Source organism: Amblyraja radiata, chromosome 24 (assembly GCF_010909765.2).
Source record: "Amblyraja radiata isolate CabotCenter1 chromosome 24, sAmbRad1.1.pri, whole genome shotgun sequence".
Taxonomy (NCBI): Eukaryota; Metazoa; Chordata; class Chondrichthyes; order Rajiformes; family Rajidae; genus Amblyraja; species Amblyraja radiata.
Genome location: NC_045979.1, coordinates 30,306,785 through 30,450,963, shown reverse-complemented (window position 1 = coordinate 30,450,963; position 144,179 = coordinate 30,306,785). Strand labels below are relative to the sequence as shown.

Below are 144,179 nucleotides of genomic sequence, written 5' to 3'. Positions count from 1 at the left end.
GGGACAGGGGCATAAGGAAGCTTGGCTGACGAGGGAAATTGAGACGTTAGTCAAAAACGAGGAGGACAGGTATAGGCAGTTGGGATCAAATGCATCCCTGGAGGAGTTTTGGGAACTAAGGAGCAAACTAAAAAAGGAGGTTAGAAGGGCAAAAAGGGGCCAGGAGATAGCTCTGGCAGGTAGCATTAAAGACAATCCCAAAAGATTTTATCATTTACTGACTCCAAAAAAAAAACATTAAGACCCAAACTCCATAGATTGGGAAAACTGTCTGAAACCAAGCAGCAAATTTTTCCCATCAGACATTCCCTTTGATTTAGCAAGACTGGTATACAGGCGCCTCACATTAATAGCTAATTGTGACCATGAATTGTTGTAAGGTCTATAGTGACCAATGTCAACAAGCTATCTGTTGTAACCCTCTGATTTATAAGTGACTTCAATTCTACATCAACTAACGGGGCCTTTAATTCCCCTCAGAGAGAAAGACGAGCATTATATAGAACTTTAATAACCCCAGAACAGCACGCAAGGCATTACAGCTAATGAAATGCTTTAGAAATTGCTATTTTAATGTGGGAAATGCCGCAATAAATGTCCTGATCATCATTCCCACTAAACCATGTGATAAATGGCCGCAGCATCCATTTCAATGACTTTGACATTAACATAAGTGCTGGTCAGGACAATTCATAAAATAGTGTCCCTGGATCTTTGATCTTCTTTTGAGAGAACAGAGATCATTTTGCCGGAAAGATAGATACAAAAAGCTGGAGTAACTCAGTGGGGCAGGCGGCATCTCTGGAGAGAAGGAATGAGTGATGTTTAGGGTCGAGACCCTTCTTCAGACTAATTGTGCCGAGTTTTCTTGAAAGATCAGAGGCACAAAGTTTCAATTTTCCTCCCTCCCGATTAATGCTGCCTGAGTGCGGCACGGTGGCGCAGCGGTGGATTTGCTGCCTCACAGCGCCACAGATCCGGGTTCAATCCTGACCACGGGTGCTGTCTGTACGGATGTTTGTACGCCCTCCCTGGGACCGCGTGGGTTTTCTTCAGATGCTCCGGATTCCTCCTGCACGGACGTCACGGGTTACGGGGCGAAGGTGGAAGAATAGGGTTGAGGGGGAAGGATAGATCAGCCATGCTTGAATAGCGGGAATAGACTTGATGGGCTGAATGGCCTAATTCTGTTCCTAGAAGTAAAGAACATGAGCTTATGAATATCAGCATCGCCTTTGATGCCTGCGTATAGTGAATGAATAATCAAAAATGTTTGCACTTTCATTGAATGGATTATGAGTTTCCAACATTTTCCCATGGGCTGAGTAGTACCTTTATGACCTTTATTATTGTTTATTATTTGTATCCAACTAATATTGTAGCTAGTGTCTCATTTAATGCTGATTCTTGCTATCCCTGTCATTAAGGAACAATGGAAAATACTCCCATGACATTAATTAAATTTAAAACTGCAACCACTAGATATTATTCTGAACTGGATTCAGTTGTTGGACTGAGATACAGACTCGCCTTTACTGTGTGGGATGAATACCAGTTCAGCAGACCACCAGCCTGTTGTAATTTAAACAATTTTTATTCCATTAAACTCCTCGATCAGCCTTTACCTGCATTTGCGTTTCATAGCACTGTTTAGTTTAGTTTTAACATTAGTTTAGAGATACAGTGCGGAAACAGGCCCTTCAGCCCACACCGACCAGTGATTCCCCACATCAACACTACCCTACAACACTGGGGGCAATTTTACACTCAGCTAATTAACCTGCAAACCTGTATGACTTTGGAGTGTGGGAGGAAACCGAAGATCTCGGAAAAAACCCACGCAGGTCACGGGGAGAACGTACATACTCCGTACAGACAGCATCCCGTGGTCAGGATCGAACCCGGGTTTCTGGCGCTGTAAGGTCGTGCCTCTACCACTACGGCACCGTTCTCCTGGTGGGACTGGTGCTGGCAGGTGGGACTAGTGTAGCTGGAACATGTTGGCCGGTGTGGGCAAGTTGGGCCGAAGGGCCTGTTTCCACACTGTATCACTCTATGACTCTATGACTGAGAAAAAAGGTTTTGACTGTCTACCTTATCTATTCCTCTCATAATTTTGATATACTTCCAACTTCCAACATATACTTCTCTCCTGAACCTTCAGCATAGGGGTGGTCGTTAAGGCAGGGACTAGCCCAACATTTAAGAAACAGACAGGTACATGGATAGTGTTCAAGAAGGAACTGCAGATGCTGGAAGTTCGAAGGTACACAAAATTGCTGGAGAAACTCAGCGGGTGCAGCAGCATCTATGGAGCGAAGGAAATAGGCGACGTTTCAGGCCGAAACCCTTCTTCAGACTCGGGCTTGGAGGGATATTGGCCAAACAGAGGCAGATGGGACTAATGCAGCTGGGACATGTTGGGCTGAAGGGCCTGTTCCATGCTGTATGACTCCATGAGTCTATGATTCAATGGAGAAAACAATCAGAGTTTGTCCAATCTTCCTTTGAAGCTAATACCCTCTAAGCAAAGCAACATTCTGGTAAACCTCTTAGAGTCAGAGCCTTAGAGCATGGAAACAGCCGGCGTGGGTTCCACACCATCTCCAAAGCCTTCACATCCTTCCTGTAATGGGGTGACTAGAACTGCATGCAATACTCGAAATACAGCTTTCTCAAAGTCCTGCAGAGCTGCAACCTGCCTTCCTAATGCTTATCCTCCTCCCTGACCCGTACCCTCCTCCTCGTTCCTCATTCTCTCCTCCCATCCTTCTCTCCACACTCCAATCCTCTTTTTCCTTCCCACCGTTCCAGCTGCAGATTTAACCTTTTCTCCGACCCTCTTGCCCTCCTTTCTTCCTGCCCCTCCATCACCCATTCAAACTCACATTTACTCTGCTTAAGCAAGACATGGGGAGGCGCGGTGGCGCAACGGTAGATTACATGTCTCACAGCGCCAGAGCCCCTGGTTCGATCCCGACTATGGGTGCTGTCTGTACAGAGTTTGTGCGTTCTCCCCATGACCTGCGTGGGTTTTCACCGGGTGCTCCGGTTTCCTCCCACGCTCCAACGACGTGCAGGTTTGCAGCTCAATTGACTTTGGTAAAAATGTCAATTTGTCCCGCGTGTGTAGGATAGTGCAGGATTGCTGGTTGGCATGGACCCGGTGGGCCGAAGGGCCTGTATCTCTAAACTAAACTAAACTAAACTGAAACTAAACTGGAGCATAAACTTTGAAAGTGACAGGGCCTGTTTCCGCACTGTATCTTTAAACGACATAAACAAAATATGATTCAGACGCGTTATATTTTGCATATAAAGCTTGGCTCAATACTAAGCTTGCAGTAGTTACATTCATTTTAGCCTATTTTAGAACAGGATGGGATCGCTGCTAAATATAAAAAATATCTTTCACACCTTTCCCTGGTCTTTCAATGCGGCTACGGTTTCAATATGGATGAATAAGTATTAAAGCACCAGCTCGCCGGTTGCCATGGTCACAATGGGACAGTCCCTTTCATCATCGAGCCTCTCTCTCTACCTGTGTCAGCTGCAGATGTTTTAATAGAAGTGTGATTATGCCTAACAGCTAAGGGGGCAATTCATTCATTGCACAGATTTAATGGAGTCACGGACAGACCCAGATCAATATTACAGACACTCACATCCCAGCCATCCCACACTTCAGGACTGCCCGTGGTCAGGCCGCATTCGGAGTATTGTGAGCAGTTTTGGCCACCATATCTGAGGAAGGATGTGCTGACTCTGGAGAGGGTCCACAGGAGGTTTACAAGAATGATCGCATGGAATAAGTATTTAAGAAGGAACTGTAGATGCTGGAAAATCGAAGGTACACAAAAATGCTGGAGAAACTCAGCGGGTGCAGCAGCATCTATGGAGCGAAGGAAATAGGCAACGTTTCGTGCCGAAACGTTGCCTATTTCCTTCGCTCCATAGATGCTGCTGCACCCGCTGAGTTTCTCCAGCATTTTTGTGTACCAGCATGGAATAAGTAGATCGAACCATGACGAGGGTTTGTCGGCACTGGGCCTGTACTCGCTGGAGTTTAGTAGAATGAGGTGGGAACCTCATGGAAACCTACAGAATAGTGAAAGGCTTGGTTAGAGTGGATGTGGAGAGGATGTTTCCACTAGTGGGAGAGTCAAGGACTGCAGGGCATAGCCTCAGAATTAAAAGGACGTTCTTTTAGGAAGGAGATGAGGAGAAATGTATTTAGTCAGAGGGTGGTGAATCTGTGGAATTCTTTGCCACAGAAGGTTGTGGAGACCAAGTCAGTGGATATATTTAGTCAAGTCAAGAGTGTTTTATTGTCCTATGTCCCGGGTGGGACAATGAAATTCTTACTTGCTGCAGCACAACAGAACATGTGAATATGTAAACATAGTACATAAACGGAAAGGAATATGGACCCCATATCTGAGCAAGGATGTGCTGTCTTTGGAGAGGGTCCAGAGGAGGTTTACGAGAATGATTCCAGGGACGATGGGGTTAACATATGATGAGCGTTTGACGGCACTGGGCCTGTACTCGCTGGAGTTTAGAAACTTACCGAATAGTGATAAGCCTGGATAGAGTGGATGTGGAGAGGATGTTTCCATTAGTGGGAGAGTCTTGGACCAGTGGGCATGGCCTCAGAATGAAAAGACCTACATTTAGAACGGAGATGAGGAGGAATTTCTTTGGTCAGAGGGTGGTGAATCTGTGGAATCCATTGTCACAGACGGCTGTGGTGCCCACGTCGTTGGACTGAATGAAACGCCGTTGTCCTCTCTTCTCTTCTCTTCTCTTCTCTTCTCTTCTCTTCTCTTCTCTTCTCTTCTCTTCTCTTCTCTTCTCTCCTCTCCTCTCCTCTCCTCTCCTCTCCTCTCCTCTCCTCTCCCACTGCCAATGGCACTTGGAATTGAAGTTCTGATTGAGGCAGGTAGCATTCTTAAGGGTCATTGAAACAAATCTCCTCTGCTTCCACTCATCCACCTTTCTTTGCATAGAAAGAAACTGCATAAGCTGGTTTACACCAAGGATAGACACAAAGTGCTGGAGTAAGTCATCAGGTCAGGCAGCATCTCTGGAGAAAAAGAACAGGTGGTGCTATGGGCTGAGACCCTTCTTCAGACAGGGAAGTGCACTCTCAATCTCAAGAAGGGTCTCGACCCGTAACATATTCCTTTTCTCCAGAGGTGCTGCCTGATCTCATTACTTACTCCAGCATTCTATGTCTATCTCCTATCCTTGCATATCCACATGCCTACCTAAAAGCCTATTAAACGCCACCATTGTATTTTACTCCATCACCGCTCCTGGACGCATGTTCCCGGTACCCACTGCCTTCTGCACATCTCCTTTACGCTTCCTTAATCTCACCTTAAAGGTATGCCTTCTAGCCTATGACATTTCCAGCCTGGGAAAAGGCCACTGGTCCAAGACTCTCCCACTAGTGAAAACAATCGATGCCTCTCATAATTTTATATTCATCTATCAACTCTTCCCTCAGCCTCAGACGCTCCGGAGAAAGTCTAAAGTCCCCGCCTCAACTGCCTCCTCTGGCAGCTCGTCCCATGCATCCACCAACCTTTGTGTAAAAAAGGTTGCCCCCCTGTTACATCTTTTCCTGCCTCACCTTAAAATCCCTAATTTTATTTTTGTCAATTGGCTGACTTCATTTATTTGTGAAGGGGAAAGGCTACAACATTGGCTGTGGAGGAACATCGCATCATCGTTAACTAATTTAGGTTTATCCCATCTAACCACAATTCTACGGTAAATCCAGACAACAATAGGTTCTGTGGCGTAATGACGACAAACGATGATTGATTTCCATCATCACAGCTTCAAAGTCAGAGGCATCTGTCAGCAATCCCAGTATAGTCTCTCAATAAAACAATATTCAGTCGTCAATCATCACCCAAAATAAGGAGCGTTTCCAAACAAGTTAAAATATATATATTTTTTATAAATTTAAATTTAGTCTAGTTCAGAGATACAGCGCAGAAACAGATTCTTCGGCCCACCGAGTCCACACCGACCAGCGACCCCCGCACATCAGCACTATTCCACACACACTAGAGATAATTTAAAATTATACTAAGCCAATTAACCTACAAACCTGCACGTCTTTGGAGTGTGGGACGAAACTGGAGATCCCGGAAAAAAACCTATGCCGGTTATGTGAAGAACGTGCAAACTCCGTACAGTCAGCACCCGTAGTCAGGATCTGACGCTGTGAGGCAGCAACTCTACCGCAGCGCCACCGTGCCGTCCCAATTTTGCTCATACTTCACATTTCTCTCTCTAATTATCTAAACCCATTCTATCCCTTACATCTAAAGGACACAAAGTACTGGAGTAACTCAGTGGGTCAGGCAGCATCTCTGGAGAACTGTGGATAGGTGAAGTCTCGGGTCGGAACTGTACTGGGAGGGGGGGGGTGGAGAAAAGTTGGTGTGAGTCCAGGTGAGGTACAGTTGGAGGGGCCGGGAGAGAATGGGACGTGGGGGTTGTGGAGTTGGATTGTAAGCTACAGAAAGCGAAGTATAAGGGTTTGTTCCTCCAGTTTGCATGTGGCAATGAAGGAGAAACCTCTGTGCCTATGTTGAGACACAACAGCAGCTTTGAAAGGAAATGATTATAGTGCTCTGAGATTTCATTTAATACATTCTTAACTTATCAATCCATTAAATTTGAAAGATACGCAAAGTTGCATTAAATAATTCGTTACTACCTTAGTGTTTTAATAATAGTCGAAAATCAATAGAATTAATTTCAGAGAATGAAATGCACAACAAGACCCCTACTTGAAGATCTAAGTCTTCTAGTCCCTAAGATTCAGCGATAGGGGGGTTGCACGCAAGGTCACTGGGTCATAGGGCTTGACGCACAGAGCCGCTCAACCCATCTGGAGGACATCGTAGCTTCCGGTATATGTTGTTAATACACGAAACGTGTACTTTCCTACCTGTTAGAAACCGGCAAAATGTTGAATTTTTGCGATGTAAAAAATTGTGGAAATCGGGGTAAGCGTTAGAGACATGTACCTAACTTCAGAATTCCAAAAGTGAAGCGAAATGAAGGTAAAGAGAAGCGAGAGCTGAAGGGACAACAACAGCTAAAGTGCTTGGCGAACATTGGCCGTGCAGATATCGAAATTGAAAATATTGGGAATTATCGCGTTTGCTCACTGCATTTCATCAACAATAAGGCATTATTTGTGTTTTTTCTTGATTCCTTCGGTATCTAAAAAGTCTCAGAAGTGATAAGTCTGGCTGTGAATTTTGCTTCAGAGGCGTTTTCTTTTTGTATGTAAAAACCCACTTGAGAACCATGGGCGATTTTAAAATTTTACAGACACATTTATCACTTCTGAAACTTTTTAGATGCCAAAGGAATCAAGAAAAAGCACAAATAATGCCTTACTGTTGATGAAATGCAGCGAGCAAACGGCCAATGTTCGGCAAGCACTCTGGCTGTTGTTGTCCCTTCAGCTCTCGTCATATCTACCGTAATTTCTCCTCACTTTTGGAATTCTGAAGTAGGCTAAATGTCTCTCACATTTATCCCAATTTCCATAATTATTTACAACGCAAAGATTGACCATTTCGGTGGGTTTTACCGGGCCCACTACGCTGGAAACAATGGTCAGTGCTGACCTGCAGTTCATCGCATGTACTCCAGTTGGCGTAGCGTAGCAACAGTACGGGTCATGGGTCGTGACCCGACTGCCGTGCAACCTCCCTATTGCAAAAATCCATGTATTTCTGGTCCAAACGAAAGAAATAATGGTTGGCTCAGTGGTGCAGTGGTAGAGTTGCTGCCTTTACAGCGTAAGAGACCCGGGTTCGATCCTGACTACGGGGGCTGTCTGTACGGAGTTTGTACCTTCTCCCCGTGACCTGCGTGGGTTTTCTCCGGGATCTCCGGTTTCCTCCCACATTCCAAAGACCTTCAGCTTTGTAGGTTAATTGGCATCGGTATAGTTATAAATTGTCTAGTGTGTGTATAAGGATAGTGTTAGGGTAAGGGGATCGCTGGTCGGTGCACTCAGTGGGCCGATGGGCCTGTTTCCACGCTGTATCTCTAAACTAATCAGTTTTCAGACTCTCAGTCTGAAGATGGGTCAAGTCCCGAAACATCACCCATTCCTTCTCTCCAGTGATACTGCCTGTCCCGTTGAGTTACTTCAGCACCTTGTGTCTATATTCAGCTCTGAGGTCGTAACCTCAATCTTTGCTCCTCGATCCAAGGCATTTTACTTTCTCTTTCAATTTTGGCCTCACTTGTAAATTGTCCTTGCTTGTACCTGGACAAAAAAGTCTATGGTAATTCACAAATATGCATTTGATATGCGAAACATTGACCGGATTATATTCCAGGCAGGTTAAAACACAGATCATCCAGCTCAGTGTCACTGGCTGCTCAATCAAAGCCTGAACTTCCCCGACATTCATATGTTGGGAGTTTCTGCTTCGGTAGCATTTACAAGCACAAAACCTGCCGTCAGTGTGGACAAGAGACTGCAGATGTTGGAATCTGGTGTAAAAATAATCACATTTTTAGACTAATAAAATAAAAGAGACTAACAATTTTTTTAAATAATAAAAAATGTTGTTATTTTTAATAGGTTAAAAATATATTAAATTTATATTATATAAATTAAATATTCTTTATTCTTTATTTAATGAACAATAATTTATTTAATAAGATAAAGAATATTTAATTGATATAATATAAATGTAATATATTTTTCATTTATTGAAAGTAACACAATTTTTTATTTTTTTAAAATATATAATTTATTTATTACGATAAATAATATTTAATTTATATAATATAAATGCAATATAATGTTTATTTATTACATGTAACACATTTTAAATTATTGAAATATAGCTAAACAATAAATAATGTATTATTAACAATAAACACATTGTATGTTTGTTATTAATAACATTGTCATGATGTTACTTATTTTTAATTATTTCCAAACAAAGTATTTATTTATTTATTATCTATCTCATGTATTATTACTTTTAAAAAATTGTATTATTTATTATTATTTCATTATGATTAAGTATTATTATTTAGAAAATATTACAAGAAATTATTATTTACTTATTATTAATGATTTTTATTATCAGTTATTTTTATTGTTCTTTTAATTAAATATTAAGCAAATTATATATGTATTTTGAAATATTTAGTGAGGGAGCTCTTGGTCACCTCCTCATACCTCTCCCTGCATCTTGACCCTATGAACAAATGCCAAACCACTCTCTCCTGATCCGTTAAGGGGCTGTCTCACTTGGACGACCTAATCCACGAGTTTAGAAGACCCTAGACGAGTTGAAAAAAATGTCACGGTCGTTGTTGACTCGCCGAAGTGAAAGACCTCCTACGACCTCGTACAACTATGTCTACAACCGCCTACGACTATGTCTACGACCTCCCACTACTATGTCTACGACCTCCTACGACCCACCTTGACCTCAGTCTTCCTAAGACCAACTATGACTAGCTACGAGTGGAAAATGATAACATGATAAAATGATGTCATGTTTGCATTTTTTTCTCGGGCTAGTTACCATCCTACGACTACCTACGATTACCATCACGATCTACTATGACCTACCTACGAGTCCAAGATGGCTGTCGGGAAGGAGAGTGTACGGTGGCGCGCTTTAGCTGCCGCTGCTCTCTCTTCACATTGTGTTTTTGATTTTTTTGTCTTTGGATCGAATTCTGTCTTTAATTTGTGTATTGGTGATGTCTTTATTATTTATTTTACTCCGATTATATGTTTTTTACTCTTGTTAAATTCTGTAAGGTGTCCTTGAGACTTTTGAAAGGCGCCCATAAATAAAATGTATTATTATTATTATTATTACGAGTTAAAAGTATTAATTTTTTCCATGCAGACCTTTTTTTTTGCTCGTGGACATTTTTTATCAGGTTGGAAAAAATGCCGCAACCTACTTGAGGCCACGAGTACGTGGGGACCACTCACGAGCATGAGGAAGAGTTACGAAGACCTCCTTCGACCTCGTGGCGACCATGCTGCGAGTATGAGTCAAGGGCAAACTCGGCAGAGGTCGCCAATTAGGTCGTGAAAGTGGTCCCCTCCACTGATTCCATGGAGGCATAAGCCTGCACTACCGGCTTCCATTCCTCATGCATTGTTTCTGCCTGCTCTTACCCCACTGTACGTATCACTTCATACCTTGACTCGATACCGTCTGATAGGTTCATCAGTTGTAGGAGCAGATTTAGGACATTCGGCCCATCAAGGCTAATCCGCCATTCACTCATGGCTGATCTATCTTTCCCTCTTGACCCCATTCTCCTGCCTTCTCCCCAAAACCCCTGACACCCGTACTAATCAAGAATCTATCAATCTCCATAGAATGGGCCTCCACTGTGGCATTGAATTCCACAGATTCACCACCAGCTGACTGAATAAATTCCTCCTGATCTCATATCTTTAGGTATGTCCTTTTATTCTGAGGCTATGGCCTCTGGTCCTGGACTCTCCCACTAGTGGAAACATTCTCTCCACATCCACTCTATCCAAGCCTTTCACTATTCGGGAAGTTTAAACGTCTCCCCTCATCCTTCTAAACTCCAGCGAGTACAGGCCCAGTGCCTGATTTGTTAACCCCATCATCCCTGGATCATTCTCCTAACCTCTGGACCCTCTCCGATGCCTTGTCACTCCCTCCGCACCTACTTTAGAGCCATCACTTATGTCCTTCTCCATGTTGATGACTTTCCATATCCCGGTCCCAAAACATAGCAGGAAAAATGACCAAGAAACTGTCGAAACTGAAAGTGGAAAACACCAAGAAACATAAAAATAGACTGTCTGAACATATAAATATGTTTAATAAAAACTAGCAAAGACAAATGTGTACAAAATTGCTGGGGAAACTCAGCGGGTGCAGCAGCACCCGCTGAGTTTCCCCAGCAATTTTGTGTACCTTCGATATTCCAGCATCTGCAGTTCCCTTTTGAACACAAAGACAAATGTGTGTTGCTTAAAGAGGGAGCAGAATTTATATTGAGGAATAAGTAAATGACAGAGGAATTATACAAATACTTTGTATTTGCTCTCAAGAAGATTCATAGAAGATTCATAAATCCTTTCTGAAACATGTCAAAAAATGTCAAAAAACTGTGGAGGTTTATTTACTGATTGCATCGAAAACAGGGATTTGTAGAATCCTGGTTATAAAAGGGATTAAGGGACAGAGGGAAAAGGCAGGGAGCAGTGTTTGAGACCAGACATCAGATATTGTTATGTGGCAGAGAGCTGCTACCTCACAGCGCCAGAGGCCCAGGTTCGATCCTGACCTCGGGTGCTGTCTGCGCGGAGTTTGTACATTCTCCCTGTGACCGCGTGGGGTTTCTCCGTAGAGTTTTATATTTGTTCCAAAATTCCAAAGACGTGCAGGTTTGTACGTTAAGTGGCTTAATTGCCCCCAGCGTGCAGGATGCGAAAGTGATACAACATAGAACTAGTGTGAATGAGTGATCAATGGTTGACGTGGACTCGATGGGCCGAAGGGCCCATTTCCACTCTGTATCTCTAAACCAAACCAAACTAAACCAAACCAAACTAAACTAAACTAAACTGAACTGAACTAAACTGAACTAAACAAAAAGAAACAAAACTAAACTTAATCATTTCTGTCTAAAGTGCTGAATCATCACATTACAGACAGTGCATCTCTGGAAAAGCCCCAGAGTCAGCCATTTTGAGCAAAGTATTCTATCACTTTAGGTCTGGTGTCAACTGAATCCTTGGACTGTGAGTCATATACTGGAGCCTAGGAGTACTCTTGAATCCATACTTTATTTTCTTGCTTAGTATTTTCTTCTGAAGATGTACCATCTCCTGAAGGTGTGAGGTACAGGTGTCAGAGGTTATGGGGAGAAGGCAGGAGAATGGGGTTAGGAGGGAGAGGTAGATCAGCCATGATTGAATGGGCGGAGTAGACTTGATGGGCCGAATGGCCTAATTCTGCCCTCATCACTTATGACCGAGCTTTCATTGAGGAATGGCTTCCACTGATGTTGGCCGTCCTAAATAACTTGTTCAACTTGCAATTGACCTTCAGTCGGTGTGGGCAAGTTGGGCCAAAGGGCCTGTTTCCATGCTGTCTGACTATGACTCTATGAGAAGCTGAAGGGATGGAGGTGCTCAAGAAAGGACACAAAGGGAGAGCAATAAAGAAAAAAGGCAACAGGCAAATGAAGATAATTTTTTTTAAACGAAACGCAAAGTGCTGGAGGAACTCAGAGGATCAGGCAGCATCCATGGAGGGAATGGATAGGTGATGTTGAGTTCACCTGCTCTCTAAATCTCCTTTTGTAGAAATTCTCCTCCGCTCCCGAAGGTTCCTGGCCCAAAATGTCGCCTTTCCAATCCCTCCACTACTTGAGCCACTGATTTCCTCCACCCACCTGCGTTTTGCTCGAGATTCCGGCATCTGCAGTTCCTTGTGTCTGCATTTTTTTTTTTCAAAGCAGTGAGCAGCGATCGGCGATGAAGAGACCGTGGAAGCGATTTAAATGGTAACATTCAAAAGGGAAATTGATAATTACTGAAAAGGTAACAAAAAAAAAAAGCATGATGAGAGGAATAGAGAAAGGGAATGGGATTAATTGGTTTCGAACATTCACAAGAAGCACAGAAGCATTCTGCGCGGGAAACTTTAGCTGGGTTTTATTCCTTTGGGCTTGCTTGCACTGGGTCCAATTCCAGCATCTCTCCCATTGCCCCAGCTACGATCAGTTGGTAGTCTGTGTGGCTCAGATTCACTAATGACTGAACTACAGGGATCTAACGTTCTCGGGGCATTTGATGGTTTTCCTGGATTTATGTCTCTGTGCTAAGTTTTACATTCGGATGAAGAGAAGATCTTTCGTTGGACCAGAAACGGAGCGTACGGTTTGAAATCTAAAAAGAAAACCGAAACTGCATGAAATACTCAGCAGGGCGGGTAGCCACCAAGCATCGTTTCAGCTTAAGGGAAATCAATGTTTTAAATTTAGTTTAGGAATACAGCGCGGAAGAAGCAGGCCCTGCGGCCCACCGAGTCCGCGCCGACCAGCGATCCCCGCACATTAAAACTATCCTACACATGCTAGTGACAATTTATTTTTCCACCAAGCCAATTAACCATATAACCATATAACAATTACAGCACGGAAACAGGCCATCTCGGCCCTACAAGTCCGTGCCGAACAACTTTTTTCTCTTAGTCCCACCTGCCTGCACTCATACCATAACCCTCCATTCCCTTCTCATCCATATGCCTATCCAATTTATTTTTAAATGATACCAACGAACCTGCCGCCACCACTTCCACTGGAAGCTCATTCCACACCGCTACCACTCTCTGAGTAAAGAAGTTCCCCCTCATGTTACCCCTAAACTTCTGTCCCTTAATTCTGAAGTCATGTCCTCTTGTTTGAATCTTCCCTATTCTCAAAGGGAAAAGCTTGATCACATCAACTCTGTCTATCCCTCTCATCATTTTAAAGACCTCTATCAAGTCCCCCCTTAACCTTCTGCGCTCCAGAGAATAAAGACCTAACTTATTCAACCTATCTCTGTAACTTAGTTGTTGAAACCCAGGCAACATTCTAGTAAATCTCCTCTGTACTCTCTCTATTTTGTTGACATCCTTCCTATAATTGGGCGACCAAAATTGTACACCATACTCCAGATTTGGTCTCACCAATGCCTTGTACAATTTTAACATTACATCCCAGCTTCTATACTCAATGCTCTGATTTATAAAGGCTAGCATACCAAAAGCTTTCTTTACCACCCTATCTATATGAGATTCCACCTTCAAGGAACTATGCACGGTTATTCCCAGAACCCTGTTCAACTGTATTCTTCAATTCCCTACCATTTATCATGTACGTCCTATTTGGATTTGTCCTGCCAAGGTGTAACACCTCACATTTATCAGCATTAAACTCCATCTGCCATCTTTCAGCCCATTTTTCCAAATGGCCTAAATCACTCTGTAGACTTTGGAAATCCTCTTCATTATCCACAACACCCCCTATCTTGGTATCATCTGCATACTTACTAATCCAATTTACCACCCCTTCATCCAGATCATTGATGTACATGACAAATAACAAAGGACCCAACACAGATCCCTGAGGCACCCCACTAGTCACCTGCTCCAACCCGACAAACAGCCATCCACCATTACCCTCTGGCTTCTCCCATTCAGCCACTGCTGAATCCATCTTGCTATTCCTGCATTTATACCCAACAGTTTAACCTTCTTAACCAACCTTCCATGAGGAACCTTGTCAAAGGCCTTACTAAAGTCCATATAGACAACATCCACTGCTTTACCCTCGTCAATTTCCCTAGTAACCTCTTCAAAAAATTCAAGAAGATTAGTCAAACATGACCTTCCAGGCACAAATCCATGTTGACTGTTCCTAATCAGACCCTGTTTATCCAGATGCTTATATATATTATCTCTAAGTATCTTTTCCATTAATTTGCCCACCACTGAAGTCAAACTAACAGGTCTATAATTGCTAGGTTTACTCTTCGAACCCTTTTTAAACAATGGAACAACATGCGCAGTACGCCAATCCTCGGGGACTATTCCCGTTTCTAATGACATTTGAAATATTTCTGTCATAGCCCCGGCTATTTCTACACTAACTTCCCTCAATGTCCTAGGGAATATCCTGTCAGGACCTGGAGACTTGTTCACTTTTATATTTTTCAAAAGTGTCAGTACTTCTTTTACTTTGAAACTCATAGTATCCATAACTACTCTACTCGTTTCCCTTACCTCACATAATTCAATATCCTTCTCCTTGGTGAATACCGAAGAAAAGAAATTGTTCAATATCTCCCCCATCTCTTTTGGCTCTGCAGGTAGCTGCCCACTCTGTTTCTCCAATGGACCAATTTTATCCCTCGTTATCCTTTTGCTATTAATATAGCTGTAGAAACCCTTTGGATTTACTTTCACCTTACTTGCCAAAGCAACCTCATATCTTCTTTTAGCTTTTCTAATTTATTTCTTAAGATTCTTTTTACATTCCTTATACTCCACAAGCACCTCATTTACTTCATGCTGCCTATAATTATTGTAGATCTCCCTCTTTTTCCGAACAAGATGTCCAATTTCCCTTGAAAACCAGGGCTCTTTCCAATTTTTACTGTTTCCTTTCAACCGAACAGGAACATAAAGATTCTGTACTCTTAAAATTTCCCCTTTAAATGTCCACCATTTCTCTTCTACATCTTTCCCATAAAACAAAATGTCCCAGTCCACTCCTTTTAAATCATCTCGCATCTCATCAAAGTTAGCCTTTCTCCAATCAAAAATCTCAACCCTAGGTCCAGTTCTGACCTTCTCCATAATTATATTAAAACTAATGGTATTGTGATCACTGGACCCGAAGTGCTCCCCAACGCATACCTCCGCCACCTGTCCCGTCTCATTTCCTAACAGGAGGTCCAGCACTGCCCCTCCTCTAGTAGGTACCTCTATGTATTGCTGCAAAAAACTATCCTGCACACATTTTACAAACTCCAAACTATCCAGCCCATTTACAGAATGTGTTTCCCAGTCTATGTGTGGAAAGTTGAAATCTCCCACAATCACTACCTTGTGCTTACTACTAATATCTCCTTACATATTTGCTCTTCCAATTCTCGTTCCCCATTTGGCGGTCTATAATACACCCCTATAAGTGTTGCTACACCTTTCCCACTTCTCAGTTCCACCCAAATAGCCTCCCTAGATGAGCCCTCCAATCTATCCTGCCAAAGCACTGCTGTAATATCTTCCCTGACTAGCAATGCAACACCTCCTACAAACAAAAATTAACCTACAAACCTCGTACGTCTTTGGAGTGTGGGAGGAAACCGGAGTTCCCGCTGTATCTCGAAAGCAGGGATTCCCAACCTGTTTCGTCCTATTTACCCCCGGCAACTATTCGAAAGTAAGTTTACCCCCACCCTGTTTTGTTCTGTGATTTAAGTTTACACTTCTACTAGGCAGTCACGGTGGCACAGCGGTAGAGTTGCTGCCTTACAGCAAAATGCAGCGCCAGAGACCCGGTTCGATCCCGACTAGGGGTGTTGTCTCTGTGGAGTTTGTACGTTCTTCCCCGTGATCTGCGTGGGTTTTCTCCGAGATCTTCGGTTTCCTCCCACACTCCAAAGACGTACAGGTTTGTAGGTTAATTGGCTTGGTTAAAACGTAAAATTGTCCAAGTTGGCGATATGCAGAGTACCGGCCTGCCGACTACAACATTCAGAAGGTTCATAATAAAGCAACTGACATAAGGGTAAATTTAAAAATATTGTTTTTAACATTATTATTTTAAGTTCCAGAATCAACAAATTCACCCCCTGAGGGTAAATCTTCCCCAGGTTGGGAACCCTTGTTCTAAAGTCTAAAGCAAAGTAAAATCTATAGTTTAAATAAATGATGAAAGTAAGCTTATTATAATGAAATGTAGACAAAAATGCTGGAGAAACTCAACGGGTGAGGCAGCATCTATGAAGCAAGGAATAGGCGACGTTTCGGGTCGAGACCCTTCTTCAGACTGAAACGTCGCCTATTCCTTCGCTCCATAGATGCTGCCCCACCCGCTGAGTTTCTCCAGCATTTTTGTCTACCTTCGATTTTTCCAGCATCTGCAGTTCTTTCTTCACCAACTTATTAGAATGAAAGTTCCTTTCAATTTGGCCTTAGAAATGAATAAAAGTAAAAATGGGGAAAGAGAAGTTGAGCTTCAGCCTGCAGCCTTCATGGATAATGAAAATGTCAGACGCTTTGATGTTATCTATTTGTTTTTCCAGGCTATGGGAGGAGGTCACTGGAAAGGCTAAAGCGCTTCGACGGCATAAAAGTTGGCAATGATATTGCCTCATCTACTGCTAATGAGACACAAAATGCATTTCACAGCCAGCTACAGTACAAAGGAGAACTTTGCAGCTGATCCCAGGTTTGAAGTTCTGAGCGAAGCTGACAGATTGAGGAAGCTGGAATTTTTTTCCCCCCAACTGATTTGCAGGGAAAAGGTAGACAAAAATTGCTGGAGAAACTCAGCGGGTGAGGCAGCATCTATGGAGCAAAGGAATAGGTGACATTTCAGGTCGAGACCCTTCTTCAGACCGATGCAGGTAGAAGCATCAACCCTGATGTGTCCTCAAAGAGGGTTGACATGAACATTGAGAGGGAAGGACATGGTGCAGTCACGGTGGCGCAGTGGTAGAGTTGCTGCCTTACAGCGAATGCAGCGCCTGGGTTTGATCCCGACTACGGGTGCTGTCTGTACAGAGTTTGTACGTTCTCCCTGTGAGTTTTCTCCGAGATATTCGGTTTCCTCCCACAATCCAAAGACGTACAGGTATATAGGTTAATCAGCTTGGTGTATGTGTGAATTGTCCCTAGAGTGTGTAGGACAGTGTTGATGTGTGGGGGATAACTGGTCGGTGCCGACTCGCTGGGCCAAAGGGCCTGTTTCCGCACTGTATCTCCAAACCTAAACCTAAATTGGATCCTTTGAGAGATAGTCACTGTTGTAAAGTCTGAAACGCAACGACTTTCAGGCGGTTAGATTGCACAAACTGTAATGGACAATTAAGGTTCAAGGCCCTCTCTATCTTTGTCTGAAGAAGGGTTCTGACCCGAAACGTCACCTGTTCCTTTTCTCCAGAGATGCTGCCTGAGCCGCTGGTGATGACGGACACGAGAGGTGGGCCGGGAGGAGAGAGGGACTGGGCATTGCCGTCAGTCCCAGCAAGGTCGGGCGGGCGAGGAGAGAAGAGGGGGGTGGGTCGGCGAGCCGAGCCCGTCGAGGGCGACGGAGTAGGCCCTGCAGCAGCCTGGGGCTCGCCTGGATCGGGAGCCGCTCCAGTACATCCAGCACGTGGACCGGACTGTGGACTGTTTGTAAAACACCATTAAACCATTGAACAAATGGAAATGTGTTAAGTACCAGATCATCCAGTGAATTGAATGTGAATTCTTAACTGATCCGGTCACTGCTCAGTTGGGATAGATAGCTGAAGCTAGATATAAAAGAGGCTGGAGCAACGTAGCAGAACAGGCAACATCTCTGGAGAGAAGGAAAGTGTCAAGACCCTTCTTAAGTCTGAAAGGGGCACATCTGCAGGACTGTCCGAAGAAAGGTCTCGACCCGAAACATCACCCATTCCTTCACTCCAGAGATGCTGCCTGAGTCACTCCAGCTTTTTGTATCTATTTTTGGTTTAAACCAGCACCTGCAGCTCCTTCCCTACACATTGATGGCTGAAGCCTTGAGTTTACTGAAAGGCTGCCTGCCTGCCATTAGTCACGCACACCCTCATTAGTGGTAGTGGCACAAAATAAACCAGAATTTAATGTCTTCAACAGAGAGAAGTGTGCTTTTCAAAGAGAGTTGCGTGGAGGGGTGGAGGGTGGACGTGTGGACACATCATTAAACCCTGATCAATAAAACGCTACATGCAGTTAGCGATACATTCAAAGTGGGTTACAATGTGATCTTTACAAGGATATAGAAGCAGAAAAAATCCAGGCGCAAAAATGACTGGTTGAAAATAATTCTTGAACAAATAAGCATCTGAAGTGAGTCAAAACCAACAGCTAGATATATGGTTTATGAGGAAAAAGCCGGTGAAATCAGAACAGGTGGTGTGCTCTTAGAGCAGTGAAAATGAATGGCCGGCACGGTGGCGCAGCGGTAGAGTTGCTGCCTTACAGCACCAGAGTCCATCCTAACTATGATTGGGGTCTGTATGTTCTCTCCGTGACCTGCGTGAGTTTTCTCCGGGTGCTCCGGTTTACTCCCACACTCCAAAGACTTAAGGGCCTGTCCCACGGGCATGCGACTCCATGCGGCAAGCGCGACCTAAAGGGCCGGTCCCACCAGCATGCGCCTGCATGTGGCAAGCGCAACCTAACGTGGTCGCTTGAGCCGTACGGCCTCGCGGGGCCGGTCCCACTTTGATCGCCGGAGCCTTATGGAGTTGTGCGGAGCTGGCCCCGACATCGCGCGGGGCTCCGAAAAACTGACCGTGTTCAAAAATTCTGCGCGGCAACGGCATGCCGGCCCGCAGCCGCCTTGACGCCGTACGTCACGCACGAACTTCCCGCGGACTTCCCTCGCACTTCATGTCACTCACTCGACCACCACGCAGCCCCCGCTTCTGGTTAGGCCGCGCTTGCCGCATGCAGGCGCATGCTGGTGGGACCGGCCCTTTAGGTCGCGCTTGCCACATGGAGTCGCATGCCCGTGGGACAGGCCCTTTACAGGTTTGTAGGCTAATTGGCTTGGTATAATTGTAAATTGTCCCTAGTGTGTGTAGGGTAGTGTTAGTGTGCAGGGATTGCTGGCCGAGGCAGACTTGGTGGGCTGAAGGGCCCGTTTCCATGCTGTATCTCTAAATACTAATCTAAATAAACGGAACCAGATTTAATGCAGGGGCTCAAACTAAAGGTTACTGACCGAGTTTATTGGGAGAAATTACTGCCATCAGGAAAGTTGGGTCCCGAAATGTCACCTACACTTTTTCTCCAAAGAACTGGAGGGCGGCACGGTGGCGCAGCGGTAGAGTTGCTGCCTTACTGCGCCAAAGACCCGGGTTTGATCCTGGCTACCGGTGCTGCATGTACGGAGTTTGCATGTTCTCCCCTTGGGTTTTCTCCGAGATCTTTGGTTTCCTCCCACACTCCAAAGAGGTGCTGTTGTGTAGGTTAATTGGCTTGGTATAAATGTAAAATTGTCCCTAGCGTGTGGAGGATGGGGTTAATGTGCGGGGATCGCTAGTTGGTGTAGACTGGGTGGGCCGAAGGGTCTTTTTCCTCGTTGCATCTCTAAAAAAACTGCCTAACCTGCTGATTTAATCCTGCCTGTTGTGTCTTTCTTTGGTATAAACCAGCATCTGCAGTTCTTCGTATCTACACCATCCCAATGGCATATGTTTCAGGTATTTGGAAAAAGAAATAGATGGGCGATGGAAATAATGTTTTTTTATACATTGTCGATGTGACCTAGAATGTACAGCATGGTAGAGCAGATTCAATAGTAACTTTCAAAAAGGAATTGGATAAAATCTCACCCAACAAGGTTACTTCGTTCATTGGGACGACAGATGGCACAATGGGCTAAGTGTTCGGCTGGCAACCGGAAGGTAGCTGGTTCGAATCCCGCTTGGAGTGCATTCTGTCGTTGTGTCCTTGGGCAAGACACTTCACCCACCTTTGCCTGTGTGTGTCCTTGGGCAAGGCACTTCACCCATCTTTGCCTGTGTGTGTGAATGTAATTATGTGAAGCACTTTGGGGTCAATGCAAGTTGACTAAAAATGTGCTATATAAATAAAGAAATTTAATTTAATTTTAATTTAATTAGTTCATAAGTCTAGGAGCAGAATTGGGCCATTCGGCCCATCAAGTCTGCAACGCCATTCAATCATCCTATCCTTCCCTCTCAACCTCATTCTCCTGCCTTCTGTATCAATCTCTAACCTCTAACCAAGAATCTATCAGTCTCTACATTAAAAATATCCGTTGACTTGGCCTCCACAGTCTTCCAGGGCAATGAGTTCCACAGATTCACCACCCTCTGATTAATGAAATTCCTCCTCATCCCCTTTCTAAAGGTGCATCCTTTTATTGTGAGGCTCTGGCCACACTGAGTATCTATCGCCCATGCCCACAAGTTCTATGTTATCCCACTTCCTCTCCCACTCTTTACACATCAAGTACAAGTTTTTACCAAGGACAATTTCACCTGTAAAGCCACATGTCCTCGGGATGTGGGAGGAAACCGAAGCAACCTGTAGTCACAGGGAGAACGTGCAAACTTCACACTGACTGTGGCACAGCGGTAGAATGGCTGCCTTAAGGGCCTGTCCCACGAGCATGCGAACTGCACGCGGCAAGCGCGACCAAACCGGAAGCGGGGGCTGCACGGAGGTCGAGTGAGTGACGTGAAGTTCGAGCGAAGTCCGCGGGAAGTTCGCGCGTGACGTACAGCATCAAGACGCTGCGTACTGCGTCGAGACGCTGCGTACTGCGTCGAGACGCTGCGCACACCCGTCGAGGCTAGACTGAGCTGCCAGCCCACCAGCCCTGAGTGACTAGCTGCCAGCCCACCAGCCCTGAGTGACTGAACTGCCAGCCCACCAGGCCTGAGTGACTGAGCTGCCAGGCCAAGAACCCATTCAGCCCACAATGCCCATACTAGCCCTGCTCTGGAAACCAGTCCCTTCGGCCCACAACACCCATACTAGCGCTCCAGAAAGCCCCCCACTGGCCATCAATATTGGAATTGGTGGGAAGGTGGAATATTGCGTTGGGGGACCAGCCCTCCCGTGTGAACATGGGACCCAACGGGTCCCACTCAGTCTAGTGTTTCTATAAGAAACATCCTTCTAAATTCCAGTGAACACATAGAAGGCCACTGAAGCTAAAATGGGTGCTGCAGAAACTGTCCGAAATCTACTTCAAAGCTTTTTGCCAGAAACCCATCTACATTTCCATCTCCCATTTGTGTTACACACATTACACACTGCTAGTCGGTGGCATCTAATGTTTCCTTCATCACCTGCAAAAGCCGTGGATTTGCACCAAGTCTCCTGGCGATTTACCCTTAAAGAAATGGAACTTCAATTTCCTTTAGAATAAGGAGCCCCGAGCCTCCCTGATGTGTCCTCGGGAACAAGCAGACATTTGAATTGAAGGGACTGACATGATTAGACAAGCAATCAATTTCACTCAGACCATTGTAATTGCCGGCAAAGAATGAATGCCAGGCCTGATTAAACTAGTCCTACGCCGGAGGTAAAGCAATCCTGAGGAAATGTGTTGTGTGTAATTGGATTTTGAATTATCAATGCACTGTGAAGTTGTCTGGAGAGCTGACTGAAATATTAAGTCCTCGGAAGTGAGGGGGGGTAATGCTGTCGCTGTGTATCTTTGTCACCTGCTGAACCCGATCACAGTTAACGTTAAATAGTACATTCAAATTCACCCATGATGAAATGCCTTGCGTGTTAGAAGAATTGATGCAGATTCTCGATGGTTTGTAGGGGCCTAAAACCTGTCCTTTTAGTTTTGTTTTGCTTCCTCGTGCATTTGACCTTTTCAAATGCAACACCTTACACTGAATCCAGATTAAACGCCATCCGCCATTTAGTTCAGTTTAGAGATATGACGCGGAAACAGGCCCCTCGGCCCACCGAGTCCGCGCCGACCAGCGATGCCCGCACGCTAACGCTACCCTACACACACACACACACACACACACACACTGGGGACAATTTACAATTTTTACCGAAGCCCACAAACCTGCGCGTCTTTGGAGTGTGGGAGGAAACCGGAGATCCCGGAGAAAATGCACGCAGGTCACGGGGAGAACGTACAAACTCCGTACAGACAGCGCCCGTAGTCAGGATCGAACTCGGGTGTCTGACGCTGTAAGGCAGCAACTCTATCGCTGCGCCATGATGCCGCCTTTATATCGCGAACGCAGTTCCCCTCTACCACAAAATTTGCAGTTGAGTATCCTGCATTTGGGAACATTGGGAACACACCTGAAGTGCAATGAGATACTGTAGCCTCGGCCACTTTGATTACGATCTCTCTCCCCTGTCTGGTAAGTATCTACAAGGGCTATCTCTCTAAGATCACCCCTGATTGCAGCTGAGATTTAGTTTAGTTTAGTTTATCGTCACGTGTACCGAGGTGCAGTGAAAAGCTTTTGTTGCCTGCTAACCAGTCAGCGGAAAAACAATACATGATTACAATCGATCCATTTTAGATGCATGATAAGGGAATAACGTTTAGTGCAAGGTAAAGTCAACAAAGGATCAAGGATAGTCTGAGGGTCACCAATGAGGTAGATAGTAGTTCAGGATTGCTCTCTGGTTGTGGTAGGATGGTTCAGTTGCCTGGGAAGAAACTGCCCCTGAATCTGGATTTTCACACTTCTATACGTTTTGCCTGATCGGAGAGGGGAGAAGAAGTGGCCAGGGTGCGACTCGTCCTTGATTGCCGAGGCAGCGTGATGTATAAACGGAGTCAATGGAAGGAAGGTTGCTTTTGATGTATGAGATTATGAAAGGCATTACACAAAAGCATATTTTCTTATTCACAATGTGTAGGAAGGAACTGCAGATGCTGTTTTAAACCGAAGATAGACACAAAATGTCGGAGTAACTCAACAGGGCAGACAGCATCTCTGGAGAGAAAGAATGGATTACATTTCAGGTCGAGACCTTTCTTCAGACTGATGAAGAAGGGTCTCAACCCGAAACATCACCCATTCTTTCTCTCCAGAGATGCTGCCTGTCGCGCTGAGTTACCCCAGCATTTGGTGTCTCTTTTCTTATACGGACTCATGCTCAATGCAAGCTGGGTGGCCCTCCCGTACAGTTTGCTCACTGAACAAGCCATCTTCGAGGAACAAGCCATTTGGTCGTGTCCACTGCCCCCCCCCCCCCCTTCAATAAAACAAGGTTCAAAGGAGCTCAGCTGCAGTTTGAGATATTTTTATTGACATACGCTGTTTCGAGAGTGCAGTATCTGGCCCGGGGTATTGGATTCTTGTTCAAAATTCACTCAGGCAACCGCAATTAGCAGAGTCGCCATGGCAACTCGGAATTAGCTCGGCCTGGTTTATACCTGCAAAGTTGTTGGCATTCAGAATGGACCTGGCTCCACGGAATAAAAAAGCCCATAAAGGTGAGAGTAGCAACCGTTGCCAAGGTAACCACTGGTTGCTTAAAGGCCACAGATGCCGAGAACGAGGGCCAAAAACATCACAGAGAGAAAAGGAATGCGAGAGAGAGAGAGAGAGAGAGAGAGAGCGGGGCTGTTCTGAAACATTCATCAAGTGGTCTTATTTTTAATCACTTTTTATGCAGAGGAGTGGCTGGCGATAAATTTAGCCCCTGTCGACGGATAGAAATACTTTGACCAATTAACCTGCGATTTCAAAGAAAAATAAGCGATGATTTAATGGAGAAATGTTAATAATCCCCGGTCACAGTTGACTTTTGTTGCTTTTTTTCCCCACAGGGATCAAGGACAACATTCCTGCATTTGCAGATTAGATTCATGACTCAGCTGAGGTACGAATGAGATCTTGCCGAGTTTTATATACAGTGCATGGGATCCTCATAATAATAGGCAATTAATTTCACCCCCCAGTTTCACTTGGCTAGTCTCCTGAGCAGCACTGTGTCTCCTGCACTCAGGCAGGCTAATGTTCGCAAGTGGAGACCTGGATCAAAGAACATGGCACAACACAAAGAACAAGGAACAAAAAGGTCCATCCATCTCTCTCCCAGCCTCTGTCGGGGTGATTCATTGAAGGATTAAAGATCGCAAGGGTGCGGTAGTCCTCGAGTCGTAGAACAAAGAAGCAGGTCCTTTCGGCCCTGAGAGTCTGAAGAAGGGTCTCCACCCGAAACGTCACCCATTCCTTCCCTCCAGAGATGTTGCCTGTCCCACTGAGTTACTCCACCATTTTGTGTCTATCCTGGGTCCTTCAGCCCAACTCAGTCCATGCCAACCAAGATGTGTAGGAAGGAACTGCAGATGCTGGTTTACACCGAAGATAGATGCAAAATGCTGGAGTAACTCAGCGGGACAGGTAGCATCTCTGCAGAAAAGGAATGGGTGATGTTTTGGGTCGAGACCCTTCTTCAAGCCGGTCTGATGAAGCATCTCGACCTGAAACTTCACGTATTCCTTCTCTCCAGAGATGCTGCCCGACCCACTGAGTTACTCCAGCATTTTGTGTCTATTTACTATGCCAACCAAGATGTTCCATCTTAGCTGGTCCCATTTGGCTCTTGTCCCTCTAAACATTCATAAGTTCATAGGTTATAGGAGCAGAATTAGGTTATTCGGCCCATCAAGTCTACTCCGCCATTCAATCATGGCTGATTTATCTTTCCCTCTCAACCCCATTCTCTTGCCTTCTCCCCATAACTGACACCTGTACTAATCAAGATTAGCAATCTCTGCCTTCTAAATATGCATGGGCATCCTCCACAGTCTTATGTGGCAATGAATTCCACAGATTCACCACCCTCTGACTAAAGAAATTCCTTCTCATCTCCTTTCTAAAGGAACGTCCTTTAAGTCTGAGGCTATGTCCTCTGGATCTAGACGCTCCCACTAGTGGAAACATCCTCTCCACATCCACTCTATCCAGGCCTTTCACTTTTCGTTAAATATCAATGAGGCCCCCCCCCCCGTCAACCTACGAAACTCCAGTTACTACAGGCCCAGTGCCGTCAAATGCTCATCGCATGTTAACCCAATCATTCCTGGGATCACTCTCGTAAACCGGAGGAGATACAAGGAACTGTAGATGTTGGTTTTCAAAAAAAGACACAAAGTCTTGGACATATGTCCCTCAGGGAGGTGAGGGGAGTCAGGCAGCATCTCTGGAGGACATGGATAGGTGAGGTTTTGGGTCAGAACCGATCTGCAGATGCTGGAATCTGGAATATAACAGATTCTTCGGCCGAGCTTGTCCCTGCCAACCAAGAAGGAACAGCAGATGCTGGTTTACACTGAGGATATGCACAAAATGCCAGACTAACTCAGTGGGCCAGGCAGCATCTATGGAGGAAATGGTTGGGTGATGTTTTGGGTTAGGATGCCTATAGAGTATTTCCGCATGTCTTTATTGGCCTTAATATCATGTTATGCAGAATAAAGTCACTTCAATCAAGATGTTTGATTTGTAAAGGCGTCGAAGGTTATGGGGAAAAGGCAGGAGAATGGGGTTGAGAAGAAAAAATAGGTCAGCCATGGTAGAATGGCAGAGTGGACTCAATGGGCCAAATGGCCTCATTTTGCTCCTACGCCTTCTGGTCTTATGTTGGACTGGATTGAGCTAACTGACTTTAGACAATAGACAATATGTGCAGGAGTAGGCCATTCGGCCCTTCGAGCCAGCACCACCATTCAATTTGATCATGGCTGATCATCCCCAATAGGTATCCCGTTCCTGCCTTCTCCCCATATCCCCTGACTCCGCTATCTTTAAGAGCCCTATCTAGCTTTAGATGCAGGTATGGACGCTTGAGGGAGACACAAAATGCTGGACTAACTAAACAGGTCAGGCAGCATCTCTGGAGAAAAGGAATAGGTGACGTTTAGGGCCCGAACCCTTCTTCGGGCGGGGAGAACTTCAAAGTTCTCCGGAGATACTGCCTGTCCCGCTGAGTTACTGCAGCATTTTGTGTCAATCTTCGGTGTAAACCAGCATCTGCAGTTCCTTCCCACAGGACTATGGAAACTTGGTTGGCTTTGGACAAGTGAAGACACCAACATCGGAGTCTGAAGAAGGGTCTCGACCCGAAACGTCACCTATTTCCTTCGCTCCATAGATGCTGCCTCACCCGCTGAGTTCCTCCAACATTTTTGTCTACCTTTGATGTTTCCAGCATCTGCAGTTCTTTCTTAAACACCAACATTATCTTACTCCTTGATGCTATCTGGCATTCAAAGTTCAAAAGTGTGGAATTGCGAAGATTATTTGATAGGCACGGACTGTTTTGGTCTTGACCTGGACTCTTTAGTTTTATTCAATTTAATTAATAGATAGTGCGGAAACACGCCCTTGGGCCCACTGGGTCCGCACCGACCAGCGACCCCCGCACACTAACACTATCCTACACACTGAAGCTTGGTACAAGTGATAATTTATATCATTTATACCATTTATATCAACGGGTCGATGGTTGAAAGGGTCAAGAGCTTCAAATTCCTGGGCGTGCACATCTCTGAAGATCTTTCCTGGTCCGAGAACACTAATGCAATCATCAAAAAAGCACATCAGCGCCTCTACTTTCTGAGAAGATTACGGAGAGTCGGATTGTCAAGGAAGACTCTCTCTAACTTCTACAGGTGCACAGTCGAGAGCATACTGACCGGTTGCATCGTGGCTTGGTTCGGCAATTTGAGCGCCCTGGAGAGGAAAAGACTACAAAAAGTAGTAAACACTGCCCAGTCCATCATCGGCTCTGACCTTCCCTTCCATCGAGGGGATTTATCGCAGTCGCTGCCTCAAAAAGGCTGGCAGTATCATCAAAGACCCACACCATCCTGGCCACACACTCATCTCCCTGCTACCTTCAGGTAGAAGGTACAGGAGCCTGAAGACTGCAACAACCAGGTTCAGGAATAGTTACTTCCCCTCAGCCATCAGGCTATTAAACCTGGCTCGGACAAAACTCTGATTATTAGCAACCACTTTCTGTTATTTGCACTATCAGTTTATTTATTCATGTGTGTATATATTTATATCATGGTATATGGACACATTTATCTGTTTTGTAGTAAATGCCTACTATTTTCTGTGTGCTTAAGCAAAGCAAGAATTTCATTGTCCTATCCAGGGACACATGACAATAAACTCACTTGAATAATGATAATAAGGCACATTGGTGCAGCGGTAGAGTTGCTGCCTTACAGCGCATGCAGCGCTGGAGACCCTGGTTCGATCCTGACTACGGGCGCCGTCGGTACAGAGTTTGTACGTTCTCCCTGTGTGCGTGGGTGTTCTCCAGGTGCTCCAGTATCCTCGCACAATCCAAAGACGTATAGGTTTGTAGGTTAATTGGCTTCTGAATTGTCACTAATGTGGAAGATAGTGATAGAATATAGGACGGTTGCTAGTCAGCACGGACTCGGTGGCACAAATAGTCTGTTTCCACACTGGATCTCTAAAGTCTAAGTCTAATTTCTGCTCCTCCTTTGTGAAATAACTGTAAAAATATCCATTGGTTGCATCTTTAAACCCCTGATCACCAGGGTTCTCTAAGCCAGATGCAGCATCAAAGGGAAACTGGAGCTGCAGTGCTCTCTGTTGGTCACAGAAGGTACTGACATATGTGGCTTTAGTTCAGATATATCTCTCGTTACTTAACCAGTCTGAAGAAGGGTCTCGACATGAAACGTCTCCCATTCCTTCTCACCAGAGGTGCTGCCTGTCCCGCTGAGTTACTCCAGCTTTTTGTGTCTATCTTTGGCGTTAGTTTAGTTTAGAGATGGAGCATGGAAACAGGCCCTTCAGCCCACGCCGACCAACAATCGGCCACAGTGGCACAGCGGTAGAGTTGCTGCCTTAAGGGTCTGTCCCACTTGGGCGTCGTTTGCGCGTCACGCAGGTGGTGCGCGAAGATTTTGTGAATCCCAAAATCCTGCGACCTCGCGTCACTGCCTACGCCACCATGCCTCACCATGTGCCATGCGCGCGTAATGCACGCACATGTGCGCGTCACGGGCACTCTGGTGCTGTGCCGCCTTTACCAACTAACGTGGGTTCTTTCTACACTGGTTCTCCGTGTTACAACAATTCACAAACTCCATTCACCGTCAGATTTTGTAATCCTTCAATTTGTTCAACTCATGAGCTGAAGAGCACCCTGCAAAATATGGCAGAAATGTTCAAGTTCAAGTGAGTTTATTGTCATGTGGCCCTGATAAGACAATGAAATTCTTGCTTTGCTTCAGCACAACAGAACATAGTAGGCATTTACTACAAAACAGATCAGTGTGTCCATTTACCATTATATAAATATATACACACATGAATGTTGTACACGAATGTTGAAAACAATAATACAGCCTGCAACGGGGGTAAACTTCATTGATTGATTGTGCGTAGGAAGGAGCTGAAAAGTAGAATGAAATCAGCTTTGTAACCTGGCAAAGGCGCAGGAAGGGACTGCAGATGCTGGTTTACACCAAAGTAAGACATAAAATGCTGGAGTAACTCAGCGAGACAGGCAACATCGCTGGAGAAAAGGAATAGGTGAGGTTTCGGGTCGAGACCCTTATTCAGTGAGAGTCAGGGGAGAGGGAACTGGGAAATAGGATATTTGTTCTGCATTATGAACTTTTTCATATCTCTCGGTTCCCTCCCTCCTGACTCTCAGTCTGAAGGAGGGTCTCGACCCGAAACGTCACCCATTCCTTCTCTCCAGAGATGCTGCCAGTCCCGCTGAGTTACTCCAGCTTTTTGTGTCTATCTTCTGTTTAAACCAGCATTTGCAGTTCCTTCCTACAGCATAACTAGGTGATGGTTCAGTATATTTGTATATTTATTTCCCAGTTTGCCATCATTCCATCTTCATTGTGTTATGTTCCTTATTTTCCACCATTCTGATTCTCATCTGCCTCCTCTTGCAAACCTTTCATTATTGCAGACCAGTCTGAAGAAGGGTCCCGACCTGAAACATCACCCATCCTTTTTCTCCAGAGAAGCTGCCTGAACTGCTGAGTTACTCCAGCACTTCGTGTCTATATTTGGTATAAATCAGCATCTGCAGTCCTTTTCTACATTGTTGCCGTCCTCCTCTCCTTCTCTCCCTTTATCTCTCTCCCCTCTCTCTCTCACACTCCCTCCCTCCCTCTGTCTTTCTTTCTCTGACCTGCTCTATCTTTGCCCCTCTCTCCCTCTCTCTTTCCACCCTCTTCTCTGCCTATTTATTTATCTCGCCGCTCCCAGCTCATTATTCTGCTCCTTTAGCAGTGTGTTATTGAACCACGGCAAACAGCAAAGAGAGCGTTAGACAGGATGTGGGAGGAAGATTAAGAAGAAAAATAAAATCTCTGCGGACCAGAATTACATGTTTTTCTGTCCACTTTTGTGCTGGTGACCCTCGGACTACCTTTGATCGGAGTTTACTGGCTTTTCCTTGCACTAACCGTTATTCCCCTATCGTGTACACTGTAAACGGCTCGATTGTAATCATGTATTGTCTTTCCACTGACAATAGCACGCAACCAAACCTTTTCACTGTACCTCGGTGCACTGATCTACGGATTTGAGTATAGGAGCAGGGAGGTTCTACTGCAGTTGTACAGGGTCTTGGTGAGACCGCACCTGGAGTATTGCGTACAGTTTTGGTCTCCAAATCTGAGGAAAGACATTCTTGCCATAGAGGGAGTACAGAGAAGGTTCACCAGACTGATTCCTGGGATGTCAGGACTTTCATATGAAGAAAGACTGGATAGACTTGGCTTGTACTCGCTAGAATTTAGAAGGTTGAGGGGGGATCTTATAGAAACTTACAAAATTCTTAAGGGGTTGGACAGGCTAGATGCAGGAAGATTGTTCCCGATGTTGGGGAAGTCCAGGACAAGGGGTCACAGCTTAAGGATAAAGGGGAAATCTTTTAGGACCGAGATGAAAAAAACATTTTTCACACAGAGAGTGGTGAATCTCTGGAATTCTCTGCCACAGAAGGTAGTTGAGGCCAGTTCATTGGCTATATTGAAGAGGGAGTTAGATGTGGCCCTTGTGGTTAAAGGGACCGGGGGTATGGAGAGAAGGCAGGTATAGGATACTGAGTTGGATGATCAGCCATGATCATACTGAATGGCGGCGCAGGCTCAAAGGGCCGAATGGCCTACCCCTGCACCTATTTTCTATGTTTCTATGTCTCCAGAATCGAAACCAAACCTGCTGTGACCAAGCGCCCAAATACAGGAGATGCTTTGTGTAGGAAGGAACTGCTGGTGCTGGTTTAAACCGAAGATAGACAGAAAAAGCTGGAGTAACTCAGGCAGCATCTCTGGTGAGAAGGAATGGGTGACATTTCGGGTCGAGGCCCTTCTTCAGACGGGAAATATTTTCTTCCCACAACCCAAACTCCTGTGGGTAGATGGGTTAATTGGCTACTGTAAATTGCCCCTAATGTAGTGTGAGTAGTAGAATTGATTGCAACATAGGTAGAATAAATGGGAGGGAGAATTAGTCCTGTTCAGTTTAGTCAGGTTCGAACCAGGGTCTCCGGCGCTGTAAGGCAGTAGCTCTACAACTGCGCAGTGATATGAATGATAGTTTCGGAAATGCATTGAGGGGCATGGGAGTGGGATAACTCTGGATTAGGAATGGGAGTGGGAGCAGACTACCCTGGTCTGGGATAGTCTTGGACTGGGAATGAGAGTGGCTCAGGCCATGACAGTAGCTAGTTGAAACTAGACCTAGCTGGGAGTGGGAGTATGATATCGTGCCTCACAGTTCTTGACTCTCTGCTGCGTATCTCGCAGCCTTCTGTCTCCTTTTCATCTCTGGTCTTTGTCACACCCCACTGCCAATCACCCCCCCCACACACCCTTCACCTGTATCCACCTATCACTTAAGATGGACACAAAACGCTGGAGTAACTCAGCGGGACTGACAGCATCTCCAGCATTTTGGGTCTATTTTAGCTGTAAACCAGCACCTGCAGTTAATTCCTCCACATTTTGTCATCTATTACTTGCCTGTTTTTTTCCTACTCCCTCCTCTCTTCCAGCTTTCTCTCCCCCCCCCCCCCCAACCGCCCCACCCCCCCACCCCTCCCCCCACCAACCGCCCCACCCCACCTCCTCTACAATCTATGAAGAAAGGTCCCGATAACAAACCTCACCATCCATGTTCTACAGAGATGCTGCCTGACCCGCTGAATTCCTCCAGCACTTTGCGGTTTTTCAGCAAGAATCCAGCATCTGCAGTTCCTTCTTTCAACATCCAGTCATCTTGTTGTCAGAGGCAATAGCACCACCTGCTGTCTCGGTGGGGATTTGACCGGGGACCTCTGTGCTCTGACTGTTTGACCCTTGACCTACACCCTGAGTTTTTCTTCAATCTTTAATAGTCATAACCATAAACATAGAAACATAGAAAATAGTTGCAGGTGGAGGCCATTCGGCCCTTTGAGCCAGCACCGCCATTCATTGTGATCATGGCTGATTGTCCCCAATAAATAACCCGTGCCTGCCTTCTCCCCATATCCCTTGACTCCACTAGCCCCTAGAGCTCTATCTAACTCTCTCTTAAATCCATCCAGTGATTTGGCCTCCACTGCCCACTGTGGCAGGTAATTCCACAAATTTATAACTCTCTGGGTGAACAAGTTTTTTTCTCACCTCAGTCTTAAATGGCCTCCCCTTTATTTTAAGACTGTGGCCCCTGGATCTGGACTCGCCCAACATTGGGAACATTTTTCCTGCATCTAGCTTGTCCAGTCCTTTTATAATTTTATATGTTTCTATAAGATGCCCCCTCATCCTTCTGAACTCCTGTGAATACAAGCCTAGTCTTTTCAATCTTTCCTCATATGCCAGTCCCGCCATCCCAGGGATTAATCTCGTGAACCTACGCTGCACTGCCTCAATCACAAGGATGTCCTTCCTCAAATTAGGAGACCAAAACTGTACACAATACTCCAGATGTGGTCTCACCAGAGCCCTATACAACTGCAGAAGAACCTCTCTACTCCTATACTGAAATCCTCTTGTTATGAAGTTTTATGAAATGTTATAAAACACAATAGTAAGATTAAACGAGAACTTACCAGTTTGAAGTTTGATCTTTATTTTATGAGGAGTAACGTTGAGGGATTACGTGAAGACCCCGTCCAGTACGCATGCGTGCCAATCTTCAAAGCAGCGGTGTGAAATCACAGAAAACAGTTGTTGAAATGAACATAGTAAGATAAGAGAACCATAATACCTGTTGAACTTTATGATAGAGGGCTGGGAGCGGAGGGCACGTATTCCCTCAACGTTACTCCTCATAAAATAAAGATCAAACTTCAAACTGGTAAGTTCTCGTTTAATCTTACTATTTTACTTCGGAGTCACGTGAGTGACTACGTGATGATTTTAAAGCTCTGTGATTTCATGCCGTGGAACCAAGTCCAGGCGTCATACACTGCATCAGTAGGCCAATGATGAGTGAGCATTAAGAATGCATTCAGACATGACATAGATATAGACATGTTGATGCTATTAATGAATAATAGTGGCAATAGTAACCTCCCTCAACCTGGAGGAAGTATGAACCATACCTAACATAGAGTTGGCAAATACCCCTGTTCTGGCAATAGGTTTATTCTGAATATTTGGATAGATCAATAGTTTGACCATCCTGCAACCGCTAGGATGTGGTCCATCCCTGCTGCTGAGGTATAACGGTCCTGGTGGAGTGAGACTCAATGTCAATGTACACTCCTGTATATACTCCTGTATAGACCCATATAACCATCTGGAGAAGGTTCGTAGTGATACCTTCTAACAAGATTTTATGTAACTTATAATATTGCTGTCAGTCTATAAAGCTCTTAGGAACCTTGACATACTGGTGTAAATGCGTGATCACACGCAACCCAAGGTCCATGGGGTATGCAACTCTAGTTTGGTCTTATGTCCCCGTCTAATCTGCTTGATTAATCATAAACAAACATGTTATAATAGCCCACAGATATGATCATCCTATCCAGTGTTGCAATGACTGGACCCATAGCCCTGTACTCAGTGCCATGGCGTAATTACTAGTACGTGAGTATGACCATGGGCAGGGATGTTGCTGATGCCCATCGGTGAAGTGATGTAGTACAATGTTAACAACCCATATCTCTGCGTCCCTAAACCTGGGAGGTTTTAAGCTGACGGTACCTTCATTCTCTGGATAACAGAGGGTGAGAACGGACAGAGTGGTTTATGTACTCATCAGCCAAATGATTAGGAGGTAGTTTAGGCACAGTAATGGAATAGTAACATAATGTTATAATCCCATAAAACTGAATTTTAATGTGTCAGTCATCCGTGCCGTGTTAAACGTAAGGAAGCATAAACAATGCTTCCCATCTCCTATGCAGATAGCTGCTATTTGGTGCTATCCCTGCAATCTGTAGTGAGCATTCTAACGCTCATGGTTTGACAACCCAAGCCACAGAAACGATCTCTCAGAGTCTGTGAGTCTATGATTGATTATATCATGCAGAGGATGGTTTCAACATCACAACTGAACCAGCATCTTTTTATCCGGAATTAACCATGTAAGGTTTTATGTTAATTCTTCGCCTCAGCAGGAGCCATAGGTGTATAACCCAGGCAGGCACTATGAAAACCCGGAAGCGGGAATCTTGCAAAACCCGTCTATTGAGGCCAAATGGAGGAAGACATAAAAGAACATTCCTTCCTAGTGTAGCGAGAATGCACCCTTCGCCACTGTATGCCTCGTTCACTGTTGATTGAAACTGGATGCAAGCAACTCAATAGTTAGTGTTCTATCAATCCACATTGTCATTAAATACTTTGTGATCACATTCATTCTGTGTTGTCATTGATTTTGCATAATAATACACCAGTGCTAAATGTGGTTTGGTAAAACTATCACCGGATACTTTGATTTGATTGTACCTTTGTGATTAACATATACCTCCTCCAAAGTGTATCACCTTGGACTTGTGCATGCCTTATGTGCATATCTACACACTCTTTAATGCCCAGAATGCACCTGGTGTCCATTGGCAGTTGATACCATGACTGAACACTTGATAACTCATGCTAATCCCATCTGCCTCCGTAACTAGAGATGGTATTAGTAAATTACCCATCTTTGGGCAATAGCATCAGTTTGGAAATGACTGAAGATTTACGGATAAGAGGTTTTAGTGGAGCAAAGCTGTCCATCATAGTGACTTTGATGGTTTCAGCTAAAAATAGCAGAGGTCTAATTTTTATCTCAGAGCTGATCCCAGACCAATAAATGGATGATTGTATCCCAACAATCAATAGTTTCAGTTGGTATGAATGAATGAATGAATGAATGAATACTTTTATTGTCATTGCACAATACTGTGCAACGAAACTCCATTACATCTCCTCCGGTTAAAAAAATACAAACACGACAACCATTAACACATATGTACACTTATTAGTAAAAAATAAATAGGTATTTTAAAAGAATTTAAAAGAATTTAAAAGAATTTGGCGGCATTTCTTGGAATTACATTTTGCTTCCCCAGCATTCTCTGTTGGAATTTAGCTCTTTTATCGCACATGGGTAGAAACTATTTTTTAGTCTACCGGTGCGAGCCTTCAGAGTCCTGAATCGCCTCCCAGAGGGTAGCAGAGTAAAAAGGTGGTTGGCAGGGTGGGATGTGTCCTGCTTGATATTTGTGGCCCGGCGCAAGCATCGGGCCCTATATATGTCATCCAAGGAGGGCAGTTGGGCGTTTGTAATGTTCTGTGCAGTTTTTATAATTCCCTGCAACGCCCTCCTCTCAGCCACAGTACAGCTAGCAAACCACACCAGGATTCCATAGGAGAGGATACTCTCCACGGCGCATCGGTAGAAGGACAACAGCAGCGGCTGTGAGACGTTTGCTCTCCGCAGAGACCTCAGGAAATACAGCCACTGATGTGACTTCTTCACGAGAGTGACGGTGTTCATTTGCCATTTGAGGTCCTGGGAGATGTTTATTCCCAGGAACTTAAAGCCAGTGACTCTCTCCACCATGTCTCCTTTGATGTATAAGGGAGCAGGTTCCTCTCTCCTCTTCCTCCTGAAGTCAACGACCAGCTCTTTTGTCTTTGATGGATTGAGTACCAGGTTGTTTTTGGTACACCAGACAGTCAGTTTTTGGACTTCATCCCTGTAGGCAGACTCGTCGTTGTTGTTTATCAGTCCCACCACAGTCGTGTCGTCCGAAAACTTAATGATCCTGTTTGTACTGTGTGTACAGTCATAAGTGTATATTGTGTACAAAATGGGACTCAGCACACAACCTTGTGGCGCACCTGTGCTGAGCGTCAGGACTGGGGAGTAATTGGACCCCATCCTGACAGTCTGTGGGCGATCTGTTAGAAAGTCCTTAATCCATCCGCATGTGCTTGCATTAACACCCAGATCAGACAGTTTGTCCACCATTCTGCTGGGGATGATTGCATTAAATGCAGAACTAAAATCTGCTTAATTTCAACTTAATTTAAATTTAACTGGACGGGTGTGAACCAATTCCTCAAATATAGCTATGTGGCTGATAAGGCTAATTTAGTAAAATACAGTATGTTCAATATCATCCAGATTGGCCATGCTACTTATTTGTTAGCTCGGTGCAGTCGAAGCACTGATGGTAGTGATTTGGTAAATAATCTGGAAACTGGAGTTAGGCCATTGTAACGCTACTGAGTGAATCGTTGCCTCATCCAATTAAATTTCAAATATCTTCAACCCTGTGAGTGTTAATGATCACATGGAAGTTATTCAGAAAAGTCTATATTGCACATGCGGTTTGAGGCTGTTGACAATTATCAGTCCACATCCCATTCTTGTGAGCCTTGTCTTGAAAGGCAACTCCAACCATATCTGTGTGCAGTATAAACTAATCTAGTGTTATCCTAAGCCAGTGTAAATATTCAAACCAGTTTAATATTACCAACTTGTATCCGTGACTGGGGACATCATCGATGAGGTTCCATATCTTTATCCGAATGGGAGGACTTATGCAACCCGACCAGGAGCTGCCTCAAACATGTGTGCATGATTACATCTGCTCCTGGAGGTAGAGGAGCTCGGGTACGAGGTTGGCGCATCTTCCAACGAAGGCCGTTCTGGGCTGTGGCCTAAAAAAGACCTTTGTCCTGGTTGTACGGCCTTCAAGCTTTCACCAGCTTCAGTTCATCTTGGTTTGCTGGTGGGTGCGTAGGGGTGCTGCCGTCGAAGATGTGAGGTCTTGCGTGATGATGTGGCCTTCCTGAACCCGATGCCACTCGTCGAGCTCCTGCTGCTGGTAGTGTTGTTCCTGCACCCCCTGCACATTTGTGGTTTCTTCAGCCAAACCCCTGTCTTCAGAGTCAGCCCAGAAGTGACTCCTAATACACCCCTCTGTCGAGAGAGTTGCATTATGCAGCCCTCAATAAGGTGCTGCTATGGGCGTCCAAGGACCCCCTGGTGACTAGGCTCCATATACCGGAGCATGTCACATTGGAGCTTCTGATCCATCAACCGCTCCATGCGGGATATGCGATCACCGCCGGCGTCCATTCCTGTAACATATTCTCACAAAACAGCACACAACGACCTTCGAGTAAGGAATTTACCTGCATGTCCTTTTAAAACCTTCTGCTGCGGGGCAATACTCCTCCCGAGCCTGGTCTCGTGGTCGTGGTTTGTTACAGATGGGGTTCCTCTGTGGTCCTTGTAGAAACACTCCATTGCGGGTTATTTCTCCCCCCCAGCTTTTTCTCCGCGGTCCCTTATAACAGGGCTTCTCCACGGTGTTCTCCAGCTGGGGCTTTCTTCCCCCCCCCATCCCATCCCATCTGGATATCCCCGCGGTCCCTATCAAAGGGATAGCCGCAATTTACAAAGTCGGCGGGGGGGGGTATACTTACTGTCGTCTGCTCCTCGCATCCCGCAGTCTACAGAGCGGGTTCTCGGTCGCTCCCCGTATTCTACGGTCTCCGGAGCGGCGGTCCCGGTGTCCCCGGCACCAATATGAAGCCGCTGGCACCACTGCGGCTCGAAGGTGAATCCGCCGCCGTCCGCTCCTCGTTTCCCGCGGTCTCCGGGGCGGCTATGCAGGTGAATCCGCCGCCGTCCGCTCCCCGCGGTCTCCGGGGCGGCTATGCAGGTGCCCTCCCCGGCACCAATATGAAGCCGCTGGCTCCACAGCCAGCTGCTCGAAGGCGAATCCCCACGGTCCGCTCCCCGCGTCCCGCGATCTCCCGAGCGGGTTCTCCACCATATGAAGCCGTTGGTTTGCTGCCAGCGGCTCAATGGTGAATTTACCGCCGCTCGCTACCCGCATTCCGCGGTTCCGAGCGTCTAGGTCCGTGGGCGGGATTCCCCGTGACCGGGGTTCCATTAAGTTCGAGACTGGTGTTTCCCCTCCGTCCCGACTTAGCCCCGGACTTTAAGCAGGACCTCTAAGTAGAGGTTCCTGCAAGAAGATTTAACCTGAAAGTATTTTAAAAACTTACCTCAGGTCTGTTTTTGGCAGAAGAATCACTTCACCCTGCCAGTCGTCACGCAATGCGATAGATAATGTAGGTATGTTGCAAAGCCTACCTGAAGCGTCGGTGAAAATCTGCCGCTGCCCGTGTGCGCGATTTTGGCGCCGTTTAGAGGGGGCGGGTTTAAAACGCGATTTTCTCTAGGCTGTTCAAATCGAAGATGTTCAGCCTAGTTAATTATTAACGAAAAATCGCTGGAAGACCCCGTCGCAAAAGCTATTATTAGGTTTAAAGGCCTTGAATAATAGTTATAGTAGTTTAAAAATCAATCTCTAAACCCGCGACCGCCAGCAACCGCAGGGTCTCATAAAGCAGACAGCTGAAGGTAGGCTGTATATTTTTACATTAAAAAGGGCTTCTAAAGATCCCTTTATACAAAGTTTAATATTGCGAGTAGCTCAATTTGGGCCCATTATATCGCGCAGTATTTTTCTGGGCATTTGGGGCACAAATCTACCGCAATGTGAACGTTCTAAACCAGCGCGTTCCACAGGGACCCACTGGAAAGCTGATTTAAATGGGCATTTATTTACAGCAATTGAACACTGAATTCCTTCCATTTGGCCTATAAATTAATGTAAATTAGATTTTAAAATCATGTTTTATTGTGAATTATTTGTGAATATTATTTGGACATTTAGGCTATTTAAAAATGTTAATCATTTATTAAGAAATGGATAGATGTTTAGATCTAGTAATTGAAGTCTGAAATTAGCTACAATTAGGTAACTAACTAATTATATGCTTTAATTTCAGGTCATCCAAGTAAGATTATTTTATATTTGTTTCAGAATGCTTCAATCTATGATAACTGAAAATTTCATTCAGTTCTCTTAATTTTTAAGAAAGTTATGGGCTTTTGACTGTTCACGATCACAACTTTTTTGTTATGTCCATAGAAAATCAATAGGGAACAAGATGCTCATTTCCGAGTATGAAAATGGCCATAACTTTTTAAATACTTGAGATATGAAAGTGAATTAGGTGTCAAATTAAACTTATTTTTATGCTTTATCTGATGGGATAAATTACAGACTTGATTTTTAAAATCTCAAAATTTTGTAACATTGCTAGATAATGTCTTTATTTATATAATGTCTTTATTTATATAGCACATTTTTAGTCAACTTGCATTGACCCCAAAATGCTTCACACAATTACTTCCATACAGACAGGCAAAGGTGGGTGAAGTGTCTTGCCCAAGGACACAACGACAGTATGCACTCCAAGCGGGATTCGAACCAGCTACCTTCCGGTTGCCAGCCGAACACTTAGCCCATTGTGCCATCTGTCGTCTGTCATCTGTCGTCCACCGAGATGATATGAAACGCATGCGAACTGGACGGGGTCTTCACGTAGTCACTCACGTGACTCCGAAGTAAAATAGTACTTTATTAGCCAATTATGCTTTGCAACACACGAGTAATTTGATTTGCATGCAGTCATCATACCAATAAATAGCAACAAGACACCCAAATAAATGTTTAACATGAACATCCACCACAGCGACTCCTCCACATGCCTCACTGTGATGGAAGGCAAAAAAAATTCTATCTTCTTCCCTTCTTTGTTCTCCCGCGGTCGGGGCACTCGAACCTTCCATTGTCAGGGCGATCTTGGCTCCCGCAGCCGGCAGTCGAGCATTCCTCGTCAAGCTCCCATATCGGGGTGATCTGAGCTCCCCGCGCCGGGCGATCAGACTCTCGAGTCAGGGCTGGTCGAACCTCCTGCGGCTTGGAACTTCCCGACACCGGTCTCTACCCGAGACTGCGAGCTCCTCCATGTTGGAATCCGCAGGCCGCGGTTTGAGCGTCGATCCCAAGCAAGGGATCGCAAGCTCCGATAGTAAGTCCACAGCCCCGCGGTGGGGCTCAAACTCAGTCTCGAGCAAGGCCCGCCAGCTCCATGATGTTAGACCGCAGAGCCACCGGAGATACGATCTGGAAAGAAAACTTATCTCCGGCAGGGCAAGGGATTGATAAAAGGTTCCCCCAACTCCCCACATAAAACAAACCAGAGAATATTAACACATACTTTATAAAACATGCTAAAAATAACAAAAAAGCCGAAAAGACAGACAGACTGTTGGCGAGGCTGCCATCGCTGACGGCGCCACCTGGTGGAAGAACACTTGTTTCCATCGTGGGAACAATTCTCCTTTACCTACCGAATGTGGTTGGTGTCTCCCACTGATCTCTTCCCTGTCTTCAGTTAAGGTAGCTTATATCAAAAGGTTAATTTGCAAGTTGAACCAGTTGTAAGGAAGGCAAATGCAAATTTATGATTCATTTTGAGAGGACTAGAGTATAAAAACAGGGATATAATGTCGAGGCTTTCCAAGGCACTGGTTGGACCACATTTGTCTAGGAGTGTTGAAACAGGCCCTTTGACCCAACTTGCCCACATGGACCAACATGTCCCATCTACACTTGTCCCACCTGCCTGCATTTGCCCCATATTCCTCTAAACCTGTCCTATCCGTGTACCTGTCTAAATGTTTCTTGAATGTTGCAACCTGCCACAAATACCTCCTCCGGCAGCTCGTTCCATACACCCACCATACACCATACACCCACCACCCTACGTTTCTCCCCGTGACCGCGCGGGTTTTCTCCAGGTGCTCCGGTGTGAAAAAGTTACCTATTAAATATTTTCCTCCGTTACTTTAAACTTATGTCTTTGGTTCTCGATTCCCAGCAGTTAAAGAAGGAAGTGCATCGACACTCAATGAATAGCAAAAAGGAACGGTGGCGCAGCGGTAGAGTTGCTGCTTCACAGCGCCGGTGACCCGGGTTCAATCCTGACTACGGGTGCTGTCTGTACAGAGTTCGTACGTTTCTCCCCGTGACCACGCGGGTTTTCTCCAGGTGCTCCGGTTTCCTCCCACACTCCAAAGACGTACAGGTTTGTAGGCTAATTGGTTTGGTGTAAATGTAAATTGTCCCTCGTGTGTGGAAATTAGTGTTAATAGAGTCATAGAGTGATACAGTGTGGAAACAGGCCCTTCGGCCCAACTCGCCCACACCAGCCAACAATGTCCCAGCTACCCTAGTCTTGCCTGCGCTTGGACCATAACCCTCCAAACTTATCTTATCCATGTACCTGTCCAATTGTTTCTTAAACAATGGGATAGTCCTAACCTCACCACCCTTTCTGAAAGGCCTCACCCCTCCACTGGCACCCCTTCATCCATTTTACTTGTCACATCCTCAAAAAATTCCAGAAAATTAGTCAAGCATGATTTCCCTTTCATAAATCCATGTTGACTTGAACTAATCCTTTTACTGCTATCAAAATGGTCCATTATTACCTCTTTAATAATTGACTCCAGCATCTTCCCCACCACCGATGTCAGGCTAACTGGTCTGTAATTTCTCTCTCCCACCTTTCTTAAAAATGGGATAACATTAGCTACCCTCCAATCCACAGGAGCAGATCCTGAATGTATAGAACATTGGAAAATGATCACCAATGCGTCTACAATTTCCAGAGCCACTTCCTTAAGTTCCCTGGGATGCAGACCATCAGGCCCTGGGGAGTTATCTGCCTTCAGTCCCATTAGTCTACCCAACACCATTTCCTGCCTAATGTGAATTTCCTTCAGTTCCTCCATCACCCTAGATCCTTTAGGATGGTCTTGGACAAGTGGCTGGTGATATTCCCTCCTGGAAACTAGAAGGACGGCACAGTGGCGCAGCGATGGAGCTGCTGCCTTAAAGCGCTTGCAAAACCAGAGACCTGGGTTCGATCCCGACTACGGCTGCCGTTTGTACGGAGTTTGTACATTTTTCCCGCGACCATGTGGGTTTTTTCTGAGATCTTCGGTTTCTCCCACACTCCAAAGGTTTGTAGGTTAATTGACTTGGTATAACTGCAAATTGTCGCTGGTGTGTCTAGGATAGTGATGATGAAGTGCTTTGAGAGGTTGATCATGGAGCAAATCAACTCCTACCTCGACAAAAACCTGGACCCACTGCAGTTCGCGTACCGCCACAACAGATCAACGGTGGATGCGATCTCGCTGGCCCTCCACTCCGCACTGGACCACTTGGACAACAAAAACTCATATGTCAGGCTGTTATTCATTGATTACAGCTCGGCATTTAACACAATCATCCCCTCCAAACTGGTTACCAAACTCGCAGAACTGGGTCTCTGCGCATCCCTCTGCAACTGGATCCTCGACTTCCTCATCCACAAACCACAGTCTGTTCGCATTGGTGGAAATGTGTCAGCCTCGATAACAATCAGCACGGGAGCACCTCAAGGCTGCGTGCTCAGCCCCCTGCTGTACTCACTCTATACCCATGACTGCGTAGCGAACCACAGTGCGAACTCCATCATCAAGTTCGCTGACGACACCACTATTGTGGGGCGTATCACTGATGGGGATGAGTCAGAATACAGAAGAGAGATCGAGCAACTGTCCATATGGTGCCAGCGCAATAATCTGGCCCTCAACACCAGCAAAACCAAGGAACTGATTGTGGACTTTGGAAGGAGTAGGAGGGGGGCCCACAGCCCCATTTATATCAGCGGGTCGATGGTTGAAAGGGTCAAGAACTTCAAATTCCTGGGCATGCACATCTCTGAAGATCTTTCCTGGTCCGAGAATACTAACGCAATTATCAAAAAAGCTCATCAGCGCCTCTACTTCCTGAGAAGATTACGGAGAGTCGGATTGTCAAGGAAGACTCTCTCTAACTTCTACAGGTGCACAGTCGAGAGCATACTGACCGGTTGCATAGTGGCTTGGTTCGGCAATTTGAGCGCCCTGGAGAGGAAAAGACTACAAAAAGTAGTAAACACTGCCCAGTCCATCATCGGCTCTGACCTTCCTTCCATCGAGGGGATTTATCGCAGTCGCTGTCTCAAAAAGGCTGGCAGTATCATCAAAGACCCACACCATCCTAGCCACACACTCATCTCCCTGCTACCTTCAGGTAGAAGGTACAGGAGCCTGAAGACTGCAACAACCAGGTTCAGGAATAGCTACTTCCCCACAGCCATCAGGCTATTAAACCTGGCTCGGACAAAACTCTGATTATTAATAACCACTTTCTGTTATTTGCACTTTACCAGTTTATTTATTCATGTGTGTATATATTTATATCATGGTATATGGACACATTAACTGTTTTGTAGTAAATGCCTACTATTTTCTGTGTGCTTAAGCAAAGCAAGAATTTCATTGTCCTATACAGGGACACATGACAATAAACTCACTTGAACTTGAACACTTGATAGTGTTATTGTGCGGGGATCGCTGGGTGGTGTGGACTAGGTGGGCCAAAGGGCCTGTTTCCACGCTGTAACTCCAAACCAACCTAAACTAAACAGTAGGAACTCCTAGAAATATATTTGGATAAAGTCCTGAAGTTGACTTTCATAAAGACGATTTAAGCCCCTGTCCCACTTCGGAAACCTGAACGGAAACCTATGGAGACTTTGCGCCCCACCCAAGGTTTCCGTGCAGTTCCTGAAGGTTTTTGTCAGTCTTCCTACCTGCTTCCACTACCTGCAACCTCCGGCAACCACCTGCAACCTCCGGGAACCGCACGGAAACCTTGGGCGGGGCGCAAAGTCTCCAGAGGTTTCCGTTCATGTTTCCTAAGTGGGACAGGGGGGAAAACTGTCCACGATTAGGGTAAGGTGTATTATACTCATGCTACGTACATGCAGCGTTCCCCTTCTCTAAATGTGAGCAGGTTTATCAAGTTGTGAAGAAATATGCTGTTAGGTTGCTGTCTGGATATGTGACACGCCCTCACTGATAGAATCGCTACGTTAGATGCCTATGATGCCACATTTCTTTGAGCGTTTCCGTGGAGTCAAAGTGCGGAAATTATTGCTGAAGTACAGTTCTGGACGCTTCTGATTCCTCCGTCAGTGTTCTTCACCTAGATAAGCACTGCAGAGGAACAGGCCCTTCGGTCCACAATAATTGCGCTGAAACACGATGCCAAGATAACCTCGTTTAAGATACACTAAGATGGGCGTCACGGTGGCGCAGCGGTAGAGTTGCTGCCTTACAGCGCCGGAGACCCGGGCTCGATCCCGACTATGGGTGCTGTCTGTACGGAGTTTGTACGTTCTCCCCGCGACCTGTTTTCTCCGGGAGCTCCGGTTTCCTCGAATGAAAATGCGCAGGTTTGTACGTTAATTGGATTTGTAAAATTGGAAATTGTCCCCAGTGTGTGTAGGATAGTGTTCGTGTGTGGGGATCGCTGGTCGGCGCGGACTCGGTGGGCCTAAGGGCATGTTTCCACGCTGTATCTCTAACCTAAACTAAGCTCACCCTAATCTAAGGCTCTAACCTAAACTACTCTCATCAACTTGCAGATGATCCAAATCTCTCCACACATGTGCCTATACCGAGCATCTTAAACACCTCTATCATATCTGCCTCCACCACCACTATCCCTGGCTACACGTTCCAGGCACCTACCACCCTCCGTGTAATAAAACCTGCCCTGCACATCTCCTTTAAACTTAGCTTCTCCCACCTCAAAGCTATGGCCTCTATTCTTTCCTGTCTGGGAAAATAAGTTCTGACTATCTTCCATATCTATATGTATGCTGCTATCTAGATCTTAAACAACGGGATAGTCCCTGCCTCAACTACCTCCTCTGGCAGCATGTTCCATACACCCACCACCCTTGGTGTGAAAATTGGCTTCTGTAAATTGCTCCTAGTGTTCAGGGAGTTGATGAGAAAGTGGGATAACATAGAACTACTGTGAATAGGTGTTCAGCATGGATTGAATGGCAGAGTAGACTTGATGGGCCGAATGGCCTAATTTTGCTCCTCGAACCTCTGAGCTTATGGACTCGGAAGGCTAAAGGGCCTGTTTCCGTGCTGTATCTCGAAACCCTCTAAATTAAATGAATGTCCATGTTTTAAGCTGTGATTCTTGGACAAAGTGGCTGTGAATTTTACTCATAATTGTCTTTCTAGGCTGGAGAGTCCAGATAATAGTCCTGCTGGGAAACATAGAAACATAGAAAATAGGTGCAGGAGTAGGCCATTCGACCCTTCAAGCCTGCAATGCCATTCAATATGATCATGGCTGATCATCCAACTCAGTATCCTGTACCTGCCTTCTCTCCATACCCCCTGATCCCTTTAGCCACAAGGGCCACATCTAACTCCCTCTTAAATATAGCCAATGAACTGGCCTCAACTACCTTCTGTGGCAGAGAGTTCCAGAGATTCACCGCTCTCTGTGTGAAAAATGTTTTTCTCATCTCGGTCCTAAAAGATTTCCCCCTTATCCTTAAACTGTGACCCCTTGTCCTGGACTTCCCCAACATCGAGAATAATCTTCCTGCATCTAGCCTGTCCAACCCCTTAAGTAGACAAGTGGGTCTAGATGTGCGGACTATCTCAGGTAAGGTTACGCTCACTGTTATAATTCAGTTACTGCCAAGCAGCTTAATGGTGCAGCACGGTGGTGCAGCGGTAGAGTTGCTGCCTTACAGCGCTAGAGACCCGGGTTCGATCCTGACTATAGGTGCTGTCTGTATGGAGTTTGCACGTTCTCCCCGTGACCACAGGGATTTTCTTTCATGCTCCTGTCTCCTCCTGTGTTCCAAAGTCACGCAGGTTTGTGGGTTAATTGGCTTCTGTAAAGTGTAATTGTAATCTTGTAATTCCTAACATGTCGGATAGAGCTAGTGTACTGGTGATCGTTGGTCGGCGTAGACTCGGTGGGCTAAAGGGGCTGTTCCCACACAGTATCTCTAAACTAAATCGTACAGTGTAGAATGAAGTCATTCCGCCCTAAGGAGGAGTCCAGAACCAGGGGCCACAGTTTAAGAATAAGGGGTAGGCCATTTAGAACGGAGATGAGGAAAAACATTTTTCACCCAGAGAGTTGTGATAAGCAGAAGGCAGTGGAGGCCAATTCTCTGGATGCTTTCAAGGGCGAGTTAGACACTAACAAAGATAGCGGAGTCAAGGAATATGGGGAGAAGGCAGGAACGGGGTACTGATTGTGGATGATCAGCCATGATCACATTGAATGGCGGTGCTGGCTCGAAGGGCCGAATGGCCTACTCCTACACCTATTGTCTATTGTCTATTGTCTAAATGCCTCTACTAGGTCTTTGAAACAGCACTCCATCTAAAGCTATTTTTCCAGAATTGTATTGCTGATTTTTATTCTTCTTCAAGTCTTCATCCCTTTCCCTTATGAATATTGCTATTGAAGATGCTTTCATTCCCGTTTTGACAGCGGTCTCCAGGTCAGAATAAACTCCCAGACTAAAAAACAAATTCTCATCACCTCTCTAATCCATTTGCTTTGAAGCTCTGTGCCTGGTTACTGACCCTCCTACCATTCCTCTGTTCCCTGCTCTATCAAAACACTTTGTAATTTTAAATCTTCTATTAAATCCAACGCTCATCTTTCCTGCAGTTGTGGTAATATGGCCTGAAATGAATCTCTTGTATCTCCACACAGCAAGCTCCCCACTTCAGGATCGGGCCAGCATGGTGGGGCAGCAGTAGAGTTGCTGCCTCACAGCGCCAGAGACCCAGGTTCGATCCTGACGACGGGTGCTGTTTGTACATAGTTTTATGTTCTCCCTATGACCGTGTGGATTTTCTCTGGGTGCTCCAGTTTTCTCCCACACTCCAAAGACATACAGGTTTGTAGGTTCACAAAAATGTTGGAGAAACTCAGCGGGTGCAGCAGCATCTATGGAGCGAAGGAAATAGGCAACGTTTCGGCCCGAAACGTTGCCTATTTCCTACGCTCCATAGATGCTGCTGCACCCGCTGAGTTTCTCCAGCATTTTTGTGTACCTTCAATTTTCAGGCATCTGCAGTTCCTTCTTAACCAGGTTTGTAGGTTAATTGGCTTCGGTAAAATTGAAAATTGTCCCCAGTGTGTGTAGGATAATGTTCATGTATGGGGATCACAGGTCGGCGCGGACTCGGTGGGACGAAGGGCCTGTACCTCTAAACTAAACTTAAACCAAATATCACTCAAAAAAATCTTTTAACTTTTAATCTAGGTCATGTCAGACCTTAGCATTCCAGTCTTTGGGACCCTCTAGGTTCTTTGAAAGTGGAGTCAGAAGAAGGGTCTCGACCCGAATCGTCACCCATTCCTTCTCACCAGACATGCTGCATGTCCCACTGAGTTACACCAGCATTTTGCATCCACGGTGTAAACCAGCATCTGCAGTTCCTTCTCACCGCATTCCCTGTTTTAGACTTTTCTTCAGAGATTTATTTTAGTTTAGTTTGGTTTAGAGACACAGCAAGGAAACAGGCCCTTCGGCCCATCAAGTCTACGCCGACCAGTGATCCCCGCACATTAACACGATCCTACACACACAAACATAGAAAATAGGTGCAGGAGTAGGCCATTCGGCCCTTCGAGCCTGCAACGCCATTCAATATGATCATGGCTGATCATCCAACTCAGTATCCTGTACCTGCCTTCTCTCCATACCCCCTGATCCCTTTAGCCACAAGGGCCACATCTAACTCCCTCTTAAATATAGCCAATGAACTGGCCTCAACTACCTTCTGTGGCAGAGAATTCCAGAGATTCACCACTCTCTGTGTGAAAAATGTTTTTCTCATCTCGGTCCTAAAAGATTTCCCCTTTATCCTTAAACTATGACCCCCTTGTTCTGGACTTCCCCAACATCGGGAACAATCCACACACACACACGAGGGCCAATTTTAGAATGATGCCATCAATTAACCTACAAACCTGTAAGTCTTTGGAGTTTGGGAGGAAAATGGAGATCCTGGAGAAAGCCCAGGCAAACTCCGTACAGACAGCACCCGTAGTCAGGATCGAACCGGGTCTCTGTTGCTGTGAGGCAACAACTCTACTGCTGCACCACTGATGCAGTGTGGAAACAGGCCCTTCGGCCCACTGATTCCATGCTGACCAGCGATCACTCCGTACACGAGCATTGAAGAAGAGATGAGACCTGGAGCAGACCATCCATAATCATATTGAAAAGTAGGTCACTTGAAGGGGCCGAGTGGCCTAATCCTGCTCCCATCTCTTCTGTTTCTTACGTTTAATAGCTTGGTATCTATTATTTTGCTCTATTTACTTTCACGTACTTACCCAGTCAAAATCATTCTCCCCTGCCCAGCAAATACATTTATCAGTGGGGAGATTTCCTGTTATCATTTGGGCAGGAAAAGTATTTCCTGGTTTCTCATCTGATTTAAGATGAAGAGATAAAAGCAGGCGGCACGGTGGCCCAGGCAGGCAGCACATTGGTGCAGCAGTAGAGCCTCTGCCTTACAGCGCCAGAGACCCCTGGTTCAATCCTGACCACGGGTGCTTGTCTGTACGGAGTTTGTACGTTCTCCCCGTGACCGCGTGGGTTTTCTCCAGGTGCTCCGGTTTGCTCCCACACTCAAGTCGTACAGGTTTGCAGGTTAATTTGCTTTGGTAATATTGTAAATAGTCCCTAGTGTGTGTAGGATAGGTTCAGTGTACTGCAGTGTGGGCCTATTTCCACACTGTATCTCTCAAGTCTAAAAGTCTAAATACCTGTAGAAACATAGAAACATAGAAAATGGGTGCAGGAGTAGGCCATTCGGCCCTTCGAGCCTGTACCGCCATTCAATATGATCATGGATGATCATCCAACTCAGTATCCTGTACCTGCCTTCTCTCCATAACCCCTGATCCCTTTAGCCACAAGGGCCACATCTAACTCCCTCTTAATTATAGCCAATGAACTGGCCTCAACTACCTTCTGTGGCAGAAAATTCCACAGATGTAGTTTCCCCCTCTCTGACGCTCAGTCTGATGAAGGGTCTCGACCCGAAACTCCACCAATTCCTTTTCTCCAGACATGCTGCCTGACCCGGTGAGGTACTCCAGCATATGTTTGTACCAGCTGAAGTATTCAAGTTTTTTACATGGATGCCTGGAATGCACGGTCAGAGGAGGGTCATAAATGCACAAGTTATAGGAGCAGAATTAGGCCATTCAGCCCATCAAGTCTGCTCTGCCATGCAACCATGGCAGATCTATCTTTCCCTCTCAACCCCATTCTCCTGCCTTCTCCCCATAACCCCTGACACCTTGTACTAATAAACAACATGTGGTGGAGGTGGCTATGGAGAGATCATTGGATAGTTTAGTTTAGTTTCAGGGGCAGAAAATCCGGGGCGGGCGGGGGGGGGGGGGGGGGGGGGGGGTCAGAGGGGACACGTCCCCCCCAAGGTTTTGTCATCCGGATTTTAAAATCTCCGCTTTCCGCGAGACAGGTGGGACAGCTGATCGAGGGCGCCGATTGGACGAGAGACACGTCGGTCATCCGGCAATGGGGGTGGGACATGATGATTCAGCGCGATGATTGGAGGAGGGAGGAGTGGAGGGGGGGGGGGGGGGGTGGTGGGACTGAGGATAGAGTGCAGTGATTGGAGAAGGGAGACGTGGCACAGACCTGCGTCTCATCCACAGCCAGGATCGATCCCGGCTCACCGGCGCTGTCCCGAGTGCCCACCCCCCCACGGGTGGCCAGAGAGGTCGGGAGTCAGACGGGAACTGTACCCCCAGGCCCACAGCCAGCGCAGAGAAGCAGCGCTAAACCCAGCTCAACTCTGCCTGTCCCGCCAGATGAACCTACAGCCCTTCCTGGACATACGGGAAATATGGCCAGCGCGGAGAAGCAGCGCAGGTGTCCCGTCAGTCCAGGCAGGGCTTGTAGGTTAACCCGGCGAGATAGGCAGAGTTGAGTTGCATTTAGCGCTAGATTGAGCCTCCGAAGCCTCGCTCATGTGTGTGTGTGTGAGTGTGCGCAGGCACGCGCGGCCGCCAAATAATTGTGTCCCCCCGTCCCCCGGTCCCCTCCATATTTTTATAGCGAGTTCCGTGCCTGTTTAGTTTAGACGTACAGCATAGAAAAAGGTCCCCTGGCCCACCGAAACTGCACTGACCAGCGATCCCCGCACACTCTATCCCTACCACTAAGGACAACTTTTTAACAGAAACTAATTAACTTACAAACCTGCACGTCTTTGAAATGTGGGAGGAAACCAGACTCAAGTGGCAAACCCACGCTGGCCGCAGGGAGAATGCACAAACCACGTACGGACAACATCTGCAGTCAGGATCGAACCCGGGTCTCCGGTGCTGTGAGGCCGCAACTCTACCGCTGCACCACTGTGCATAGGATAGCCACCTGGACATGCAGGGAATGGAGGGATATGGATCACGTGCAGGCAGAGGAGATTAGTTTAACCTGGCTTCGTGTTTAGAACGGACATTGTGGGCCGAAGGGCCAGTTCCTGTGCTGTACTGTTCTACGGGAGCCATGTTGGTGGTGTTATTGTGTTGAGTGGCCAACTGTGAAGTTAGCATGAGTCTGTTATCGATACATATTCTTGAGGTATGGTCACTGCGAGAAATGAAAGACCTCGAACTGTGGTTCGACTATGCAGTCAAATAGGTTGTCTCCATTTCCCCTGGATAGACTCAAAAAGCTGGAACAACTCAGCGGGTCAGGCAGCATCTCTGGAGCAAAGGGTCGAGACCCTTCTTCAACCTGAAGAAGGGTGTCGACCCGAAACACCACCTATTCCTTTTCTCCAGAGATGCTGCCTGACCCGCTGAGTTTCTCCATCATTTCGTGTCTACCCTGGCTTGAAAACAACACCTGCACTCCCTCCCTGCACGTTATTCCCAGTGCGTTTCAGGAAGCTGGGCATATCATTCCTTTCTGTGTTATTAGTTTTCCAGGCTCTGTTTTTTTTTCTGTAACAGCAATTTTGATCAGTAAACAAGTTGCCTCTGTGTACACGATAGGGAGCAGCCTGAAGCGGGCTGCTGGAGAGACTGCAGACATTTTGTGAGAGCTTTGGCGGTGGAGATGGGGGTTGAGTGAGGGAGTGGGGGTGAGAGGGGGAGAGAGACAGGGAGCGAGATAAAACAACTCGAGAGAGAACAACACGCGTGATTTGTGAGGGGACAGCATGGAATAGCAGGAGGAGGCTGGGTTAAAGAGCTCGGGGAATGTGTGGACACACGCAGAGAGAGGGAGGGAGTGAGAGAAGGGCGGAGCAGGGCTAATATCAGTGCCGATGTTGATGTGATCTATACTCTCATCAGACCATGAAGTATGCGTATGATGCTCTCTGAAGGAAGCTACCAGGCAGCTTCAATCCAGTCACTGAACCAAAACTCGCTGTGATCCAGTCTCTTCTTGTTAAAGTCGTGTGAGTGGCAACCTTGTTTTGCTTTTTTTTTTTAATTTCTTGAGAAAAAAAAATCCTGGTTGGAATAATCCAGGAGTAAATCTGCAACTCTGGTTTTGAACCTGTGAGACACTGCTGTAAGTATGTGCTGATTTATAGCAATTACTGCAATTAACAAAATACCATGCCATGTCAGTGTTTTTTTTTTAAAGCTCCGCAGATGTTGCAAAGCTGTTGCATTTGTCCTACTACGGTGCAGAGGTGAACATTAGGTTTATTTTAAAAAAAAATACTGCGTCTTTGCACAGGCAGGGCAGTCAGTGGGGTTTGTGTGCGCGTTGCGGGCACACACACACACTCTTCTGAACGCTGCCTATGCGTTTTATAGAGACAGCGAGGCGATGGAGGGATGAGAGAGAGAGAGGCTGTTTGTGTGCTTTCACTGCTAAATCAGGGAGCTAGCTGTAAATAATGCGACTGAACCCAGCGGCTGTGGTATCTGGTATCTGCAAGTTCTCGCCAGGGAAAGCACTGCGAGTTGATAAGTCTCTATCCCTCTTAAAGGGCTGAGAAGATTGGGCGTTGGTTGATGATCGCCTCATTGGGGTTGCCTGGTAGAGTTAGTTGCTGCCTCAGAGAGCCTGGGTTCGATCCTGACCTCGGGTGCTGTCTGTGTGGAGTTTTCCCACCTTCTCCCTGTGACTGCTGAGTGGGTTTCCTCCAGGTGCTCTGGTTTCCGCCCACGTCCCGTTGTAGGTTAATTGACCTCTATAAGTTTCCCCATACCCCGGTGTGTGTGTGTGGTTTTGAGAGAGGCAGCATGGAAGCAGGCCCTTCGGCCCGCCCAGTCCACCCTGTACACTAGTTCTATCCGACGCACCAGGGAGAATTTACAGGAGCCATTTACCCGAGCAGCCTGTAGGTCTTTGGAGTGTGTGAGGAAACCGGAGCACCCGGAGAAAACCCACCAGGTCTCGGGGAGAACGAACAAACTCCGTACAGACAGCACCTGTTGTCAGGATTGAACCCGGGTCTCTGGTGCTGTAAGGCAGCAACTCTACCGCTGTGCCACTGTGCTGCCCAGGGCATGAATAACTAAAGTGGTTGGTCAGGACCTCTCTCAGGATAGATGGTAGGTCAGGTCCTCTCTCTAATTGGTGATAGGATGGTCTAGTTGTCTAATCACAGCTGGGAAGAAACTGTCCCTGAATCTGGAGGTGTGTGTTTTCACAATTCTGTACTTCTCGCCTGATGGAAGAGGGAGTGACCGGGGGTGAGACTGGTCCTTGATAATGCTGCTGGCCTTGTCGAGGCAGCGTGGGGTTGAGATTGAATCAATGGAAGGGTGGTTGGTTTGAGCGATGGTCTGGTCTGCGTCCACAACTCTTTCTTGTGGCCTTGGATGGAGCTGTACATGATGATCAGTTCTTGCAACTAATGCCCCTGTCCCACTTAGGAAACCTGAACGGAGACCTCTGGAGACTTTGCGCCCCACCCAATGTTTCCATGCGGTTCCCGGAGGTTTTTTGTCAGTCTCCCTACCTGCTTCCACTACCTGCAACCTCCGGGAACCGCACGGAAACCTTGGGTGGGGCGCAAAGTCTCCAGAGGTTTCCGTTCAGGTTTCCTAAGTGGGACAGGGGCATTAGAAGGTATAATTATTTAGAGAGATTGAACAGGCTGTGGGTGGCAATGGGTTGAACAGATGACTTGATATGAATTGGATTATGAAAGGGTAAGAGGAGATGCAGTGACATGGAGACTGAATTGGGGGAATACAAAAGCAATAGAAAGATATTAATATCATTAAGATATTAATTTCAAAATAATGATATTAATGAATCAAATAAGGAATTTTGCATAAACTATTTTGCTTGGAAACACAATAGAAAGCAGAACTCACAACCTTTGAAGTTGCGACAAACAGCATTGAATTGAATTGAACCGAAAGATACAGCATGGAAACAGGCCCTTCGGCCCACCGAGTCCGCGCCGACCATCGATCGCCCATTCACACTGGTTTCATGTATTTCCACTTAATCATCTACTTCCTATGCACTAGGGGGCCAATTAACCTACAAATCCGCACGTATTTGGGATGTGGGAGGAAACCGGAGCACCCGGAGGAAACCCACGCGAGCACGTGGGAGAACGTGCAAACTCCACACACAAGCAGCACCCAAGAGTCGGGATCGAACCCGGGTCTCTGGCGCCGTGAGGCAGCAACTCTATCAAAATCTGTACCAGAAGGAACTGCAGATGCTGGAGAATCGAAGATAGACAAAATTGCTGGAGAAACTCAGCGGGTGCGGCAGCATCTATGGAGCGAAGGAAATAGGCAACGTTTCGGGAACCCGAAACGTTGCCTATTTCCTTCGCTCCATAGATGCTGCCGCACCCACTGAGTTTCTCCAGCAATTTTGTCTATCTTCGATTCTCCAGCATCTGCAGTTCCTTCTCGTACAGATTTTGGATGATCAGTCGTGATCATATTGAATGGCGGTGCTGGCTCAAAGGGCCGAATGGCCTACTCCTGCACCTATTTTCTATCTTTCTATGTTACCAGCTGTGATATCTGAAGAAGGAAGCAAGGGGGAAAATTGAGGGAGAGAGAGATTATAAACATAGAAACATAGAAACATAGAAATTAGGCGCAGGAGTAGGCCATTCGGCCCTTCGAGCCTGCACCGCCATTCAATATGATCATGGCTGATCATCCAACTCAGTATCCCGTACCTGCCTTCTCTCCATACCCTCTGATCCCCTTAGCCACAAGGGCCACATCTAACTCCCTCTTAAATATAGCCAATGAACTGGCCTCGACTACCCTCTGTGGCAGGGAGTTCCAGAGATTCACCACTCTCTGTGTGAAAAAAGTTCTTCTCATCTCGGTTTTAAAGGATTTCCCCCTTATCCTTAAGCTGTGACCCCTTGTCCTGGACTTCCCCAACATCGGGAGCAATCTTCCTGCATCTAGCCTGTCCAACCCCTTAAGAATTTTGTAAGTTTCTATAAGATCCCCTCTCAATCCCCTAAATTCTAGAGAGTATAAACCAAGTCTATCCAGTCTTTCTTCATAAGACAGTCCTGACATCCCAGGAATCAGTCTGGTGAACCTTCTCTGCACTCCCTCTATGGCAATAATGTGAAGGTTTGGGAAACCGTGTGGTAAAAACAAAACTATTGATGTGAAATAGTCAGGGTGAATTGCATGTTTCTTATGTCTGAAGAAGGGTTTCGGCCCGAAACATTGCCTATTTCCTTCGCTCCATAGATGCTGCCGCACCCACTGAGTTTCTCCAGCAATTTTGTCTATCTTCGATTCTCCAGCATCTGCAGTTCCTTCTGGTACAGATTTTGGATGATCAGTCGTGATCATATTGAATGGCGGTGCTGGCTCAAAGGGCCGAATGGCCTACTCCTGCACCTATTTTCTATGTTTCTATGTTACCAGCTGTGATATCTGAAGAAGGAAGCAAGGGGGAAAATTGAGGGAGAGAGAGATTATAAACATAGAAACATAGAAATTAGGTGCAGGAGTAGGCCATTCGGCCCTTCGAGCCTGCACCGCCATTCAATATGATCATGGCTGATCATCCAACTCAGTATCCCGTACCTGCCTTCTCTCCATACCCTCTGATCCCCTTAGCCACAAGGGCCACATCTAACTCCCTCTTAAATATAGCCAATGAACTGGCCTCGACTACCCTCTGTGGCAGGGAGTTCCAGAGATTCACCACTCTCTGTGTGAAAAAAGTTCTTCTCATCTCGGTTTTAAAGGATTTCCCCCTTATCCTTAAGCTGTGACCCCTTGTCCTGGACTTCCCCAACATCGGGAGCAATCTTCCTGCATCTAGCCTGTCCAACCCCTTAAGAATTTTGTAAGTTTCTATAAGATCCCCTCTCAATCCCCTAAATTCTAGAGAGTATAAACCAAGTCTATCCAGTCTTTCTTCATAAGACAGTCCTGACATCCCAGGAATCAGTCTGGTGAACCTTCTCTGCACTCCCTCTATGGCAATAATGTGAAGGTTTGGGAAACCGTGTGGTAAAAACAAAACTATTGATGTGAAATAGTCAGGGTGAATTGCATGTTTCTTATGTCTGAAGAAGGGTTTCGGCCCGAAACATTGCCTATTTCCTTCGCTCCATAGATGCTGCTGCACCCGCTGAGTTTCTCCAGCATTTTTGTGTACCTTGCATGTTTCTTATGTTCAGTTTAGTTTATAGTCACGTGTATCGAGGTACAGTGAAAAGCTTTTGTTGCGTGCTAACCAGTCAGCGGAAAAAAAACAATACATGATTACAATCGAGCCATTTACAGTGTACAGATACATGATAAGGGAACATATGAACATCTGGCCTAAAGAATATGTGTAGGAAGGAACTGCAGATGCTGGTTTAAACCAATAATAGACACAAAATGCTGGAGTAACCCAGCGGGACAGCAGCATCTCTGGAGAGACGGAATGGGTGACGTTTCGGGTCGAGACCCTTCTTCAGATTAATACCCTTCTCCGCACTCCCGGCTAAGATCGCAGCTTTCTGTACAGTTTCTGAGAAAATCTGGGACTTCATCGGAATGATTGAGCCATCTATTCCCTTCTCTGTCTCTGAACGCAGTCCATAAAAGTCAATAGAATGAATTAATGAATTTTGGGGACAGAACACAGTTTGCTGGCACTGCTGCGTAGCATGTGTTTAGAACCATCCACCAGGGAGGAATTTGCAAGCCACTTATTCCTGCTGGCAATCACTGCTGCCGCTCACTGTCTCGAAGCACTGCATAGGACAAGTGATTCTCGGCTTGTACTCGCTAGAATTTAGAAGGTTGAGGGGGGGATCTTATAGAAACTTACAAAATTCTTACAAAGGGGTTGGACAGGCTAGATGCAGGAAGGATTGTTCCCGATGTTGGGGAAGTCCAGAACAAGGGGTCACAGTTTAAGGATAAGGGGGGAATCGTTTAGGAACGAGATGAGACAAACATTTTTTCACACAGAGAGTGGTGAATCTCTGGAATTCTCTGCCGCAGAAGGTAGTTGAGGCCAGTTCATTGGCAATATTTAAGAGGGAGTTAGATGTGGCCCTTGTGGCTAAAGGGATCAGGGGGTATGGAGAGAAGGCAGGTACAGGATACTGAGTTGGATGATCAGCCATGATCACATTGAATGGCGGTGCAGGGTCGAAGGGCCGAATGGCCTACTCCTGCACCTATTTTCTATGTTTCTATGTTTTGCCTCCGTCGCCCATAATGTGTTATTGTCCTCGGCAAGTTTCTATATAAAAATGCTATGATATTGCAATAAAAGTGAACTGCAGATGCTGGTTCATACCGAATATTGTGGAATTCATTGCCACAGACGGCTGTGGAGGCCAAGTCGATGGCTATATTTAAGGTGGAGATTGACAGATTCTTGATTAGTGCGGGTGTCAGCAGGGGTGGAAATCGCTATCAAAACGTGGGGAGGGACACAAATTGGGGCACGCCTTCTTGGTGGCCGCATGCACGCGCACACACACATGCACACACGAGGCTTCAGTCGTGGGCCCTGTGGACGGTAACATCGGGAGCTGACATGGTTGGTGACTGACTCTGAACTCCAGCAACGGCAGCTTCGTCCGCCCCGAATTGTGGGGCTTCAATCGGCCCGTTCGCGGGGCCTTTCATTGCCCGGCGCGGCTGAAAATCGGCCGCCGGGTGCTTCAACATCGGGAGCCTCGATCGCCTCGATGCAGCACTTTGATTTTAAGCCACGCCGGAAGATGAAAGGCCCCGCGAACGGGCCGATTCAGCCCTTAGAAAGCGTCTGATACGTGCTTGAATTTTTCGAAAGCTACAATGTGATAAATAACACAAACAAATAAAACTGAAGCAAATAAAGGCAAACAGAAGAACCAACCTTGGAGGGGGGAGAGAGCGAGAGAGATGGGAAAAACATACTAAACAACGTGAGTGGCCATGAATGAGGGACTTACCTGCAAGCCAGCCGAATCTCAAAATCCGGATTACAGAACTTGGGGGGGATTGTCCCCCACCTCTCAAAACATTGAGGGAGAGGGGGGGGGGAGACATATTCCCTTTGTCCCCCCCCCCCCCCTGATTTCCAACCATGGGTGTCAGGGCTGATGGGGAGAAGGCAGGAGAATGGGGGTTGAGAGGGAAAGGTAGATCAGCCAATGACGGAGTTGACTTGACGGGCCAAATGGTCTCATTCTGCACCCAGAAGATGTGAACATGATAGACACAAAGTGCTGGAGTAAATCAGCGGGTCAGGCAGCATCTCTGGGGGGAAATGGATAGGTGACGTTTTGGGTTGGGACATTTTTTTAGACCCCCTACAATCAGCCTGAAGAAGGGTCCCGACCAGAAATGTTACCTGTCTATTTTCTCCAGAGATGCTTTCTCCCTCTTTCCCCCTTTAAGATGATTTCCAACACCCATCTGAGAACGTAGAACATACACGGGTTTGTAGATTAATTGGCTTGGTAAAATTGTAAATTGTCCCGTGTGTGTGTGTAGGATAGTGTTAGTGTATCACTGGCCGGCATGGACTCGGTTTCTCCGCACTGTATCTCTAATAAATAAAAACGGAACATAGAACAGTACAGCACAGGAACAGGCCCTTCGTCCCACAAAGTCTGTGCCTCTGTTCCCTGCATATCCACAAACCTCTTAAATGCCTCTATTTCATCTGCCTCCACCACCACCGCTTGCAACGTGTCCCAGGCACTCACCACACTCCGCCCACACATCTCCTTTAAACCTTGCCCCCCTCACCTTAAAAATGTCCCCTCTCGTATTTGGAATTTCCATCCTGGGAAGTAGGCTCAGAATATCTTCCCTACCTATAACCTGTTATAATATTATATACTTCTATAATACAATATCATGGAATTTTATAAAGAGATAATTTGGCCCGTCAATCTTGGTAAGATTTTAGAGTCAATTATAAAGGATGAGGTTACGCTGTAGTTAGAAGTTCACGATAAAATAGGCCAAAGTCAGCATGGCCTTGTGAAGGGAAGATCTTGCCTGCTGGAGTTCTTTGAGGAAGTTAATAGCAGGACAGACAGAGGGGAGGCTGTAGATATTGTTTACCTAGATTTTCTCCCTCCCTGTATATGCTCCCCTTAGCCCAAGTCATTGAAAGGCACGGCATTTCCTTCCATTGCTATGCAGGTGATACCCAACTCTATCTCCCCCTGAAGCCCAAAAACCAATCTAATCTGTTTAACCTTACCCACTGCCTCGAGGATATAAAGTGTTGGATGGCCCCGAACTTCCTCCAACTAAACGAGAGTAAGTCTGAGGTCATCCTTCTCGGCCCCTTGGACTCAATCAAGATGATAGCAGGCAGCCTTGGAAGCCTTACCCCACTACTCAAACCTCGCGTCAAAAACCTAGGTGTGATATTTGACTCCGCACTGAAATTTGACAAACAAGTCAATGCCGTGGTAAAAGCTAGCTTCTTTCAGCTTCGGACGATAGCTAAAATAAAAAAATTCCTCCAGTTTGATGACCTGGAAAAGATCATCCACACATTCATCTCCTCCCGCCTAGATTACTGCAACTCCCATTACACTGGCATCAGCCAATCTTCCCTGCCCCGCCTGCAACTGGTCCAAAACGCCGCAGCGAGACTCCTGACGGGCACCCGAAAAAGGGACCACATCACCCCGATCCTGGCCTCCCTCCACTGGCTCCCTGTGCGGTTCCGTATAAACTTCAAGATTCTCCTCCATGTCTACAAAGCCCTCAATGGGCTTGCCCCCACCTACATAAAAAGTCTTCTCACCCACCACTCCACCTCCAGGCCCCTCAGATCGGCCGACTTGGGGTTGCTGAATATCCCACGGTCTAGGCATAAGCTCAGGGGCGACCGTGCCTTTGCGGTTGCAGCTCCTAGACTGTGGAACACCAGCATCCCCCTTCCCATCAGAACTGCCCCCTCCATCGACTCTTTTAAGTCAAGACTAAAGACTTATCAATACTCCCAAGCCTTTCCTCACGTCCTCTGAGTGAGGGCTACATGTATATATGTATGTAGTTTGTTTTGTTGTGCTATTCTTATAACAAATGTAAAGCACTTTGGCCAACGAGAGTTGTTTTTTAAATGTGCTATATAAATAAATGTGACTTGACTTGACGACTTTCAGAAGGCCTTCGATAAGGTACCACCGACAGGCTGCTTGGTAAGATGAGAGCCCATGGTATTAAAGGGAAGATACTAGCATGAACAGTGGGCTGGCTGGATGGCAGAAGGCAAAGAGTTGCGCAAAAAAAGCGCTTTTTCGGGTTGGCTGTCAGTGACTAGTGGAGTTGCGCAAGGGTCGGTGCTGGGGGCACTGGTTGTTGGAGAAGGGGATCGAAGGCTTTGTGGCCAAGTTTACAGATGATGCTCAGATAGGTGGAGGGGCAGGCAGTGAGTGTAGAGGAGGCAAGGACTCTGCAGAAGGTCTTGGACCCCAGGTGAGGAGAGCAGGAGGAGAAGTGGCAGATGAAATTCAGTACAGCAAAGTGCGGAGTCATGCATTTTGGTAATAAGAATAAAGGCGTAGGTTATTTTCTGAATGGAGAGAGACAATCCAGAAATCAGAGGTGTAAAGAGACTTGGGAGTGCTGTTGCAGGACTCAATAGACAATAGGTGCAGGAGTAGGCCATTCCCCCCATCGAGCCAGCACCGTATTCAATGTGATCATGGCTGATCATCCCCACTCAGTACCCCGTTCCTGCCTTCTCCCCCATATCCCCTGACTCCGCTATTTTTAAGAGCCTCATCTAGACTCCCAATAAGTTAATTTGCAAGTCGAATCGGTAATAAGGAAAGCAAATTCAATGCTAACACTTATATGGAGGACTGGAATAGATGTATTGTTGTGGTTCTATAAAGTGCTGGTCAGGCCACATTTGGAGTACTGTGAGCAAATTTGGGCCCCATGTCTGAGGAAGGATGTGCTGGCTCTGGAGAGGGTCCAGAGGAGGTTTACAAGAATGATTCCAGGAATGAGTGGGTTAGCATATGATGAGCGTTTGACTGCACTGGGCCTCTACCCGCTGGAGTTTAGAAGGTTGAGGGGGGGCCTCATTGAAACTTACAGAATAATGAAAAGCATAGATAGAGTGGACGTGGAAAGGATGTTTCCACTGGTGGGAGAGTCTAGGACCAGAGATCACAGCCTCAGAATGAAAGGGCGCTCTTTTAGATGGGTGTCAAGGGTTATGGGGAGAAGGCTGGAATTGGGAGGCAGAAATCAGCTATGATTTAATGGCGGAGTAGACTTGATGGGCCGAATGGACTAATTCTACGCCTATAACTTATGAACTTGCGAAACTGACCAATATAGTCCCATATTGATGTTGGTTTATAATTGTCATGTTTAGTTAGTTTAGAGATTCAGCGCGGAAACAGGCTCTTCGGCCCACCAAGTCCATGCCGACCAGCGATCCCCAGACACCAGCACTATCCTCCACACACAAGGGACAATTTACAAATGCCAGCAAGCCTGTACGTCTTTGGTGTGTGGGAGGGAACCAGAGCACCCGGAGAAAACCCATGCAGGTCACGGGGAGAACGTACAAACACCGTCCAGACAGCACCCGTAGTCAGGATCGAACCCGGGTCTCCGGCGCTGTAAGGCAGCAACTCCACCCCTGCACCACCCTGGGATCCCAGATGCAGTGAAAAACTTTGTTTTGCATGCAAATTAGGCAAATCAAGTTCAAGTTCAAGTGAGTTTATTGTCATGTGTCCCTGTATAGGACAATTAAATTCTTGCTTTGCTTCAGCACACAGAACATAGTAGGCATTGACTACAAAACAGATCAGTGTGTCCATATACCATGATATAAATATATACACACATGAATAAATAAACTGATAAAGTGCAAATAGTCCCCGAGGATTGGAGTACTGCATATGTTGTTCCATTGTTTAAAAAGGGTTCTAAGAGTAAACCTAGCAATTATAGACCTGTTAGTTTGACTTAAGTGGTGGGCAAATTAATGGAAAAGATACTTAGAGATAATATATATAAGCATCTGGATAAACAGGGTCTGATTAGGAACAGTCAACATGAATTTGTGCCTGGAAGGTCATGTTTGACTAATCTTCTTGAATTTTTTGAAGAGGTTACTAGGGAAATTGACGAGGGTAAAGCAGTGGATGTTGTCTATATGGACTTTAGTAAGGCCTTTGACAAGGTTCCTCATGGAAGGTTGGTTAAGAAGGTTAAACTGTTGGGTATAAATGCAGGAATAGCAAGATGGATTCAGCAGTGGCTGAATGGGAGAAGCCAGAGGGTAATGGTGGATGGCTGTTTGTCGGGTTGGAGGCAGGTGACTAGTGGGGTGCCTCAGGGATCTGTGTTGGGTCCTTTGTTGTTTGTCATGTACATCAATGATCTGGATGAAGGGGTGGTAAATTGGATTAGTAAGTATGCAGATGATACCAAGATAGGGGGTGTTGTGGATAATGAAGAGGATTTCCAAAGTCTACAGAGTGATTTAGGCCATTTGGAAAAATGGGCTGAAAGATGGCAGATGGAGTTTAATGCTGATAAATGTGAGGTGTTACACCTTGGCAGGACAAATCAAAATAGGACGTACATGATAAATGGTAGGGAATTGAAGAATACAGTTGAACAGAGGGATCTGGGAATAACCGTGCATAGCTCCTTGAAGGTGGAATCTCATATAGATAGGGTGGTAAAGAAAGCTTTTGGTATGCTAGCCTTTATAAATCAGAGCATTGAGTATAGAAGCTGGGATGTAATGTTAAAATTGTACAAGGCATTGGTGAGACCAAATCTGGAGTATGGTGTACAATTTTGGTCGCCCAATTATAGGAAGGATGTCAACAAAATAGAGAGAGTACAGAGGAGATTTACTAGAATGTTGCCTGGGTTTCAACAACTAAGTTACAGAGATAGGTTGAATAAGTTAGGTCTTTATTCTCTGGAGCGCAGAAGGTTAAGGGGGGACTTGATAGAGGTCTTTAAAATGATGAGAGGGATAGACAGAGTTGATGTGATCAAGCTTTTCCCTTTGAGAATAGGGAAGATTCAAACAAGAGGACATGACTTCAGAATTAAGGGACAGAAGTTTTGGGGTAACATGAGGGGGAACTTCTTTACTCAGAGAGTGGTAGTGGTGTGGAATGAACTTCCAGTGGAAGTGGTGGCGGCAGGTTCGTTGGTATCATTTAAAAATAAATTGGATAGGCATATGGATGAGAAGGGAATGGAGGGTTATGGTCTGAGTTCAGGCAGGTGGGACTAAGGGAAAAAATGTTGTTCGGCACGGACTTGTAGGGCCGAGATGGCCTGTTTCCGTGCTGTAATTGTTATATGGTTATATGGTTATATGGTTATAAATAACAGATAATGGGCTATTAATGTTCAGAGTTTTGTCCGAGCCAAGTTTAATAGCCTGATGGCTGTGGGGAAGTAGCTATTCCTGAACCTGGTCGTTGCAGTCTTCAGACTCCTGTACCTTCTACCTGAAGGTAGCAGGGAGATGAGTGTTTGGCCAGGATGGTGTGGGTCCTTGATGATACTGCCAGCCTTTTTGAGGCAGGGACTGCGGAGCACCAGAACCTAAATCATGAATACATCAGGAAGTGTAAAATAGAAAATAAACAAGGTGCAAAAGATAATGTTATTCCTACAGTGAAAGTGCAGATAAAAAAAAGTGCAAAGGCCACACAAGATAGACTGGAAGATCAGGTATTGCTCCTTAACATATGAGCCATCAGTTAAAATGGGAGAATCTGTTCTTGAATTTGATGGTTGTACTGTGGTTCGTGCCCTGAGGTCTGGAATTTTTTTCCTTCAGTAGTTATGTAATTCCTTTTGAAAGAAACAATTGATTCAATTTCCATCACTCTCTAAGGCCATGAGTTCCAAATCATTCCTCCTTGTTTTGTGAATCAGCCGTCCTCTTAGACAAAGCCTTAGATCATCTGCCCAACTGTCTCTTTAGTTTAGTTTTAGAAATACAGTGTGGAAACAGGCCCTTCGGCCCACCGAGCCCGCGCCGACCAGCGATCAGTCCCACTTGGATGACCTAATCCACGAGTTTAGAAGACCCTAGACTAGTTGAAAAAATGTCAAGGTTGTGTTGACTCGCCGAAGTAAAAGACCTCCTATGACCTCAATGACCTAAAAAACGTCACCTATTCCTTTGCTCCATAGATGCTGCCTCACCCGCTGAGTTTCTCCAGCATTTTGTCTACCTTCGATTTTTCTAGCATCTGCAGTTCTTTCTTAAACATCTCTGCCTTTAAAATATTTTTTTGTTCAAACCATCTGCCTGTTAACCCCCCCCTCCCCTCACCTATATCCACCTATCAATTTGTCCTGCCTATTCTCTCTCCCAGTTTTCTCCCACTCCCCCATCCCCCCCTCCCTCTCCCTCCCCCTAGTCTGAAGAAGAATCTCGTCCCGATCATTTCCTGTCCATGTTCGCCAGCGATGCTGCCTGACCCGCTGACTTACTCCAGCTGTTTGTGTTCCTTTCTTTTTAAAAATAGAATCCATAGATGACTTAGGGGAGGCATTGAGGTACAACGGAAGTCTTGTTTCAAGAACAGTAGCTCATTTTGTTTCCATTTTACTCGAGGGGAGAATTAGCATCACTGCCTCCTGATTTCCCGCAAGGAAATCATCCAAAGCTGCTCGCTGTATCATCTTGGCTGAGCGGTTGACATTCTCTGTTTGTTGAATTCCCTCACCAGATACAAGGAGAGTATAATCGAGCAGGGACCTTCCTTGCAGCAGTGCGGGATCTCCACGCAGTTAGAACTGTTCCTTTCATGTTCATTCTTGAACGACATTCTTGCCATAGAGGGAGTACAGAGAAGGTTCACCAGACTGATTCCTGGGATGTCAGGACTTTCATATGAAGAAAGGCTGGATAGACTCGGCTTGTACTCGCTAGAATTTAGAAGATTGAGGGGGGATCTTATAGAAACTTACAAAATTCTTAGGGGGTTGGACAGGCTAGATGCAGGAAGATTGTTCCCGATGTTGGGGAAGTCCAGAACAAGGGGTCACCGTTTAAGGATAAGGGGGAAATCTTTTAGGACCGAGATGAGGAAAACATTTTTCACACAGAGAGTGGTGAATCTCTGGAATTCTCTGCCACAGAAGGTAGTTGAGGCCAGTTCATTGGCTATATTTAAGAGGGAGTTAGATGTGGCCCTTGTGGCTAAAGGGATCAGGGGGTATGGAGAGAAGGCAGGTACAGGATACTGAGTTGGATGATCAGCCATGATCATATTGAATGGCGGTGCAGGCTCGAAGGGCCGAATGGCCTACTCCTGCACCTATTTTCTATGTTTCTATGTTTCTATAAGTCACAGGAGCAGAAATAGGTGCAGGACACAGACGCAAAGAACTCAGCGACTCAGGCAGCATCTCCGGAGAAAAGGAATAGGTAACGTTTCGGGTCAAGAAGGACACAGCAGGCAGTGAAGAAAGCGAATGGCATGTTGGCCTTTATAACAAGCGGAATCGAATATAGGAGCAAAGAGGTCCTTCTGCAGTTATACAGAGCCCTAGTGAGACCACACCTGGAGTATTGTGTGCAGTTTTGGTCCCCTAATTTGAGGAAGGACATTCTTGCTATTGAGGGAGTGCAGCGTAGGTTTACAAGATTAATTCCACGGATGGTGGGACTGTCATATGCTGAGAGAATGGAGCAGCTGGGCTTGTACACTCTGGAGTTTAGAAGGATGAGAGGGGATCTCATTGAGACATATAAGATTGTTAAGGGCTTGGACACGCTAGAGGCAGGAAACATGTTTCCGATGTTGGGGAAGTCCAGAACCAGGGGCCACAGTTTTAGAATAAGGAGTAAGCCATTTAGAACGGAGACGAAGAAACACTTTTACTCACAGAGAGTGGTGAGTCTGTGGAATTCTCTGCCTCAGAGGGCAGTGGAGGCAGGTTCTCTGGATGCTTTCAAGAGAGAGCTAGATATGGCTCTTAAAAATAGCGGTCAGGGGATATGGGGATTGGGTACTGATTGGGGATGATCAGCCATGATCACATTGAATGGCGGTGCTGGTTCGAAGGGCCGAATGGCGTACTCCTGCACCTATTGTCTATTGTCTATTGTTTCGACCCAAACGTCCATGTTATCCAGAGAAGTTACCTGACCCGCTGAGTTACTCTACCATGTGGTGTTCCAGGTGTAGAGGGGTATGGGCTGAACAAGGGCAGGTGGCACCAGCATAGATGGGGCATCTTGGTTGGCATGGGCAACTGTATCTGTACACTATGGACGGTTCGGTTGTCATGATGAATTGTGTTTCCGCTGACTGGAAAGCAGATGACAAATAAATGCTGTTCATTGTACCTCGGTACACGTGACAATAATAAACTAAACCGAATAAGGACCTGTTGCTTTCATTTAACTCCTTCCCACTTGGGTGGTTAGGGACACTTGCATAGCATAATATGGCTTACAAAATGTGTAGGAAGGAACTGCAGATGCTTGTTTACGCTGAAGTTGGACGCAAAATGATGGAGTAACTCAGCGGTTCAGGCAGCATCTCTGGAGGGAAGGAATGGGTGACGTTTTGGGTCGAGACCCTTCTTCAGACCGAACACCACCCATTCCTTCTCTCCAGCGATGCTGCCTGTCCTGCTGAGTTACTGCAGCGTTTTGTGTCTGTCTTGGCTGACAAAATGATTGATAAATTGAATTCATCAGGACCGCTGGAGGGGCTGATGTAATCTTCTCAGATAGTTGCCATTTTCTCTCTCGATGTGGCGTTGCATTTAGAACAGGTTTTCCCAGGATGTTTATTCAACCTCACCGCTGGCGTTTCCCTAGTTACTAGTCAGGCACTGAATAGACTGAATGAGTTCTGACTGCCTTCACTGGCTGCGATAGATGGCCAACGTAATTATCCCCTTATTAATTCAGCAGCTTCTGACATCAGTGCGGCTATTCCAGTTGGCTGGGAAACCCAAGACCCCTCTCTTTGTCCACACTTCCTTTGGGATGTGGGCTGTGTAAGAATACGGGCGGCACGGTGGCGCAGCAGTAGAGTTGCTCCAGAGACCTGGGTTCGATCCTGACTACGGGTGCTGTCTGTACGCCATTTGTACTTTCTCCCCGTGACCTGCGTGGGTTTTCTCTGGGTGCTCCGGTTTCCTTCCCACACTCCAAAGTTGTGCGAGTTTGTAGGTTAATTGACTTCGGTAAAAAATTGCAATAGGATAGTGCTAGTGATCGCTTCTGTCATTTCCTGTATTTGACCTTTCAAAATACAACAGCTTACATAGAAACATAGAAATTAGGCGTGGACTCAGTGAGCCGAGGGACCTGTTTCCACGCTCCATCTTGAAAGTCTAATTTGGGACATTTACATAGAAACATAGAAACATAGAAAATAGGTGCAGGAGTAGGCCATTCGGCCCTTCGAGCCTGCACCGCCATTCAATATGATCATGGCTGATCATCCAACTCAGTATCCTGTACCTGCCTTCTCTCCATGCCCCCTGATCCCTTTAGCCACAAGGGCCACATCTAACTCCCTCTTAAATATAGCCAATGAACTGGCCTCAACTACCTTCTGTGGCAGAGAATTCCAGAGATTCACCACTCTCTGTGTGAAAAATGTTTTCCTCAACTCGGTCCTAAAAGATTTCCCCCTTATCCTTAAACTGTGACCCCTTGTTCTGGACTTCCCCAACATCGGGAATAATCTTCCTGCATCTAGCCTGTCCAACCCCTTAAGAATTTTGTAAGTTTCTATAAGATCCCCCCTCAATCTTCTAAATTCTAGCGAGTACAAGCCGAGTCTATCCAGTCGGTGTTGAACCGAGATGCCTGGTGTTTACACAGACCCCTGCTGTGCTAACCCACCCTCTCCCCTCTTTGAGAGACACAGACTGCTTGTGGTAGCTATTTGTTCTGTTGTGAATTGAAGGTAGAACATAGAACAGGAACATGTCCTTCAACCCACATTGTTTGTACCGAACATGATGCCAAGCTAAACTCATCTCATCTACCCGTACATGTTCCATATCCCTCTATTCCCTGCACTTCCATGTGCCTATCCAAAAGCCTCTTAAACGCCACTGTGGCGTTTCTGCCTCACCGCTGCCCCTGGCCATGCGTTCCAGACACCCACTGCCCTCTGTGTTAAAGACTTGTCGCACACATCTCCATTAAACTTTCCCCCTCTCACCTTAAGACTATGAACTGCAGATGCTGGAAAATCGAAGGTAGACAAAAGTGCTGGAGAAACTCAGCGGGTGCAGCAGCATCTATGGAGCGAAGGAAATAGGCAACATTTCGGGCCGAAACTCCTTGGGTTGCCTATTTCCTTTGCTCCATAGATGCTGCTGCACCCGCTGAGTTTCTCCAGCACTTTAAACTACCACCTGAAGACCATGTTCTCTAGTGTTGAACATTTCCACCCTGGGATAAAGGTTCTAACTGCCTACCCTATCTATGCCTTGGGTAATTTTAATATACTTCTATCAAATCTCCCCTTTAATCTCTGACGTCCCAGAGAAAACAATCCAAGTCTATCCAACCTCTCCCTGTAGCTGAAACCCTCTAATCCAGGCAGCATTCTGAAATTGAATCATTATACACTCTGTGTAGGAAAGAACTGGAGATGCTGGTCTGACAATCGAAGGTAGACACAAAATGCCGGAGTAACTCAGCGGGACAGGCAGCATCTCTGGAGCGAAGGAGTGGGTGACGTTTCGGGTCGAGACCCTTCTTCAGACATTAAACCGTCTTTAGCTTTGACTTTCCCGTTAGCGTGGAGACATTAAATGTAAAAATAGAATATGTGTAAATGATCTGAATCCACCGGCACTGTATTTCACTTGTCATTCATGACATCCAACTTGACAGCGTTCAGCAGAGGAGTTGCTGTGGTGGCGCAGCGGTAGAGTTGCTGCCTTCCAGAGCCAGAGTCCCGGGTTCGATCCTGACTACGGGTGCTGTCTGTATGGATGTTGTACATTCTTCCTGTCACCATGTAGGTTCTCTCTGGCTTCCTCCCACATTCCAAAGATGTGCGGGTTTGTAGGTCAATTGGGTTCTGTAAAGAAAATTGGCCCTAGTGTTTGTAGGATAGTGCTGGTGTAAGGGAACACTGGTCGCGCGGACTCGGTGGGCTGAGGGACCGGTTTCCACGCTGCATCTCTAAACTCTAAAGTAAACAAAAGTAAAGTAAATTTCATTATTCCAGTTCTTAACCGATGCATATGCCAGTGTGCCACCGAAACTTAGTCTGATTTGCCTCAGTCTTAGGAGAGGAATCCAAAAATGATTTGTTATTTGTTGCAGAAAGCATTTAAAAGAATAAACAGCAATTAGAGATATACAAAGATCGCAGAGAGATATAGGGCTTTTGATTTAGTTTAGTTTAGAGATACAGCGCAGGCAAAGGCCCTTCGGCCCACCGAGTCCGTGCCGACCAGCGATCCCCATGTACCTGCACTCTCCTGCACACCAGGGACAATTTACAATTTTTACCAAAGCCAATTAACCTGCAAACCCGTACGCCTTTGGAGTGTGGGAGGAAGCTGCAGCACCCGGAGAAAACCCATGGGGAGAACGTACAAACTCTGCACAGACAGCACCCATAGCCAGGATCGAAGTGGCATTCTCTGCCACAGAATGGAATTCGCTGCCACAGAGTTGAATTCCCTGCCACAGAAGGCAGTGGAGGGCAATTCACTGGATATTTTCAAGAGAGAGTTAGATTTAGCTCTTCGGGCTAAAGGAATCAAGAGATATGGGGGAAAAAGTAGGAACGGGGTTTTGATTTTAGATTATCAGCCTTGATCATATTGAATGGCGGTGCTGGCTCGAAGTGCCGAATGGCCTACACCTGCACCTATATTTCTATGTTTCTGTGAACCCGGGTCTTTGGCGCTGTAAGGCAGCAACTCTACCGCTGCGCCACAGTGCCGACCCAAAGTCATTCTGACTTGCAGCCTTTGGATAGGAAACCAAAATGAGTTGGCATTTTTGCAAGAAGCATTTAACTGAATACCATGCAGGATTGGAGATAAACAGAGATCTTTGAGAGATATAGGGCTGGAGGAGGAGGAGGAGGAGGAGGAGGAGGTAACCAAAATGGGAGAAAATGATGGAGAGTTTTTGATGAGAATGTGAAAGATGCAATGTTGGTCACAGGGATGACGAGTGCTATGGGATGTGGTGTTATGTGCAGATCTATCCATATATGCTCAAGAGAGAGATTGCTTAAGATCTCAGAGATATGCATTGCCACTAAATCACTTTCAAGTTTATCTGCTGTTGTTAGCAACATCTTGTTAACTTCGCAGATGGCAAAGTGGAGTAGTGAAGAAGGGTATCAAAGGACACAGAGGGACGTAGATCAGTTGGGAGTTGAAGAAGGGACTGCAGATGCTGGAAAATCGAAGGGAGACAAAAGTACTGGAGAAACTCAGCAGGTGCAGCAGCATCTATGGAGCGAAGGAAATAGGCAACGTTTCGGGACGAAACGTTGCCTATTTCCTTCGCTCCATAGATGCTGCTGCACCCCGCAGAGTTTCTCCAGTACTTTTGTCTACCTTAGATCAGTTGGGAACTTTGGCAGAGAAAGGACAGCACAGCGATGCAGCGGTTGAGCTGCTGCCTTACAGCGCCAGAGACCCGGGTTCAATCCTGACTACGGTTGCTGTCCGTGCTGTGTTTGTACGTTCTCCCCGTGACAGTGTAGGTTTTCTCCGGTTCTCCGGTTTTCTCCCATCCTCCAAAGGCGTACAGGTTTGTAGGTTAAATGGCTGGGTATAATTGTAAATTGTCCCTAGTGTGTGTAGGATAGGGTTAGTGTGCGGGGGATCGCTGGTCGGCGTGGACTCGGTGGGCCGAAGGGCCTGTTTCTGCTCTGTACCTCTAAACTAAACCAAATGGCGGATGGAGTTTAATCTTGGATAAGTGTAAGCTGGCAGGGAACATAAAAACTGACTGCAAAAGTTTTTACAGATATGTGAAGAGAAAAAGATTAGTTAAAACAAATGTAGGTCCCTTGCAGTCAGAAACAGGTGAATTGATCATGAGGAACAAAGACATGGCAGATCAATTGAATAACTACTTTGGTTCTGTCTTCACTAAGGAAGACATAAATAATCTGCCAGAAATAGCAGGGGACCGGGGGTCAAATGAGATGGAGGAACTGAGTGAAATCCAGGTTAGCCGGGAAGTGGTGTTAGGTAAATTGAATGGATTAAAGGCCGATAAATCCCCAGGGCCAGATAGGCTGCATCCCAGAGTACTTAAGGAAGTAGTCGCAGAAATAGTGGATGCATTAGTGATAATTTTTCAAAACTCTTTAGATTCTGGAGTAGTTCCTGAGGATTGGAGGGTAGCTAATGTAACCCCACTTTTTAAAAAGGGAGGGAGAGAGAAAACGGGGAATTACAGACCAGTTAGTCTAACGTCGGTAGTGGGGAAACTGCTAGAGTCAGTTATTAAAGATGGGATAGCAGCACATTTGGAAAGTGATGAAATGATAGGGCAAAGTCAGCATGGATTTATGAAAGTTAATCTTGTCTGACGAATCTTATAGAATTTTTCGAGGATGTAACTAGTAGAGTGGATAAGGGAGAACCAGTGGATGTGTTATATCTGGACTTTCAGAAGGCTTTCGACAAGGTCCCACATAAGAGATTAGTATACAAACTTAAAGCACACGGTATTGGGGTTTCAGTATTGATGTGGATAGAGAACTGGCTGGCAGACAGGAAGCAAAGAGTAGGAGTAAACGGGTCCTTTTCACAATGGCAGGCAGTGACTAGTGGGGTACCGCAAGGCTCAGTGCTGGGACCCCAGCTATTTACAATATATATTAATGATTTGGACGAGGGAATTGAATGCAACATCTCCAAGTTTTGGATGACACGAAGCTGGGGGGCAGCGTTAGCTGTGAGGAGGATGCTAGGAGGCTGCAAGGTGACTTGGATAGGCTGGGTGAGTGGGCAAAAGCATGGCAGATGCAGTATAATGTGGATAAATGTGAGGTTATCCACTTTGGCGGCAAAAACAGGAAAGTAGACTATTATCTGAATGGTGGCCGATTAGGAAAAGGGGAGATGCAACGAGACCTGGGTGTCATGGTACACCAGTCATTGAAAGTAGGCAATGACTGGATGCATCAGTCTGAAGAAGGGTTTCGGCCCGAAACGTCACTTATTTCCTTCGCTCCATAGATGCTGCTGCACCCGCTGAGTTTCTCCAGCATTTTTGTGTACCTTCGATTTTCCAGCATCTGCAGTTCCTTCTTGAACACATTGAAAGTAGGCTTTCAGGTGCAGCAGGTAGTGAAGAAAGCGAATGGTATGTTAGCATTCATAGCAAAAGGATTTGAGTATAGGAGCAGGGAGGGTCTACTGCAGTTGTACAGGGTCTTGGTGAGACCACACCTGGAGTATTGCGTACAGTTTTGGTCTCCTAATCTGGGAAAATACATTCTTGCTATAGAGGGAGTACAGAGAAGGTTCACCAGACTGATACCTGGGATGTCAGGACTTTCATGTCTAGAAAGACTGGATAGACTTGGCTTGTACTCGCTAGAATTTAGAAGATTGAGGGGGGATCTTATAGAAACTTACAAAATTCTTAAGGGGTTGGACAGGCTAGATGCAGGAAGGTTGTTCCCGATGTTGGGGAAGTCCAGAACAAGGGGTCACAGTTTAAGGATAAGGGGGAAATCTTTTAGGACCGAGATGCGAAAAACATTCTTCACACAGAGAGTGGTGAATCTTTGGAATTCTCTGCCACAGAAGGTAGTTGAGGCCACAGTTCATTGGCTATATTTAAGAGGGAGTTAGCTGTGGCCTTTGTGGCTAAAGGGATCAGGGGGTATGGAGAGAAGGCAGGTACAGGATACTGAGTTGGATGATCAGCCATGATCATATTGAATGGCGGTGCAGGCTCGAAGGGCCGAATGGCCTACTCCTGCACCTATTTTCTATGTTTCTATGTTTCTATGTCCCAAATTAGACTTTCAAGATGGAGCGTGGAAACAGGTCCCTCGGCTCACTGAGTCCACGCCTAATTTCTATGTTTCTATGTAAGCTGTTGTATTTTGAAAGGTCAAATACAGGAAATGACAGAACCCTGAGAGGCATTGATGTACAGAGGGACCTTGGAGTGCAAGGTGACAGCTTCCTGAAAGTGGCAACATTAGTAGGTAGGGGGGTAAGGAAAGTGTTAAGCATGCTTGCTTTCAGGTGGATGGGGCATTTTAGTATAAATATTAGTTGGTCGTTACAGCTGTATAAAAGTTTGGTTAGGGCCATGTTTGCAATTTTAGAGATACAGCACGGAAACAGGCCCTGCAGCATTTTGTGTCCATTTTACTTGTTCTTCCAGAGACTTTCAGCATGACCAGAAGCATTTTTATAACAATTAACTATATTTTGAAGAGCGATTATTGTGGTATTTCTGGGAACTGGAGCTGGCTATATCTGCACAGTGATATCCCACGGAGCCATGGTGCAGATAATCCATGTTTGCGGTGTTGCCAGGGGATTGGCTGGATTCATAGTCCTGATATTTTAATCAAAATGGAAACTAAGTGCTGGAGTAACTCAATAGGCCAAGCAGCATTTCTGGAGAACATGGATAGGTGACGATTCAGGTTGTGACGCTTCCTCAGGCTGAAGAGGTAGTAGAGGCGGGTACTATTGCAACGTTCACTAAATATTTGGATAGTTACTCGGAGAGGATAGGTTTGGACGGATATGGGCCAAACGCAGGCAGATGGAACTAGTGTAGATGGCACAAGTTGGTCGGCGTAGGCAAGTTGGGCTGAAGGGCCTGTTCCCACACTGTGTGACTATCTCTCTATTTCTCTATCTCTATCTCTCTATCTCTCTCTCGATCTATCTCTATCTCTCTCTCTCGATCTATCTTTCTCTCTATCTCTCTCTCTCTCGATCTATCTCTCTATCTCCATATCTCTCTATCTCTCTCTCGATCTATCTCTATCTCTCTCGATCTATCTCTCTCTCGATCTATCTTTCTCTCTATCTCTCTCTCTCGATCTATCTCTCTATCTCTCTCTCGATCTATCTCTCTCGATCTATCTCTCTCTCCATCTCTCTCTCGATCTTTCTCTCTCTCTCTCCATCTCTCTCTCGATCTTTCCCTCTCTACCTCTCTCTACCTCTCTCTATCTCTCTCTCTCTCTCCAGAGGTGACATTTCAGGTCGGGACCCTTCTTCAGACAAAAGAAGCATCCCAACTCTCACCTATCCATGTTCTCCAGAGATGCTGCCTGGCCCACCAAGTTCTGGGTCACTTTTTTGTAAACCAGCATCTGCCGTTCCTTGCTTATCCTGACGTTGTGATGATTGGCAACTCTGGATGGTTTTCACCTGCAGCGAGAGAAAGCCCCAGTTTGTACCCACTGGAGCTGGCTGCTACAAATTAGCTGGGCAACAGCTTCAGGCTCAGGCCATGCTTATCTTAATCAGCAAGTAGAGAATCTTCTTGGAGGTATGGAGTCCAATTACTTGTGCTTCATTTGACAAGCCTTCTTGTAATTGTAGATTAGTGTCAAGCATTTGACTTTTGATGAAAGAAAGGCATCAAGAAGGAGATTAATTAGTTCAGTGCCTTAATCCTGCTTTACAGTAAAGCACCGATGACCTAGGAAAGCTGGAGCCCACAATGATCCATTGCGGGTAGTGGAAGAGGTGATAACGAAGGGATACAAATTTGATCATGCTTATGAACGAAAAATTAGCGAAATGCTCACACAACAATTGATCGGACAACATTTTGAGAGTTTAGAGATACAGCGCGGAAACAGGCCCTTCGGCCCACCCCCACCGAGTCCACCCCGACCAGCGATCACCAGCACTACCCTAACACAAATGGGACAATTTACAATCTTTACCGAAACCTGTACGTCTTTGGAGTGTGGGAGGAAACCTGAGAACCCGGGGAAAACCCACACGGTTCACGGGGAGAACATACAGACAGCATCCGTAGTCAGGATCGAACCCGGGTCCCTGCTGCTGTAAGGCAGCAACTCTATCGGTGCACCACCGTGCCGCGAGAGAAAAAGACGGTTTTGACTTTATTTAATCTTTAAAGTAAATTAATTTACATCAAAGAAACTTAGACGGGAAAGTGTCCCAGAAATGGTTACTAGGTTTTAACTTTTCCTTTCAAGTCCAACAAAAATCTAGCGAGGGAGATTGAAGTTCACGGCTCTTTGAAACTCAATGATTCTTCACATAAAACCACATCTGGAAAGAATGCCCCAGAGACTGTTATCGGGATGTTGAGAAACAAGAGAGGCTTGTGAGATCTGCCCAAAACTGCTGTTCCATTCCACGTAACTTGGCACAATCTGGTAGACTGACCACCAATACCCACAAGCCTGAGAAGGTTCTATTGACTTCTTAGTTTTATTTTTTTTTAATTTTTAGAGATGCAGCGTGGAAACAGGCCCTCCGGATCCGCGCCCGACCAGCGATCCCCGCGCATTAACACTATCCTACACTCACTAGGGACAATTTAAAAAAAAAAAACATTTACCAAGCCAATTAACCTACAAACCTGTACGTCTTTGGACTGTGAGAGGAAACCGAAGATCTTGGAGAAAAACCCACGCAGGTCACGGGGAGAACGTACAAACTCCGTGCAGACAGCGCCCGTGGTCGGGATCGAACCCGGGTCTCCGGCGCTGCATTCGCTGTTAGGCAGCAACTCTACCGCTGCGCCACCGTGACCGCCCTTGTGCCACCGTGACCGCATGTGGTCTGTTTCATGCTCAGATAAAGTGCGGCATAATATTTGGCGTCGCTTTCCATCGCTGCAATTCATTTTCATTTCTGCAAATTCCCCGCTGTCATCAGGCTTCTGAACGGCCTGTCCATTAGACTCGCCTCCATTCCACTGCGGACACTGGACTTTGGTGATGGAACTTGGGGCGGCACGATGGCGCAGCGGTAGAGTTGCTGCCTTTCAGCGGTAGAGTTCAATCCTGACCACGGGTGCTCTCTTGAACGTTCTCCCCGTGACTGTGTGGGTTTCCTCCCGGTGCTCCGGTTTCCCTCCACCATCCCAAAGGCAGGCGCGTTTGTAGATGGATTGCCCACATTAAATTGCCCCCAGTGTGTAGGGAGTGAGATGAGAAAGTGTGAACGGGTGACGGATTGTTGGCGCTGACACAGTGGGCCTGTTACCATGCCGTATCTCTAAACTCTATGTGCAAATTGTAACTGACCATTAGAACATCGGAGGTTGAGGGGAGACTTGATGGTAGTATATCAAATGATGAGAGGCAAAGATAGGGTAGACAGTCAGAATCTTTTTTTCCCAGGGTTGAAATGTCCAGCACTATGGGGCATAGCTATAAGGTGAGAGGAGGGAAGTTTAATAGAGGGTTTTGGTCCGAAGCGTTGCCTATTTCCTTCGCTCCATAGATGTTGCCACACCCGCTGAGTTTCTCCGACAATTTTATCTACCATCGATTTTCCAGCATCTGCAGTTCCTTCTTGGAAGTTTAGTGGAGATGTGCGGGGCAAGTTTTTTACACAGACAGTGGTGGTGTGGTGTGGTGTGGTGTGGTGTGGTGTGGTGTGGTGGGGTGGGGTGGGGGGGGGGGGGGGGGGGGGGCTAGAGCGCATTGCCAGTGGTGGTGGTCGTGGAGGCGCCATTTAAGAGGCTTTTATATAGGAAGTGAAGGGAATAGAGGGAGATGGATCGTGTACAGGCAGATGAGATCAGTTAAACTTGCAATCATGTTCAGTACAAACATTGTGGGCCGAAGGGCCCGTTCCTGTGCTGTACTGTTCTCCGCACTGTAATGAAGTATTCACATGTGGTGAGCATTAGGGTGCTGCTTTTTAATTGGCAACTGATCATGTTGCTTGCTTGACTGCAGCAGAAACTAATGTTATTTGTCTTTTAATACCTCTAAGATTGGACAGTCATTTTGAGGACTTTCTTTTACCTGAAATGGAATGTTTGGGTCAAGTCAAATTACACTCTAGATTTTAGAGATACTGCGCGGAAACGGGCCCTTCAGCCCACCGAGTCCACCCCGACCAGCGATCACCTCGTATACAATAACCTACAAACCTGTACGTCTTTGGAGTGTGGGATGAAACTGGAGCACCCGGGGAAAGCCCATGCGGTCATGGGAATAACGTACAAATCCGTACAGACAGCACCTGTAGTCAGGATTGAACCTGAGTCTCTGGTGCTGTGAGGCAGCAACTCTACCGCTGCGCCACCGTGCCACCCTCTGTGTCTCCGTGCTGTCAAGTCAAGAGAGTTTATTGTCATGTGTCCCAGATAGGACAATGACATTCTTGCTTGCTGCAGCACAACAGGGTATTGTAAGCATAAACACAGAACAGTTCAGTTCAGTATACACATGGCATCAACTGTAGCATTACTCTGCTTCCCAATGGGATAAGATCATAAGAGATAGGAGAAGAATTAGACCATTCGGCCCATCTTTTAAGGCAGTGATTTACACTTGTAGATGCCCCTCGGCGGTGGGGAGGTGGGTGCCCGTGATGGACTGGGCAGTGTCCACCACTTTTTGCAATCTTCGTCATTCCCTGCATTTGGTCAACATCCAGCGACTGTTGCTGAATGTGTGTTGGGCCGGAGACTCAAGGGAGGATTGCTAAAGTACACCAACTCCTAATGAACCTTAGCCAAGCAACAGTCAGCACCCTCAGGAGAGCAACGGGAAAACCAGATGAACAAAGTCCCCTCTTTGTAGCTGAAACTTTGTCAACGCATTTTATAATAAATGTTATATAACAGAAAATAGTCAACAGCTTCTCGAAGAGACAACAACAGTGAGATCACAAGTGACTAAATAAAGCTTTTCTTTGACAACTTCTTCTTCTGGTGAATTGTTATTGTTTTCTTATAGATTTTCTGATTTTTTGCCTTGTTCCTTACAAAATTGCTCAGTGAGAAAAAAAAAGAGATAAACTATTTATTAAGAACCATACGATGGTCGTGTTTAAGGGGCTTTTAGACAGGCACATGGAAAAGGTGTTAAGGAGTTAGGCTATTCGGCCCCTCAAGTCTACTCCGCCATTCAATCATGTCTGATCCATCTCCATCCTAATCCCATTCTCTTGCCTTCTCCCCATAACCTCTGACACCCGTACTAATCAAGAATCTATCTATCTCTGCCTTAAATATATCCACTGACTTGGCCTCCACAGCCTTCAGTGGCAAAGATTTCCACAGATTCACCACCCTCTGACTGAATGAATTCCTTCTCATCTCCTTCCTAAAACGCCCTTTAATTCCGAAGGTTTCTGATGGTTTCTTTCTCCTCGCAAAGTTGTTGACTCCTGGAAAACGCCGGGGTAACTCAGCGGGACAGGCAGCATCTCTGGAGAGAAGGAATGGGTGACGTTTTGGGTCGAGACCCTTCCTCAGACTAAAACTAAAGCTGCTGGATGTAGGCCTGGATGTCAGGGCCCACAGTGTCAGGCTGGGAGTGTTTGCTTCCAGGAGTCAACATCTTTGAGGTGAGAGGGTTTATTTTGAAGGAGAAGAGTGGACAAGTCTTTTACACGCGAGGGTTATGGGTGCCTGGGGTGGTGTGGAGGCGGACACGACAGTGGCGTTTAAGATGTTTTTGGATAGGCACATGGATATGTTTTGATTAGTACGGGTGTCAGGGGCTATGGGGAGAAGGCAGGAGAATGGGGTTAGGAGGGAGAGATAGATCAGCCATGATTGAATTGCGGAGTAGACTTGATGGGCTGAATGGCCTAATTCAGCTCCTATCACTTATGATGGGGTAACAACATATCGCCTCAGCGCAGAGGGAGAATAAGGAGGGATGAGACAGAGACTTTAAGACTTTTTCCTCCATCACAGTGAGGTGGTGCCTGGTGAACTCACTGTGGTGGATGTTAATTTGTGTTTATTGTGTGTTTTGTTGGATAGATAGATAGATAGATAGATAGATAGATAGATAGATAGATAGATAGATAGATAGATAGATAGATAGATAGATAGATAGATAGATAGATAGATAGATAGATAGATAGATAGATAGATAGATAGATAGATAGATAGATAGATAGATAGATAGATAGATAGATAGATAGATAGATAGATAGATAGATAGATAGATAGATAGATAGATAGATAGATAGATAGATAGATAGATAGATAGATATAATTTATTGCCACACAACCAGGGTCGGTGGAAATTTGGGTTGTCAGCAGCGATACAATAATAAAGAACACACAATAAAAATGTAACACAAACATCCACCACAGCATTCATCACTGAGGTGGAAGGCACAAAAATTTGGCCAGTCGTCCTCCATTTCCCCCCCGTGTACAGGACCAGAGTCCAGAGTCAGTCCAGGATCGGCTCTTCCTCACCGGAGACCGCGGCTTTAAGTTGTTGTAGGCCGCAGGCCGGCGGTCGTGATTTAAAGTCTCCGCCGCAGCCAGAAGCACCGTAGACTGCAGGGCCGGCGGTCGAAGCTCCCCTCCAGGGGTGATGGTAAGTCCATGCCGGACCCGCGGTAGAAGTTGGCCGCGGGCCGGCAGTGATGGCTTCTTCTTCCCCCCGGGTCCCCCACGAGGGATCCCGGGCTGTAGATGCCGCGCCAGCTGGAGCTGTGCAGACCGCGGCTTCAGGCTGCGACTTCAGGCTGCCGGCTGCCCCGGGCCAGCGAAACGGAGCGCTCCCCTCCAGCGAGCCCCAGCGAGGGCTCACCCGTTCCACATCGAGAGTCCACGCTGCGCCCGCCGCTGAAGCCCCGGGCTCGTCTCCGGGAAAGGCCGCGCCGATCCTTGATGTTAGGCCACGGGGGAGGCGACCTGGAAAAAGTCGCCTCTCCATGGAGGAGGCGACCGAAGCGGTTTCCCCCTTACCCCCCCCCACACCACCCCCCACACAAAACACACGAAGGAACATTAAATACATACTTTAAAACATACTAAAAAATAAAAAGAAAGTTGAAAAAACTGACGCGCTGCTGACATGGCTGCACACAGAGGAACGCCCCCCTAAATTATTATATGTATGACTGCAGGCAACGAAATTTCGTTCAGACCGAAAGGTCTGAATGACAAATAAAGGAATCTAATCTAATCTAATCTAATCCATATGCAGGGAATGGAAGGATATTGATCAAATGCAGGCAGATGGGAATTTCCTTATCATCATGTTCGGCACAGATACAGACCAAAGTGCCTATTCCTGTGCTGCTCTGTTCTATATACTAAGTTGAATAATTATTTTTCTTCCCTGTCCTAGACTCGTTGTCCTCCTTCACTTGGTAATGCATCCTTGAGGTGCTAAAGGTGATATTTCACCAAATAGTTGTTGCATTCTCTGGGACAATTGAAAAGAACGTTCTGTCCTTTGACAAAGTGCTGGAATAACTCAGCGGGCAGAGTAGCCTCTGAGGAGATATTGGTCAAAGGTGGGCAAATGACGTACAGGTTTGTAGGTTCATTTGCCTTTGGTAAAATTGTAAATTGTCCCAGGTACGTAGGACAATGCGGGGATCGCCGGTGGTCAGGGGCGGAAAACCCGGGGGGGCCAGAGGGGACACGTCCCCCCCATGTTTTGAGAGGTGGGGGACACCCCCCCCCCAAGTTTTTGTGATCCCGATTTCAAAATCTCCGCTTTCAGCGAGGCAGTGGGGGTGGGACTGAAGATAGAGCCAGCCAGTGTAGAGAAAGAACGCTAAACCCAGCTCAAATCTGCCTGTCCCGCCAGGTGAACCTGCCTGAACCTGCGGGAAATATGGCCAGCGTGGAGAAGCATCGCTGTTGTCCCATCAGTCCAGACAGGGCTGTAGTTAACCCTGGCGAGACAGGCAGAGTTGAGCTGCATTTAGCGTTGGATTGAGCCTCCGCAGCCTCGCGCGCGCGTGTGTGTGTGAGTGTGCGCATGCGCGCGCGGCCGCCAAAAAATTGGGTCCCCCGTCCCCTCCATGTTTTGATAGCGAGTTCCGCTCTTGCTGGTGGTTGTGGACTCGATGGGACGAAGGGCCTGTTTCCGCGCTGTATCTCTAAACTAAACTAAACTAAACGAGATGAGGATAGATGGGGCATCTTGGTCATAATTTCCAAATGAAATTGATAAGATTGACACTTCAATACTTAATGTTATAAAAATAATTTACCATTTATAATAGTGTATTTTCTCTGCCCTGGTTTTCCCCTGGTTAAATTAACTTTGGATTTCTGAAATTCATAGAATGCTTTCAAACTTTCAAAAACTCACACCTCCTATTTTTAGCTTGTCAGGCACATTATGCCTCTGCTCAGTGTGAATTAACATCCCTCTAACAACCCCCTCCTGATCTGAAGGCATCTGTTGCACTGAGATAGATGAGGTGCAAAAGAAACAATTAGCGATGCCAGGTTTAACTGTAGAAAATTACAATGCTTTTGTTATTTTTGGGCTGCCCGTAAGCAACTGTTGGTGTAAAAAAGTTGTGATGCCAACATATTGGCAGGGCTGCCAACCTATTTCCATTTTTTAGTTTAGTTTAGTTTAGAGATACAGCACTGAAACAGGCCGTTAGGCCACCCGGGTCCGCGCCGACCAATGATCCCCGCACATTAACACCATCCTACACCCACTAGGGACAATTTTTACATTGACCAAGCTAATTAACCTACAAACCTGTATGCCTTGGGAGTGTGGGAGGGAACTGAAGATCTCGGAGAAAACCCACGCAGGCCAAGGGGAAACGTACAAACTCCGTACAGGCAGCACCCGTAGTCGGGATCGAACCCGGCGCTGCATTCGCTGTAAGGCAGCAACTCTACCGCTGCGCCACCGTGCCTCCCGGCACGCCAGAGGTTGCGGAGAGACCTGATCGAAAATATCAGAATAAAAGGACGTACCTTTAGAAAGGAGATGAGGAGGAATTTCTTTAGCCAGAGGGTAGTGAATGTGGAGAGGATGTTTCCACGAGTGTAAGAGTCTAGAACTAGAGGGCACAGCCTTAGGATGGAAAGATGTAACTTTAGAAAGTAGATGAGGAGCAATTTAATTCACTGAAGGGTGATGAATTTATGGAATTAATCGCCATAGATAACGGTGGAGGCCAAGTAATTGGGTATTTAGACAATAGACAATAGACAATAGGTGCAGGAGTAGGCCATTCGGCCCTTCGAGCCAGCACCGCAATTCCCCATCAGTAACCCGTTCCTGCCTTCTCACCATATCCCCTGACTCCGCTATTTTTAAGAGCCCTATCTAGCTCTCTCTTGAAAGCATCCAGAGAACCTGCCTCCACCGCCCTCTGAGGCAGAGAATTCCACAGACTCACCGCTCTATGTGAGAAAAAGTGTTTCCTCGTCTCCGTTCTAAATGGCTTACTCCTTATTCTTAAACTGTGGCCCCTGGTTCTGGACTCCCCCAACATCGGGAACATGTTTCCTGCCTCTATTGTGTCCAAGCCCTTAACAATCTTATATGTTTCAATGAGATATCCTCTCATCCTTCTAAACTCCAGAGTGTACAAGCCCAGCCGCTCCATTCTCTCAGCATATGACAGTCCCGCCATCCCGGGAATTAACCTAGTAAACCTACGCTGCACTCCCTCAATAGCAAGAATGTCCTTCCTCAAATTAGGGGACCAAAACTGCACACAAAACTCCAGGTGTGGTCTCACTAGGGCTCTGTACAACTGCAGAAGGACCTCTTTGCTCCTATATTCGATTTCTCTTGTTATAAAGGCCAACATGCCATTCGCTTTCTTCACTGCCTGCTGTACCTGCATGGTTACTTTCATAGACTGATGAACAAGCACTGATGTAAAGCATAGATTGATAGTTTCTTGATTAGTAAGGGCGTCAAAAGTTATGGGGAGAAGACAGGAGAATGGACTGGGTAGGCCAAAGGGCCTGTTGTATCTCTAAATTAAACTAAACGTGATCAGCATCTGAAAAGAGGGAGCGCAGGGCAGCATTGCAAATGGATTTCCTTCATCAACCTGCGCTGTCAGGGATCAAAGCCTACTCTTGCGCCTAACAGATGTTTAGAGGGTGCTTGAAAGTATTTCCTGCAAAATTGATTCAGCTAACAGCTCTGCAAAATGCATTTCTTTGCTTTTAAATGAGAACAGTGCTGACTGTTTGATCTAACGCCTCTTGAACAAACGATACCTCTGTCTCTCGCTCTCTCTCCCTGCTGACCACCTAACCCATGGCAACCAAATCTTTTCCAGAGGCTATGTTGCATACTGCACGGGGTTGTGAAGGGAAAACTGAGGAGGAAAACAGTACGTGTGACATGACCGAATCCAGTGGAACCAATGTTAATCTTCAAAGGGTGGTGAATCTGTGGAATTCATTGCCACAGAAGGCTGTGGAGGCCAAGTCAGTGGACATATTTAAGGCAGAAATAGATAGATTCTTGATTAGTGCGGGTGCCAGAGATTATGGGGAGAAGGCAGGAGAATGGGGTTAGGAGAGATAGATCAGCCATTGTTTAATGGCAGAGTAGACTTGATGGGCTGAATGCCCTAATTCTACTCCTATCAATAGACAATAGGCGCAGGAGTAGGCCATTCGGCCCTTCGAACCTGCACCGCCATTCAATGTGATCATGGCTGATCATCCAAAATCAGTAGCCCGTTCCTGCTTTTTCCCCATATCCCTTGATTCCGTTAATCTATGAAAGCCACCACCCTGCCTCTCTGTCCTACTCCAGACCACTGTGCAGGTTTTAGGTTAGAATTAGAACTATCATTTTATCCTCCCTTCCTCTCCCAGTCAATTCATCTCATCCAAACGTAAATTCCGATCTCACCATAAAAAAAATATCAACTGCTTGCCCGTGTCAAGTAAAGGAGTCTGGTCCATAGTGGGGGAGGGGGGGGGGGAGGGGGGGTGGGGGGACAACATTTACTTCTTGGGCATTAAGATTACTTTTTCAATGCCTTTGGAAAACATTACAGGAACAGTGTCGTCCAAATCACCGGATGTGCCCGTTCCACTGAATATAAGCCAGTCGATCCATTCTTTCATCATATGACAGTCTCGCCATCCCGGGAATTAACCTGGTGAACCTACGCTGCACTCCCTCAATAGCAAGAATGTCCTTCCTCAAATTAGGAGACCAAAACTGCACACAATACTCTGGGTGTGGTCTCACCAGGGCCCTGTACAACAGCAGTAGGACCTCCTTGCTCCTAAACTCAAATCCTCTCGCAATGAAGGCCAACATGCCATTAGCTTTCTTCACTGCCTGCTGTACCTGCATGCTTACTTTCAGTGACTGATGAACAAGCACTGGCAATTGTGCTGAAGGCCTCCTTGCCCAGTCGTGGTGTTCACAAGAACTAGTCCTGAAATACTATCTACCTCATTGGTGACCCTAGGACTATCTTCGATCGGACTTTAATGGCTTTACCTTGCACTAAACGTTATTCCCTTATCATGTATGCATGCACTGTAAATGGATCGATTATAATCACGCGTCGTCTTTCCGCTGACTGGTTAGCACGCAACAGAAGCTTTTCACTGTACCTCGGTACACGTGGCAATAAACGAAACTGACCACCCATATCTACCTGTGACGCCGCTTTCAAGGACCTATGTAGCTACACTCCCAGATCCCTCTCTTCCACAACACTCCCCAGATCCCTTCCCTCCACTGTAGAGCTCCTGCACATGTTAGACCTTCCAAAATGCCCCAATGCGGTTGTTAATGCGGCCAGTGTACAACCAGGACAAGGACTGTTTGGTGTAAACGGACAAAAAGGCAGGCACAACTGGGACCCACGCAAGTGCCCAGGGCTACAGATGTCCTCCAGAGATATTGCATGACCTGCTGAGTTACTCCAGCACCTTGTGATCTTTACAGAACGTTACTCCCATAACGGTAGAGTTGCTGCCTCACAGCGCCAGAGACCCAGGTTCGATCTTGACCACGGGTGCTGTCTGTAGGGAGTTTGTACCTTTGTCCTGTGACTGCGTGGGTTTTCTCCGGGTGCTCCGGTTTCCTTCCCACATTCCATAGACGTGCAGGTTTGCAGGTTAATTGGCTTCTGTGAAATTGCCCCCAAGTGTGTCGGGAGCGAATGGGAAAGTCGAATAACATGGAACTAGTGTGAACGGGCGATAGATGGTCGGCGTGGACTCGGTGGGCCGAATGGCCTGTTTCCAAGTTGCATCTCTAAACTGAACTAAGCTAAATGAGGGTGGCACAGTGGCGCAGCGTTACGGAGTTTGTATATTCTTCCTGCGACCTGCGTGGGTTTTCTCCGAGATCTCCGGTTTCCTCCCACACTCCACACTCCTGCAGGTTTGTAGATAAATTGGCTTGGTAAAAATGTAAAAATTGTCCCTGGTGCGTATAGGATAGTGTTAATGTGCGGGGATCGCTGGTTGGCCCGGACCCGGCGGGCCGAAGGGCCAATTTCCGCGCTGTATCTCTAAGCTAAACGGATCTATTGTTGTGTGGCATGGGTCGTAAATACACTTTTCCCGGAGTAATTTCTTGATTTTTGAAAATGTGATAACAAATGTGGTGATTCTGTTGACATTTAAGGCAGCGTTAAATTGTGCCAGGATCACATGCTGATGGTCTGATAGCCTGGCTATGAAAGCATATAAACAAAACCTTTTACCAGCAGCTGTGAGGCGGGAAGTTACTGATTTACTCTCCCTGTCCTTTGTATTGCCAGGGTGTAATTTTAAAATGCCCCTGCTTGAAGAAAGAATGCTTTCATGACCTATGGATGTTTCGAGCCGAAATAACTTTATTTTTGAAATGTGCTCAGTCATGCAATAAAGAAAAACATGACAATCAGTTGGTACAGGCACGGTGGCTGTTGGTACAGGCATGGTACAGGAGTTGTTGCCTCACAGCGCCATAGACCCAGATTCAATCCTGACCTGTGTTTAAGAAGGAACTGCAGATGCTGGAAAATCGAAGGTAGACAAAATGCTGGAGAAACTCAGCGAAGGAAATAGGCAACGTTTTGGGCCGAAACCCCTTGGGTTTCGGCCCGAAATGTTGCCTTTTTCCTTCGCTCCATAGATGCTGCTGCACCCGCTGAGTTTCTCCAGCATTTTCGTCTACCTTTGCTGAGAGGTAGCTCTTGAGACATGAGAACACAATCAAAATGGTCTTCAAGCACGATATGCTGAGAACATTTTGACCCCTCATTCTCTCAGAGTCTATACAACCTCTTTGTATCCTCAGAAATCAAAGGGTTTCGGCCCAAAACGTTTCCTATTTCCTTCGCTCCATAGATGCTGCTGCACCCGCTGAGTTTCTCCGGCACTTTTGTCTACCTTCAATCCTGACCTTCTGTGCTGTCCGTGCGGAGTTTGCACGTTCTCCCTGCGACTAGCGGGTTACGATACGACACAATGTGATAGAACTTTATTCGTCCGCGGAGGGCAATTGGTCTGCCAACAGTCATAACACACAGTAAGGTATACGAATACTTGAAATGAATTTAAATTAAATTAAAAGTGGGGAAAAACAGAAAATGGACAAGCGATTGTTGTCTGGCTGGCTGGCGTGTACACAGCGCCTTCACCGCAACGAACGGGCAAACAAACAAACAAACAAATGCAGGCTTATCCCCTGGGCAGATAATTCTAAAACCCCCCTCCCCTACACCGGGTCCCCTTTTATTCTCACCGGATAACATAGACCAAGCCGATGGTTGGCGTGGACTTGGTACTGTACTGTTACATTTAAGAGTCACTTGGTCAAATACATGGATAGGAAAGGCTTAGAGGGTCGAATGGGACATAGCTTAGATGGGACATCTTGGTCAGCATGGGCAAGTTGGGCCAAATGGCCTGTTTCCATGCTGTACCTTTAAACTCAATCTGAGCACAGCAAACCTTCACCCCCCACCTCCCCAACAACGATATTATATCATTGTTGACATTATATATTATATGATATTATATCATATAAATTATATCTATAATAGACAATAGACAATAGGTGCAGGAGTAGGCCATTCAGCCCTTTGAGTCAGCACCGCCATTCAATGTGATCATGGCTGATCATCCCCAATCAGTACCCCGTTCCTGCCTTCTCCCCATATCCACTGACTCAGCTTTTTTTTAAGAGCCCTACCTAGCTCTCTCTTGAAAGCATCCATAATCTACAATTGTAACTAGATATCTATTCTGCTGTTGTTGCTTGATGGATTAATGATGGAATGTTCACCAGATGGACTTCGTTACTCTTCTTCAGGCAGTGTTAGGGAACCTGTCAGATGCACCAGAGAGCATGTAAGAAAATAAGAACTGGAGCTTTAGTTTAGTTTAGTTTAGAGATAGAGCGTACAAACAGGACTTTCGGCCCATCGAGTCTGCGCCGACCAGCCATCACCCCATGCACTGGTTCCATGTTATCCCAGTTTAGCATCCCACACACCAGGGGCAATTTACAGAAGCCAATCAACCTACGAACCTCTACGTCTTGGGAGTGTGCAGGGAAAACCAGAGCACCCTGAGAAAACCCACAAGGTCACAGGGAGAATGTACAAACTCTGTACAAACAGTACCCGTGGTTGGGATCGAACCCGGCTCGCTGGAGCTGTGAGGCAGCGACTCTACCACTGTGTCGCCGTGCCTCCCGACCCCTCAAAATCTGCCCCGCCATTCAAAACGATCCCAGGCCTCATCTCCTCTTCTGTGTCATTTCCCCATTGCCCTCAACTCCCCAATCTTTTAACTCTCTTCCAATTATTCCCAATGATCAAGTGAAATATAAGAGAGGGAGAATGAGGCTCATTTGCCCTGAAGAGATGCACCATTTTCCTGGTGTTATGTTGGCGTTAACTTGGCTTTGATGCGTAATACCTGGTTTCGCTTGTGAGCAATCTCGTGGAGGGGTAGCACAGTGGTGTTTCGCTAGAGTTGCTGCCTTAAGACCCTGTCCCACTTAGGACACCACACAGCAACCTCTGGTGACCTTGCCCGCCACCCAAAAAAAAAATCAAGGTCGAGGTGACCTGCAACCTCCTACCACCTCCCACGCATATGTTGAAAACCTTCCTCGACTGTGAAGAAAGCCGGCTTCGACTAGACCTGCAACAAAAAAATTATCGATTTTTAAAACTGCAACCTATTTCTAGTCGAGGCCGGTTTTAATCATGATGCAAAAAATAGCAGCAACCTAGATGAAGCCTCGACTACGCAGAAACCACTTTCGACCATTAGGGAGAGTGACCAAAACCTCCGGTCACCTCATGGAAACCTTGGGTGACGGGCTAGGTCACTAGAGGTTGCTGTTTAGGTCTCCAAAGTGGGACAGGGGCTTTACAGCGCAAGAAACCCGGGTTCGATCATCAGATCCCTCTGTACATCAATGCTATGAATGGTCATGCCGTTACCTGATTACTTTCCCCTTACATTTGACCTCTCAAAGCACAAATTGCGACTCTCACACATGCCTCCATCTGCCATTTCTCTGCCCATAACTGAAAATGTCTATATCCCCCCTGCATCCTCTGACAGCCCTCCTTATAGTCCACATATATCTTTACCTTCTCTTATTAACTACATTTGGATCACTTTTCCAACGAGAACAAGAATGATCCCAGGAATGAGTGGGTTAACATTTGATGAGCATTTGACGGCACTGGGCCTGTACTCGCTGGGGTTTAGAAGGATGAGGGGGTCCCTCATTGAAACTTACTGAATCGTGAAAGGCTTGGATAGAGTGGATGTGGAGAGGATGTTTCCACTAGTGGGAGAGTCTAGGACTGGAGGTCACAGCCACAGAAATAAATCGACGTTTGTTTAGGAAGGAGGTGAGGAGGAATTTCTTTAGTCAGAGGGTGGTGAATCTGTGGAATTCTTTGCCACAGTAAGGCTGTGGAGACAAAGTCAGTGGATATATTTAAGGCAGAGAGGGGGTTCCGGTGGGCGGCGCGACTCACGTCGCAGTGGCCTCTGCAGTCCGTTTGTCTTTTTGTTATTTTTTGTCCCGTTTTAATGTAGTTTTTATTATTTTTTTGATGGGGTATGTGTGTGCGTGTGTGTGTGTTGTGGGGGGGGGGGGGCGGGAAACTTTTAAAATCTTTCCCCTGCACGGAGAACCCGACCTTTTCCCTGTCGGGTCTCCGTTGTCGTTGGGGCTGCAACGTGGAGCGGCCTCCAGCAGGAACGTCCTGGGGCTCCAGTCGCGGAGCTGCGGAGCTACTCACCATCACGGAGCTGGCCGAGTCCGGAGCCGAAGGAGCGGTGGTGGCGCGCTGCTGTGACCCGACCCCCGGAGATTCGGAGGCTTACCGCAGGTCTGGCAGACAGTAATATCGGGAGCCCGCGGGTCCCTGCTGGGAGACCGCTTTTCGAGGCTTCTGCAACGGCGACTTCTCCCGCCCGAGTAGCGGGGTCGAGGATGACCTGGAGCGGGGCCTTACATCATAGCCTGGCGTGGCTTCAACGGCTGCGGGACTTTGCTAGCGCCCGCCGGGGGCTCCAACAACAAGACCCGGAGCGTGGCCTTGCATCGCTCGGCGTGGCTTTAATGGCCGCGGGACAATTGCCATCGCCCGCCGGGGGCTTTGACTCTGACATCGGGAGGGGAATGGGGAGTGCAGGGGAGAGATAAGTTTTTTTGCCTTCCATCACAGCGAGGACGAGATGCGCTGTGATGGATATCTGTGTAAATTGTGTTGTGTCTTGGGTCTTTTTTTTCATGTGTGTATGACTGCAGAAACAACATTTCATTTGAGCCTCTATGAGGTTCAAGTGACAAATAAATTGTATTGTGTATTGTGTGAGAGATAGATTTGTGATTAGTACGGGTATCAGAGGTTATGGGGAGAAGGCAGGAGAATGGGGTTGAGAGGGAGAGATAGATCAGCCATGATTGAATGGTGGAGTAACTTGATGGGCCAAATGGCCTAATTCTTCTCCTACCACTTATGAACATGAACCTATAGCTGAGGCTGGTACTATAACAGCATTCACTTGGTCAGATACATGGATAGGAGAGGCTTGGAGGGCCAAATGTGGGTAAATAGGTTTAGCTATTCAGATGGGGCATCTTGGTCGGCAGGGACAAGTTGGGCCGAAGGGCCTGTTTCCATGCTGTATGATTATGGCTAAGTACAAAATAATTAAGTTTCTCTGGCCTTATAATGTGCAACTGGTCCGTATTCTTGTGATAGGAAAGATTTTTTTTTCTCTCTGGTTGACCCAATTTCATTTCCTTTTTACAGTTGCATTGATTGGAACTGGAGTGAATAAGATGAAGAAGTTTAAACGCAGATTCTCACTGTCGGCACACAGGACAGAAACCATTGAAGAGTCACTCGTCGAATTTCAGGAACAGATCACAAACCAGATCAACAACAGAAGGAATGACGGTGCGTATCGGATTATCCAGTAAATATCCAGTGTGAAGAAGGGTCTCCCACCTGCAACGTCACCCACTCCAGTGATGCTGCCTGTCCCGCTGAGTTACTCCAGCATTTTGTGTCCACCTTCGATTTAAACCAGCATCTGCAGTTCTTTCCTACACATGGCTGATCTATCTCTCCCTCCTAACGCCATTCTCCTGCCTTCTCCCCATAACCTTTGCCACCCCTGATCATTCACTACCTAATATATGAGGCACAGTGGCGCAGCGGTAGAGCTGCTACCCTACAGCGCCAGAGACACGGGTTCAATCCCGACTACGGGTGCTGTCTGAATGAAGTTTGTACGTTCTCCCCGTGACAACGTGGGTTTTCTCTGAGATCTTTGGTTTCTCTCCACACTGCATATACATACATGTTTGTCGCTTAATTGACTTGGTATAAATGTAAATTGTCCCTAGTGTGTGTAGGATAGTGTTAGTTTGCGGGGATCGCTGATTGGTGCGGGCTTGGTGGGCAGAAGGGCCTGTTTTCGCACTGCACCTCTGAACTAAACTAAACTAAACTAAACTAAACTAAACTAAACTAAACTGAGCTAAACGAAACTGTTAAGGGCCTGTCCCGCTTGCCGATTTTTTTTCAGCGACTCCCGGCGTCATATCAGTGTGTCCAATAGATTTTGATAATTTCAAAATCCAGAGGCGCCAAAAAAAATGCTGCGACACTTGAAAAAACACCGCACGTGAATACGTCATCAGGCCGCGTCACGCTGCAACACGCTGCATCACCACAGCATCACGCCGCGTCACACCGCAAATTTTTCGGTGTCCTGATACGTCAGTCAATGATGCCGGCGGTTGCCGAAAAAAAATCGGCAAGTGGGACAGGCCCTTTAGATCTTCACTGGTCGACCAAGTCGAGTTTATTGTCATGTGCCCAAGTGCAGTGAGGTGCAGGTACAACCGTGCAATCTTGCAGCAGCATTGCAGGCAGATAGACTCAAACTCACACAATGCATAAATTATACATAAATTACATATAAATTCCTCAAGACAATGAACACTGTGCAAGAAAAGAAACAAGACATTTGTGGCAGCACAATGGCACACCAGTAGACCTGCTGCCTTACAGCGCCACAGTCCCAGGTTCGAACCTGACTACGGGTGCTAGCTGTAAGGAGTTTGCACGTTCTCCCTGTGACTGCATGGATTTTCTCCGGTTTCCTCCCACACTCCAAAGACGTACAGTTTTGTAGGTCAATTGACTTCTGTAAAAGGTCCTTGGTGAGTAGAATGTGAAACTGGGATAGCATAGAGCTAATGTACGGGTGATCGTTGGGCAGCACGAACTCTGTGGGCTGAAGGGCCTGTTTCCACGCTGTATCTCTAATCTCTAATGTGAATTAATCTCTAATGCAAAAATACACAATTAGAAAACAAGTCCATGGTAGTGCAAGAGGAAGTTTGCAGCCATCTAGGATTAGAGTTGTGCAGCTTGGTTCAAGAGCCTAAGACAGACACAAGAAGCTGGAGTAACTCAGCCAGTCAGGTCACGTCTCTGGAGAAAAGGAATAGGTGACGTTTCAGGTCGAGACCCTTCTTCTTCACACTCCATCTGAAGAAGGGTCTTGACCTGAAACGTCACCTATTCCTTTTCTCCAGAGATGCTATCTGACCCGCTGAGTTATTCCAGCTTTTTGTGTCTATCTTCATGTTAATCCAGCATCTGCAGTTCCTTCCCACACACTTGGTTCAAAGACCTGATGGTTGTAGGAAATTAGCTGTTCCTGAACCTGGAGTTGATGGCCTTTAGGTTTCTCTACCTCCCGCCCGATGGTAGCAGCGAGACGTGGGATGGCCTGGATGGTGGGCCTCCATGATGATGGACGCCACTTTCTTGAGTTAGCTCCTGATGTAGGTACTGCTGATGGTGGAGAGTAGTTACTATTGATCAATTGCAAAGGGCCTGTCTCCCTTGGCCATCATTTGCGCGTAAATTACGCAACATCATTTACCCGGCACGACGCGCGCGACGTGAAACGCACGTGATGCGCGTATAGTGCGCATTACGCACGCATGGTGCGCGATGACATAGGCAGTGATGCACGGCGTGATGTACAAAATCTCCGCGCGCCATCTGCGTGACACACAAATGTGGGACAGGCCCTTAACTTGCTGGGTTACTGACTGACTGAATAATAGTTTCTGAAGAAGTCTGAAGAAGGGTCTTGAACCAGAACACCTATGTTCTCCAGAGATGCTGCCTGACCCGTTGAGTTACTCCAGAACTTTGTGTCCTTTCTCTGTTTCAGCTTCAGTGATGGTTCACTCTATGAACTCAGATTTTTTTTTTTCGTTTAGAGATACAGCACGGAAACAGGCCCTTCGGCCCAACGCGTCCGTGCCGGCCAGCCCCCCCCCCCCCCCCCCTCCCCCACCCCACACTTCCACTATCCTACACACACTAGGGACAATTTACAATAATACCGAACCAATTAACCTCCAAACCTGTACGTCTTTGGAGTGTGAGAGGGAAACCGGAAGCACCCGGAGAAAACCCACGTGGGTCACGGGGAGAATGTACAAACTCCGTGCAAACAGCGCCCGTGGTCAGAATCGAACCTGGGTCACTGGGGCTGTGAGGCAGCAACTCTACCACTGCACCACCGTGCCGCACTAATCTTTCAACAAAATTACTTAGTAATATATATATTTAAACCAAAAGACCCACCAAGTAGCAGAAACTATGAAGCGATGAATTATTAGAAGATCCAGATGGTGACTGGATCATCACTGGACCATAGAAAAGGATGAGTGACAAGGAAGAAGCTGAATCTGACATTTTGTTTTGTGCAAAACTTGGTCATGCATTTATTGTGGCAGAATTACCCGATGTCCCATTGTTTGATATCCCGTTGATGTCCGTGCCACACTGCTCCTGAGGTGTGAGACCAGATCTGTTGTCCAAGATAGATTGTAGAAGCAAGGAACTGCAGATGCCGGTATATACCAAAGATAGACACAAAGAGCTGGAGGAACTCAGCGGGTCAGGCAGCGTCTCTGGAGAAAAAGGATGGGTGACGTTTTGGGTCAGAAATCCCTTCTGCATTCTCCCCGTCTGTCTCTCCATTCTTGCTGTAACAGGTGATCAGAACAGCACCCAATATCCAAATGTGGCCTAACCAAAGTTTTATATGTGACGGAAGGGACTGCAGACGCTGGTTGTGACCAGAACAGCACACAATTTCAGAAGTAGGGATTGCTCATTCGAAGAGCAAATGTGTAGACATTTTTCCCCCCTCGCAGATGTGTATTTCCCTGGAACGCTCAAAGCCAGAGACTGACGGAGACGGAGTCATTATATATATTTAACTCCGAGAACGGCAAACTTTTGATCCCGTGGGAATTTGAAGTTTAAGGAGGTCTGGCAGGAGAGAGGAGAAGAGGGAAAGATCATATCAGCCATGACTTCACTGAAGGATGGATCAGGCTTCAAAGACCATATGGTTTACTCCCTCTCCCATCTCTCATGTCTTTTTCTTATCTCACATTCTAATCAACTGCGATGTTGTGCTCTGTTTTGGGTCTTGGCCTCCGATTAAAGTTTCACAATTTAAATAAAAAACTGCAGGTTTAGTTTAGAGCCATTAGTGTGGAAACAGGCCCTTCGGCCCAACCGGACCCACACCAACTATCGATCATTCGTACACTAGCACTATCCCACACACTGGGGACAACTTACCCAGCCAATTAACCCGCAAACCCTAATGCCCCTGTCCCACTTAGGAAACCTGAACGGAAACCTCTGGAGACTTTGCGCCCCACCCGTGCGGTTCCCGGAGGTTGCAGGTGGTTGCCGGAGGTTGCAGGCAGTGGAAGCAGGTAGGGAGACTGACACAAACCACCGGGAACCGCACGGAAACCTTGGGTGGGGCGCCAAGTCTCCAGAGGTTTCCGTTCAAGTCTCCTAAGTGGGACAGGGGCATTACGTCTTGGAATACAGGTGGAAACTGGAGCACCCGGTGAAAACCCATGCTGGTCACGGAGAGAACGTACAAACTCCACACAGATCGAACCCGGGTCTCTGACGCTGTGAGGCGGCAACTCTCCCGCTGCGCCACCGTGCCGCCCTTAGGTCCTGGCAACTGAAGGGTTAAATCCGTGGGCTTTGTGTGGTGCAAGTGATTATCTTCAGGATCAAAGGGAGGTGGGCAGAAAGAATAGCCTTTGAATTCTGAAAGCTCTTTGGCAGCGTGTGTGTACAGTCCAACATCCGGCTCCTTTGATATCGTACACTCTCATTAATCTGTTTGATGAAAAATAAATCCATTAATAAACAGCAGAAAAACAATTAAAATAAATCACTCATGCGTCCCATGTGTTTGGGGTTCTGACAAACATCACCATTCATCTGCAAACAGCGGTGAAGTATATCGGCAATTCCATGTCCATAATTTCCCCCATGGCCCAGAGGAGAAGCTGGTTCCTCAAAGCCCTGCTCCCCTTTCCACTTCTAGTTTTAGTTTTACACGCAGAGAGTTGTGAGTCTGTGGAATTCTCTGCCTCAGAGGGCGGGGGAGGCCGTTTCTCTGGATACTTTCAAGAGAGAGCTTGAAAGGGCTCTTGAAGATAGCGGAGTCAGGGGATATGGGGAGAAGGCAGGAACGGGGTACTGATTGGGGATGATCAGCCATGATCACATTGAATGGTGGTGCTGGTTCGAAGGACGGAATGGCCTACTCCTGCACCTATTGTGTATTGTCTCTTTACAGGTGCAGCGTAGAAACAGGCCCTTCGGCCCACCGATTCCGTGCCGACCAGCGATCACCCCGTACACCAACACTATGCTAAACACACAGAATTAAAGGACGTTCTTTTGGGAAGGTGATGAGGAGAATTTTCTTTAGTCAGAGGGTCGTGAATCTGTGGAATTCTTTGCCACAGAAGACCGTAGAGGCCAAGTCGGTGGATATTTTCAAGGCAGATATAGATAGATTTTTGATTAGGACAGGTGTCAGAGGTTATGGGGAGAAGGCAGGTGAATGGGGTTAGGAGGGAGAGGTAGATCTGCCATGATTGGCAGAGTAGACATAATGGGCCGAATGGCCTAATTCCACTACTTATGACCTTGTGACTTGGGATAATTACATTTTTTTAATCAAAGGCAATAGATCTACTAGTTTCCCTCTCCCCTGACTCTCAGTCTGAAGAATGGTCCCAACCCAAAACGTCACCTATTCCTTTCCCTTAAAGATGCTGCCTGACCCGCTGAGTTACTCCAGCATTTTGTGTCCATCTTCAGTGTAAACCAACATCTGCAGTTCTTTCCTACACAATCTACAAACCTGGACGTCTTTTGCAGTGTGTGAGGAAACCGGAACACCCGGAGAAAACCCACGCAGGTCACGGGCAGACTGGCCATTCGGCGCACCAAGCCCGCCCTGACCAGCGATCCCCGCGCATGAACACTCCCCTATGGACTCTAGGGACAATTTATATTTGTAAGTCAATTAACCTACAAACCTGTACGCCTTTGGAGTGTGGGAGAAAAGCGAAGATCTCGGAGAAAAACGTACGTACTCCGTACGTAGTCGGGATCGAACCCGTGTCTCCGGCGCTGCAAGTGCTGTAAGGCAACAACCCTACCACTGCGCCACCCTGCCGCCCATCAGAAGAGGCAGAAGAGGATCTAGCCATTCGGGGAATGTGCCCTTAAAGCAAGTTGCGTTGCAAATGTTTTCTTGACCTGATAGATCTGCGATTCTAATAGCAAGTGAAGTGACCTTTCAAACGATCAGCTCTAGTTACGGTCAGAGAGCAGTTCAACCAACACTAACACCATCCCACCCTTGACCTAACATCAAGCTGACAGTTAAAACGTAGACCCAAATTTCTCGATGAAATTATTCAAGTTTCTCTGTCTTTAAATGGATTTTGTTTTTGCTTGTTTGAGTCACGCATCCATGATGCTGCACAAAGCGACTTCAACTGCACAGTGGCGCGGCTGGTAAGGTCATATGGTCATAGGTGATAGGAGCAGAATTAGGTCATTCAGCCCATCAGGGCTACTCCGCCATTCAATCACGGCTGATCTATCTCTCCCTCCAAACCCCATTCTCCTGCCTTCTCCCCATAACCTCTGACACCCGTACTAATCGAGAATCTACCTATCGCTGCCTTAAAAATATCCATTGACTTGGCCTCCACAGAATGTTCTGCAAACTATGGTCCAACCTTGAATACAAGCGAGAGATATTGAGACACCACCCACCACCCTCTCTCCAAAGAGAGTCCAGCACCCTCTCTTCGTTGCAACCCCTCTGTAATTTACTAGTTTGCTGCTGTCCTGCTGAGTTTCATTGTTGCATCACGCATTATCACCCCTCCCCACAGCCAACAATGGACCATTGTGGGCTCCAGCTTTCCTTCATCACCATTCCTTTTTGAATATCTTTGATTCATTTGTTGTATGCATGTACCGTCTATATCTCTCGTTTCCCTGACTCGCAGTCTGAAGAAGGGTCTCAACCCTATTCCTTCTCTCCGGAGATGCTGCCTGACCTGCTGAGATACTCCAGCATTTTTGTGTTTACCCCCCCAATTCACCAACTGGACTACAAAAACAGTCTCTGTAAGGACTGATTTACCAGGTTTAAGGTGAAGGGGAAAAGATTTAATTGGAATCTGAGGGGTTGCTTTTTCACACAAAGGGCGCTGGGTGTGTGGGACAAGCTGCCAGAGGAGGTAGTTGAGGCTGAGGCTATCCCGACGTTTAAGAAACAGTTAGACAGGTACATGGATAAGACAGGTTTGGAGGGATATGGGCTAAAGTTGGCAGATGAGACTAGTATAGCTGAGACATGTTGGCCAGTGTGGGCAAGTTGGGCCGAAGGGCCTGTTTCCATGCTGTGTCACTCTATGACTGGATGATCCTTAACAGCCTCTGTTTCTCATCCAAATATTTTTATTTACAGGGAGTGAACATTGCATTTCTTTTTCCCATCCCAGTGAATTTTTTCCATCGGAATTTATTTGCTGCCGAACTTTATTTATTAATCCTTAATTACTGTTTAAAAACACAGACGACGAGAAAATACAGCACCGGAACATGTCCTTTGGCCCGCGTTCTGTGTACCAGACATGATGCCAAATTAAACTAATGTCTTCTGCATGCACATGATCCACATCCCCCAATGAAGGCCTCATACAGGCCACTATTATATCTACTTTCACCACCACAACTAGTGATGTGTGCCAGGCAGTGCGTTTCGCTGTGTAAAAAAAACTTGCTCCGCACAGCTCTGTAAATTCCCCCTCTGACCTTAACGCTGTGTCTTCTAGACTGACATCGGTCTGAAGAAGGGTCTCGACCCGAAACGCCACCCATTCCTTCGCTCCATGGATGCTGCCTCACCCGCTGAGTTTCTCCAGCTTTTTTGTCGACCTTCGATTATTCCAGCATCTGCAGTTCTTTCTTAAACATGCCTTCTGGACTTGATATTTCCATCCGACATTTGGGGAAAAAGCTCCGGACCTGCCGACTTCATAACTTCAAACGTTCCATCGGATCTACTCCGCCATTCAATCATGGCTGATCGGTCTTTCCCTCTCAATCCCGTTCTCCTGCCTTCTCCCCATAAAACCCCTGACACTCTTACTAATCAAGAATCTGTCAATCTCCGCCTTAAAAAAGAATAAGAGGACAAAAACGAAGAATAAGAAAGAAGAAAGAAAAAAAAGGGACCATTACATGTTGATATACCTGCTTCATTTCTCACCACACCTATGTGTATTAACCAGCATATGCAATTCCTTGTTTCTAGGCTTCTGGTAAACCTCTTCTACACTCCCTCTTCATATTTCCTATAATGGGATGTCCAGAACAGCACAAATATTCCCCAAGTCTAAATTGGAGATGTGACAAACCTATTTGGAATATCGTACTGAACAGTTGTGAACTTTGTAATGATTATAATAGATTCAAACTGAAGTTCTAAATTTAAGACTGCATTTGTTTAGTTTACTTTAGTCTAGAGATGCAGTGTGGAAACAGGCCCTTTGGCCCACTGAGTCCGCATCGACCAACGATCCCTGCACATTCAAGGGCCCGTCCCACTTTCACGACCTCTGCCGAGTTTGCCCTTGACTCATACTCGCAGCATGGTCGTCACAAGGTCGTAGCAGGTCGTAGGTAGGTCGTACCAGGCCGTGATGCTGGTCGTAGGTACTTGTGGCATCAAGTAGGTCGGGGCGTTTTTCTAGCCTGGTGAAAAATGTCCACGAGTAAAAAAGATTGTGAATTAGGTCGTGAAAGTGGGACAGGCCCTTAACACTATCCTACACACGCCAGGGACAATTTACATTTATACCAAGACAATTAACCTACAAACCTGTACGTCTTTGGAGTGTGGGAGGAAGCAGAAGATCTCGGAGAAAACGCACGCAGGTCTCGGGGAGAACGCACAAACTCCGTACAGACAGCCCCCGTAGGCAGGATCGAACCCGGGTCTCTGGCGCTGTGAGGCTGAATCTTTACCACTGCGCCACCGTGCTGCCCAAAGCCACCTGACGTATCTCCACTTAGTTGGTTTATTCTGTGGAGGAGGTATCGTAACAGAACTCTTGGAGGAGTCTGATGAAATAACTTATTAATTCAAAGTTTTAATTTATGACTGTGGAGGTGGATGATATTAACTGCGTAAACTTTCTGCATTGGAAACATATCCACACATCTGAACCTTATTTGATGCTTTTAATAGATGCTCGAATGTAGGATCCTGTAATAGACTCAGAATAAACACAGAAGGAGACCCAGCAAGCCTCTGTCATCTCTTTGAAGGAGCTGTGAACATTTTGAACTATTCTTCATAAGTTCTAGGAGCAGAATTAGGCCATTCGGCCCATCAAGTCTACTCCGCCATTCAATCATGGCTGATCTATCTTTCCCTCTCAAACCCATTCTCCTGCCTTCTCCTCATAACCCCTGACACCCGCACTAATCAAGAATCTATCTATCTCTGCCAAGAAAATTTGCCTGCACCCAAACTTTACAATGCAGAACATAACATATGGAGAGAACACTGTGGCAACAGGCCCTTCGGCACTTATTGTCTGTGCTGAAAATTATGCACAGATAAACTAATCTCTTCTGTCGACACACAATCCAGATTCCACCTTACCCAGCATATAAGTTCTTAAATTCATAAGTCATAGGAGCAGAATTGGGCCATTTGGCCCATTGAGTCCACACCGCTATTTAATCATGGTTGGACTATCAATCCCTCTGGTCACGGTGGCGCAGCAGTAGAGTTGCTGCCTTACAGCGAATGCAGCCCCGGAGACCCAGGTTTGATTCTGTCTGTACGGAGTTTGTACATTCTCCCCGTGACCTGCGTTGGTCTTCTCCGAGATCTTCGGTTTCCTCCCACACTCCAATGGCGGACAGGTTTGTCCGTTAATTGGCTTGGTAAATGTAAAAATCGTCCCTAGTGGGTGTAGGATGGTGTTAATGTGCGGGGATCGCTGGACGGCACGGACCCGGACTCCATGCTGTATCTCTAAAGTAAACTAAACTAAAACCAAAACCCCATTCTCCCGCCTTCTCCCCGTAACCTTTTGAAACTCTTGACTAAGCACGAACATGTCAATATACCTCTTGAAAAATACCCAATGACTTGGCCTCCACAGCCGCCTGTGGCGATGAATTCCACAGATTCACCACCCTCTGATTAAAGAAACGCCTCCTCATCTCCTTCCTAAACTTACAAAATTCTTAAGGGGTAGAACAGGCTAGATGCAGGAAGATTGTTCCAGATGTTGGGGAAGTCCAGAACAAGGGGTCACAGTTTAAGGATAAGGGGGAAATCTTTTAGGACCGAGATGAGAAAAACATTTTTCACACAGAGAGTGGTGAATCTCTGGAATTCTCTGCCACAGAAGGTAGTTGAGGCCACAGTTCATTGGCTATATTTAAGAGGGAGTTAGATGTGGCCCTTGTGGCTAAAGGGATCAGGGAGTATGGAGAGAAGGCAGGTACAGGATACTGAGTTGGATGATCAGCCATGATCATATTGAATGGCGGTGCAGGCTCGAAGGGCCAAATGGCCTACTCCTGCACCTCATTTCTATGTTTCTATGTTTCTATGTTAAAGGAACGTCCTTTTATTCTGTGGCTATGACCTCTGGTCCTAGACTCTCCCACTAGTGGAAACATCCTCCCCACATCCACTTTATCCAGGCCTTTCACTATTCGATGTGCCCATCTAAAAACCTCTTAAACGCCACTATTGCGTATGGCTCCACATCCACCTCAGCCAGCGTATTCCAGGCACCCACCACTCCCTGTCTATTTAACTTTTAAATTTACTTTAACTATTAAAGTATTTAACTTGCAAAAAGGGATATGATTATTATTGATTTTTTTTGTCTGGTTCTATTGGACATTGGATGCTAGATTTAACGTCTGCAACCAGATGCAATAGCCTTTTTCTGCTAATTATATGTGAACAGTGATCCCTGGTTACAGGTTCTCGAGCTTCTCTGTGTAGTAAGCATAATCAAACAAATCTTCTCCGCCCCCACACTGTAAATAGAACAAATCTATGAGATCTGATGTGTAGGAAGGAACCGCAGATGCTGGTGTCAACCGAAGATAGCTGGAGTAACTCAGCGGGGGCAGGCAGCGTCTCTGGAGAGAAGGAATGGGTGACGATGATGTAGAGAGATATGTAGAGGCCTGTTCCCTTTATCATCGTTTCTTTTTTGCATATCTTTTATTCATTGTTCTTTATCTCTCCATATCATCGTCTATATCTCTCCTTTCCCTTATCCCCAACCAGTCTGAAGAAGGGTCTTGACCTGAAACGCCACCCATCCCTTCTCTCCAGAGATGCTGCCTGTCCCGCTGAGTTACTCCAGCTTTTTGTGTTTATGAGATCTAATGTTATATATATATATGCAAATATCGCACATGTCAGATTACAAAACACCGCGATATTTTCACATGCAAATTCTTGCCCATGCTGGAGTTTACCGTTGTATCTCAGTTATTTACTCTCAGTCTGAAGATGGTCTCTCGTCCCGAAACGTCATCCATTTCTGATTCAATTTTATCAATGACGATTGATGGCAGGGTTAATGTGGCCTGGGCGACTTGAAACTGTGCCCAAGGTTATTTTATACCTATCTGAGAGGGCAAAAGGACAGGATAAGACATGTTCTCGTGGCTAAAAATGGGCCATTGTGCAGTATTTCCATTTCAATGGGTTGATGCTTTGGCCAAATCCTTCTTTGTTTCCAGTCCGATTATTCCGGCTTCTCTTTGTTTAGATATTGCGTATGAAAATCTTCCACTGACTTTGAACGTGCACTCAGACCAGGTTGGGTCAGAAGGTGCCCATTCACCGAATGCCCTGCCCTACAGGAATCATCGGCAACGCAGGTTCTCCATGGAGGTACAGTGACATTTCTTGCTTTATAAGTTAAGGTGGAGTTGATGCCTTATAGTGCTTGCAGCGCCGGAGACCCGGGTTTGATCCCGACTACGGCTGCTGCCTGTACGGATTTTGTACGTTCTCCCCCTGAGCATGTGGGTTTTCTCCACACTCCAAAGATGTACAGGTTTGTATGTTAATTGGCTTGGTGTAAGTGAAAATTGTCCCTAGTGTGTGTGGGATAGGGTTAAATGTGTCGGTGTGGACTCGATGGGCCGAAGGGCCTGTTTCCAAGCTGTGTCTCGAAAACAAAACTAAAGTTCATAAGTTCATAAGTTGTAGCAGCAGAATTAGGCCATTCGGCCCATAGCGTCCTCACCGCCATTCAATCAGGTCTGATCTATCTCTCCCTCTCAACCCCATTCTCCTGCCTTCTCCCCATAACCCCTGACACCCTTAATAACCAAGAATCTATCAATCTCCACCTTAAAAACATCCACTGACTTGGCCTCCACAGCCGTCTGTGGCAATAAATTCCATAGATTCACCACCCTCTGTCTAACAATATTCCTCTTCATCTCCTTTCTCAAGGTATGTCCTTTTATTCTGAGGCTATGGCCTCTGGTCCTAGCCTCTCCCACCAGTGGAAACATCCTCTCCACATCCACTCTGTCCAGGCCTTTCACTGTTGGATAAGTTTCAATGAGGCACCCTCTCATCCTTCTAAACTCTAGCGAGTACAGGCCCAGCGCCGTCAAACACATCATAAGTTAACCCACTAATTCCTGGGATCATGCTCGTAAACCTCCTCTCCAGGGCCAGCACATCTTTCCTCAGATACGGTGCCCAAAACTGCTCACAATACTACAAAAGCAGCCTGACCAGTGCCTTATAAAGCCTCAGGATTACATCCCTGTTTTTGTATTCTAGCTCCCTCGAAATAAACCGTCTGAAGAAGGGTTTCGGCCCGAAACGTTGCCTTTTTCCTTCGCTCCATAGATGCTGCTGCACCCGCTGAGTTTCTCCAGCTTTTTTGTGTACCTTCGATTTTCCAGCATCTGCAGTTCCTTCTTAAACCCTCGAAATAAATGCCTGGCGTATAGACTGGTGTTTTCATTCTCAGTAGAGGGCAGGGGCAAGTATCTCCGGTTGAACAAGGTTCAGCGTTAATACAGATCCACCACCAATTTTCTGGCCTCTGGTGATCTGGCGTCTTCTTCAATCCGGACAAAATTACGAGAGCGCACTTGAAATTCCCTCCGGATGTCCCCCCGAAAATGCGGTGCCCAGGCCAGGTGAGGCGGCCGATCTCGACCTCATCGGGGCTTCCGCGGCCGATCGGCGGGTTGAATTTCCCCCCCCTGCGGCCGGGGCTCTGGAACCCTGGCCCGGCCAGAGTCAGCAGATCCGTTCCCATAGCCTACATCCGAGGCCGGCTTTGCGAGCCGAGGCAAAACGTCCCCTATCCATGTTCTTCAGAGATGCTGCCTGACCCGCTGAGTACTCCAAAGCACTCCAGCACTTTGTGTCTTTTTTTGTAGCCCAGCACCTGCAGTTCCTTGCTTCACCATTCCTATGTTACTGTTTCTCATGCACTTTATGCTGCTTGTCCTGACAACTCTACGCGATAACACAATGTATTCGAGGCTCGGCGGTCGTTTCGAGATGTGGACTCCTATATATCGGCGAGACCAATCGCAGGCTCGGTGATCGTTTCGTTGAACTCCTCCAGTCATTCCGCCTAAACCTTCATGATCTCCCGGTTGCTAAACACTTTAACTCCCCCTCCCATTCCTACACTGACCTTTCTGTCCTGGGCCTCCTCCATTGTCAGAGTGAGGCCCAGCGCAAATTGGAGGAACAGCACCTCAAATTTCGCTTGGGCAGCGTACACCCCAGCGGTATGAACATTGACTTCTCCAACTTCAAGTAACTCCTTTCTTTCCCCCTCTCTCCATCCCTCCTTCTTCCCAGTTCTCCCACCAGTCTTACTGTCTCCGGCTACATTTTATCTGTTTGCTTTGTTGTTGCCTTCTCCCAGCTAACACTGATCTATTCTACATTCCCCTTGATCTCCATCCCCTTTGTCCTGGTTTCACGCCTTGCACTTCCTTTTATCTATGTATCTCCCTCTCCCATGACATCAGTCTGAAGAAGGGTCTCGACCCGACAGGTCACCCATTCCTTCTCTCCGGGGATGCTGCCTGTCCCGCTGAGTTCCTCCAGCATTTTGTGTATATATGTGATTACACTCTGCTTTCCTTCCCTTTGCCCACCTCCTTCCATCATCTCCCTCTCTTGCAGGACCTGGGCAAGAGATTATCGCTCCCGATAGACAACAGGCTTCCGGAGGAATTCCTACAGAAACTGAGACTGGAGAGCCCTCCCTTTCCCAAAACTCAGAGCAGGACTTCACGCCGAGCTTCACTGGTGAGTGTTTAAGAAGGAACTGCAGATGCTGGAAAATCGAAGGTAGACAAAAATGCTGGAGAAACTCAGCCGGTGAGGCGAATCCACATTAGTCAGGAAATGATGTTAGGTAAACTGTTGGGACTGAAGGCAGATAAATTCCCAGGACCTGATGGTCTGCATCCCAGAGTACTCAAGGAGGTGGCCCTAGAAATCGTGGATGTATTGGTGATCATTTTGCAATGTTCTCTCAACTCTGGATCAGTCCCTGTGGACTGGAGGGTAGTCAATGTAACCCCACTTTTTAAGAAAGGAGGGAGAGAGAATACGGGGAATTATGGACCAGTTAGCCTTACATCGATAGTGGGGAAGATGCTTGAGTCGATTGTTAAAGATGTTGTAGTGGCCCATTTGGAAAGCAGTGACAGGATCGGTCAAAGTCAGCATGGATTTATGAAGAGGAAATCAGGCTTGACTAATCTTCTCGAATTTTCTGAGGATTTAACAAGTAGAATGGATATGGGAGAGCCAGTGGATGTGGTGTGTCTGGACTTTCAAACAAGGTCCCACACAAGGGATTAGTGTGCACAATTTGAGTTGCTCGGCGCGGACTCGGTGGGCCGAAGGGCCTGTTTCCGCGCTGTATCTCTAAACTAAACTAAACTAAAAAAAACCTAAGCCTTAGTGCAGAATCTGGGTTGACATCTCTCTCAGTGCAAGCTGAGGAAGATCAACACCTTCGGAAGGTCGACCCAGTAACCTGGCATAACCCAGCGGCTCAGACAGCATCTCTGGATCGTGTCGGATCGTGACCCATCTTCAGACTGCAGCATCTCAACCCAAAATGTCACCTATTCCTTTTCTCCAGTGATGCTGTCTGACCTGTTGAGTTACTACAGCTTTTTGCGTCCATCTTCGGGGTAAACCAGCATCTGCAGTTCCTTCCTGCACCTTTGGATGGTCTGTTATTCAGCTGGGATGTTACTGCCAAGGCTTGTGTGTTGTGTTGGCTGTTCAGAGGAGGTCCATGCCAGAGTTCCTCCTTGGTGTCTCAAGACAAGTCACATTTATTTATATAGCACATTTAAAAAACAACTCCCGTTGGCCAAAGTGTTTTACATTTGTTATAAGAATAGTATAAACAAACAAATTACATACATATATACATATAGCCCTCGCTCAGTGGACGTCAGGAAAGGCTTGGGAGTATAGATAAGTTTTTAATCTTGACTTAAAGTAGTCTCATCAGCATTTACCCCTTAACTACCATTGCAACAACCTGCCATCGGTGGTTATGGGAGTCTGCTATGTGGGGATCTTCCTGGTGAGTTTCCCACATTGCACAATGACCTCTCTTCACAAGAAACTTAACCACTTGACCATCTTTGCTGCCACCCTCTTGAGTGAGGCGCCATTTTTTGTGACACTGAAGTGATATTTGTTTCTCTCTCTGCAGTCAGACATAGGATTTGGGAAGTTGGAGACTTATGTGAAACTGGACAAGCTGGGAGAGGTAAGGTGAACTTGCGTGGTAGCTGCCAAAGCTCTGTCAAACTTTATCTGCTTTCTTTAGTGTCGTTTGGAGATACAGCGTGAAAACAGGCCCTTCGGCCCACCGGGTCCATACCGGCCAATGATCACCCGCGCACTAGCTCTATCTTATCCCAGTTTTGCATCCCACAAATTAAGGACAATATGCAGAAGCCAATCAGCCTACAAACCCGCACGTCTTTGGGATGTGGGAGGAAACTGGAGCACCCGGAGAAAACCCACAGGGAGAACGTGCAAACTCCATACAGACAGCACCCGAGGTCGGGGTCAAACCCGGGTCTCGGGCGCCGTGAGGCAGCGGCTCTACCTCTGCGCCACCGTGGCCATGTATTGGGTTAAGCACAGGAACGTTTCCACGGTCAGAAAGAAATGAGTTTTTTTCAAGTGTTGCAACATTTTATTTCTCGCTGCTTGATTTTGAAATGTTCAAAATCTTTTGGCGACACTGATATGACGCCGGCAGTCGCCGAAAAAATCGCCAAGTGGGACAGGCCCTTTATGGTTCTGTTAAAGACCAAGGCTTGGGGATTGAATCTTCTGATTTCTAGCTGTCTTCAGTTCAGTTTGGTTCAGTTTAGTTTATTGTCACGAGTACTGAGGTACAGTGAAAAGCTTTTGTTGCGCGCTGACCAGTCAGCGGAAATACAATACCTGTACATGATTTCAATCGAGCCATTTACAGTGTTCGGACACATGATAAGGGAGTAAAATTTAGTGCAAGGTAAAGCCAGCAAAGTCCGATCAAGGATTGTCCGAAAGTCACCAATGGGGTAAATAGTAGTTCTGGACTGCTCTCTGGTTGTGGTGGGATGGTTCAGTTGCCTGATAACAGCTGGGAAGAAACTGTTCCTGAATCTGGAGGTGTGCGTTTTCATACTTCTATACCTTTTGCCTGATGGGAGAGGAGTGGCCAGGTCTTAAATGCAGTTGTTCCCAAACCACGCTATGATGCATCCTGATAAAAATGCTTTCTTGCCCACTGTCGAGAAACTTGACTTATTTTTTCTCTCAGGGAACCTATGCCACAGTGTTTAAGGGAAAGAGCAAGTTGACGGAAAACCTGGTGGCTTTGAAGGAAATCCGACTGGAACATGAAGAGGGAGCGCCGTGCACTGCAATACGTGAAGGTACACTCCAATTCTTGAACTCCACTCCACATCTTTTTTTTGTCTTGTTCAGTTAAACTTTTGGTTATTAGGTTGTGTTATGTGGGGGGGGGGGGTGAAACAGGGCTTTCTGTCTCTCCCTTCGGGGGAATGCGACTTTCTTGTCGTATCCCCCTTCTCTTCCCCCGTCTGAGCTGAGGCCTAATGGCGGAGCTGGCGGCCTCCAACCTGTGACCGACCTCGAGGCTCCGGATGTAGAGCCAGCCAGGACTTACCAACGCGAGGCTGGCCGTCTCCGAGCTGCGGCAACGTTCGGGCAGCGGCACGACTCGGCGCGCCGGTGAGGGCAGACGGCGCGGGGCTGAGACGCTGCCGTGTGGGCGACCCGGCTCCCGGCTGGAGGGCGCTCCCGTGAGGGCAGCCCGGTGCGGGGCTGAGACGCTCCCGTGGGGGCGGCCCGGTGCGGGGCGGAGACGGTGCTCCGGTGGCTGAGGCGGCGGCGACCTGAATCCGGGGCTCGGCCGCGGGCCAGTGGAGGACATCGTCGGGAGCTCGCGGGTCACAGGTTGATGCCTGTTTTCCGGAGCTCCCGTGGCAACAGCTGCGTCCGCTGGACTGGAGGGCGGCAGCTTCGACCACCCCAGGGCCGCGGAGCTTGAACTGACTTACCATCGCCCGGTGGGGTATCACCTCAGCGCAGAGGGAGAAGAGGAGGGAAGAGACAGCAACTCTAAGACTTTTGCCTCCATCACAGTGAGGAAGTGCTTGGTGAACTCACTGTGGTGGATGTTAATTTGTGTTTATTGTGTGTTGTTTATTATTACATGTATGGCTGCAGGCAACGACATTTCGTTCAGACCGAAAGGTCTGAATGACAAATAAAGGATTCAATTCAATTCAATTCAATTCAATCTTACCGCTTTTAGCCCTGGGAAGAACCTGGCTTGCTGTGACATGAAGTGACAGGCAAATCTGAGCTGTGTGGGTTGGCCTTGGTTCCGTGTTTCTCCCTGGGGTCGGAGGAATAAGTACCCCTGGAAATTGCCTGGAAATCCCTGGAAATTCTCTGAGCTTGTCCTGTGTCTTCAGTAATTTGGGAAATATTATTGGGTCTCCATGGGCTTTGACCAAGATCCAGTGGCCCCATGTCAGGGTTCACCTATGCGCTCCCACTCTTAAAGGAAGTCATGGTAACGCAGCGGTTGGTTTGCTGCCTCATAGCTTCCGAGACCTGGGTTCAATCCTGACTACGGGTGCTGTCTTTGTGGAGTTTGCACGTTCTCCCCCCTGTGCGTGTGAGTTTCCTCCAGGTGCTCCGGTTTCCTCCCACGCTCCAAAGACGTACAGGTTTGTAGATTAATTCTCTTTGGTAAACTTTGTAAATTGTCCCTAGTGCGTAGGATGGTGGTTGTGCACGGGGACCGCTGGTTGGCACGGGCTCGGTGGGCCGAAGGGCCTGTTTCCGCGCCGTATCTCTAAACTCTTGCATACCTGACCTTCTAATCCCAGGCCTGGAGGGCTAGAGTCTCTAATTGGACCTGAGGAAAGGTTGGGCTGAGGAATGGTTGATGGAATTTAATCTAGAGAAACGTGAGGTGTTGCAATTTTGGACGTCTAGTATGGATAGGACCTACACCGTGAATGGTAGGGCACTGAGGAGTGTTGTGGAGCCGTGGAAACTAGGAGTGCAGGTACTTAGTTCCTTGAAAGCAGCGTCACAAGTAGGCTTTCGATACATTGTCTTCATCAGTCAGAATATTGAGTATGGAAGTTGGGAGGTCATGGAGGAAGGACATTATTGCCATATCTGAGGAAGGACATTATTGCCATTGAGGGAGTACAGAGAAGGTTCACCAGACTGATTCCTGGGATGTCAGGACTTTCATATAAAGAGAGACTGGATAGACTTGTACTCGCTAGAATTTAGAAGATTGAGGGGGGATCTTATAGAAACTTACAAAATTCTTAAGGGGCTGGACAGGCTAGATGCAGGAAGATTGTTCCCGATGTTGGGGAAGTCCAGAACAAGGGGTCACAGTTTAAGGATAAGGGGGAAATCCTTTAGGACCGAGATGAGAAAAACATTTTTCACACAGAGTAGTGGTGAATCTCTGGAATTCTCTGCCACAGAAGGTAGTTGAGGTCAGTTCATTGGCTATATTTAAGAGGGAGTTAGATGTGGCCCTTGTGGCTAAAGGGATCAGGGGGTATGGAGAGAAGGCAGGGATGGGATACTGAGTTGGATGATCAGCCATGATCATATTGAATGGCGGTGCAGGCTCAAAGGGTCGAATGGCCTACTCCTGCACCTATTTTCTATGTATCTATGTTTCTATGGTGCAGTTATATATAAGACGTTAGTGAGGCTATATTTAGAGTATTGTGCTCAGTTTTGGGCACCATCTTATAGGAAATATGGAAAGGGTGCAGAGAAGATTTACGAGGATGTCGCCAGGACTCGAGGGCCTGAGATATAGGGAGAGGTTACATCCACAACTCTTTGCAATTTTCACCCCTTTTCCAGAGCTGTTCCCTTTCATTTTATGTGGAAACATGACTAGAATTTTGTCAGCCACCAGATGGCAGTGTTTCCTCTCATCAGTCAGTTCCATGCTGGATTGACATCAACACCTTTGCAAGGGTTTTAAACTGGACAGGCAAGCAAGCCTTCTAGTAAAATTGGGAGAGATGTTGGGTGTGGATACTGATGAAAGTGAATTAGTTGGGGTGCAAGCATATAATTATAAAAGGGAAGTGTAAAAAGCATAGATTGATACAGCATGGAAACAGGCCCTTCGGCCCACCTGGCCCATGCTGACCACCTTGTCCCAGCTACTCTAGTCCCACCTGCCTGCGTTTGGCCCATATATCCCTCTAAACTTGTCCTATCCATGTACCTGTCTAACTGTTTCTAAAAAGTTGGGATAGTCCCAGCCTCAACAACCTCATCTGGCAGCTTGTTCCATAAGACCAACACCTTATGTGTGAAAAAGTTACCCCTCAGGTTCCTTTTAAATCTTTCCATCTTCACCTTAAACCTAGGTCGTCTGGTTCATACAGTCATAGAGTGATACAGTGTGGAAACAGGCCCTTCGGCCCAACTTACCCACACCAGCCAACATGATTTCCCAGTTACACCAGTCACACCTGCCCACGGTAGGCTCATATCCCTATAAACCTGGCCTATCCATGTACCTGTCTAACTGTTTCTTAAATGTTGGGATAGTCCCAGCCTCAACTACCTCCTCTGGCAGCTCGTTCCGTACACCCACCACCCTTTGTGTGAAAAAGCTACCCTTCAGATTCCTTTTGAATCATTCCCCCTTCACCTTGAACCTATGTCTTCTGGTTCTTGATTCTCGTACTCTAGGTAAGAGACTGGAGTATCATACAATATTAGACCTAGCAGACTGAAGGAGACTATGATGGTTGAAAGAAACACTTGTATGTTAACACACAAAGTGAGCTCTGGTTTACGAATAGCCAAATGGGATTGTAACGCAGTTGTAAGAACTGAAACATGGTTCAAATGTTATTCCGGTAGAATTTGGTTCAGATAGATATCGCTGTGAAGACTCAACGCAGATTCCCACACAGCCGTGCATAATTTGTGGGTGGCACAGTGGCGCAGCGGTAGAGTTGCTGCCTTACAGCGCCAGAGACCCGGTTTCGATCCTGACTACGGGTGCTGTGTGTCAGCATGGAGTTTGTACGTTCTCCCCTTGACCGCGTGGGTTTCCTCCCGGTGCTCCAGTTTCCTCCCACATCCCAAAGACGTGCGGGTTTGTGTGTTAATTGGCCTCTGCACATCGTCCCTAGGGTGTAGAGAGTAGGCGCAAAATTGGGATTACATAGATCTATTGTGAATGGGTGATCAAAGGTCGGCGTGGGCTCGGTGGGCCGAAGGGCCTGTTTCCATGTTGTATCTCTAAACTAAACTATACCTACACTGTTTAAGAAAGAACTGCAGATGCTGGAAAAATCGAAGGTGGACAAAAAATGCTGGAGAAACTCAGCGGGTGAGGCAGCATCTATGGAGAGAAGGAAACGTCGCCTATTCCTTCTCTCCACAGATGCTGCCTCACCCGCTGAGTTTCTCCAGCATTTTTTGTCTGCCTATACCTCCACTGTAGTTGGTCCAGGTACGGAAAATGTCTGGATTTATTTTACCTGCCCTTCACGTCACAGACGAGTATATCTGACTCCAATCTCCCGAGAAGTCACTTAACAAAACTGGAGTTTGGTCATTTGGCCATTTAGTTTATCTATTGTCACATAATAATAATAATAATAATAATGGATGGGATTTATATAGCGCCTTTCTAATACTCAAGGCGCTTTACATCGCATTATTCATTCACTCCTCAGTCACACTCGGTGGTGGTAAGCTACTTCTGTAGCCACAGCTGCCCTGGGGCAGACTGACGGAAACGTGGCTGCCAATCTGCGCCTACGGCCCCTCCGACCACCACCAATCACTCACACACATTCACACACAGGCAAAGGTGGGTGAAGTGTCTTGCCCAAGGACACAACGACAGTATGCACTCCAAGCGGGATTCGAACTGGCTACCTTCCGGTCGCCAGTCGAACACTTAGCCCATTGTGCCATCTGTCGTCCCAAATGTTCACATGCTCCGAGGTACAGTGAAAAGCTATCTAGTTTCATGCTATCCAGTCAGCGAATAGATTATACTTGATTACAATGAAGCTATCCACAGCGTACTGATACAGGATAAAGGGTGTAACGTTTAGTGCAAGATAAAGTCCACTTAAGGATAGTCTGAGGATCTCCAATGGGGTAGACTGGAGGTCAGGACCGCTCTCTAGTTGGTGATAAGATGGTTCAGTTGCCTGGTAACAGCTGGGAAGAAACTGCCCCAGAATCTGGAGGTGTGCGTTTACAACTCTCGCCTAATGGGGGGGGGGGGGGGGGAGTGGGGGGAAGAGGAAGTGAGACTCGTCCTTGATTCTGCTGGTGGCCTTGCCGAGGCAGCGTGAGGTGTAGATGGAGTCAATGGAAGGGACTGAAGAAGGGCTCCGACCCAAAGCGTCACCTGTTCCTTCCATCCAGAGATGTTGGCCTGACCCGCTGAGTTACTCCAGCACTTTGTGCCCATCAATGGAAGGGAGGTTGTACATGAATCCGATAGGAATGCAGAGTGAAGAGGAGAAGCCCTGTCCCAAGGATATTGACCGCTTGTCCTGTTTCTCTGCTCACACCGGTCCTGACACTGGGGGAGTCCAGGCCCAACTCAAGTCTGCTTGGCAGGAATGGCCAATATTCACAATCCTCCTTTACGCCTTGACCCCACTAATTGCGCTGCCCCCAACTTTGTTAATGGATTGTAACGATTAAACATTCCCTTTGACGTTACATGATTACCTAAACACTAAAAGGGTTGATTTTGGGAGAGCACGTAACCAGGGTCACTTGACACCTCGCTTGCAATAAGTGGACAATCATTAACCGGCATTGCTCAACAAGCTAGTGTTTGTACATTGACTTTAACATAGTAAAATGATGATGAAGATGATACTCTAGGTACAGTGATAATCTTTGCTTTTGCTCCCAAAGTACACAGTAGAGTCGCCACAAGGGCACGGACAAAAGGTACTCAACCTTTATTCACCCCCACCCGCTGGGTCCCCCTTTGTTGCCTGTGCCTCCCCCCCCCCATGCTGGGTCCCCCCTTTGTTCCCAGGCCCCCCCCCCCTTGTTCTCGATGGCCCTCTACACCGGGTACCCCTCTATTCTTCGGGTTCCTCTCCGTCCCCCTTTTTTCTCAGCAACACGGCCTGTTCACTTCGGCCCGACCCCGAGCCTCCGACTCCGACCCCGGCCCAACCTCATCCCCAGGCTCTGGCCCCCACCTCGTCCTCTGGGGGCTCAGTTTCCCCAGGGCATTTTTCCCAGAGCATTTCACGAGGAAGTCATTGGACAAGGTTTGACACTGCGAGAGTAAGACATTGCGGAGACAGGTGTGGGAAAGCTTGGACAGAGATGTTGACGGGGAGGGAAGAGAGTGAAGCAGAGGGTTAAAGCCCTGTCCCACTGTATGAGTTCATTCCAAGAGTTCTCCCGAGTTTGCCCTGATTCGAACTCGGAGATTTACGGTAATGGCCGCTCGTAGGTACTCGGGGCTCTCGTGGACATTTTTCAACATGTTGAAAAATCTTCACGAGTCTTCCCGAGCTTACCTGCCGTTAGCGAGTCTTCCCGAGTACCTGCCGTTAGCGTTACGAGCCGCTAAGAGACGTCCCCGAGCTCCGATGTTCCCGCTACGTACATTCTACGTGCTTACCACGAGTTTGATTTTTTTTTAAACTCGAGAGAGCTCTTGAATGAACTCGTACAGTGGGACAGGGCTATTAAGCTTGTGGTGGCAGCACGGTGGCGCAGCGGTAGAGCTGCTGCCTTACAGCGCCAGAGACCCGTGTTTCATCCTGACCTCGGGTGCTGTCTGTATGGGGTTTGTCTTCTCTTCCTGAGACCTCGTGGGTTTCCTCCAGGTGCTCCGGTTTCCTCCCACATCCAAAAGATGTGCGGGCTTGTAGATTCTGTAAATTGTCCGTCGTGTGTCGGGTGGAACTAGTGTAAAGGTGATCGTTGTTTGACGTGGACTCGGTGGGCTGAACCTCTGTACGTCATTGGCGTGTGGGAGGAAACCGGAGCACCTGGAGAAAACCCATGAGGTCACGGGGAGAACGTAAAAACTCAGTGCAAACAAGCACCCGTAGTCAGGATTGAACCCGGGTCTCTGGCGCTGTAAGGCAGCAACTCTACCGCTGCACCACCGTGCCGCCCATTGTGTTGGTCGCTGGTAGAAGTTAGAAACATAGAAACATAGAAATTAGGTGCAGGAGTAGGCCATTCGGCCCTTCGAGCCTGCACCGCCATTCAATATGATCATGGCTGATCATCCAACTCAGTATCCCGTACCTGCCTTCTCTCCATACCCTCTGATCCCCTTAGCCACAAGGGCCACATCTAACTCCCTCTTAAATATAGCCAATGAACTGGCCTCGACTACCCTCTGTAGCAGAGAGTTCCAGAGATTCACCACTCTCTGTGTGAAAAAAGTTCTTCTCATCTCGGTTTTAAAGGATTTCCCCCTTATCCTTAAGCTGTGACCCCTTGTCCTGGACTTCCCCAACATCGGGAGCAATCTTCCTGCATCTAGCCTGTCCAACCCCTTAAGAATTATATAAGTTTCTATAAGATCCCCTCTCAATCTCCTAAATTCTAGAGAGTATAAGCCAAGTCTATCCAGTCTTTCTTCATAAGACAGTCCTGACATCCCAGGAATCAGTCTGGTGAACCTTCTCTGCACTCCCTCTAGGGCAATAATGTCCTTCCTCAGATTTGGTTAGTTGCTTTGAAGATACAGAGTGGAAAATGGCCCTTAGACGCACCTATGAATGGCATGATGAGTGTGGGAGTGAGCCATCATTAAAGTACAGAGGTTTATCCCAATTGACTGCTCCATTTTTCTTCACAGTTTCTCTGCTCAAGAATCTGAAGCACGCAAACATCGTCACCCTGCATGACATCATCCACACGGAGCGATCTCTCACCCTAGTGTTTGAGTTCCTGGTAAGCACCGAACTGTGGCAACTCCATCAGAGGAGATCCTCCATTCTGAGGTGCATAAAATCACGAGAGGAATAGGTTGGGGGAGATGCACAGAGTCTCTTGCCCAGATTAGGGGAATCGGCAACCAGAGGACACACCGTGAAGGGGAAAAGATTTCATAAGAATCTGAGGGGTAACTTTTTCACACAAAGGGTGGTGGGTGTATGGAACTAGCTGCCAGAGGTGGTAGTTGAGGCTGGGACTATCCCAACATTTAAGAAGCAGTTAAAAAGGTACATGGTTAGGACAGGTTTGGAGGGATATGGGCCAAACGCAGGCAGGTGGGACTAGTGTAGATGGGGCATGTTGGCCGGTGTGGGCAAGTTGGGCCGAGGGGCCTGTTTCCACACTGTATCACTCTATGACATTATCTTAAAATATGTTTAATTCAGGCAAGAATCAGGAGGGCCAAGAGTGTTTTATCACCATACGTACTGGGACAGAACAATGAAACTCTTGCTGGCAGCAGCAGCATAACTGGTTTGTAAAGACAGGACCCACAGATAATATAATAAATCAGTGCCAAAAAATAGACTTTAAATAAAATACATTTTTATGAAACATTTGGACAGGTACATGGACAGGACATGTTTGGAGGGAAATGGGCCAAACGCGGGCAGGTGGGACTAGTGTAGGTGGGACATATGGCCGGCATGGGCAAGTTGGGCCGAAGGGCCTGTTTCCACGCTGTATGACTCTGTGACTCTAACTGATTATTATGTTATTGTTTATTATTAATGTTTTATGTGTCATTCCTTACTGCCACTGTATGTCATGTTGTCACTTGCGGGCGGAGCACCAAGGCAAATTCCTTGTATGTGAATACTTGGCCATTAAATTTATTCATTCTTTCATTCATTCATTCATTATTTGTCGTCTTGTGAGATCTCACTGTGAGAAGGTTGGCGGCCGTAAGTAAACTTCTTATAAACGTGCAAAATGTTCTCCTCTTACTTTTGAAGGTGAACTCAAGAGAGCGGTAGTTACAAAATGGCCGACCACTAACTTGCTGACACTGTGTCCATTTTGATTTGCAGGACAGTGACCTAAAGCAGTACATGGACAACTGTGGGAACATTATGAGCATGTACAATGTCAAGGTGAGACAACTTCGCGGTTGAATTTTCCTTGAGGCATTTAAGGAGTGGGATTAGTAACAGGGTGGCACAGAGGTGCAGAGGTAGAGTTACTACCTCCAATACTCCCTTTCGCTTGAAGGCACTGGGCCAGTCCTCGCTGGAGTTTAGAAGGATGAGGTGGGGGGGACCTCATTGAAACTTACCCGACAGTGATAAGCTTGGAAGGAGTGGATTTGGAGAGGATGTTTCCATTTGTGGGAGAGTCTAGGAATAGAGGTCATAACCTTAGAATTAAAGGACGTTCCTTTAGGAATGAGAGGAGGAAGAATTTTTTTAGTCAGTGGATGGTGAATGTGTGGAAGTCAATGCCACAGAAGGCTGTGGAGGCCAAGTCAGTGGATCATTTTTGGGTAGGGATAGATAGATTCCTGATTAGTACGGGTGTCAGGGGTTATGGGGAGAAGGCAGGAGAATAGGATTAGGATAGAGCAGCCATGATTGAACGGCAGAGGAGACTTGATGGGCCGAATGGCCTAATTCTGCTCCTGTCACTTATGACCTTATGGCCAGTTGAGCTCAGTTTTGTCTTCATTCACTCCATATATAATCCCTTCTCTGGGAAGCGATCACTCATTTAGTTTTGTTTTGTTTGGCGATACAACGTGGAAACAGGTCCTTCGACCCACCGTGCCTGCTCATGTAATGTACACAAGCAACATGTAGAGCCCACAGGTCTAGCATCTCGCCCACCACTCATAACCTACGGGGGTTTTCTCCGAGATCTTCAGTTTCCTCCCACACTCCATAGACGTTCAGGTTTGTAGGTTCAAATGTTTCAATGGTCTCCTATATGTCACATGTACCAATTAAGGTACAGTGAAACTCGACAGGTTCATTGGCTTGGTACAAATGTATAAACATAAAATTGTCCCTAGTGCGTGTAGTGTTAATGTGCGGGGATCGCTGGTTGACGCGGACTCGGTCGACCAAAGGGCTGCATCTCTAAACTAAACACAACTAAACTAAAAACTAAACCAGTCGGGGTCACGTAAGGGATTGCAACACATCTTGGCTGCGGTCCACCACGGTCGGTAATCCACCCTCTAGCCCTACTGGTTAGACTTTGGTTCGGCTGATTGTGAAAGAGGTTCGGTTAGCCCAACAATTCAGGATTTTCTTCACAAAAAGCTCCTTCCTCACATTTCTTTCTCCTCGTGATTTTTTTACAAAAGTATTTGATCATTAAAATTCTTTCTCAATGCTGTATGACACAACGAGTCTTAAGGACCCTGTCCTACTTACGCGACTCTTTCGGCGACTTCCGGCACCCGTCATAGGTCGTTGCTGGTCGCCAAAAATGTTCAACATGTTGAAAATCCAGCGGCCACCAGAAAGACGCTACGACTCTTTGGGTGACGAGGAGACTCACGACCATACAGGCGACACCCTGGCGACATGTGGCGGGGTGAAGCCTGTATGGTCATGAGTAGTCGCCCAAAGAGTCGTACCTTGTTCTGGTCGCCGCTGGATTGTCAACACGTTGAAAATGTTTGGTCACCTGTAACGACCCATGACGGGTGCCGGCAGTCGCCGAAAAAGTCGCGTATGTGGGACCTTAAGGATGTCTTTAATTAGGTCATTCTCTTCAGATGCAAGTAATATATACAAAGAGGGAAAAGCAAGGAGAAGGTGAGGATTCTGTTTGTAGAAACAAGGAACGGCACATATAGGTTTATTAAAAAGGACACAAAGTGCTGGAGGAACTCAGCGGGTCAGGCAATATACCTGGAGAACATGGATGAGTGACGTTTTGGGTCGGGACACTTCAGATGTAGTTTCTGTTTTTCTGTGATGTAATAAGAATGGAAAATGGATCCAAAACAAGAGCTCGTGAATCCAAATCAAAGATTTATATCAAAGCTTATTCATTCGCAGGATGTTTAGAATGTGCACCAGAATAGTTGAGGCAAAATGGTACTGAATTGCATAAGATCAGAGGGTGAAGTTGGGTAAGTGCAAGGGTTTGCTGATGGGTAAGATCTAGAAGGTTTGGTGATGGCACATGTGGAGAAAAAAGAATGATGTGGACTAAATAAGACACACAGTGCTGGAGTAACTCAGCAGGTCAGGCAGCATCTCTGGGGAACATGGATAGGTGACGTTTCGGGGCGAAACCCTTCGTCAGATGATGTGGACCAGTTGGGCCAAATGGATATTTGAAATCAGTATTGAAAGAAAATCTTGCGTCCTTTATCTAAAGTACAATTTGTTTTTGCTCACAGATATTTATGTTCCAATTGCTGAGAGGATTATCCTATTGCCACAAGAGGAAGGTTCTACACCGAGACCTGAAGCCACAGAACTTGCTCATTAATGAACGAGGAGAATTGAAATTAGCTGATTTTGGCAAGTGTCCCGTTTATCACCTTCCTTTCAAAACATATTTCATCCGCGCCGTCTGAAGAAGGGTCTCGACCCGAAACGTCAACCATTCCTTCTCTCCAGAGATGCTGCCTGCCTGAGTTAGTCCGGCATTTTGTGTCTATCTTTAGTTTAAACCAGCATCTTCAGTTCCTTCCTACATATTTCAACCAAGTTCAGACTGCATTGCTTAGCTTCATGCGCTGGTCACTTCAGTGATGAGGACACGTTGACCCTTTTGTCCATGTGTTGGCATTGTTTCTAAGTTCATTACTGATAGGAGCAGAATTGGGCCATTCAGCCCATCGAGTCCACTCTGCCATTCAATCATGCCTGATCTACCTTTCCTTATCAAGCCCATTCTCCTGCCTTACCCTTGACACCCGTACCAATCAAGCTGCACTAATTGTGTAGCTTATAGTGACCGACTTGGAGAATCGAATGGTTTTGTTATGTCATTTTGACAGATAGACATCTTGCCTGGTAGACAAAGGCTGCAGGGGAGGATTTTGAGAACGACCCTTTGGTTAGTATGAATAGGCTAGTATTGTCCATCATGGCTACAGACCTTCCCCACTATCGATGGGATCTACAAGAGTCGCTACCTCAAATAGGCAGCCGGCATCATCAGAGACCCACACACACCACCCTGGCCACACTCTCATTTCACTCCAGCCATCGAGAAGAAAGTAGAGGAGTCTGAAAACTGTACCGTCCGGGTTCCAGCGCCGGAGACCCGGATTCGATCCTGACTACAGACGCTGTCTGTACGGAGTTAGCACGTTCTCCCTGTGACCTGGGTGGGTTTTCTCCGGGATCTCCGATTTCCTCCCACACTCCAAAGAAGTACAGGTTTCTAGGTTCATTGGCTTGGTAAAATTGTAAACTGTCCATAGTGTGTCTAGGATTGTGTTAGCTTACGAGGTGATCGGTGGTCGGCACAGACTCGATGGGCTGAAGGGCCTGTTTCAGCGCTGCATCTCTCAACTAAACTAAACTAAACTAAACTAAAGTTGAGAGACAGTGGCCACCAATTGCTTGTTTGGGTGCTGGGTTACACTGGGATAAGTGGCTATTCAGTTTAGTTTAATGTCACATGTACCGAGGTACAGTGAAAAGCTGTCACTTTTCAAGTTAGCGGAAAGATGATACATGATTACAATCGAGCCATTTACTGTGTATAGATACATGATAAGGGAATAACATTTAGTGCAAGGTAAAGCCAGCAAAGTCCGATCAAGGATAGTCCAAGGGTCACCAATGAGTAGTTCAGGACTGCTTTCAGGTTATGGTAGGATGATTCAGTTGCCTGATAACAGCTGGGAAGAAACAGTCTCTAAATGTGGAGGTGTGTGTTTTCACACTTCTACACGTTTTGCCTCATAATAAGTAGGTAATTGTAAGTCCAGGGACTCTGTTCATATGTATGAATTATCTCTTTCTCAGGTCTGGCAAGAGCAAAATCGGTCCCAACTAAAACCTACTCAAATGAGGTGGTGACCCTGTGGTATCGGCCTCCAGATGTTCTGATGGGCTCAACAGAATATTCCACCCAGATCGACGTATGGTGAGAGGAGCTGGTAGAAATAGTATTCAAATTCAATTGACTACTTTATTGTCACGGGGAAGTTACTTGCTTGCGTGCCTAACCTATGCAAACAGTCGCCACTTAAAGGGCGCTTACAAAGCTACAAATCCCTCCCCCCCCATAATCCACATCAGGTCCCCCTTTGTTCTACCCCTCCCCCCCTCACGGCGCCCCCCCCCCCCCCCCCCCCCCATGCGGGGTCTTCCATTGTTCTTCCCCCCTCCCTCACTTGGGTCATCTCTTCATTATTTTTGTTGATGGCAATTCCTGTGTAGGATGGGATAACGTTAAAATCTGTGAAATTCAATCAGAGTCATAAAGTTACGGCTCCAGATTCAGGGACAATTTTTTGATTTTAATAATAATTCTAGACTTAAGCCTATAGACTTTTGCCATACCGTGTGGAAACAGGTCCTTCGGCCCATCGAGTCCACGCCAACCAACGATCACCCCGTACATGAACACTAACCTACACACCAGGGACAATTTACAATTTTTTACCAAAGCCAATTGACCTACAAACCTGTGCATTCAGCAAACAATGATCTATTCTACATTTCCCTTGAGCTTCATCCCCTTTGATGTCACGTTTTCACACCTCACCCTTCCATATCTCTGCGTCTCCCTCTCCCCTGACTCTCATTCTGAAGAAGGGTCTCGATCAGAAACATCACCCATTCCTTCTCTCCAGAGATGCTGCCTGTCCCGCTGAGTGAAGGGCCTGTCGCTCCAGGAGACGAGTGCATGCGTTTAGCGCGACCAAACGTGGTCGCTTGAGGCGTACGGCTTCGTGGGGCTGGTCACAATTCGAACCGCAGAGGTGTATGGAGTTGTGCGGGGCTGGTCCCGACATCATACTCACCAATCAGCTGGGCAGGAGGCGGGCTGACTGAATTTGGACGTCGCACGGCGTCGAGCGGTGACGTCATCACGCAACGGCACGCTGGGTGGTGACATCATCGGGCAACGCCACGCACTAGGCGTACGATGTCAAGATGCTGTGTACGCCCTCAATGCGCTTGCAGGCCGACAGTCCGTTGGCACGCGGGATTTTCGAACAATGCAAGATTTTTGGAGCCCCGCGCGATGTCGGGACCAGCCCCACACAACTCCACATGGTTCGAAGTGGGACCGGCTCCGCGAGGCCGTACGCCTCAAGCGACCACGTTTGGTCGCGCTAGACGCATGCAATCGCATGCTGGTGGGACAGGTCCATTACTCTAGCATTTTTGTGTCTATGGTGCTATATCATGCTGTGCTGGTGATGTAGGTAGTTCATGAACAGAGATGCAACGTTGGCAGTGTGTAACAAAATAAAGGGTCAATTTCATGTTTAGTCCAAAGTACACATCTCAGAATTGAACTGCTGGAACTCGACCAGAGATGGTAATCATCAGAGTAAGCCAGTCATCAAGATAATACGAATAAATGTTATTGCTTAGCAAAATGAAGCACTCTTTCATGATGCTGACCTTTCTCCAAGAGGTCACTTTTATGGAAGGAACTGTCAAAGAAGTATTGACATGTTGCAACAACACTTTTGGTACATGGCAGCCCAGTGCCAGAGATCCCAGTTCAATCCTGACCACGGGTGCTGTCTGTACAAAGTTTATTTTACTTTACTTTAGACTTTAAAGATACAGCGCAGAAACAGGCCCTTCGGCCTAACGAATCTGCGCCGACCAGTCATCACCCCATACACTAGCACTATCCTACACACTTGGGACAATTTTACAATTTTTACCGATGCCAATTATCCTGCAAACCTGTATGTCTTTGGAGTGTGGGAGGAAACCGGTGATCGGGGAGAAAACCCACGCAAGTCACGGGGAGAACGTACAAACTCCGTACAGACAGCACCCGCAGTCAGGAACGAAATCGGGTTGCTGGTGCTGTAAGGCAGCAACTCTACCGCTGCGCCACCGTACTTTCGAGATACAGCATGGAAACAGGCTCCTGTAACCTATGATATAGAGAATGGCAAAATCATTCCATTGAGTGAAGAACTTGTTGTCTGGCATGCCTGGTCATTAGTTTAGTTCAGTTTAGTTTATTGTCACGTGGACCGAGGTACAGTGAAAAGCTTTTGTTGCGTGTCAACCAGTCAGCGGAAAGACTATACATGATTACAATTGAGCCATACACCATGTGCAGATACAGGATGTAGGGAGTAATGTTTAGTGCAAGATAAAGTCCAGTAAAGCCCGATTAAAGATAGTCCGAGGGTCATCAATGAGATAGATGGTAGCTCAGGATCGCTCCCTAGCTGGTGGTAGGATGGTTCAGTTGCCCCATAATAGTTGGGAAGAAACTGTCCCTGGATCTGGAGGTGTGCGTTTTCACTCTTGCCTGATGGGAGAGGGGAGAAGAGGGAGTGGCCGGGGTGCGACTCATCCTTGATTATGCTGCCGGCCTTGCCGAGGCAGCGTGAGGTGTAAATGGAGCCAATGGAAGGGAGGTTGGTTTGTGTGATGGTCTGGGCTGCGTCCACAATTCTCTGCAATTGCATGAGCTCTTGGATGGAGCTGTTCCCAAACCGTGCTGGGATGCATCCCGATAAAATGCTTTCTATGGCGCATCTGTCGGGGTATGGTCTAACACTGTACCATGCTATGATCATGTGCATGATATATATCCAGTGAACTCCTGCCCACAAACATCACAAGCATTTCCTGCCTATTTTTATAAGACTAACACAATCTTTTTTATTTTCATATAACTCTGGCACTTTATAATTTCCATATCTCTCAATGCAGCCCATGCTGTTTTGTGTAAAAATTATGAATTGCACCTATTATGAACTGCGTCATAAATGCGGCACAGTGGTGCAGCGGTAGAATAATGTCCCTGTCCCACTTAGGAAACCTGAACGGAAACCTCTGGAGACTTCGCGCCCCACCCAAGGTTTCCGTGCGGTTCCTGGAGGTTCCCGGAGGTTTTTGTCAGTCTCCCTACCTGCTTCCACTACCTGCAACCTCCGGCAACCACCTGCAACCTCCGGGAACCGCACGGAAACCTTGGGTGGGGCACAAAGTCTCCAGAGGTTTCCTAAGTGGGATTGCAGTGCCAGAGACCCAGGTTCGATCCTGACTAAGGGTGCTGTCTGTACAGGGTTTGTACATTCTCCCCGTGACCTGCGTAGATTTTCTCCAGGATTTCCTGTTTCCTCCCACACTCCAAAGACGTACAGGTTTATAGGTTAATCGGCTTGGTGTAATTGTAAATTGTCCCTGGTGTGTGTAGGACAGTGTTAGTGTGCGGGGATCACTGGTCTGTTTAAGAAAGAACTGCAGATGCTGGAAAAATCGAAGGTAGACAAAAATGCTGGAGGACCTCAGCGGGTGAGGCAGCATCTATGGAGAGAAGAAATAGGTGATGTTTAGTGTCAAGACCCTTCTTCAGACTTCTTCAGGATCAATGGTCGGTGCTTCTTTGGCCGAAGGCGCCGTTTCCGTGCTGAATCTCCAAACCAAACTAAGATCTTGATATTTCCCAGATACCAATCTTTTATTTCAATGGTCAGAAATATTTGAAACATTTTCACTGAAGGAAGGTTATTAAGCGGGAGGCATGGATTTGAGACCCAGGAGATAAATATTTCTTGTGTGATGTGTGTTGTGTTGATCTAAGATGACTGACTGAAAGGGCAGTGGAAACGGATTTGGTGATAACGTTCAAAAGGGAATGAGATAGCCACTTGAAAAGGGAACAATCGCTGGAGGCTTGGAGAAAGAACGTGAGGATGGGATTAATTGAATAACTCTTTCAAAGAGTTGGCAGAGGAACTTCCCTCTTGCATAGTCCACCATCTAAACAAATCTTGTCTTCTTCTGAAACTGTTCTGCTCTCATGACGTTCAAGGGCGCTCTTTCAGAAAGGAGGTGAGGAGGGAACTTCTTTAATCAGAGGGTAGTTAATCTGTGGAACTCATTGCCACAGAGGGCTGTGGAGGCCAAGTCAGTGGATATTTTTAAGGCAGAGATAGGCAAATTATTGATTAGAACGGGTGTCAAGGGTTGTGAGGTGAATTCAGGAAAATGGGATTAAGAGGCAGAGATCAGCCATGATTGAATGGCGAAGTGGACTCGATGGGCCGAATGGCCTAATTCTACTCCGATAACGTGAACTTGTGATCATGCTCCAAGTATTAAAATCGTAATTGGAAGAATAGATAGGGTGAGTGCACGGATTTTCCTTTTACTGAGGGGCGGCACGATGGCGCAGCGGTGACGTTGCTGCTTTACAGCGCTTACAGCGGGGTGGAAGATTGCAACCTTCACGTGGTCCGCCTTGTTTCGACGAATGCACAATCAAATAAGATCAAATAGAACAAGTTGTCCTACAACTTTAGGCTGTGCACGCCACACGCAAGAAGAAGAAGAAGCGCTTACAGCTTACTAGAGATCCAGGTTTGTACGGAGTTTGTACGTTCTCCCCGTGACCTGCGTGGGTTTCCTCCGGGATCTTCGGTTTCCTCCCACACTCCAAAAATGTACAGGTTCGTAGGTTTATTGGATTGGTATGAATGTAACGTCCCCAGGATTGTGTGAATGTGCGGGGATTGCTGGTCGGTGCAGACTCGGTGGGCCGAGAGGCCTGTTTGCACGCTGTATCTCTAAACTGAACAAAAGCTAGGTATCCGGGGGACATAGGATTAAGGTGCTGAGTTACTCCGGCACTTTGTGTGTTAATGAAGTACCAGAGATGCTGCAATTTAAGGGGGGGGGGGGGGGGGGGGGGGAGTCCTGTCTTTCAAATGAGATATTAAATGGAGCTCTCTAACGTTTGACGTAAAATGATACCATGACCCTATGTACAGACCAAGCGAGGAGTTATTTGTGGTAGAACACAGGAACTGCAGATGCTGGTTTACAAAAAAAAAGACATAAAGTGCTGGAGTAACTCAGTGGGTCAGGCAGCATCTCTGGAGAACATGGATGAGTGACGATTCAGGTCGGGACCCTTCTTGGCCTATTTGTGGTGTGGTGTTTATCTCTCAACCGACCATCTCGAAGATAGAAGATCTGAAAGTTATTTCATGTCTGGAACACAGTGGCAGGTTGATGTTTCAACTCAGCCACTATGTTTCCTATATTACAGCAGTGGCCACTGTAGATCTGCCTCACATGGTGTAGAATGCTGTGGCATGACCTGAGTCTGTGCATAAATGCATGCCATTTAAAAAAAAAAACTATGTATAAGTCCACCACCCATTTTCTGGCACTACCTTTAATCCGGACAAAATTAGAGAGCGCTCTTGAAACCACCCCACCCCTCCTCGTAAGACCCCCGAAAATGTGGTGCCTAGACCGGGTGAGGCGTTCGAACTCGACCTCATTGGGACTTCCATGGTGGGTCGAATTTGCAGCCCTGGGCTCTGGAAGTCTGACCCGGCCAGAGACAGCAGATCCATTCCCATAGCCTAGTTCCGACGGCCGACTTTGTGGGGTAGTATCTCATTCTTCTGGAACCAAGGGTGCCGGAAAATCCGTGGTGGACCTGCATCTCTATTCTACATTGCAGTTGTACAGTAGCTGTGGCTGTGTGATAATTGCAATATCATTTGCTCTCCTCTGTGTTTGCAGGGGAATCGGGTGTATTCTATATGAGATGGCTGCTGGAAGGCCATTGTTCCCTGGTTCCACTGTGAAGGAAGAATTGCACTTAATCTTCAGGCTTTTAGGTGAGTGCAGCATTGATGTTCTGTGACTGAGGCGGCAAGAATACTCCAAGCCCATCCCACCCAATTCTCAGTTCCTGCAGTGATTGTGTTACAGTTCAATCGTCGATGTTAACGCGTCTTGACAAAGAGTTAGCTCATTTAGACTCCAGACTTTTGAGATACATCGCGGATGCTGGCCCTTCGGGAGTGTGATTGGCAGTCACCGAGGTACAGTGTTGAGTAATGTAACAGCCGCAGGGAAGAAGCTGTCCCTGGACCTGCTGATCTGGCAACGGAGAGACCTGTAGCGCCTCCCGGATGGTAGGAGGGTAAACAGTCTATGGTTGGGGTGAGAGCAGTCCTTGACGATGCTGAGCGCCCTTCGCAGACATTGCTTGCTTTGGACAGACTCAATGGAGGGGAGTAAGGAACTGGTGATGTGTTGGGCACCCTCTGCAGTGCTTTTGTGTCGGAGACAGAGCAGTTGCCATACCATACTGTGATACAGTTGGTAAGGATGCTCTCGATGGTGCAGCGGTAGAATGCTACATTCTACCTGGACCTGTGATTTATCTACTTTTAGGCCATCTTGCCTTTCTGCTACCTTTCCCACATTGGGCCATCCAGTATCCCAGTTATATATTGCTTTGCTGAGACACCAACAAAACAATCTCCCTGGTAACGATGGATGTTAGATGGTCTTGCCTTCTTTCTCAAGAAATTGCAGAGAATTGTGGACGCAGCCCAGACCATCACATATAGCAGCCTCCCTTCCATTGACTCCACTTGCACCTGAGCCTGCCTCGGCAAGGCCACCAGCATATTCATGGACTAGTTTCACCCTGGCCGCTCCCTCTTCTTCCCCTCTCCCATCCGTTTCCGGCTCTGATTTGTTCTGCCGCCAGTTCCCTCCCCTCAACTTACAGTCCGAAGAAGGGTTCCGACCCGACACATCACGCATCCTATATTTCTCCACAGACGTTGCCTGACCCGCTGAGTTACTCCAGTAACTCTGTGTCTATCCTCACTTTGCAATCTGGACCCAGGGGCAGAAGGGCTCATTGGCCTTCCTATTGTCTTTCCGCTGACTGGATAGCACGCAACAAAAACTTCTCGCTGTACCTCGGTACACGTGACAATAAACTAAACTAAATTTGGGGAACCACTGTCTACTTTTCTCAAAGCCTTCCAACTAACACACCTATTCATCAGATAGTAGGCCCCCTTCGGTCATGACTGACCATGGGTGAAGCATCCTAGTTTGCAGGTGATGTGTGGTCGGATGCAAGCCTGGGCGATGTTATATGGAGGACAGGCTGTTGTCCATGCAGCACGTCCCCCCTCTCCACGTCACTGATCGATCCAAAGGAACAGCAGGGCCGTTACAGTTTGGCACCAGCGCCGTCGCAGGAGCTGCCAGAGCGAGGTTGTAGACAACGACGAACTGCCTTAGGGGCTCCGACTCCGGATTTTCTTGAGGTTTACTCCAGGAGCCTTTTCCTTGACTGGATATGGCCACAAGGCAGTGGAGGTTTTAAATCAGAGTTTTACCTCTCCTAGATGGACTGCCTTCCCAAGGCTGACGAGCCCCATCTGCCCGAGACTCGTGGGGGCGGGAGCGTCTACCTTCCCGTGCAGGTCTATAGCACCTGCCCACTGCCCTGATTCCTCAGATAAAGGCAGCATAAATAACACAGATCCGATCATCAATCTATGAGTAATACGTAGCGTGGTTAGTTTATATTTGCTTCTGCAATTAATTCTACAATGTGTTGTTTCAGGGACTCCAACAGAAGATACATGGTCAGGGATAACATCAAATGAAGAATTCAAAACTTACAACTTCCCTTACTACCGACCGCAACCAATGATAAATCATGTTCCCAGGTAAACCGGTCATTGATTCTTGCTTATTCAACCATATTGTAAGTTGTTTGAAGGATAATGTACTATTACTGTACACAGAGGGTATCGTCCATGGTTCTATCACCATTCCAGAGACATGCTCACAAGACCAAGGCTGATATTCCCACCCCTGTACTGTTATATAATCAGAGATGCCTATAAGGGGACACTAAGGGTGTCAGGGGTTATGGGGAGAAGGCAGAAGAATGGGTTTGAAAGGGAAAGATGGATCAGCCATGATTGAATGGTGGAGTCGACTTGATGGGACGAATGGCCTAATTCTGCTCCTACGATCTGTGCCACATTTAATCTGTGGAACTCATTGCCACAGAGGGCTGTGGAGGCCATGTCAGTGTATATATTTAAGGCAGAGATAGACAAATTCTTGATTAGAACGTGTGTCAAGTGTTGTGGGGAGAAGGCAGGAAAATGGGATTAGGTGGCAGAGATCAGCCATCTTTGAATGGCAGAGTAGACTCGATGGGCCGAATGGCCTAATTCTACTCCTCTAACGTGTACTTGTGATAACACATGAAAGCATGAAAGTAATAATGCCATATTTTGGACAACACATCAAAACAAGACCATTTGTAGTCTCTCGTGTGAACAAACTTCTTTGAGAGATTAGAATCCTGTTATATTAACACACTATAAGCACATTGACTGTAAATGGATTATCATGACACAAAAACAGGAAATTCATATGCTTGTTTTAATCAAATGCTCATTTGGAGATTTTAAGTTATTTCAAATCATTGTCTATGATAACATTTTAATCTCTAGGCTGGGTGAAAATCTAAATTCTCTGATTTTTTTTATAGGCTGGATGCTGAAGGACTAGATCTCTTTGCCAATCTTTTATTGGTAAGGAGTTAATTAATTGAAGATTTAATATGGATGCATTTTTATCAAATGTCTGTTAACAGTTTATGGTCATGGCAATATGATTTATAGAGTCTTAGAGTCGTACAGCGTGGATACTGGCCCTTTGGCCACATGTCCACACCGACCAACATGCCCCATCTACATTGGTCCCACCTGTTTGGCCCATACCCTTCTAAACCATTCCCATCCATATACCTGTCCAAATGTATTTTAAACACAGTCGTAAACTGCCCAAGTGAAATATGAGGTGCTGATCCTCCAATTTGTGTTTGGCCTCACTCTTACAGTGGAGGAGGTCCAGGACAGAGACCCATTCCTTCTCTCCAGAGATGCTGCTTGCCCCGCTGAGTTACTCCAGCATTTTGTGTCTATCTTCAGTTTAAACTGGCATCTGCAGTTCCTCCCTACACACAAGGTCCGAGTGGGATTGGGAAGGGGGCAGTCAAAGTGTCTGACAATTGGGAGATCGGGTAGGCCGAGGCGGTCTGAGCGGAGGTGTTCAGCGAAACGATCGCCGAGTCTGTGCTTGGCCTTGCCGATAAATAGGAGTCCACACCTAGAACAGCGGATGAACCTGGATGGGTGACAGAATCGCTCCTGTGAGGCAAGTAGAGAAGCCACCAGTTCATACTACAGCTGGGGAACGATGCACACTTCAGCTGGATCCCTGCACACCAGCCAGAAACACAGAACCGGTGAACTTATATAGTTTCAAAACATTGGCTTAGTCTAGGGGTTTTTATCTCCTGCTAATCGCGCACCGTTTCATCACAAGGCAGCAGTGAAACCAAAATGTTGTTACAACCAAGGCCTTATTTGAAACAGACGTACTCAATTGAAGGCTTGCATTTTTCCCTTTGATCTATGATGTTTTGAATTAAGTTGTGGTAAGTTAAAATAGAAAGCCTCCCAGCAAAGTGTGTCTGACATTTCAATTCAAATTTTTGTGTCAGTATGAAGCCAAGAAGCGGATTTCAGCCGAGGATGCTCTCCGGCATGTTTATTTCAAGAGCTTGGGAGAAAGGGTCCACCTTATACAAGATAGTGAGTGTCTTTTTATTGTGAGATTATCTTCCGCTCCGCGCCACATTTCCATGTTTTGCTTAAAACCTGTTGGTATCAGTGGGGTCTTCAGGGAAAGAAAAGTCCTCTTTGGATAATGCTCTCACCGAGTAGTGGAGTCATGCAGCACGGAAACAGTCCCTTCGGCCCAACTCGTCCCTGCCCACCAAGATGCCCCATCTAAGCTGGTCCCATCTGCCTGCATTTGGCCAATATCCCTCCAAACCTTTCCCATCCATACACCTATCCAACCGTATTTTAAATATTATAGTACCTGCCTCAACATATAAAATTATAAAAGGACTGGACAAGCTAGATGCAGGAAACATGTTCCCAATGTTGGGGGAGTCCAGGGGCCACAGTCTAAGAATAAAGGGGAGGCCATTTTGAAACTGAGAAAAAACTTTTTCACCCAGAGAGTTGTGAATTTGTGGAATTCTCTGCCACAGAAGGCAGTGGAGGCCAATTCACTGGTTGAATTTAAAAGAGAGTTAGATAGAGCTCACCAAATCAAGGGATATGGGGAGAAGGCAGGTTATTGATTGTGGATGATCAGCCATGATCACAATGAATGGTGGTGGTGCTGACTCAAATGGCCTCCTCCTGCACCTATTTTCTATATTTCTATGTTTCTAATTACCTCCCATTTGCCGACACTTGGCCCATATCCCTCCAAACATTTCTTATGCATGTACATGTCCAAGTATCTTTCAATATTATAGTACCTGCCTCAATTACCTCCTCTGGTAGCTCATTCCATATACCCACCAACCTCTGAAAGAAAAGGTTGCCCCTCAGGTTCCAATTAAATCTTTCCCCTCTCACCTTAATCCTGTGTCTTCTTGTTCTTGATCCCCCTCCCCTGGGGTTAAGGACTGTGTATTCACTCTATCAATTCCCCTCATGATATTATACACCTCTATAATATCACCCCTTAGCCGTCTGCACTCCTGTTCAAAGATCCTATAGCGAGCAAGATAGTCCATTCGACGAAAAAGACATAGTACGGTCATGGGCAGATTCATGGGTAATTTTCGGCCCCATTTCCATAACCGGCTTCCGTCTCCGCACCAAAGATCCCATAGGATACTAGTGCAGAGATGGAAGCCGGTTACGGAAACATCCTCGTAAAAATAAAAGTTATTTGGTAAAAATCTTCTCCTCATTTTCAGAATTTTTAGTTTATGTACACAAACTGTTCCCCCGCAACGTTGATTACAGTGCGAGTCGGGTCGGGTCCGGTTACAGAAATGGATGAAAAAAATGCCCACGTTCCGCTCCGTTGCGTACTACACGTCAGCCCATTGCATTTAGCAGGAGTGGTCTATCTTGCTCCGCTATAGGATCTTTGCTCCTGCTTGTCCAATCTCTCCCTATAACTCACTCCTGACAAAATCCTCGCAAATCTTCCCTGCACTTGTCAGGAGTCAGAAAGTTATATTGATTGTTAAAGACCTGGTGGAACTGTTCAAAGGATATCGATGTGTCTTGGCCAATGTTTAGGTTTATTGTTGTCACTGGTATCGAGGTTTAGTTTAGTTTGGAGATACAGCAGCAAAACAGGCCCTTCGGCCCACCGAGTCCACGCCGACCAACGATGACCTGTGCGCTTGTTCTATCCTACACACTAGGAACAATTTACAGCAGTCAATGAAACCTACAAAACTACAAGTCTTTTGAATGTGGGAGGAAACCGGAGTGTGCCCGGAGAAAAGCCACACGGTCACAGAGAGAACGTACTCATTCTATACAGACAGCACCCGTAGTCAGGATCAAACCCTGTTCTGTGGCACTGTAGGTGTTAACTCTACCGCTACGCCACCCAGTAGACATATCTTTCGGAATATCATTCCCCACGCCATTGATACTGACCACGTCAAGAAATATATCTATTTCATTACAAACTTACAAAATTCTTAAGGGGTTGGACAGGCTAGATGCAGGAAGATTGTTCCCGATGTTGGGGAAGTCCAGGACAAGGGGTCACAGTTTAAGGATAAGGGGGAAATCTTTTAGGACCGAGATGAGAAAAACATTTTTCACACAGAGAGTGGTGAATCTCTGGAATTCTCTGCCACAGAAGGTAGTTGAGGCCAGTTCATTGGCTATATTTAAGAGGGAGTTAGATGTGGCCCTTGTGGCTAAAGGGATCAGGGGGTATGGAGAGAAGGCAGGTACAGGATACTGAGTTGGATGATCAGCCATGATCATATTGAATGGCGGTGCAGGCTCGAAGGGCCGAATGGGAGTACAGGTACCTGCACCTATTTTCTATGTTTCTATGTTTCTATGTTTCTATTATTTAAATTCACAGCTTTCTCTCTACTGCCCTCTGTGGTAATGGATTCCAAAGGCTCACCGAACCCTGAGTGTAGAAATTGTTTCCCATCTCAATCCTAAATCGCTTGTCCTGTGACTGAAACTGTAATTTTTCATTCTAGATCCCGCCAGCCAGCAAAAAACATCCACCACACACCCAGTCTGCCCATCCCCGTTAGAAGACTGTATGCCTGAATTAAGTGCTCATTCTTTCGGCTAAAGGGCTTGTTTCTATGCTGTGTGATGCTATGTCTCTGATTCAAAATGGCGCCCAAGCCAGATGACTCTTTCTGTGTTAGTCACAGAAATGAATCTGCAATCACTCGTTACAATCAGGGCAGCATTGATGGCGCAGCGGTAGAGTTGCTGCCTTATGCCCCTGTCCCACTTAGGAAACCTGAACGGAAACCTCTGGAGACTTTGCGCCCCACCCAAGGTTTCCGTACGGTTCCCGGAGGTTCCCGGAGGTTCCCGGAGGTTTTTGTCAGTCTCCCTACCTGCTTCCACTACCTGCAACCTCCGGCAACCACCTGCAACCTCCGGGAACCGCACGGAAACCTTGGGTGGGGCGCAAAGTCTCAAGAGGTTTCCATTCAGGTTTCCTAAGTGGGGCAGGGGCATTACAGCGCTTACAGCGCTGGAGTCCCGGGTTCGATCCCGACCATGGGTGCTGTCCGTACGGAGTTTGTACGTTCTCTCCGTGATCCCGAGAGCTTCAGTTTCCTCCCACACTCCAAAGACGTACAGGTTTGTAGGCTAGTTGGCTTGGTATAAGTCTACATTGTCCCCAGTGTGTGTAGGATAGAGGTAATGTGTGCGGGGATCGCTGGTCGGCACGGACTCGGTGGGCCGATGGGCCTGTTTCTGCACTGTAGCTCTAAACTAAACTAAAACTGAAACTAAATCGCTCCACTCTTTTAAATCTCTACTCCAGCATGAATTTGCACATCGTTGGTTCTCGATTGTAATCATGTACTGTCTTTCCGCTGACTGGTTGGCACGCAACAAAAGCTTTTCACTGCACCTCGGTACAGGTGACAATAAACCAATCTCAAACTCAAACCCTGTGACTCCAAGTAGGTTTCAGTCACAGGTCACCCCATCAAGTGCCCACGCGTGATTTAACATTCTTGAATTTTCTTTCCAGATACCAGTATTTTCACTTTGAAAGAAATCCAATTGCAAAAGGACCCAGGTTACCGAGGGTCTACATATCCCCAGTCTGGTGAGTTGTGTTTGGAAGACCCCTACTGTTAGGGGAACTGAGTGTTCACTGATACATTGTCCCTAATGCCCCTGTCCCACTTAGGAAACCTGAACGGATACCTCTGGAGACTTTGCGCCCCACCCAAGGTTTCCGTGCGGTTCCCGGAGGTTTTTGTCAGTCTCCCTACCTGCTTCCACTACCTGCAACCTCCGGCAACCACCTGCAACCTCCGGGAACCGCACGGAAACCTTGGGTGGGGCGCAAAGTCTCCAGAGGTTTCCGTTCAGGTTTCCTAAGTGGGACAGGGGCATAAAGTGGCAGAGGAAGTGCAGAGTGCCTGGTTTTGGAGTAAGGCTGTTTTTCACTGGAGGTGGATGGTAAAAGCTCAGATCTCGTCTTCAGTATGTGTGAGGGAACTGGGTTTAGAATGCTGGTTCGTGTGGAGTAATGTTAGTTGGCACGGTGGCGCAGCGGTATAGTTGCTGCCTTACAGCGCCAGAGATCCGGGTTGGAATCTGACTGCTCGTGCTGTCCGTACGGAGTTTCCCGTGTGAAGAATTGGTTTCGGTGAAGAATGTAAATTATTATAGTTTGTGGGGTTAAAGGGGATTGGGATGATGGTTTGCGATGTTAATGTTGGTGCTCGTTAGTGTGGAGTAACTGAGATTAGATTGGTGTGACATAACTAGAATGAATGAATGTATGAATGAATGAATGAATGAATGAATGAATGAATGAATGAATGAATGAATGAATGAGCTGGTTAGTCATAGTCATACAGGGTGGATACAGGCCCTTCGGCCCAACTTTCCCACACCAACCAACATGTCCCATCTACACTAGTCCCACCTGCCTGTGTTTGGCCCATATTCTGTCTAAACCTGTATTATCCTTGTACCTGTCTAATTGTTTCTTAAACGTTGCGACAGTACCTGCACCAACACCCTCCTCTGGCAGCTCGTTCTATTCACCCACTACGCTTTGTGGTTACTGCAAATGAAAATCCTTTCTAATATTCCTGGACCATTAGAAATATGACCATTTGGCATAGAAGCAGAATGAGGCCATTCACCTCATTGAATGGAATCATGGCTGATCTATTTTACCCTCTCATTCCCATTCTCCTGCCTTCTTCCCGTAACATTTTGACGCCCTTCCTAATCAAGAACCCATCAATTTACGCCTTAAATATAAAATGGAACCTCAACCTTAATGGGACTCGAACTCACAATCCTTGGCTTAGGAAGCCAGTGTCTTGTCCATTAGGCCATTGGGGCTGCCTAATATACACATGACGGGTGATGATTATCTATTCTACTGCATTTCCCCCCCAATCACCTTAAATCTGACGGTAAAGGAGAAACGTTTCTATTTAGAGTCGTAGAATCATACAGTGTGGAAACAGGCCTTTCAGCCCAACTTGCCCACACCGACCAACATGTCCCATCTACACTATTCGCACCTGCCTGCGTTTGACCCATATATTTCTAAACCTGTATCATCCATGTACCTGTCTAATTGTTTCTTAAACTTTGTAATAATACCTGCCTCAAATACCTCCTCCAGCAGCTCGTCCATACACCCAACACCCTTTGTGTGAAAAGGTTGACCCTTATGTTCCTATTAAATCTTCCCCTCCCCCTACTCTGGGCACGAGACTTCGTGCGTCCACCCGGTCTATTCCTCTCATGGTTTTGCACACGTTTCTCTCCTCATTTTGTACGTATGTTGTGCATGATTTGTGACAATGGGAATAATGACCGTCTCTGACCGCCAGTATTTCTTTGCCAGGCCGGGGGAAGAATCGAAGACAGAGTGTGCTGTTCTAGGTGGACCCTCGCTTGTTCCTGATCTCCTGTCCCCCCCACCCCCCCTCCTCCCCCCCACCCCCCCTCCTCCCCCCCCCCCCCCCCCCCCCCACGTCATGAAGAAAGAACAGCTCCTCGCCCTCTTGAAGCGCGGCATGGAGACGGACGGAGGTGAGGCTACAACAGCCGAACGGGGGAATGGCCACGTGAGATCAACATCAGTGATGGTGCGGCATTGCGGAAATATCATGGGGAATGGGAAGAGCCCATTCACCGTATTAAATCTATGCTGCTGTTGGTTTCTGGTCCATGCATATCTTGAATCCATCAAAGTCTAGAATTCTTAATACCAGTGAAGCTCTTTGGGCTCATTCCAAAGACCCCAATCTGCTCTATTGACACAATTTGATAGAAATGCCAATGACAACACCTCCCGATTGTGAGCTACATCCTCCATACTCTGACATTGCATTCCACCATCTCAGAGCAGCTCTTGCACTGAGGACCACTTTCCATCAACTCAGGAGTGGTCAACATTGTCCGTCCCACTGCCTCATGTTGATGGGAGATTTCCTCCTTCGCATTTGCACGTTCAAAGCAAGTTTGCACCTTCATCCGTTGGGCATGGGATCATGGATGTTATTGAGCCAATGGATAGAACTTCACAATGGGCCCAGCGCCTGCATACCCATACCACCACAAAGGAAATGGGTCACCGCTGGCCATGAAGGTTTGCTTATGGTCAAGGGATCATGGGTATGTAGACAGAGGTCAAGTCCAGAGGGCATAGGCTTGTTGTTGTGAGTCCAGGATTCATAGGGTCAAAGCTGGCCCAGGACATACGTGGCTGATAATGGAATTTGGCGGCACAGTCTCATGGCGGGCCAACTCCACAGAGGGTTGAAAGTGGGCCGTGGAACTTTAGACTTAGGGAGGAGCTCTGGCTGATAATAAGCACCAGGGATCCAGGCTGATTGTGACGGGGGGGATAGTGGGCCCTAGGGAGTTCAGGCATATTCAGGATTCAAACCACGATTGTTAAAGCAATGTTATGTAGATGGCATTGTTAAAATAACCATAATAATTTTTTGCAGTTGTGCAATAGTCTCTCTAGACTCGATGGGCTGAATGGCCTACTTCTGCTCCTATGACTTGTGAATTGATGACTTACAATTGACTGCGGGATTATCCCAACATCATCATTATACCAACGTGGAGATTTTAGTCATTCATCCACCATTTAGACAGCCAAGATCCCTCTGTCTTATCCTTTCAATGAGATGCTGAATCAGTCAGTTTCCTTTCTCATCGTTACATTTTTGCAATATCTTTCATTCATTGTTCTTTATCTCTCCACATCACCATCTATATCTCTTGTTTCCCTTATCCCTAACCAGTCTGAAGAAGGGTCTCAACACGAAACGTCACCCATTCCTTCTCTTCAGAGATGCTGCCTGTCCCGCTGAGTTACTCCAGCTTTCTGTGTCCATCTTTGGTTTAAACCAGCATCTGCAGTTCCTTCTTACACACCCATCTTAGTTTAGTTTAGAGATACAGCGCAGAAACAGGCCCTTCAGCCCACTGAGTCTGTGCTGACCAGAGATCCCTGCACACTAACACTATCCTCTCTATCCAAGAAACATTGTACATTTATACCAAGCCAATTGGCCAACAAACCCGTACGTTTTTGGAGTGTGGGAGGAAACTGGAGATCCCAGAGAAAATCCACGTACTGTTTGTCACAGGGAGGACGTACGAACTCTGTACAGACAGCACCCGTAGTCAGGATCGAACCCAGATCTCTGGCGCTCTAAGGTGGCAACACTACCGCTGCACCACCCTGCCGCCCCTTTCAACTCTCTGAAGAGGTGCAGGGCAGTTCTCTGCAAATCAGGGTTCACTACTCAAACCAACATGGCCAAAGCTTAGTTTAAATCATGGTTACATTGCTGTTTATAGAATCTTGCTTGAGACAAAATTAACTTCTGCATTGCCAACTTTATAACCTCAACTTCACTACTTCAGAAGCACTTCATTAGATCTAATGGGACATTCAGAGCTCATACATTGTTCAAACTAGAAGCCCCGCTGGTGACAAACAAGTCCAGTGAAGTCAGTGCGCTAAACATGTTTTATTCAGCTATTGTGATACAAAAGTGACGCGTGTAAACTCTGAGCTTCAAGACAATTTCTGTTTAATACAGATATCATTCCTCCAATATCTAGTTCTCGCCAATAGTTAATTTCTTTGAAGGGTTTCGGCCCAAAACGTTGCCTATTTCCTTCGCTCCACAGATGCTGCCGCACCCGCTGAGTTTCTCCAGCACTTTTGTCTACCATTAATCTTTTTACACTATTTTCCGTGAGAAAGATGTTGCCGGTACTCGAGGTCCTGATCTATAGGGATAATTAGAGCAGGCTAGGAATTTATTCTTTGGAGAGCAAATGGCTAAGGAGTGATCGTATAGAGCTGTGTAAAATCATGAGAGTAAACGCATAGGCTTTTACCTAGGGTTGGGGAAATCTAAAACCAGAGGACTTAGGTTTAAAGTGAGAGGAGAAAGATTTAATAGAACCTGAGGGGCAAACTTTTCACTCAGAGGACGGTGGGTAGATGGAATGAGCTGCCAAAAGAGGTGGTTGAGGGAGGTGCAATAACAATATTTGAAAGACGCTTGGACAGATAAGGTTGGGAAGGATATGGACCAAATGCAAGCAGGGGGACCTAGCTTAGTTGGGGCATCTTGGTTGGCATGGATGAGGTGGGCCGAAGGGCTTGTTTCCGCGCTTTAGATCTGCAGATAGATTTTGAAATGTTGATTCACAAACTTGGGAACCACTCTACAAGGTAACACTCTACTCCCATTAGAGTTTGACATTCTCATCTTCTGAAGTGAGCAATGTTGGGGGAATGGTTGTATTGTCCTACCCACTTCCTCTTCCTATCCTCTAGAGAAAGCAAGGAGCAAGGTTTCTGTACTTGGTATTGACATAAAATTGATGTTCATTGTAATGATTTAAAAAAAAAGATGAAAGCAGATGTCTTAATTCCTATTCAGACAGCGTGTTACCTTGTGTTAAATGGCAGAACAGAATTTTTGCCCAATTGCTTTTGTTTATGCGTTTGGGATGATGGTGAAAACACAAGAATCAGTCTTCATACAAAATGATGGCCTCCTGGCATAGGACCTTAGGCTTAGTTTAGAGATACTGCATGAAAACAGGCCCTTCGGCCCATCTGGTCCAGGCTGGCAAGCAATCACCCATATGCTATCCTACACACCAGGGACAATATACAGAAGCCAATTAACCTACAACCCTGTACGTCTTTGGAGTGTGGGAGGAAACCGGAGCACCCGGAGGAAATCCACGTGTTCACAGGGAGAACGTACAAATTCCGTACGGACAGCACCCATAGTCGGGATCAAACCCAGGTCTCTGGCGCTGGAAGGCAGCAACTCTACCGCTGCACCACATGTGTTCATTAAAATTGGTCGGGAACACCCCCCCAAAGTGAGGCCTCTCAGAAAGTTAGTGGGCAGATTCAATAGGTAACTAGACGGGCAGATGGTACAGGAAGGAACTGCAGATGCTGGTTTACACCGAAGATAGACACAAAATGCTGAAGTAACTGAGCGGGTCGGGCTGCATCCCTGGAGGAAATGAATAGGTGACGTTTCGGATTGGAACCTTTCTTCAGACTCAGTTTAAGGCATAGAAAATAGGTGCAGGAGTAGGCCACTCGGCTCTTCGAGCCACCAGCGCCATTCAATATGATCATGGCTGATCATCCAGAATCAGTACCCTGTTGCTGCTTTCTCCCCATATCCCCTGATTCCGTTAGCCCTAAGAGCTATATCTAACTCTCTCTTGAATACATCCAGTGAATTGGCCCCACTGCCTTATGTGGTAGAGATTCCACAGATTCACAACTGAAAAAAGTGTTTCCTCATCTCAGTCCTAAATGGCCTACCCCTTATTCTTCAACTGTGACCCCTGGTTCTGGACTCCCCCAACGTCGGGAACATTTTTTCCTGCATCTTGCCTGTTGACTTCTGTAACAGGGAATTAGGATAAATGGAGGTAGTAGTTCCAAGTTGTTTGAAAGGTCCACTAAGATGGAGCACTGACGATCTGCACCAATTTAGAAGCAGACTGATGAGAATGGTCCAGAGACTGAGTGCATGAGGTCAGTCCACAGACTGGGTGGGTGAGATTGGATCAAAAACTGTGCAGATGAGACAAGTCTATTGACTGAGTCTGGGGACTCAGTAGCTGAGAAGAGTACAGGGACTAGGTAACTTAGATCCAGTCAGGACACTGTGTAGGTGAGATTGGTCCATTGCCTGGGCAGGTGCAATCGAGACAGAGACTAGGAAACCTAGATCAAGTAGCTGAGATTGGGTAGCCAAGAAACTAGGTGGACTAGGCTCTGTGCCTGCACTCGCTGGAGTTCAGAAGGGGGGGGGGGGGGGGGGGGACCTCATTGAAACTTACCAAATATTGAAAAGCCTGGATAGAGTGAATGTGAAGAGGATGTTTCGACTAGTGGGAGAGTCTCTGACCAAAGACCACAGCCTCAGAATAAAAGGATGTAACTTTAGCAAGGAGATGAGGAGGAATTTCTTTAATCAGAAAGTGGTGAATCTGTGGAATTAATTGCCACAGTCAGCTGTGGAGGCCAAGGCAATGGATATTTTTAAGGCGGTGATTGACATTCGTGATTCGTAAGGGTGTCTGAGGTAACAGGGAGAAGGCAGGCGAATGGGGTTGAGAGGGAAAGATAGATCAGCCATGATTGAATGGTGGAGTTGGCTTGATGGGCCAAATGGCCTAATTCTGCTCTCAGAATGTATGAACTTATGTACCAAGGTCAAGTCCAGAGACTGGGTAAGTGAGTCTGGAAACTTGTAGGTTAGATCGGACCTACTCATCTATGTTGATTTTGTGGGTAGGTGAGATTGGTGGAGAGGCTGGGTGGGTGCAATTGGGTTAGAGATTGAGTAAATGGAGTTGGTCCAGATTCGAGGCGGCACGGTGGCGCAGAGGTAGAGTTGCTGCCTTACAGCGCCAGAGACCCCGGTTCGATCCCGACTACGGATGCTGTCTGTATGCCATTTGTATGTTCTCCCTGTGACCGCATGGATTTCCCCCGGGTGCTCCGATTTCTTCCCACTCTCCAAAGACGTACAGGTTTGTAGGCTAATTGGCCTCTGTAAATTGTCCCTTGTGTGTAAGATACAACTTGTGAACGGGATGATCACTGGTGCGAACGGACACGGTGGGCCGAAGGGCCTGTTCCCATGCTATATCTCTGAACTAAGCTGAATTAATTTGGCTCGGTAATATTGTAAACCGTCCCTAGTGTGTAGGATAGTGCTAGTGTACGGGCATCACTGGTCGTTGTGGGCTCAGCGGCCTGTTTCCAAGCTTTGTCTCTAAAGTCTAACTTAAAGTCTAAAGTCTACAAAGTTAGATGGATTGCTACGTTTTAAGGAACAGAGGGAGATGACCTTCCCAGTGCTCAGTGCCCATTCCACGGACTCATCACTCTCTGTGAGAGTGGTGAGTCTGTGGAATCTCACAGAGAGTGGTGAGTCTGTGGAATCTCAGAGAGTGGTGAGTCTGTGGAATTCCCTGCCTCAGAGGGCGGTGGAGGCAGGTTCTCTGGATGCTTTCAAGAGAGAGCTGGATAGGGCTCTTAAAAATAGCGGAGTCAGGGGATATGGGGAGAAGGCAGGAACGGGGTACTGATTGGGGATGATCAGCCATGATCACATTGAATGGCGGTGCTGGCTCGAAGGGCCGAATGGCCTGCTCCTGCACCTATTGTCTATTGTCTATTGTCTAATATCCCTCATCCTGATGGGCCCACAATCACTTCTAGACAATTGAACCTCATGTAGTATGAACGGCAGCATTGCTAATGCACGATTCAAGGCAGGCAGACCAGTCTGGCACTTTAATCAAAATAATTAAATGTTGCTCTCAGTGTATGTGAAAAAAAAAGACCTATTTAAAAATATGATGCATATTATTCGCTGTTGGAGATGTGTGTGTGTGTGTGTATATTTAACAGAGGTGCCTCTGAAGCTTACAAATGCTCTGATTTCTGTTTCCAGTGAAATATTCAATAGCACATCCTGTACAACAGCTGTACATTACACAGAAGGAAGGAAAATATAATAGTGTCTCACTTCTGAAATTTATTAAATGTTTATTAAAATTTACTTTGAAAAGATTTATGTGTTGGTATGTTCTTCCTGTATTATTACTGTAGTTGTATTCTGCCGGGCTTTGATGTTTGAACTGATGTAATTCATTCATTCATCATCGTTGAAAACGTTAGCGACGCAGTGGTGCTGGTTCCCAACGGGAACGGTGACGGACGCATCACACGTCTCTGTCCTCCAGTTCCTGCGGACTTCCGTCGCTGGAAGTATAGGATTTTGGTGTGTGTGTGTGTGCTTTACCATCGTTCCTTACAATGCCGTGTACGACAGTGATCGCACCTTCTACTGAAGTGTGGATGGCCGTTGGCTCGCTAGAAGCTCATCTGCCCTTAGACAGGTCTTGTTTTCGGTCCTGCTGGGGGTCCAACGCCCCATCCTCGCCTGGCAAACCAGGTGGGGGAGACGGTTTAGTCCCCGACTATCCGACCATGGAGCAGGTAGCACGGGATTACATGGTACCCGTGGCGGGGGGAGGGGGGGGGGGGTGGGGGGGGGGGGGAACTCCACCCAACCTGAACTGATGTGGGTTATTTTTTGCTTGCAGAGATTTGGTTTAGGACTTCTGAAGAGTACGTTAACCTCTGTTGTTATTGCTGGGATGGGAGCAGGTGGAGGAGGGTTGCAATGCTTAAGATGAAGATCTCTAAATTATTTATTTTGCTCTCCGAGGCACTGCCAACGGGGTTAGCCGGAGCTAATTGTAGCATTCTCGTCCCAAGTCACAAGCGCGGCGGTAGAGCTGCCACCTTACAACGCCAGGGTCCCTGGTTTGACCCTGACCACGGGTGCTGTCTGTACGCAGTTTGGACGTTCTCCCCGTGACCTGCGTGGGTTTTCTCCGGGGTGCTCTGTTTTTTCCCCACACATCCTAAGATGTACAGGTTTTGTAAGTTCATTGGCATCGGTAAAATTGTAAACTGTCCCTCGTGGGTAGAATAGTGTAATGCCCCAGTCCCACTTAGGAAACCTGAACGGAAACCTCTGGAGACTTTGCGCCCCACCCAAGGTTTCCGTGCGGTTCCCGGAGGTTGCAGGTGGTTGCCGGAGGTTGCAGGTAGTGGAAGCAGGTAGGGAGACTGACAAAAACCTCCGGGAACCGCACGGAAACCTTGGGTGGGGCGCAAAGTCTCCAGAGGTTTCCGTTCAGGTTTCCTAAGTGGGACAGGGGCATTAGTGTACGAGGTGGTCGCTGGTCGGCGCGGACTCGGTGGGGCGAAGGACCTATTCCTGTGCTGTATCGCTAAAGTCTAATGTGTAAAGTCAGGAGATCATGAGAAATGAGCTCATGATACACAGCAGATATTTCTGTGCAGACCAGAATGTAGGTTGTACTGTTGGAAGTATCTCAGGTGGACCTGAAGGGGCTGTCAGAACAATTTGGAAGACGAGTTGAGGCCTTCTCCAGAGCTATTGAATAACTAATCATTTTGGGAAAATGCCAGCATTTAATACCCATCCCAAAATGGTCCTTGAGAAGGTGGCGCTGAGCCTCTGCAGTCCTTCAGGTGAAATACCCCCGACAATGCCCTTGGAGAGAGAAGACAGAAGATTTATGCACGGCGATGATAAAGCGATATATTTTGAACTGAAGATGGTGGGTGACTCAATACAATACAATACAATACCTTTTATTTGTCATTTGAACCTCACATGAGGTTCAAACGAAATTTGGTTTCTGCAGCCATACAAAAAAAGAACCAAGACACACACCAACACAATTCAATTCACATAAACATCCATCACAGTGCGTCCTCCTCACTGTGATGGCAGGCAAAACTTAAACATATCTCTCCCCTGCACTCCCCTCTCCCCCCCATGTCAGAGTCAAAGACAGAGTCAAAGCCCCCGGCGGGCGATGTTAAATGTCCCACAGCCATTAAAGCCACGCCGGGTGATGCAAGGCCACGCACCGGCTCTTGGTGTTGGAGCCCCGGCGGGCTCTTGGTGTTGGAGCCCCGGCGGGCGCTCACAAAGTCCCGCGGCCATTCCAAGCCGCGCGGGGCGGTGATGTAGGCCCCGCTCCAGGTAATCTTCAACCCCGCAACTCGGGCGGGAGAAGTCGCCGTTGCGGAAGCCCTGAAAAGCGGTCTCCCACCAGGGACCCGCGGGCTCCCGGTATTACTGTCCACAGACCTGCGGTTGGAGCTTCCGAATCTCCGGGTGTCGGGTCACAGCAGCGCTCCACCACAGCTCCACCCGCTCCGGACTCGGCCAGCCCCGTGACGGTGAGCAGTCGGCAGCTCCGCAGCTGGAACCCCAGGTCGTTCCTGTAGGAGGCCGCTCCACGTTGCAGCCCCAACGACAACGGAGACCCGACAAAGAAAAGGTCGGGTCTCCCGTGCAGGGGAAAGACCTTAAAGTTGCCCCACCCCACCCCAGCCACACATACCCCGACAAAAAAAACAATAAAAACTACATAGAACAAGACAGAAAACAATAAAAAGACAGATGGACTGCAGAGGCCGCTGCTGACAAGAGTTGCGCCGCCCACTTCTGAAGGGAACCAGAGATTGCTGGTGTTCACTACAATAGACAACAGGTGCAGGAGTAGGCCATTTTGCCCCTCGAGCCAGCACCACCATTCAATGTGATCGTGGCTGATCATCCCCAATCAGTACCCCGTCCCTGCCTTCTCCCCATATCCCTTGACTCCGCTATCTTTAAGAGCTCTGTCTAGCTCGCTCTTGAAAGCATCCAGAGAACCCGCCTCCACCGCCCTCTGAATTCCACAGAAAATTCCATAAATTCACAACTCTCTGGGTGAAATTTTTTTTCCCTCATCTCCGTTCTAAATGGCTTACCCCTTATTCATGAACTGTGGCCCCTGGTTCTGGACTCCCCCAACATCGGGAACATGTTTCCTGCATCTAGCGTGTCCAAACCCTTAATAATCTTATATGTTTCAATAAGATGCCCTCTCATCCTTCTACATTCCAGAGTATACAAGCCCAGCCGCTCCATTCTATCAACATACGACAGTCCCTTGACCTACTTTCCAATTTTCCGTAGGATAGGAAAGAGAACAAAATGCAAATTGAATTGTTTGCAATGTAAATTAATCTGCATATCAAGATGAATAAAACTCGTGGTTAATGAAACAGGCCATCTCCTTTAGAGAACTAACATGAATACATGTTGCAGGACTTAGACAGGTGATAGCTTGCAAATTGCAATTAAGGGAACCAGCAACTAGTTATTTGCTATGCAATTAGTTCTTGGCATGGCTCCCACATCGACTTCATAGACCACTGAGAGCACCCAGCACAATTGAATTATTGAATTTGGCTATTATTGAATTGGCACAGGCCCAGACAGCAACATAGATTAGTATCAGTGGCACCAATGCATCTAAGGGATTATGATGGTAGACAAAAATGCTGGAGAAACTCAGCGGTGCAGCAGCATCTATGGAGCGAAGGAAATAGGCAACGTTTCGGGACGAAACGTTGCCTATTTCCTTCGCTCCATAGATGCTGCTGCACCCGCTGAGTTTCTCCAGCATTTTTGTGTACCTTCGATTTTCCAGCATCTGCAGTTCCTTCGTTAAGGGATTATGATCGCGAGTTTTCCACCGACTCTGGGGATCACCGGTCACTCAACACTTGTCCAAAGTTGCAAAGTACTTGCATGTGGAGGGAAGCCATTTGTTCCAGCTGGCTAACATGGACGGCAAATTCCTACTCAAGTCTCCTACCCCACCTCTCCTCCAAGCCTCCTGAAGCTCCACAGTTAGTTTAGTTTAGAGATACAGCGCGGAAACAGGCCCTTCGGCCCACTGAGCCCGCGCCGACAAGCCATCCCCGCACACTAACACAATCCTACACACATTAGGGACAATTTACAATTTTACCAAGGCGTTAGCCTACAAACCTGTACGTCTTTGGAGTGTGGGAGGAAACCAGAGATCCCGGAGAAAACTCAGGCAGGTCACGGGGGGGAACGCACAAACTCCATAGCGACAACACCCATAGTCAGGATCGAACCCGGGTATCTGATGCTGTAAGGCAGTAGCTCTACCACTGTGCCACCGGACTACCCTAAACATGAGAATATTATAATTACATATCTCCTTCGGCCTAGATTGTATGCTCCAGATAGTTGGCAGTTACAAGATGGAGCTGGAACATGGCCATTCTCTGCATGGAGGAGACGTATCCTATGACTAGGCTCTTTGAAGGATTCCCATACTGCTGCTCGTTCATTTCACATCCTATATCTCCCTCACACTTAACTATCCATTTCCATAGAAAACTATCCATTTTTAGGGCGGCTCAGTGGCGCAGCAGTAGAGCTGCTACCTCACAGCGCCAGAGACCCGGGTTCGATCCTGACTACGGGTGCTGTCTGTACGGAGTTTGCGCGTTCTCCCCATGACCTGCGTGGGTTTTCTCCGAGATCTTTGGATTCCTCCCACATACTCCAAAGGGTGTATGTAGGGTGATGTGAATGCGTGGGGATCGCTGGTCGGCACGGGCTGAAGGGCTGCGTTTCCGCGCTGCATC

At 46.8% G+C, this 144,179-nt stretch overlaps 1 protein-coding gene across 1 annotated transcript; it reads left to right on the top strand.

Annotated features, from left to right (window-relative positions):
* Positions 1 to 50,835: 50,835 nt before the first annotated feature.
* Positions 50,836 to 134,834, top strand: cdk18 (cyclin dependent kinase 18). Its single transcript, XM_033042812.1, has 16 exons — positions 50,836 to 51,175; positions 89,238 to 89,384; positions 100,703 to 100,827; positions 103,111 to 103,236; positions 104,672 to 104,728; positions 105,779 to 105,893; positions 113,375 to 113,469; positions 114,546 to 114,608; positions 116,870 to 116,993; positions 118,455 to 118,575; positions 124,182 to 124,279; positions 126,040 to 126,145; positions 126,985 to 127,027; positions 128,002 to 128,092; positions 131,577 to 131,654; positions 133,428 to 134,834. Exons 2-16 carry the CDS (start codon positions 89,267 to 89,269, stop codon positions 133,463 to 133,465), a joined length of 1,398 nt encoding a protein of 465 aa, XP_032898703.1. The 5' UTR covers positions 50,836 to 51,175; positions 89,238 to 89,266; the 3' UTR covers positions 133,466 to 134,834.
* Positions 134,835 to 144,179: the final 9,345 nt, after the last annotated feature.

Excerpts from the sequence above, each read along its gene's own strand:
- cdk18 (XM_033042812.1), top strand. The coding sequence starts at position 89,267 with ATGAAGAAGTTTAAACGCAGATTCTCACTGTCGGCACACAGGACAGAA. Across the intron at positions 103,237-104,671 it reads CTTCACGCCGAGCTTCACTG|TCAGACATAGGATTTGGGAA; the intron begins GTGAGTGTTTAA and ends CTCTCTCTGCAG. Across the intron at positions 113,470-114,545 it reads CCCTAGTGTTTGAGTTCCTG|GACAGTGACCTAAAGCAGTA; the intron begins GTAAGCACCGAA and ends TTTGATTTGCAG.